The sequence below is a fragment of the Nipponia nippon genome, unplaced genomic scaffold, assembly GCF_047370975.1.
Source record: "Nipponia nippon isolate SJK-2023a ecotype South Korea unplaced genomic scaffold, ASM4737097v1 scaffold_4, whole genome shotgun sequence".
Taxonomy (NCBI): Eukaryota; Metazoa; Chordata; class Aves; order Pelecaniformes; family Threskiornithidae; genus Nipponia; species Nipponia nippon.
In genome coordinates this window covers 56,684,132-56,828,310 of record NW_028262358.1, presented here as the reverse complement: position 1 = coordinate 56,828,310, position 144,179 = coordinate 56,684,132, and the positions used below count along the sequence as shown (strand labels likewise).

At 39.8% G+C, this 144,179-nt stretch overlaps 3 protein-coding genes across 10 annotated transcripts; all 3 read left to right on the top strand.

The window, feature by feature from the left end:
• The first annotated feature begins 35,675 nt into the window (after window positions 1–35,675).
• Window positions 35,676–112,266, top strand: RGS17 (regulator of G protein signaling 17). 3 transcript variants are annotated; one of them, XM_087775214.1, is made up of 5 exons: window positions 35,676–35,825; window positions 80,552–80,695; window positions 102,924–103,013; window positions 104,905–105,139; window positions 108,715–112,266. In XM_087775214.1, the coding sequence occupies exons 2-5, from the start codon at window positions 80,577–80,579 to the stop codon at window positions 108,901–108,903; spliced, it is 633 nt and encodes a 210-aa protein (XP_087631340.1). In that variant the 5' UTR covers window positions 35,676–35,825; window positions 80,552–80,576; the 3' UTR covers window positions 108,904–112,266. The 3 variants fall into 3 exon arrangements, with proteins under 3 accessions (XP_087631340.1, XP_087631342.1, XP_009458959.1); XM_087775216.1 differs by having other exon boundaries at window positions 35,676–35,829; window positions 102,936–103,013; XM_009460684.2 differs by having other exon boundaries at window positions 35,676–35,829.
• A 3,117-nt stretch (window positions 112,267–115,383) lies between these two features.
• MTRF1L (mitochondrial translation release factor 1 like) lies at window positions 115,384–130,243 on the top strand. The gene is made up of 7 exons (XM_087776781.1): window positions 115,384–115,830; window positions 118,521–118,600; window positions 119,810–119,993; window positions 125,861–126,024; window positions 126,987–127,104; window positions 128,883–129,019; window positions 129,480–130,243. Exons 1-7 carry the CDS (start codon window positions 115,527–115,529, stop codon window positions 129,693–129,695), a joined length of 1,203 nt encoding a protein of 400 aa, XP_087632907.1. The 5' UTR covers window positions 115,384–115,526; the 3' UTR covers window positions 129,696–130,243.
• Window positions 129,863–139,687, top strand: FBXO5 (F-box protein 5). 6 transcript variants are annotated; one of them, XM_087776775.1, is made up of 5 exons: window positions 129,863–129,988; window positions 134,502–135,238; window positions 135,573–135,663; window positions 136,877–137,038; window positions 138,587–139,687. In XM_087776775.1, exons 2-5 carry the CDS (start codon window positions 134,517–134,519, stop codon window positions 138,836–138,838), a joined length of 1,227 nt encoding a protein of 408 aa, XP_087632901.1. In that variant the 5' UTR covers window positions 129,863–129,988; window positions 134,502–134,516; the 3' UTR covers window positions 138,839–139,687. The 6 variants fall into 6 exon arrangements, with proteins under 6 accessions (XP_087632901.1, XP_087632900.1, XP_087632902.1 ...); XM_087776774.1 differs by having other exon boundaries at window positions 129,868–129,988; window positions 134,499–135,238; XM_087776776.1 differs by lacking the exon at window positions 129,863–129,988 and adding an exon at window positions 132,501–132,614 and having other exon boundaries at window positions 134,499–135,238.
• Window positions 139,688–144,179: the final 4,492 nt, after the last annotated feature.

The window sequence follows — 144,179 nt, the reverse complement described above, 5'->3', positions numbered from 1 at the left end:
TGAGAATTGTTTATAGTCTGCAGAAGTACTTTTTTGCCTCTATTTCTTATTATGGGATTTTACATTTTCTCCTGAAATATGTTGCAGGGACAAACAGTGGTATTAAGATAACATACCGTTCTGAGGTATAAGGCTGCTACGTACTGCATGAAATATAATGGAAAATATAATGGACTGAAATTATAGAAAAGAAAATATATACTGGGTCTGGAAACATAGATCATATGCATGGTCTGTTAATCTATAAATTTATTCTCAGAGGAAATCCCAGTTCTTGAATCATTTTGAGTGCAGTGGCATTTTGAAAAGTTGTCTGGTAACATTGATATGTTGAAGATTGTTGTGACTCAATTATTTCCACATCACAGGCCTAAATTCTCAAGTAAGATACCGTCCATAGCTGTCAGCCCTGAACACTCAACCTGAGAGCTAAGGTACAGGCTAGATTATTTCCACTTTACACATTGTCGCCAGCAATAAAGATTACCCCATGTGAATTATGTCCACAGAGATACCTATGTCCACAGAGATACCTGAATGGATCCTACAGCTCAGCCTGCCTGCATCCAGCCTTCCAGGACTACACGAAGTAAAAAGCAGGAAACAGAGGGTTGGGGCTTTTTTTTATTTCAGTTAGCCAAGAAAACATTTATCTTTTCATTAAAATCAGTAAAGGGGATGAACTGCAGTTCTGTGTGGTAAAATGAAACTATTTTTACAGAGCCACCAAAAATGACTCTAAATTAAATATCCTGAAGTACAGCACAGGAAACAGCCATCTGTTCACAGAGGACAGACAAAAAGACTTAATACACATTTCCAGATCTAATTACTATTAAGTTCTCTATGAGTTTACGATGCATTTCAGATGATGTTTTTAAAGAAACTACTTTTAAAGGCTGGACATATTTCATTGAGCGTATTCTGTCACTAGTCTTCCACCAGGCCTCCAGCAAGCTAATCAAGTAAGGGCTCTTTGGAGCAACGACAAAAAAAACAGTCCATTTGGGTCACTGTGTGAAATAAAAATGTCATTACTGTGGGAGTGCCTTTGTCCAAATGCAGAAATATACTTCAGCCTGGAGCCAGCTTTCCATAGGTCAAGACATCAGCTGATGTTAGTTGGCAGCAAGTTATTTTATTTCACAGCAAAATGGACAGAGGAGATGTCAGTCCTCTTAACAGAATGATTCTCTTCTTGCTCCAAGTAAAGGCCTAGCTACCAGCAATGCACTTCACTACTAATATTCTTAGCATTTTCTTCAGTTTTGTTTTGCATGACGATAACAAGTGGTTTCAAAAACTGGCCTCAATCAATCATAGGATTAACTAACTTCAGTGGAGGAAGTTCATCTACAGTTTTGATTCTCAACACATATTTAGACTACTTTCAGGTTAACAGCAAGAAGATAAATTAAGCGCTTATAGTTTCAGATGCATCTCTATACAAGATTATAGAATAATTCAGAAGAGAAATAACATGTCTTCTGTTATTTAGTATTGACCAAGATCACCCTTAGAAACGTCTGCAGTAGCTCGTGTATGTGTGTGTATATATATATATATATACACATATATACATTGGACGAGCTATTAACCACACCTAGGTATGAGTGCCCTGTAAATCTCACATTCCAACCCAGTAGAGGGCAATAGAAGTATATGATCAAAAGCTGATGTATTATCTAAAGTCAGAGATTTCCTACAGCATCATTTGAGTTGCTAATTACCTAGAAAGAACAAGTAATGATGTTCTCTCTCCTATGTGAGAAACAGGTGGGCTACAGAGAGAAAGGGAATTCACTGTTCTCCCTGTGCATTTGAGTTAGAACAATAAGCAATGGGTGGAAATTAGAGCAAAGTAAATCATTCTTAAGCATAAGATAAAGTCTTCTAATTGCAAGGACAGTTCAGCATCAGAGTAGATTTCCTGACTGTGGGATCTCTATCACTGAAGGTCTCTAAGAATAGGCTAGGCAGATGTCTGTAAGGAATGAGTTAGGGATCCCCCTTGGGGACAGCGTGGAATAAGCAAGCTCTTGAGCTTCCTCCTAGCCATATTTCCTATGACTGATTCCAGGACTAAGTGGTTTCTCAGACATATCATAAACAGGTCTTAAATAAAAAATAAGTTCTCAAAATTAGAGTTCAAAAAGCCCTTTTTAAAATAACCTCTACCCCTGGTTTTGGAAGATGAATGCTATTACTTAATAACTGTATGAATACTACATTATAGAGACATCCCTATACAGGTGAAGAATAGTACCAGTATCAGAAATGGGTGTTGATCTTAGTCATCTGTTCACTTAGGTCAATAGGCTAGATGTAAGTTTATTGTTACTTGTGGAAATCAAGCAATGATCTCTAATGAAAACAGAAAAGTACAGAACTACGAGATGTATTAAAATTACTTTCATTAAAGGTCATCTTCTTGTTCAATCCTTTTTCTGTAAAGTTAAAATTACAGCTGATTGCTTGATAAAAATTTTCAAAAGAAGGAGAGAAGAAAGAGAATCTCTTATTATTATTCTTTCTTTCAATAAAACAATTGTGGATATAACATCCAGAATAATATGTGGGCTATTGCTGATCTCATAAAAGCTTTTAAGTTGGCTAATATACATCTAGCATAAAACTCTGACTTCAGAACTGTAGTACATCAGGTATTACTGCATATTACAATTCCCTCTGCAGACACAAATGTATAAGTCAGAGTCCTTTCCTCAATGTGTCCCACATCTCACTAAATCTCTGGAGAAATGAGAGTGTACATATTTTAAGAAATAATAAATGAGAGAAAAAAGGGAAATAATAGAATACATTCATTCACAATAACCTTAAGTAGCAGATTAATCTGAAAAAAGCTATACTGTGCAGAATGGATTTATCTTAAAGATCTTCTGGAAGCATCATCATCGAACATCCAAAGCCAAAACCTAGCAAGGTGGAATGGTAATCAAAAGACATATAAAAGTGTATATGCTATACTTTAATCATAAAGTGAGTCTACACTCTTACAGCAGAATTAGAAGGAAGAGATGTAAAATATATTTTGCATTTACACCTGGGTAAAGTCCAGTCTTTTATTTTGTGTTCTTTTTTGTTGTTGTTGATATTCGGAGGCCACAAATACAGGCACAGTGGCAAAAAAAGGATAAGGAGACCTGAGGTCCGGAGTAAGAGAAGCTGAACGAGTGGATAGGAGAAAGCAAAGGGAAAACAAAGAAAGAGAAAACAGCATGAGATGAAGAGAGTAGGAAAGTATTTCGTCTCCCTTTAATTCACACCATTCTAGAAGGTGTTTAAGCCCCTGAGGGGAAACAGTGAAAGGGATTCATTATAACAGGTATACCTTATTAATCTATCCTTGGAAGAAAAATTGATTTTTCTTAAAGAGGAAGGAAAAAGTGGTTTACAGAAACATATCTCCATGGAATACAATTTACTCATGGAAATTACTGCTGCAGGCTATTCTATTGGAAAATTGTTCATGATAGAAAACAGTGTTCTGTAAAAAAGATTAGCTTTGAAGCATAGTCTGGTATAGGTAACACTGCAGTGGTTACCTGTGTCAGTCTTCATAATGAGAAGTACATAATAATCATCAGCTACATTTTTAAAGACAATTCTTCTGTGACATCATATAATACAATTATACACCAAATATCTGCACCTATCTGCAGCATTCCTCCACCAAGGGAATAGAATACCAGGCTTAGAGGAAGCTAGGACAGGAATAGTAGTGTCTTTGAATTTTTTTTCTTTGTCTATGGGGGGGTGTGTTGCAGACAATGGTGTTCTTCACATATGAAAAGCTTAATTATTTGGGTGTTGAGTCTTCACTGTTCAGGCCATTCAGGGAAGTTCATCTCCCCTAATTTTAGACATATATATGTAGACACCTAGTCTGAATTAGTTCCGACTCTCACCCTAGTCAATGGAAAGAGATAGGCAGAGATGCTCATTCAGTCCTAAAATTGGTTGCTAAAATACAAGCAATGCCTTTCAGGAGATGCCTGAGTTTCTCTACTGACTACAGGGTGACCTATAAGTATTTTAGATCAGATAATGAACTTTCAGGCAATTAAATGGAGATTAATCATACCCATAAGGTCTCATCCTCCTCAGTCACCTGAATTCACTTTGAGGCATTATATAATGCCAGAATTTTTTTGTTGTAAAAGAACTCCAATGATTCTCCCCAATATCTGATCAGAAAATTTCTTTTGAAGTTTGAATGAGACTCATTGCTTTTAAAATTGGAAGCCTTTTGATTTCCAGCTTAACTATATTTGAGGCCAGTCGATATCCACATGTTCCTGTACTGAAAGTTACATTCCAAAAGTTATTTGGATGCACAAAGATTCAGCTAAATATCCAGATGGATTTTCTAGGCATACATGGTCTATCCACTGAGGATAATGTGAGTTAGATCAACTGTTTCTCAGACACCACTTGGAAAACCTGTTTTTTTTTAAATTCGGGAACATGCTAGAATTTAAGTAATAAAGGAGGTATGGTAATACAGAAGTATATTACTGTTTGTATACAGAATCCAAACTACCAGTATGGTGCCATTGTGCTGATTATTGTCCAAACACATAACAATAAACAGATCTGCCCAAAAAAAAACCCCTCAGGCTTCATAGACAGACATTAGGGCTCAGGTGGGAGGTGGTTTGTATGGGGTTGTGCAGCAGTCTTCCTGGAGAGCCAGATTTACATGTTAGATCTTGTGAGTCACAAACTGACAATAGACACCTAAGGCTATGCCTGCTTTCATGTACACTAGTCACTTGTTTTATTTTCTTCACTTTCTGTATTTCTGTTCACCTTAATATTTGTGTATACGACTACTTTAGGAGGTTAGGCATGTCTCCTTATAAAACAGGCAGTAGTTTTTGTGACAAAGTGTGCGAGTTGTACTTCAAGCAGCTACTCTAAGACAGCTCCAGTGCTAGCACAGTGACATTTCACCTAGTGTATAAAAATCGGTGCAGGGAGATTCAGGAACATGAAATTGAAGAAGCCACTCGATGTGTGTGTGTACATGTGCATGTGTGCGCATGTGCACTTGTACCAACACTTGCTCAAGTTCCATGCAGAAAACAAGGTAAGACTGAATCATTTATAGCTGTGTTCTGATCACTCTGGTTGCCAATGGGAACTTGAATTTACTGTTTTCCTTGCAAGGATACTTAGTCTTAGATGGTTATTCCTTGATTTTCACCATGACTCTAATTGCATGATAATCTCAATTAGTATGGGGAAAGGAGTATTGTGACAGCTACAATCCTTACATTCTCTTAGTTTCCCGAACCACCACTCTGGGTATAGTATTTACTCAATAAACATGTATTAAATAAATATTTATGTATGTGCAATATTCTGCTGACATTTATTCAACAGAAAAACAGGTTTAAAATATAAGGCCATAAGTAGAGTTCAGTTATAGGAAAAACAGACACAGAAATGACGAGGAATATACAACTATGTGACCAGGCAATGGTAACTAAGGGTAGTCCTTCTCTCAACAACAGTAATTTTCTGCCTGCGATAATAAGGACTCAACATCTGTCATTAAAACTGAAAGGAGAAGAATGCGCAACCCCAAAGTTCCAGTCTGTGCAAAAAGACCTCTTACAGTAGAGCTTCTAGGTATTGATATTTTCAGGTATTATTTAAGTAAGTACGGTAAACCTGACACTGCTCAGCTATCTGACATAACTGGTGTTCATGTTAGGTCTCATGCTGCTTACATGTGTAAATCTTATGATCTAATCTAGTGTCTTGTACTTTCTTTTTGGTGGAGTTAGTTCATTTTTTTGACAGCTTTGTCGTTTTCCCAGCTAATGCTAGCCAAATGCCCTAACTCATGCTGTCACAGTCTTATTTTAAAGTTGTTGCTGTTGTTTGAGCTCTTACCTTCCTATTTCCTCTGGTACAAGGGAGCATAAACAACTGATCCTGCCCCTGTTCCCAGGATCTTCTGGAGCCCCCAGGCAGTGAAGGCAGCTGCCTACAGCAGCAACGTTCAAGGAGAAGCAAAACAACAGAGAAGTAACAATAGCATGTAAAGGACAGCACAATCCAAGCAATGGCAACTGTCAAAGAGAGCAGAAATATATAAGCTGTTGTGGAGAGGCAGGAAAAATCCACCTATGCACATAGGACGTGCTTTTTTCTTGTACTAGTTTTCCTAGCTCTGGTATTGCCTCCCTCCCTCGCTTCCCTAGTCACTCTGTCAGAGGGAGGGAAGGGGTGGGATTCACAAGAACCAAGTGACAACATCTAGTGCTTCCCTGTATTTGATGTCTTTCCATTTAACAAACTCCTTTTTAATAACACACTCTATTAATTAGACCTGTAAGAGAAAGAGTATCCATGAAATGGGTTTCTATAGCTACCTATTTTTACCACTTTATTTTGGCTGCCATCACCACATATCTGGCTCAGAAAAAACAAAGATCAAATTGTTCATCATCATCTGAACATAGCTTGAGTGGGATAAAGGTCATGTTTTGAAACAGTTAAAGCAATTTGTGCTCCAGTCCAAACCTTCCATTTCAAACCTGAACTAGCTGCTGAAGACAGATCTTTAAAGGTCAAAATAATTGTGAAAAGTATATGCAATAGTGAACTTTTCAGATAATGTCTCTCTAAATCGGTAGTGAGGAATGACAAACAAATGGATGACTTGTCCATGGTGCTATGTCCTAATGCAGGTAGCAACTGAGGCATTCAATAGATATGGTACTTTCAGAAGTTGACCCCACTTCTGCCTGATCCTGAGTGCATAAATGGGATCATGGTGACATTGTGTTGCATCTGTGAGCACAACTAGCTAAAGATAATGATAATCAAGCCTACTGCCCATTCCACAGAGCCAAGTCCCATTTGTCAAAGCACTTAACTAGTCCACTGAAGATATAGTCAATTAATGCTTCTGAAGAGTAGATCCCTGATATTCTAGGCACTTTAGATGATCCTTATTCCATCCACCTTTGAACACAATGTCCAATGTCATTAATTAATTAGAAAAGGGAGAGGGAAATAGAAAAAGGAGAGAGGGAAAATGTTGAACTTCAGATCCTTCACCATTTGAATGCAAATCTATCCATGGATCAAAACTGGTCATTTCTTAAAAAAAAAAAAAAAAAAAAAATCAGAAACCAATTGAGCAGAATAACCATTGTAACCATGTATCTCTTTCTCTCAGGAGAATCAGAAAAGCTGTATTAACTGAAATATTTTGCTCTTTCTCAATGATATCATGGACAGGAATCTTCATTGCTTTTTAGTTAGGTAACCAAAGTCCATCAAGGACCACAAACCAAAAAAATGTCCTTTGGAATCTTTTAGGAATTTGATTTTGCTGTATGAAAGACAACAAAGCATGATGAGAACAGCAGCACTTAAGAGTGCATTGCACCATCAGGAAAGGGGTTAATGTATGTGCAGAATGAGATCTAAAGTGGATTCAGCTGAATCTACTTACCACTCCACTCAAAAGATTGGCTTTTAATGCTTTTTGAAGATAATTTTTTCTCTGCTTTAGTTGTAGCTCTGCTCAGCTTTGTAACACACTTAAGCAATTAGAGCTAAATTTTATAAGAAATGTGCTTGCCTTCCTTGGAAATATGCTCCTATTGGTATTTGTGAAAGTCTCTACTCACTTAACTCCTATTCTCTTGAAAATCCCAGTGGGTACATATCTGCATATTTTCATACTTAGATAATTGTGTGAACCTGCATCATAACTGAATTTTACTAAGCTGAAGGAACTTGCTTTTAAAAGGGCAGACTATGAGTGTCAAGTGCTCAGCTTGAATCATTAATTATTTTTATCTAGTCAGGATCCTCCTATTCTTTTCTGTCTTCTAACTTAAGATTTAAAAATTCCTAAGCGACTATTGCTGATTTAGAGGAAATCAGACTAGTACGTTACTCATGATCCTTAAGAAGATTTCATTGTGGATTACCAGCAAAGCTTTGATGCTATGTGTATGTGTTTATGTAAATGACAGTTATAAGGAGGTGACTTGTAAGTCCCTGCAATAGTTTTTCATCTGACTGAAAAGAAGACCTTGCAGGTTCTGGTCCTTACAAATACTGATTCAGGAGCCAAGTAAGCATCTGGTACTTGTTGAATTAAGCTAATTTTCATGGTTCAGCATCTAAGAGGCTCTTCTGTGTGACCCAGCAAAAAACTTTTCTAATATTTCAGAGTAATAGAAGGAGATCACGTAAAGAGCAGTTAGCGATCTCAATGTGCCACTGTAGGGTAACCCAGGCTGGATTTCAAGAGCATCTTCATTGTGTTTATAGCTAACTGGCTTGCTGACATCTTCAGAGCATTACAAATGATAAACACTCTATGAAATAGTTTTAACTGATGTATTCTGTTACTTAAACATACTCAGAACTGATCATGACATAGTTTCTAAGGGATATTTTCTAACTGGACCACTCTTTTCAGTGTTGTTAAAAATGTGATGTACAGCTGATCCTATCTGTCTCAACTTTGGCTAAGAAACTGTAGCTTTAGCCTGAAATATTTTGGTTTTAGATGATGACAAACTAGGCAGCCTTATGTTTCTGTGGCAATTGTTAATGTCTGTGAATATGTTGTGTTACACAGTTTAGTGTTAAACTCTGCATTAGTTTTGTTAAATACTTGAGTCAATGTCTTAATTTTGATTTTCTTTTCCACAGCAAATACAATGTCTTTGCTTTTTAACAGATAAACTCCCACTAGTTTCTGTGACTAAATGTTTCAGTTGTGGAAATATGCTATCATTTTCATAATTCTGGTGGCATTCACATCACTTCTTGAGAGAATTAATTTCAGAAAGAGATTATTTCCCTCTAAACAATTCTTTTTCCAGAATTGTGAAATAAATTTATTATGAGAATTTCTTTGGTTGTCTGATGATAGCAATTAAGTCAATATGAGTCACATGAGAAAAAAAAATAGTTTCTAATTCTCAAGGGTAATGGCCTGAAATTCTGGAGAGAGATTTTTTTTCCCACTTAGCATTTAGTTATATTTATAATAGTTTTGGAACAGCAGGCGTAACAAATTTTTAAAGAGCTGGACCAGAACCTTGATAATTATAAACGCTGATTTTTCAGTAAGTCTTAGAAGAAAAGCAAATTACAAAGGTTTGGAAGAAAAACAATGCTGTGCCAATACTTAGAAAGCATAAATAGAAATTATCCACCTAGTGATAGGTCTGTCAGTCTGATTTTGTTCCCCAAAATATAATGTAACAGTTCAAGCTGGACTCACTTAATGAAAAAGGTCAGCAGTTTAACCAATGTGGTTCATAAAAAAAAAAAAAAAAAAAGGCAAAATTACAAGTTTTGATTAAACCAGTAGATGGCAATGTAATATATTTAATTTTCTGGAAGACATTCTATTAAAATAAATTAGACCACAAAATAAACACTGCAAACATTAAATTCATTAAACTTGATGGGCTTACTGTTGTATTTTGAGATATGTCAATAGATAATTATCTCTGGAAGGGTGTGTTTCTAACAATCATCTTCTGCAGTGACTGGATCTTGGTCTTGCTGAAATTAACACTTTTGTCTGTGAATTGGTAGAAAACATATAACCATTACTAATAAATTGTGCAAGTGAACTCAATGGTGTAGTGAATCACCAACTAAGAGTGAGCTAGACTGCCTCCAAAAGCTGCAAGCAAGCTTAAAATATGCATTTAATGGGGCCAAATGAGAATTCATCTATCTGACAATAAAGTAAATAACCCATACTTGCAGATGTGGCAATTCTAAGAAATTATCTGGGGTTTATGGAGGATAATCAAATAAACATGAGCTTTCAGAACAGCGCTGTCACCAGCAGGGCTAACACACTGTGTTAGAGTAATTGGGGTCTATAAGCTTACCCTTACTGTGACCGCAGCTGTGAGAAACAGCTCAGCTGATACTAGGAAGGCCTATAACTATAAATAATGAGAAAAGGAGTACGGGAAGGAGATGGATAGATTGGACTTGTCCTGGAAAAAAAAAAAGAAAAAAAAAAGAGAAACTGAATCACAACTCGTACACTGAAACACATCACCCATGGACCAGCGGGGACCCCAACACCAATGTTCATGAAACCTCTCAGTCACCTCCCTTCCCCAGTGTCGGGGAGCCCAGGTGTCCCTCCTGGTCCTGCCAGAACGAGGTGAGCTCCTTTGGGAGGCTCTGCCCACCATCGCGGCAGCCTCAAGGGTGAGCCAGGACCAGAGGAGCAGCCGTTGCAGCCCGCTGGCTGGCCTCTGGCATTGCATAGACAAAAGACGCATTTCTCTCTCCTTGCTAAACTTTCTCCTTCTTCTTCTGTGGATTTGTTCATTTACAAGAAAAGTCAAGAGCATTTTCTGAAGCTGTGCTTTACGGAAATTGTTTCTGAAACTATTTGAATTGTATTTTTCATACGCAGCCCATAGTACATTAAAGATACCACTTTTTGGTTAATTTCCAAGAAAAGGGGATAGAACTAGAAAGGCTATAATATCTCTGTATTTATCAGTGATGTGGTTGCAATACAGTCACTGTGCTCAGCTTCTGGCAGTCACAGTGCAAGGAGAGAATATTGCTACATTGGTGAAAACTTATAGAAGATCCACAAGGATGATTAAAGGACTGGGAAACAGGCGTTTTCATCAAGGATTAAGAAGAGATGGAATTAGGACATGTAATATTATCACAGAGTAAAATTACCTATAGGCATTTGATAATAATGTCTTTTGACAATAACCATTTGCAACAACACAACGAAGTGTAGCAAAGCTTGGTGACTGGGTGAAGAAGAAGCTAGAGAAATTCACAAATGCGCAAAAAGAAGGAATCAAAAAATCTCTGAGCATTTGTAGTCTATTATTCATCACTGAAAATGTTCAAATCGAGATCATTTCTCCATAAAAGATATGTGTTCTTGTTCAAACTATGTTAGTTACAGTATCTACATTGAATTTCATCTTATGGAAGGTAACATTATACTGTGGCTTTCTCAATGAAGTCAGTAAGACTTTCAAAGTATCTCAACTAGTATTGGTTAGGTTCCATTTAGAAAGTACACTATGTTACAGAAGGAAGGATGGAACCAAAGAAAATGTGTTTCATCTTCTAATTTATATAATACACATCTGTAGCCTAACTTCCGTCTTCATATCTACAGCTGTATGATAGCACCTTGTGCTTACACAGTACTTGACAGTGAAAGCACTGATGTTTGCCCCATTTAGTCCCACTAAACACTCCTCTGAAGGTAGTAGGTGACTGTTCAGTCTAATCTATTGAATGACTCATTTGGCACAACAGATTGATATAAGCTGCATTGGTAAACTATCCACTTGCACAATAGTCACCATTATTCTGAAGTCATACAGACCAATTCACTAATTTATATCTTTATAAATGTATAATAAATATATCTTTATTTTAAATATACTTGGGCATTATTCTTATCATTGAAGGTCTCACCAATTTAGAAGGTTAAACCCTATTTTCAAAAGTTCTTAGCACTCTAATCCTCAAAGGAATTTAAGTCTCTAACAGTCATTAATATGACAGGGAGGTAATGGGGTAATTATCACTAGTTAGTAAATGAACTGCCCTACATCACTGTTGAAAATAGGATCTGGCCATCTGAATCACTCGGGCAACACCAAGTATAAAGAAACCATGATATTAAATTCTGCTCTGCAGCAGTCTGAATCCACTGAATTGCACCAGGTACCAAACTGTACAGAGTTGGATTCCTTTGTGAACATGAGTGGGCTAAGGGTTATTTGCTTAATCACCAGTACAACACCCACTTGTTTCCATTCCACCTTAGAAGGATGCCAGCCTTCTCAGACCGAGCCAGTCTTTACTTCTTTATTTGTGCATGACACTACAGAATTCTCCATAAAATTGTTATTTCCACTAAGTTTTATTTTTGTCTCAGAGACAAGCATACAATCTCTCTTTGCAAAGGCATTACTATTTCCTGATCAGACCCTCCTTAGCCCAAACACTGGTAAATAAATATAAATGGAAGATTAATGTCAATAAAATGTTCAGGTGAGTTATTTAGTATTAATAACTCATATTTTATCTTTAATCCTTAGGTTAGACCATGAGTGATTGATTCTGCTGAAATCATGACAAAATGCACAATCATACTATAAGGAAAATATAAATGATCACAAGAGAAAATACCACATCACTTAGGAACTAATATCCAGCCCTGCATTCCAATAGAAGATTGATTGAAAAAGCAATGCTAAATGGCATGTAAGAGAAAAGGAAAAACATTTTGCTAGCATTTTCTGTCAAGAATATTTGGCTAGGCAGAAAAAGCTTGTAGGTGTCCCTGTCAGGAAAAATCTATAATCCAGATAACTGGATAATCTCAGTTTGAATTTCTTTTGCTTTGAAAATTCCATGCCAGAAATACTAGGCAAAGTGAGTGAAATTTTTCCACAACAAGATTTTTTCAACAGAAAATTCAGATTGAAGATTGAAGACAGTTGCAGCATTTCTGTGCATTGGTGTTAGTTTCAGTAAATTTATTTCTAGGGTAAAAAAATAGCTGAAAACTTAGTAAGTTTGATGCAGTGGTTCTTTTCTAAGCAAATAATTTAAAATGTATTACATAAAGGATATCTGATTTATAATTTACTTTTTTCATTTTTAACAAATGTTTAGTAAAGCTTAAAAAGCTAGTAATGAAACTTTTTCTACTATGTTTTTTAGCTATCAATCTATAAAATAAATCACTTTATATTGACCTCAAATTCTTTTTTTCCACTAAACTAGATCTAAACTAGTCAGAAATATTTTCTATTTTTCTTTTTTTTTTTTCCTTTTAGATTCCTCTAGTTTGCAGACTTATTTTTAAGAAAGAAGCTTTTGTCTAAAAAAGACAGGGAATTTGCCTCCTCTCTCTTTCAGAAGCTAGCTTCTTTCTTTTTCATTAAGTATAGATATGAACTTAATTCCTCTGTCTTTATCCAGGTAGATGAATCAATTTAGAATCCAGTTACCTGTAGTTATTCCTGTATCTCCTGATTGCATTAATTTTAATATTTTTCACCACGAATTCAATAGTAGGTTTTTCGCATAGTAACAAATGTTTACGTATGCATTGTCTAATTCTTCAGTAACAGTAGCTTGTCGTTAATCTGTTTGTCAAACTGCAGAAAAGTTTAGAACTCTATAAAGCTTGTGAGCTTTATTTACTAAAACTTTAAGATATGGTTCAGGTCAACATTGCAAAGAAATGTCTGCCTGATGTGATGCAGAACCATATTTTTTACTTATCTGTAACAAACTAGTGTTCATAATTATCAAGTCTCTTATTGAACAGATGTACACTGCAATATTCCTATTTCTTCCATCTAGGAATTAAACCCACTTCTAAGTAACTTGGTCTTCTCAGTCCTGCTTCTGAATAACAAAACAGCAAAGGCCACATTGTGAAGTCCTTATTCATTAGATTTGCCTTTTAAGTATACTTGATAGCGTTGCAGAAAAAAGTGCCAGAAGACCATAGAAGAGTCTTTGTCATTGATATCTTCATTAGATCTAGCATTAAAAGACATACTAATTAACTGGTAGGAAAATAAAGAAAAGGAATAAATAAAAAAGTGCTGTTACCATCGATTGGATTACTATCGTTATTAGAAATACTTTCAGAGAGAGAATAACATTGCCAAAAGAGAAACCGTTTCACTGACGATTTTAAATCTTGTGGGTTTACACTGTTACCATCACCTTACAGAAGGTATTGTGGGTCTATCTCACCATAGCCCTTCACTAGAGGACTCTCTGATAAAGCAACTATCTAGAGAACAGAGAAAGTAAACAGTTATTCATGTGAAATTGTGCATAGCTCCACTGCATAGAGAAACCCAGCATGCTCAGGTAACCTGACAGTGTTCCTGTCCTTGATTCCACGAACTTCCATACAGGTCTTTGGAGTCAGAATTTGTAGGGAGGCCATAATGCTGTTTTGGCATGATGGGATTAATGATTAATGATTAATGGTGGCCTGAGACTGACAGCTCCCTTACTGCAAAATTTTTGAGGCTTCAGAAGTTTTGTGCATTCTACACCAGCACTAAAGTAAAGCCTTCAGAAGATTTACAAAAAAGGAACCATAGTGATGGCTCCATTTACGATCAAAAAGCTCTCATTTTTCAAGCAAGTTTTATTCTTTCCCCTGGGAAAAGACTAGAGATTGTATGCTGAACTGCATTTTCACTTGAATATGTTGCCAAAACCAGTATCTCTGAAGACATTTCGGTTTCAGTGGAACAGCATTTTATGATAAAAATAAAAAATTCTGAAAGTGTTTTGCCTGTTCACTTGAAGAATTAGACAATAGTCCAAGGTGCTTTGACAACACAGAGCCCTAGATATGTGGTGACTGTAATTAGCTAAAACATAGTAACGTTTGTGAAATTTGGCTCTGAGCTTATGTTTGCAATGACTTGATAGGTAAACCAGTATCAAATACATCTCCTTTTTTAGACTACTGGCAGTATTCAAGCCTGCCTTCATACAGTTCATCTTCAAAATGCTCAGAGGTAAAAACCTCAAATGGGATCTCATAAATTCTCAGTTTGGAGATACTCTTATTGACCTGAAAAGACTTTATTACAGCCATTAGATTTGCCATGTGTTTCTTCTTCCTCATCTTCACTGCGAATAGCCTGCTTTGGTTGGAAGTGACTGACAAATATGCATGAACTGGGTTTGTGGTCCGGAGAGCCAGGTTATTCTCCCATTGCTCCTAGGACAGCACCTATGAACAAAGCAGTCTTTACAAGAAGTCCTATATATTTACTATTTTGGATTATACAGCTGTACTTCACACTCTAAGTTGAATTCCTATGAAGATGAAAGGTGGTAAAGACTTCAGCAGACCCATTTTCAACAGTGTGACATTTTATAATCGCGTCAACCCATGCTTGAAGATCTCAATTTTTTGCTCTTTGTTTTGGGCATTGATATTTTGTATATGCGTTTAACAAATAAAGCACAGGGTTTGCTTGTGTAAAGTATTGCTGTCTGGCACTCTTTTATCTTTGATACTGCCACAACTGAGATCAGAAAAGACACCTCCCTCTTTCAGATTAGAAAGGGCTGCTGTGAGTTGATCTCTGACAGGGTCCTGCTGTTGGAAGCTGCTTTCCAGTTAGGTGCCTAAAGTACTGGATGTACCAAGTCTCAAGATATGGTGCTGGGTCTAACTTTTCTCCCTTGCCCAAAGGACACTAGGGTGAAAGGCTGAAGTTAGAAACGCGGAGGGGATTTACTGTTACATTTTTGTTATACTTGTTTTACTGCTGGAGTCTTGGCCTCAGCAAGTCAGTTGTTGAGTTTATGATGTACAAGTTACAAGACTTGGTCAGAGATGTCCAAACTCTGGGACACAGTGTTTTATGTGGTGTTGGTTTTTTTTTTCCTTAGGACTTAATAAATAAATTCAAAATTATGTTTTATAAATGCATGTTACAAATAAAAACTGTTCACACTGCTGGGGTTTTTTGGGGGGGGGCTTTTTTTTTTTTTGGTTTTAGCTGGTGAATGCCCATTGAGTTCAGTGGGAGTATAAAGGAACAGAACAAGATTGTCACCCAAATAGAGGCTTTAGGATTTGACCCTTTATAGTCCCTATCATACCCCTACCATGCACAGATTATTTTGAAAATCATTTAAAAATGAAATGGTGGACTGGGAATGAAAGTTTTATACCCAGTAAGAAACCTGACTTTATGACGAAACAGAGAAAGCTAACAGTGCAGAGGATGTAAGTATGACTTAAAGTCTGTCTTTCCCAATGCAAAAATAGCAGCCAGATCCAGATGAGCTGTACCTCATTTATCCACATCACTAATTTTTTAGGTAATATGAGTGGGTAATTAATCTTAGAGCATATACACATTCAAAATTAACAGATATATTTTTAGATTGTTGAATATATCTGGCAATATACATACACTAATTTGCAGTAATAATTTAGTAAACTGGTAAAATTCAATTTAAAAGGAAGAAATTTGCAAATGTATTTTGACTGCTTTTGTCAGAACAAGTCAACCTTCAGAGAAGTTTGATCTTTCAGCAAGTGAAAAGTAAATTTTTTCTGAAATTTCTGCTTTCACAGAAACAAAATTAATGCCTGCTGACTAAAAATTTTTTTTTCAGATAAACTTTTATTTCTTTTTCCCATCCTATGTAATGTCATTACCACAATCTTTTCTATTGCATTGGTAAAATCTTAATAGTAAATTGATAATTTTCCATGCTATTCTGAACAACTATAAAAGAATGTGTGATCAACCTTTGTACTGAATTGATCAGAAATTCATAATATAAATAATTAGATTTTAATTAGTTCTTTCAATAGTCTATTTCTGAAATTTGTTACAGATAATCAGTCACTATACTAATGTAGCCCGGCAATAATTAACATTCAGCTTTCTGGCACTAATCACCGGAACCATGGCTTGCTTCCTTGCATTTAGGGCAGCCCTTGGAAATAATGTGATAAAGCACTCAAGAGCGTTCAACCAATTAGCATGCTTGGATGAGTGAGCTTTCTAAGCCATCTGATTTTAAAAGTGGGTGCCTCATGCTGTGGGATATTGTCTCTGCTGAATTTTTGAAAGGCTGTTCCATTAAATGATGGGGATGGAGAAGAAAACCGTAATCAGAATGTATTAACCTGAAATGAAATTCTGCTGGTCAGTCAAAGAAAACGGATGCTATAAATAAATAAATAAATAAAAGAAATGGCTGGGAGAAAAGGGTCTAGTTGTAGTTGTGAATGTTTCTTTCCATTCTAAATGCCAGATTTGCATTATATTAGCAAACATCTAATGGGTAAGTTAACTATGATTATGTTACAATTCATATTAACCTTTCAGAATGTTTTGTGGAATCATGTTTTTGCTTTTTTTTTTTAATTCTTAATTTATACAGTAACACAGCATTACCTTTGTGCAGTGGATAGCATGAGGGTTACACTCTCTATCTTGTTTTGCTTACAAATTAATAGGCTCAGGAGTCTCTGAATTCCATGTTCGTCTGAGAATGTGTTATTAAAAATTCACATTTCATTGAAAAAACATCCCATAAGGTTTAGGAAAAACTTTCAACATGTTCACAAGATCTAAACACAGCTGAAAATTCCTGTTGGTTAATACATATCATTAAATAAATAAATAAATAAAGTTACATTTTTGGTGTGTCAGTTAAATTTGCATACAGCACTTTTAAAAAATATCTGTTATTCAAAGTCATGCTGTTAAGCAGAACCTGCAAATGACGACCTTTTTATTCTCAAGCAGATTTTATCTAATGTGACTAAGTAAGTGTCTGATTTACACATTTGCTTAGTTTTAAGCAGTGACTGTGTTGGCACAAAATTGATACCATGAGATACTTCACTATTCTACCCATTTTATAATCTAGTAATAACATAGTACTCACTAGAAAAATCTCAGTAAAAATGTAATTTTAGATTTTTTTCTAAAGTACTTGAAAATCATTAATCTATGCTGTAATAGAGGGAAATTGTATCTATAGTATGTTATTAGAAACAATTGAGCAATTTTAATCTAGATGATGAAACAAATTTATTTATGTCTATGCTTTCTATTTTACATCTTAAAAATAATAAGATGTATGCAACTGTGAACAGCTTGGATTTGTTTTTTTCATCAAAAAAACAAAACTACAAAAATGCATTGTGAAATACCTCGTGCAATGAAATATTTTATGTGTGCAAAAAATGTTGACTTCCGAATTTGTTCTAATATTTCCTAATTTTTCCTGCTAATTTATAAGATTTATGAGACTCTTCCATAGTTCCTTTAAGAATTTGGAGATCTTAGGGTCAAAAGAGATAGAAATGTGTAAAAGATTAAAGCACATTGGTGGGTGTGACTTTGCTTTACATTTACATGGTCCTGTGCTGCTAAACTGCACCCCAGCTAGATATGAATTTCTAGACGTGTATGGCCACATTCACCTTACTGCATCCAGAACTGCCTCCCATTTGTCAGATCCAGATACATTTCTTGGTGTCATCCTGAATTGGATCCAGATCTGGGCATCATTAACTTCCACCCATACTCACACACCTTCGCTTTCATGCAAAGAAAATGTGAGTACACACTAGGGAAAGAAGCCACTGCAGAACATCTTGAAAATCACATCTAACCACAGCCAACATGCCCATCTGTGGAGAGGTCATTTTTTTTCTCTATGTTGAGAAGAAACGTAAATCGGGAGGAAAAGGCAGGGGGAGACCTGGGTGCTCTCAGTACATGACAAGTGAAAAGTGTCATGATCTCTCTAATACTACTGTGGCTAAAAAGCCCTATATGCTTTCTCCATTTTCAGTCAACCAGTATAAATAGTGTCAGCTGCTCTGACCAGCAGTGTTTCTTTCAGTCTTTTTGCCCCTGATACAACATCTGACTTTCAGAGACCATCTATAAGTTGCACAAGCATCTGTCAGACTGCCCACGTCTTATGGGAATCACACCACACATAAGCCCAGAATGCCTCTGTTGTACTCCACAATTGCAGACACAAACCTGGGTACTGGTAGCTCTCACTATGACTGTTGTGCCCACAACTGAATCGAATTAACTTCACATTTTTCTTTAAAAGAAAAAAAAAACAAAGAAGGTAAAATAGATGTGGAAGAAATGATTGTAAGGAGCTAGGATGTAAGATGCCTACATACAGCTCTTTCAATAGATTTTGCACTTTCAGAGGTAAGCTTAGTGATGGGGAAGGTCACTCTCAGCTCCTAAAAACTTTACTAGCTGCTGTGAAACACACTAGAGATTAAAATGTCAAGGAGCTCCCTGAGATGTAGGAGCTCAAGGAAAATTTGCAGAACATTTGTTATGATACCAAATCTCTCAAGAAGATACCACACAACAAAAGGTAGGCAGCCATGTGGAGAAACATATTAAAAAAAAAAAAAAAAAAGAACCTCCTTCCAAGAATTATAGAACAAACACATTAGGAGATGCACAAAGCTAAAGTTTTCTTCAGTAATTCCAGCTTCCTGAAAGACACTGTGACTGATCACACACCTCTTCATCAAAGGAATCCAAAACAGGATTTCTACCTGGAGGTACTAACCCAGTCCTCCTGCCTTCATTATGATCCATGTGGCAAGTCACTTTCTGCCTCTGATAAGATAATTGAATGGTCTAAGGCATATATTCTCTTTCCCGAACCTTTTCTGTGCTCCCAGTCAGTCCTGCAGACCAAAGGGGGTAGGTGGTATGAGACTTCCTCAGCTCCTAAGATTGTTTTGATTAATTTCTGTCCCTCGTGTGCACTTGTGCAAAAGAAAAACACATGGGTCTGCTTTCCTACTTTAATCATCCCAATCAAGGCATCTCTTTGATCAACATCACAAATCACAATACATTGCATATTCCACAGCAAATAAGTGCAGGGTGTGCTGTAGATGGATATCCAAATGGCACATAAAAGATCCAGAGCACAGATCAAAGAGGAGAATGTTGGGTTTTGGCTGGTCAGTAGTCTAGTGTTGTACTGTATTACTCCTTTATGTGTTTGGCTAACAAGGCTTCTGAAAACAGGCTAGCTCAATGAGCTGCTATGGGAAAACTCACTTTTTGTTCCTTACTAGTTTTATCTGCTGGCTATTCAGAAAGCTATCATGCAAACCTTTTATTGCCTCTGTTTTCTAATTTGGTCACAAAATAGCTGAAGAGGCATGAAAATATGTATCCACACAAGGAATATCTGAAACCATCACTATGCTTTGGGTCACAAAACCTCATTTTTCAGCCCATTAAGTGCTTATATATGGCTTCCATTATCATGGTGCTGGTATATGGCTTCTATTATCATGCTCCCTCTGGTGAGGCAGGAAAGTTCTGCCATCCCCTTCACAGATGGGAAACTTGAACATATAAAGCTTAAGATCAACGCTGAGCTTCTTTTTGCCCTTTTCTCTCTGCAAGATATGCTGTGCCATGCAAGGATCCCACATCAGCTCCCATTCGGCACTATAAACACTCACATATCAGCAAGTCTGTTCCTACCACATGGTTGTCAATTAGCAATTAGTCCTGTGGCTCTTCTGAAAATTAAAGGCATGGCCCTCCTGTTCAGTTCAGTTCCTTCCAAAGCATTTGAAGCCTCCATTTATGCTGGTGAGTATTGAGTTTTTTGGGTTTGTTTTTGTTTTTTAATTATTATTATTCTGGAGGGAGTGGCTTTAGCGTTATTTTTTTGTTGTTTTTCCTTAATAATCCTGTGCTTTCTTTCTCTTTTGCACATTTTAAACTTTACAGACACAGATGGTCCACTTATATATGTAAAATTAAACATATGAAATAGCCTACTTGCATAAGATAAAGCATACGCATAACTGTTTGCAGAATCATGGCTTCAGTGTGCACATCATAAATCCAGAGAGGGCTTACCCATGGCTCCTGCTGGGCAGCCATAAAAGTTGGCACATAAGGAGCCATCAGACACCCCCCTTTCTTGCTTTTTAGGAGTGGTCCACATCCCAAGGCACATACCTATTCGGTAAAAGAGAAAAGCAGGCACTTCTTCCTGTGCTTCTGTTTCTCAGATTGAGACTGGGGAATACATAGAGTGGGACAAGTAACTTACGCCAAGTCACAGTGGTTATTTGCATTGCGGTCACCAGGGTGCAAGGCAGGACTGAATGGTGACTCTCAGAATTAAATACTCTCCTTTTCTTGGGGTACTCAGCAGAGAATGAATAGCTAATTAGTAATTTGCCTTGGTGTTGTATGGTCAATGTGACTACCCTTGGATTTGTTGTTTCATTCAGTTGGGAGGAATGAAGTTAAAATAAAGTCCAAAAAGGGCTGACGTATTTTTTTTTCCTAATCCATTTCAAACCCTTGAGCTCTTACACAGGGTCTGTTGGCACATCTGAATGCCTTTGTCTGGTTAGCTCTCGGTATGATTTCAAGGGGGCATCCTTTTACTGGGGTTCACAGAGACTTCATATGCTGGCAGCAAGATGTGTCCTTATTAGGTTTTGTATTTGCTGATGATTGAGGAGTAAATGCCTGTGAAGATGAAATACCAGGATGCTCATCACCTTTTACTGAGCATATTTCCATGTTTCACCAAGCCTTCGTAAGTACTTGGTACAGAAACAGCTCTGTTTATTGGAGGTGCTTGTTCCCCAAGCTCCTGGGACTGTGCCCAGTTGCAATCACAGCAGTGTTATTGCAGTTCCTTCCTGTCCCTTTGATGTAGCATTTGCTTTTTAAATTCCTGCTGCTTTCACTCATTTTTCTCAGTCTGTTTTTTGGCTTGATTTCTGAAGGTACTGGGGCTCTTTCAGGGACAAGGCTTTAATAGGGAGCGCATGTTTCTCCCACCTCACTGTTTTGCTAATTCATAGTGTTAAACCCTGATCGATTTGCTAACACTAACAACCCCTAGAAGCACAGCAAGGACTACATCAAATACAGCAGCTACTATATAATGCTTAGAAGAAGTCAGCTTTAATAACCAAGAAACTGAACCCTGTTTATTTCCCAGCTTCTCTCCTTACTCCCTCAAATTACTGCAGGAGTTTAAGGAGTTTAGGAGCCTGGAGGAGGCACTTGGTGCCTTGCAGGATGAAGCTATTAAATGTCGAATGCCTTGCAGCAAATAGTGTAGGAATATAACTATTGACAAAACTGAAGGGACTCTCACATATTCACCTGTGTGGTCCAAGATCAAGATGCAGATGGCAAATCTGACATCAACACTGAACCTAAATGGGTTATAAAACATTTCAAGTTAGATTGTCCAAGGTGCTCCATGTAATCACAAAACTTGGGTTTACAGTTTTTTATTATAAAGTTGGCAGAGGCCCTATAGCTCCACACAGGATTTTTAAAGGCATTATCATGTCAGAGAGCAATTGGCATTTCTCTCTCTGTATATGGAAGGAGGATGAGGATATAAAACTCAAACTGAAACACGAAGGCATTGAATCTACTGTTTTTTTCCTAAAGTTAGTCTGACTAAAATCTAGTAAAAGATGTACTCCAGGCGTGTCTGCAGGGATTTATTTTGCCTTACACAACTCTTTCAAACCACCTTTTTTTTCACAAACACAACATATGAGAGCTCAAGATTTCACAAACAAATTGAGATTTACTGTAGATTTATAGTGGGATTAAAGGAAAACTGTCAATATTGTGGTTTAATGGACTGAGCACACCTATTGATCTTGATGTTAGCAGCATTACCTCTGCATTCTTGGGTAAGCAACTTACCTTAATGTTTGTAAAATGGAAACAGCACTCATTTCCTTACAACGCATCCTATGAAGAATTAAGGTCACAGTCCTACTCTGATGTAGTCTAGTAGGAGGAAGATCCAAGTTCATTTTAGGAAATGTCGGCCAAATTTTGCCCTCAGTTAGACCCTATGGACTTCTATGGGAGTGAGAGGGTGGCACGAGAAGCAGAATTACTCTGTTGTCCTTTCCTATTCATGCTGTGCCAATCATCACAGCATCTGAGCACTTTCCCAAATTAAGACTAAAGAAGACTAATGTCTGTCATAAGAAATTTCCTCTCTGTTCCTCCCCCACAGAGAAAGTTATGTCAATGCTGTGTAGGAGGGATGTTGTGATATTCACATAAACAAAAAAGGTAAATGCATATTAAGAAAAAAAAAAAAACACACAACAAAAAAACCCCAGACAGACATGCTTATTTACTGCCTGTTGGGAAAGAAAAGGTTGAATAAATGAGCTTTATAATTGAACTGGAAAGGCTTCTAGTTTGTTGATATATTGTTCTTTGAAACAAATTTTCAAACCCCAGACCCAGTTTTCATTCACTGTAAACTTTCAGTAATGAACACTGGGGTCAAGACGAGGGAAGGCTAACAATGTAGACTTATCAGTGGAAAGCATCACTATTATACACTGAAAAAAAAAAAAAAAGAATGTGAAGGACATCTTCTAATAGTTTGAAATATTTACTAAAATTTACAGTGATGTTGTTTATATTTTTTTAGTAAAGGACAAACAATAATCAGTAATCCATAGGACAGGGAAACTCTGGAGCATCAGTTCATTTTGGGGGCCATCAACAACAATGCAGATACAAATCCCGGCTGTTGCATTTCTAGCCATCCACCCCAATACTTAGACTTACACATCCTCAGGTCCAAATCTTCTGCTGATGTTAATTACTATACATCCCCTGATTTCACTGTCCCTGTGAATCCATTAGTTGACATCGTGCGTGCATAGACAGTTTGGTTTGCAGACTTGCAGAAATTTTGTGGGTGCAAGGGCTAACATCACACAATAAGGAGAAGAAAATGCACAGACCAGAAGGACCTACCCCTGGCCAATGCACATCACATCAGACATACACAATCTCACTGCTGCACTAACTAATAAATCTCTACCAAGAATGCTAGAACATTTAAATAGGATCTAGGATAACATCTAATTATACTGAAATGGCATTGTCTTTGCTAGTCAGAAAGCAGGGATGATACACAGTTCCTAAAGCGAAATAAGACAGCCCCTTCCCCAGTTACACACTCTGCGCTCTGGCTGGTTTCGGTAGCCACATCAACCACTGGACTCGTAAGTGCTGGGTATCCTGACTTCAGTAATTACAGCTCTTTCTCCATAAGACAAGCATGGATGTGCACAGCTGTCTGCCCCGACAGTCTGCACTGGTAGCTTAACAGAAATGTTAAGATCTCTGCCAGCAGCAAAGCTGGGTTCTCAGCTTCATGTTCCTTTCTTCTGGAGGGAGAGGGGAAAAGTAAAATGTCAAAATGTTCAAGGAACCAAATGTATTTATTTTGGAAATGTGGTTAAGAAATTGCTCAAGGTGATAAAGTTTCAGCCCTTTTACACATTTTGCTCTGATTTTTTCCTCTCCTTTTTCCTCCTCATCAGCAAAATTCTCCCACTCCTACAATTGCATTTGTTGTGTGTTGGTCATGTTGTTGTTCTCTTAAATTGGATGTTCTCAATCCTTCCCTTTTTATTTACCTTGAAACACAAACTCCTTTTCCAATTCCAACACAATAATTCTACAGCAAAGCCCAGGGGAGCTTTGAGCAGCTAAGGACTGAAATACCGGACTTACTTAACAGTAAAATTAGCTGGAGCCACCGTTTCACTTTCCATACAAATTTTATAAAGGAATCACATTCATTGTCAGGATTTTCTGATATTCCCCTACATTTGGACTTACCTTTGGCTCACAGAAAATTGATAGATGGGGCCAGGGCTTAAGAGCTTTGGCAATTAAAAACTGCGCTGCCATTTTCTGTATGCACAAGCAGATTATCTGGTGCTGCAGAGACTCTTACAAATTATATTCTAGCTGCCAGCATAACCAAAAAAGTCAGACACATTTCCTTGTATTAAGTTCCAAAATAGCATATGGTCTAACAGTCTCTAAAAGATGCTGTCGAAGAAGACAGTCACTGACAAGGTCAAGCCTGGTCATAGCCGGGGAGATGGGGTTTATCAATAAACAGGAGAGGTCTGGAAGGCAGCTTGGCTTCTAATGTGAGCAGATCTCAGGCACAAAAGCAGACTGATAAAGTGGCTTGCTCAAACCCAAGGAATTGAATTGCTTCTTCATCTACCCTGTTGTGAAGCAGATCTGAATTTGATGAGTGACTTCCAGACTGAGCTTGTACAACTGCAAGCATGACTTTATCCAAGATCTGAATTTATAAAAAGCTATTAAAAAAATGGCCTAGCCTGTTGCCGGAGTAATTTTTTTTCATCAAAATGTTTTCTCAGAAAGCCCACAGCACCAAAGGCATTGTGTATCTGTGCATGCACATACAATACTATTTGTATTATTTTCTCCTACGGCCAGTGATTATGTATGCCTCTTAGAGACTGCTTCTACATGTAACACTATGACAAACAGAGCAGAAATTATTTTTAAAATACACAGGCAATGCTTATAGTCCTCTTTTCTTACTATTGGCAATATCACAAACCTGCTACTAAGAGATAAAAGATTTTATTATTTGTTGTTTGTTTGTTTGTTTGTTTTTTAAAAAAGCTTGTACAACAAAGGTCCTTTTCTTGGATTGTGTCCTTATCCACTGAGGGATTTATATAAAAAAGAAATGCTTTCATATTTCTGCCTATGGTACCTAAGATGTCCTGCAAATCCTATCCTGATCTAAATTTACATAGCACTACTGCTCAGTCAATTCATTAAATTTGGTGGAGTTTTTTGAATTTATAGCATTATAATTGAGACTAAACTGTGACCATGATTTTTATAAAATGGTAAGCTAGAGTGACCAACTTAAAATGTTCCTAGAAGGCCAGCCTTCCAGAAACTCATGGGCAGACCATTCCTCTTCCCTGCCTTTTCTTTAAAAATGAGATGCTTTGGGGTGTCTCAGGTTGTTGACCCAAAATAATGAGTCATTTCTGAAAAGCGATTTTTTTTTAATGTTGGCAACCTTACCTACCTGCCTCTGACAACACACCGGCCATGAGAACTGCCTGTATCTTGTAAATAACAGTTGGTCAGTGTAAAAGAGGCCCTACAGTTTAAGGTGCTTTGATGTTATTTCATTTTACGTCCTTTGATTTGATTCATAAAGTGGTGCTTAGGAATTCTTTGTAGTGTTCCTTAGCACGATTAAATTTCCAGATGCTCCCCCTCCACTATAGCTCTGATTATATCTTTGGAACAGGCTTTTTTGGTTAGCGGGTGCCATTTTTAAACATTCATTTGTCAGGCTAAGTTTACTCTTCAAGTTCTGGTCTATTGCCTTCTGAATTGTGATGGGCATTGAAATGCTCTTAAAAACAATGATATCATTCTTCTCAAAAAGACTCCATTTCCTCTTGTTTTTTGTGTCTAAAGTATTTTACTGGGCAATATCAATCAGCTATATGCCGTTTATTGAATTATTAGGCTTCAGACAGGGTTAGCAAACAAGTGATTGATCTTAAAAAGCTGGATTTTTACATATGTAAACAGTGGTATTGTACACAGCATGTTTATAGTGCTGTTTTTCTTAGTTTTGAGGCAAACTAGAGTTGACAAGATGTTGGGTTTCGTGGAGGGGAAGAAGAAGAAACTTGATAGGCAGATTTTGACTTCATATACATACAAATTTCCCAGTGATTATCAATTATCTTTTATTATATAGGACACATTCACACCTAATTTACTGCACTATCATTCTGGATTGCGTTAAATTAAATAGAGTTTCTCAGGATTTGCAGTAATATGCCCTAGATTAGATTCTAGCCAACAATTTCAAAAAGGAGAGAGGGTTTTGGCTGATTTCGTTTTAGGAACTCAGAGTGATTCTTCCTGAGCAAAGAGCGTGAGTTCATATTTCTCTGTGTAATATTATTGTAGTCATGTTTATGGATTAGATCCATCAGACAGTACAATATTAAACAACTGACACAATGCCAAGTTCTTTCCTTTTTTTTTATAGTGCTGTAGGCATATGTGTTAGAAAATAAAGATGGAGTCAGTCTTAAGACAAATGACAGGTTAATTCAAAACAAGAGCAACAGAAGAAGATAATAAATACAGGAAATTTTTTGAGGGAGGGAGGCTAAAAATGAAATAATGAGCTTATGTGGCTGTCTGGGTACAACTTCGGAATTGCTTTATCGTGTTTAAATAAATATAGACTAGTCTAAAAGTCTTTAAATAAATAAAGACTAATCCAGGAGTCTACTTAGGGAAGTGAGTTTTGACAGGTACATAATAACCATATATGAATAGTAACTACATGCAGCCTGCTGGTTTCCAGTCACGTGCTCAGCTCATTAAATCATGGTGCCTAGTTGAGTGACAAATTTACAGGTCTTCTTATAATTTGGATTGATGTCATAATTATGACATACTCAAATGTAAATGCTTTCAGTTGTGCAAGTAAGGCAAATACCTTTCTCTTTTACCTTCTAAATGAACTATAAGTTTAGGACATGAAATAGTCCTAAAAAAATGAAAAATGAAGACTGAAAGCATAGGAGCCAACCTCCATGCTGCTCTGCTCAGCCTTGTTACAGTTGTCACCACTTGGCAGAACTCCCTGAATACAGCTCCTGTTACACCTTTGCTTCAGGACTTTGGTTACATTTTAAATGATACATAGCTGAAATAAAGGGCCACCACCTTATCTTGTTAGTTAGAGTGCAGTTTCCAGTCTTCCAAAAGGAGTCATAAAGTCAGAGGTCAATACAATTGCAAGAATAACAACAGAAACAAAAAGCTAAACAAGTCCAAATGGAGCCATAAAAAAAGCCATTTTGCACAAACCAGCATATTTTCAAATTAGTGTTCTGTAAATCGTTGGACCTACACCCATTGCCCTATTTTTCACCTGCTGCAAATCTCCCAAAGCATTAGTGATGCTGCTGGACTGGACTTGATGCAGCCTGCAACTGTGATGCTGCGAGAGGAGAGTGTGGCATATGCCACTGCTGCTCGGGGGTTGGGGTTGCCTTGCAAAATGACTATGGGGAAAAAGGAAACAGAACACATCCTATGTACCCGAACACCTGCAATTGAGAAAAGAAACTAAACTGGGAAAAAGCAAGCTATATAAGAGCATTCAGAATTTATGCTAATTTTGAGCTGAGTGTAGAAACACTGCACAGGCACTGGGATGTTTTCAAAAAAATTTTAGATGGTCTCTAATAGGAAAGGTTGAGAAGCACCGTCCTCTGATCAGCTGCATATATCCCTCGCAGGTCAACATCACTCTGTTGTTCCGTGAGAAGGACATGGAGGTGACAGATGTCCTGATCTCTCAGCATTTGGATCAAGCCATTTGGTTTGCAGACTACAGGCTAAACTGATCACACAGGGAAATCCTACAGGGAAACTGTCTCTTGATTTTCAGGAGAATATTTCAGAAGTCAGGAAATTGCCACTAAGTTTCCATTTTGCTGCAGAAAACTTAAATTGAAGCAAAATGGTAATTTTAGTGGAGCTTTGACAAAAGCTTGCTTTGTATCAGCTTTACTGGCAGTTATTCTCAGTCAAAGCAAAAAGAAGAAAAAAAAAGTGAGTGAGGAGGAATGACAACCAAAAAAATACAGGCCCAAGATTTTTTGGAGGACAACTGCTATGAAAGCCATGGTATTTGCACATGGCATATCCCTTCTGTGAGGAGGATTAAATTTGCTGAAAATATTCTCTCTCAAGTAGGTGGAAAACAAATTTCTGTTCTACCTGTGAGTCTCTCACAAGGCCAAATCCATGCCCATCTACAAAGTCTATTGTTGGCTAACTAACCTGGGAGTTGTATCTTAAGATCATGAAGTCATTGATCTGTAAGGACTGATGGATTTTGCTTTCATAACTTCTGTTAGAAGGCTATTTTCAAATAGAAAGTATGACTCTTATATTACGCAAATTTAAGGCCTTCTGAGCAGGGCAGTAACCAGTTCATTGTTCTTACATCATATACAAATGCTGACATGACACCTTTTTTCAAATATTCAGACAAGCGATCGGATACAGCCAAAAGCAATTCGTTAAGAAAATGACCCAAGAAGGGCCTGAAATGTCCTTGTGGGGAACAGACTAAATAATCCCTTGCAATCCATTTTGAGGCCATTTGTTCTGATTTTGCAAAAAGCCCCTATCACTTTTGTCAGACTTTATTGACAAGTACTTTAAACACATTAAATGATCTGCAAGTTTTTGTAGAATAGCTTAGCAGACAAAGACTGAAGTTCATATTTCCATTTATTATTGGTTTGAAGAGGGATACCACAAAAGGATGCGTTACAGAATACTCAAGGCATCATTCACAAGGACAATTTAGTAACATTTGCCTACTCTCTTGGTTACATCTGCTAGTGATTACTTACCTAAGTCACCATGTGTGGACTCACTGTGACTGTGTACCACTTCCACTTCAAAAAGTTTCACCTTGTACATCGCAAAGAAGAAACAGCAAGTACCAACCAGAGAACAGTGTTGTCTACGTGCAAATACAAACATCAGTAGAAAGACCAGATATCCTCTAAAGAGGAGTGTGTTTGTGAATGCTGAGTAATCTACCGTGTTGAATCATATCAGGAAATTATTTCTCCCCATCTGAAGGGCCCTAAGTGCCAGGCACCGGAAAGGGTGTGCTCTGCTTCCATCTCTTGGTGAACACGCGGAAGGGCAGCCAGATGAGAATTTTTCATCTGGAGTCTTCATTGATCCAAAAGCCAGATGAACAGATGCTTCAAGGGGGAGGACGGCTGTGCTCTGACAGACAGGGGAGCACGGACAGAGATTCATTCACGTAAGCTTTTCTCCCAGGGTGTTCCCACCACTGCTCTGGGACTTACCATAACCGCAGCTACGTGCAAAGTGTACAGGTTGTGGTGCTGATACAAGAAGAGAGGAAAAAGGTGCCTAGTTTGTGGTAAGGAATCTTTTCAAATTTCTATCAGATGCTGATCCCTAGCCTTTAAAACCCACGTGACCCTGGGAGAATTCTTCAATATGCAGTGACAAAGAGGGAAAGGAGGACAGAGAAGTGTCTTCGCCAGGAGATATGGCATTGAGCGCTGAAGCCAACAAGGCTGGCAGCAGAAGAAGGACCAAAGCCGAATCCCTGTTGGTGGGCTAAAGGGTGCAGCTGCAGGCAACAAGCACAGGACACCGGAACCGAGGCTACTGCACGTGTCTGGGGACCGTGGGAACACACAAACCACTGGCACCAGCCTGTGACTGGCACCAGAGCCAGGCAGGAAAGTTGCCTCTCTGATGCTGTAGGCTCTGGGCTGAGCTAATAAACTCCTGCCAAACGTAGTGGGGATGGATGAGAGGGTGACACACCATCATAGCCCAGCAAGCTGCTCACCCTGCTCCTTCAGCTGTATAACAAAATCTCAGAGGCTGAGAGCTGCAAAAGCTGCTTCACAGGGTGCTGAGGAAAGGGAGGGTCTCAGCCACAGATCAGACCCTCATCGACTTGCTGCCAGCTGCATAGCACAGACAGAAGTATACAGAATTAGAGCCACATGAATTTCAAAAGCTACAAGTTAAGCAACTTTTTAAGAGATATCATTACCCTTTATTCCCATAACAGAAATCTCTGTTATGGTATTTCATGGGTTTTTTCCCTCGAAAAAAGTTCTTGTTGGTTCTGTCAGAAACTCCAGGTGGACACTTACGAGTGCTTCCAGTCCCAACTCTGGTTGCTGTTAACAACTCCAGCAGAAGAATTACACATATTTCAAAAATAACAATGAAAAGAAACGGGCCAATTTAATTACTAGACACAAAATTAATTTCTTCACATTATACTGAACACATTGCCTGTACTTATAATAGAGAACAGATACTACCCAAACTCTTCCACGAAATAAAATACCCAATTTTATTCCAGCACATCTACCGTGTTCTATATTTAGGTACAATTCTCCACCTGAAATATTTGCCTGTTTTAAGAGATGGGCTTGTATTCACCCAGATTCTCTGGTTTCAAATGCTTGGAGGTTTTAAGTCTAACCATACCATTTTGAATTTCCACAATGTAAACTCAGTGGCACTTATAGCCACTGTTGTGTTATGACGTGGAGGGGCTTTGGGGTTTTTTACCTACTATTATTTGCACTCCATCCTTTAGCTTTGGCTTAATTAAGACTTTCATGGAAATGTGAAGCAGACAAACTAAGTAGAAACAGAATATACAAAGCACAAGTCTTTGTGCTTTCATTTTACCTTCAGCAAACTATATGAGATTATAAACTGTGTAAAACAATAGAAAATACAAACTCCCACTTGAGAAAGCAATCAATTATGTTCTTATACAACTTCTTAAGTATGGAATTACCTCTACATTTATTTAAGTCCCGTTTACTGAGAGCAAGTATGTGTTAAAGGCTTTCTTGACTCAGAATCAAATTTTAAAACTATCAGCTATTAGCTAAACTATTACTCAATTTTTACTGAGAAAAAACAAAGTTTTAGGGAAATGGCATTATGATATGTCCTATGACTTTTAAGGGTAATCAGGGATGTCATTAAAGAGTCTGTGGATCTGCGAGCTAAGTAAAAATTAGTATTTCATTGTTGAACCTTAATCTTGATAATTTATTGTTAACTTATCAAGACTCATAACCTTGGGATTATCATTCACTAAAAGCAGACATGTTCAAAATACTACATACTTCCTGCCATCCAAATGTCAGTTCTTGGCAGATATAAGGGGCTTTTATGACTACTAGCCTTAAAAAATGTCTTACCATCTACTGGTCTTTTCTGTTCACTTCCATTTAAGGATGAGAAGTGTTTCGCTGCAGAGTGCTCAGATCACCTGGTTACTGAACTGAATCTCCATCTCCCACTTCTGTGCAATGAAATCTTTTAAAATCTATTCACTCTAGCTGCTAAAGGGGGATCAAATATATTTAGCTCTAGGAATAGTGCTAGGAATCTTTGTCTAGCTTGTGATGGAAGAATATATTTGGTGAAATGGTAAAATAATACCAGTTTGTAACTGAGCTAGGTTCAAGAGACCACCAAGGTAGCTCAAGCTCATCAGAAGCTATCTCAAGCACCAGAGCTACAGTTCAGTCTGGTCTATCAGTTTAGTGCCAGTGACATTCTTCTTCTCATTTGAGTCAACAGACCTTTGGGGTTTGGTGGCTGTTGGCACATAATACCAGCCTTTGAAATACTGGTTGCTCAGCCAAAGTTAACAGAAACAGCTGCAAAACAAGATGTCATTATCTCTGGGTCTTGCTCTGAGTGAGCTACAAGTGCACTGCCATCTGCAAAGAGCAGTTCTTTAATAAGGGGACTTCTGAAGCCTTTGTTTCTGCATATAAACAACCCAAATTATAAATGTCGCTTGGGGAAATCTGAAACCGGACACTCAGAGACAGACTCTCTGTTTGTTCGATTTGTTGCTACTGCAAAAATAAATTTCTGTAACACTTGAGATGCTGTAGTTCTAAACACTTTTTGCAAGCCAGCTTTCCATCCAAATAGCCAACTGAAGATGATCACTTCTTCAACTCATTTGCTTTGTGCCAAAGACGAAGAGTTAGGTTGGGGGTTTGGTGGTTGGGCTTTTTTAAATTTTCATGTTTTTCTGCATAGCAGCATAGAAAGGTCTATTTAATTCTTTAAACTCTTCCTAATAGTGTCAAATAGCATTAGCCTGATAGTTACAAACAGCCATGGCTGTAAAAGAACTGTGGTATTGCACGGACATAGCTAAGAAAGATTCAAAGCAGTATTTTGCATAAAGCAGACCATAAATACACAGTCATCTTTGTAGCTGCAGCACATTTTTCTAACCCATTGCCTAGTTGATAGTACAAATGTAAGTGTCTTTAAACTGTTGCAATACTGCTGTTTACAGAGAAAAAAAATACATAAGATCAGTGGCTCAAACACATTTTAAATATTTCATTTTGTATCACATTGAAGCAATGCTGGGGGCATGAAAGAAGATCATGACTTTCTGATCAATTTGAAGTCTTTGGCTATTGATTTGTTTTAATGATAGCCTTTCTTTTTTTTTTTTAAGTTGAAGATAGGCAGAGATTGCTATTAACTGAATGTAATCTTGAAGAGTTCATGCCCATGACAAATTTTAAACATCTTGTATTCTACAGGTAAAATATGAAGTTGACTGAAATTATACAGTCAACTAATAATTATGTAGACTTAATACTGGAATATAAGAAACCTAACTTCATGTCCACTAAAGTCAATAGGAATACAGACATTAAAGATCACAAAGTTGAAGTAAAATGATTTTATTAGACTCACATGGACTCTTTGCACCAGAAAGCCTTCTCATGTGCACGGTGTTCTAGATTTTCACAAGCCCTTTTATAATGCATTGCTCCATCCATCCAAAAGTCAGCGACAATTCATTGGAAAAACAATGACAACAGGTTTTAATAAAAAAAACAATGAACGCATGGTAATAAGGAAACTTTGGGTTAAGAAATTCAAAGAAGCATGGAGCAAGACACATGAACCAGGGAGAAAGGATAAAAAGGCCTGGAAGAAAAAGTCATTGAATGCAATTGCAGGGCTCTAAAATAGGCACAAGGATTAGGCAGTGGTCAGAACAGAGCAGCTGAACAGCTATTGAAAGGAAGTGGATTTATAAACAGGAGTTCAAGTAACAACAAGGAATGGCTTCAGTGCAGGAAACTATGGTAAATAGGAATGGCTGGGCTTGCTCAGCACTGTGGGAAACATTAACAGAGCCATAAAAAGCCGAAACCTTTTATTCATTTAAACGTTTTAAGCATAGCATTTTCCAACTTATAATTTTTTTTTTTTTCTGGTATAGGGATAAAATTATTTCCTTTCTTTCCTATGCATTATTCAGTCTCCCTTTTGGGTTGAACATCTGCATATACTTTCTATGCACCTACTAAATCTTTAGGAGAAGACACTTACTACGATGGGTTTCATAGCTTTTGTCAGAGTAGAACTGTCTTCCTAATATTAAGAAGGTACTGAAGGCTTACTGTCTTCAGTATGAAGTCAATAAGCTCCAACATATGAGCTTAAAGTTAAACAAGTCTTAACACTACTTCCTAAACATGGAGGCTTTTCTGAATTGAGGCCTTAGAATAGAACTGGTGCTTTTTAAAGCTGTAGGAAGGTACCCAAGCAATATTTTAAGCATTGCAATTAACAAATAAAAACACTGTTAACATTTCATAATATGTTCTATCCCTTTTTAATGCTCTTTTGAACACTATTTCTAAAGAAAGGGAACATAAGCTAAATTTCCATAAAGACTTCCAAGTTGCCATGCACTCGAATGTTTAACTTGGAGGTACACCTACATCTTTATTTAGGTACGTAACTAAAAATGGCCTGATTTTCTGAGGACAAGACTCTACATGTAGGTAGTATTTTCATTAGGACACTTGGAATAGTTGGAAAAAACAATTTTTCCAGCTCTCAAGCTCTTCTTCAAGTCCTAAACAAAAGCTTAAACATCAAGCTAAATATCAGTTGCTCTTAGTTTAATTATTTTAAATTAGCTGAACAAGTCAAGAGAAGTCTGTTGATGCACAAGGAGCAGAGGGGGGTGTTTGCTGGGGAAAAGGTGATAAGGTATGAGCAACTATAAGACAAAGAGGAGACAGGCTGCAAAAAATTTGCTTGGACAGAACGTGACATAAAATCAGTGATACAAGTGTCTTCGGTTAGCCAATAACCTTTGGTGTCAAGCAGAGTTGACGTCCAGTTCTCAGACTTCTCCTCCACAAGGATCAAGATCAGAAAAAAACAGATGCGATGGCTTCATGAGGAGTGACTTTCAGGGAGGTTAACACTGACTTTCATCCTTATGATTCAGAATTTGAAGCTTCTATCCCAGAAGTCAAAAAGTAAGCCATACAGCCATGACTGCTACTGCCATGTTAAATTAGTTATGTTTTGAATACGGAGTCCTGGGAGCTGAGATGGTTTTGATGTGCCTATGCTGTTATGGCTCTCATGCAAGTTAGCCCTTCTGGACTGCTTCCAATCCTTTTAATTTCAGCCCTACCAACATACATGCAGTTTTGGCTTCAGTTTTTGTAGCACTCTACTTTGGGATCCAGATGGGCTACACAGGCGTCTAGACCAGTTTCGCGAAGCGAATTAATACGAGTTGCTGGCAAGGCAGAGTACCACCTTAACCCAGCCTTGTGCCTTTTTGTACCATCTTGCCAGATTGTTTTGGCCAAGTGGTAAACGCAGCAATGTGTTCTCTCTTGAGATATTAACATTTCTGGATTCATGGCATGATTTGACAGGATCCAGATGCCAAATATGTATTTTTCCAGCTCTGTTGCCTTGAGGCATATCAGGCTCCAGATTGTTAAGGTGCAGTAGAGGGAAGCTAAATAATGTTCTCTGTTGAGGCAAAATTTGGAAACTGGAGTTTGGAAAGCTGGGGCAAACTACCTGGCAAGACCTGGCAAGATTCAGGATTCAGAGCCAGATTTTCAAAACATCTTGATCTTGATTCTCACGGTTGCAACTGACAGATCCACGCTAGTTCTTTATTCAGGCATCATGCTGTAGGTGCCCGACATCCAAAAGTTACTCTGGCACGAAATCCCCACCCGTCTCTCAGCTGCATGGGGAGAATGAAGAGTTGGATAGTGGTTTATACATCTACTTTTTACTTTTATTTTTGGTTTATTTGGACATACCGGTGTGGGGACAAGAATAAAAAGAAGCAGGAGCCCAGCACTGCTGGCGTTTCACTTTTTACCACCGCGGCGCGTTGCTCCTGCCGTTAACACGCTTCCAGGCCACAGGCTCGGACGCTGCCGCCCGCCGCGGGGCGGCCCCGGCCCCGGCCCCGGCGCTCTCACAGCCCCGGAGCCCCGCCGCCCGTGGCTGCCGGGGGAGCCTCCCCGGGACCTGCGGCGCAGCCCGGCCGAACAACGCGCCGGTACCGGGCCGGGGCGGGCCGTGATTCACTCACCCGCCGCGGCCAAGCGGATAAACTCCCGCGGCCGCCGCCGGGCTCCGCCGCCGGTGGCAGAGCGCATGTGCGGAGGCTGCCTGCCTCCGCGCCGCTCCTCGCACCCTCCCTCCCTCCCTCTCCGCCGCCCTCCCTTCCCTCCCTCCCTCCCTCCCTGCCTGCCTGCTGCCTGCCTGCCTGCCTGCCGCCGTCTCCCTCTCCCTGCCGGCTGGGTGCTGAAGTTGGGCGGATGGCAGCAAACCCGCTCCGCTAGGGACGAGCCGCACCAGCCCTTCCCGGGATCGCCAGCGCCAACTGCACGCAGCCGGGCGGGGGTGGGTAAGGCGCTCCGCTTTTATTTAAGCCTGAACCGTGTTAAACGGCATCAAAATGTCTGCTTTATACAGATGCACAGAGTGGGGGGAAAAAAGAAAAAAACACCAGCCAGATGGGGGGAGGAAGAGGAAGAGGAGGGAGAGAGGCGAGAGGGAGGATGGATGGAGGGCGGTGGAGTGCAACAGAAAATGCGTTCAGCGGGGAGACCGGCTGTGTGTCACTGTGCGTGTGTGTGTGCGTGTGTAACAACGGGCGGCTGCGGCGCCGAGGCTGCAAGGTGGTGGTGGTGGGGTTCGTGTGTGCGGGGGGTGTGTGTGTGTCTGTGTGTGTGTGTCTGTGTGTCTCTCTCCCTGCCCGCGATGCACAAAGGGGTGGGGAGAGGTGCCGCCGGGCTCTGCCCGCGCCCTCCCCCGCCGCCCCCCCGGGCTGTGTCTGGGGTGCCGCGGCTCCGCCGGGCGATGCCGCGGGGCATCCGCCGCGCCGGGCGATGCTGCCCAGCCCGGGGAGGGGGAGGGACCGGGCCGCCCCCGGGGAAGCCGGGGCCGTGGGCTGGCGGTGTGGCAGCCGCCGGCTCGCGGGTGAGGCAGCGCTCCTGCCTTTCCTCTTGACCTTCCCCTCCCTGTAACGCGGCTCTGCTTGGCGGGGGGGAGGTGTTGTCATTATCATTATTATTGTTGTTGTTATCATTTTAATCCGAGGAGCCGGCGGAAGGTGAGGGTGAACAAACGAGTCGTTGCTCTAAGATCGAGAGTTGCTTTCCTCTCCCTCCCTCCCCCGGCCCCCTTTCTCGGCTGCCCCCACCGGGCCGGGCCGGGCCGGGGCCAGGGAGCCCCCGCTGCGCCGGCGAGGGGCGGTTGCGGTGGCGGGGGCCGCCCCCACCCGGGGCCGCGGGCACCGGCCGCGCCGCCCTCCGCGGCCCCCGGGCGGCACCCAGCCTCCCCCGCCCGCCCTACCCTGCGGCACCGCCATCCCTCTGCCCCGGCCTCCTCCCGCCCCTCCCCTGGAAATGTCGGCGGGATGCGGGCGGGGGCGGCCGGCGGGGCAGGGGCTGCTCCCGGTCCGGTCCCGGCCCCGCTGCCGAGGAGCGCGGGACAGCGCAGCGCAGCGCCGGCACGGCCCCGAGCAGCGCGGGGCTTCCCCGCGCCCAGGGAAACACCGGCTGCCGCCGCTCCCCGGTGCTGCGGGGGATGCTGTAATGCTGCCCAGCCGCCGAAGCCCGCGGCGTGCGGTTCTGCATCTCTCCTTGGGATGAAACCGCCCGCAATTAAGAAAGCTGAGGTTGCCCAGCTTGCTCAGCTGTCAACCCTATATTGCACAAGTCATAGCTGCCTCTTCTTGTTTGATTTAGAAGGAAACCTTACCCACACTGTCAGGCTTAGAACTGGCGAGGCTAAAATTTAGGACTTTCGGTATTTGGTTTCTTCATTTCCGTGTCTGGATTTTCACCAACGTGTGTCACAGGTTTGCAGCCAGATGCTTTTGCAAAATGGATGAAATCTCGAATACCCTGCTAGGTAAATATAAGTAAGTTACATATTGTCTGGCAATACTGTTCTGGGTAACAGGTGATAAATAGCTTTCTACAAATGTCATATTCATGCATTGCAAATGTGGGGAGTTCTGTAAAGGAAGTTAATTCTTTTTTCACATCAGTGGATGCTAGTGTCATCCCCCTTACGTAAATCACTACGGAATTTTCCTGTGGCACGAGCCATTTAGGCAAACAAATTATTTAACCTTTATAAAGAAACAGCGTTACACACTGTTATCACTGTTATCAAATATATATTTTTATCTGAGTTCATACTCAGAATAAGCAAAGTCCTAATAAAAGATACATGTGCCCCACCCCAATAAGTTTACAGCCCAAGACACGAAGGCTCCCTAAAATAGGTGAGCATTAGACATTTAAATGTGTTTCTCCATCAGGGCCTTAGATCCTTTTAAGTAGCCAAAATAAGAACATAATTTGATTAAAAGCATACGATCAAAAAAATCACTATAGTGAATTGAACATCTAGTCCCATATCCTGGCTCTGACTATAGTCATTAGCAGATGCTGAAGGGAGAAAAACGTAAGAAACAGGATTGGTATATAGCAATCTTTTCCTGGCATATCCTTTCAAGTTCCAGCAAACCGTAGTACAGGGATTTCTTAAACTGGGGTTTGCTCCCAGACCATCATATTTAATAAGCTCTTGAATTTCTCTGTTCTTTTTTTTAATCCGTTTATACCTTGGTCTCAACCACATTCTGTGGCAACGAGCGCCACAATGTAATTACAATTTGTGTGAAAAAGTACTTCCTTTTGTTTGCTATGAACCTGCTGCCTGATAATTTCATTCAGTGCTCCTTAGCTTTCGTATGTGACAAGGAGCACACGCTGTGTCTGTACAAGGTGCTAGGAGTGTCCTCTCACACCAGAGCAGGTACAGCGCTGGCAGTTCAAGTCCCTTCATTTTATCTATCACTGAGTTGAGAGGTCTGCCTAGAGGTGTAAAGCCATATCCAGCCCTCAGTCCTTATGTTGAAATCTACGGATAAGAGTAGTCATTCTTTTTCTTGATATCCAACACGGACACATGTGCACAGAGAATTGCCCTGAACCCGTGAACTCATTTCAAGGAGGCTACTGAAAAGCTGTTTGTTGAAAATTAACTCCCTGCACTATTGATCTGAATCAAAATCTGACTGACAGCTTGGTGAAGAATCCCCTATCCTAATCCAGTCTTCTACCTACCCTGAAAAGAAGATGAAATGTTTTATTCTTAAACTGCAATTCTTCATTTTTAAGAAGTATACTACATACAAAATGCAAGCTATATGTCAAGGGACATATTTCTATGAACTCTTGTACATTTGAATTAGCATCACTTCTAATTGTTCTGTGTAACGTTCATTATAAGGATGTGCATATTGAACAACATGCATAGTTTCAAAACTAAAGTTTAAATGTCCCATAAAATCTAACTGATTTGGAAGGACCTGTGACACAAGTTCTTCTCCCCAAGAGTACTACTGAATTTGAATCATGCTTGAGGAGCACTAGTATTGAGCAGACCAACATCGCAGAAAGCTTCCCTGATCTCACTGGTAGCCCCGCTTTGACTTCCTCACAAGAATAATAGAGGAATAAGAGACCAGAGAACCACAAAAGCACAGCCCAGACCCAAAGACCCAGAAGTTCTCACAGTTTGAAATCAGCAGCAGACACAACTTGGAGCAACAATCCACAGCAGAACATGGACAAGTGGAGAACAAGTAGAAACCCACGCAAATTGTGAAATCCTTCACAAAAAATAAAATACTGGGAACCTCAGATGCACCAGTCTTCATCTCCCAAAAGACTAAAAGAAGAAGAGACTGAGTGGTATCATTATGAAGACAGGATAGGAGGGTTGTCAGCCAGTCTCAGACTTAAGCCAGTCTCAAACTAAATGTGAGAATGATTTTCCACTTACAAGTGGCATATATGTGTATGTATATTTGTGGCAAACCATATATAGAGAGACTATATAAACTTTCCTTCACAGAAAATACATTAGCTTGAATAAATTGTACAACCCTAGTATCTTTTAAATAGCACTTTCTTACTTGTATGCTTCACACGTATGCCTTTAAGTATGAAATGTGGAGATTCTTATGAATACGTTAGAAGCGTACTAAGTGGCACAGTATTAGGTCTTACAGAGATGTTCACCACAGTTCCGTTAGCTCCCTCCTGATCATGTCTCCATGATGTCAGGTAGGGATTTATTTTGCACTTGTACCAAGGTCTTAGCTTCAGCTTTTTTAATGAAAAATATATCCTCACCACACTCATAGTGCTTATTCTGTGAATACAGAATGAGTTTTCTAAGAACATAAAATTCATGTGCTAATTGGCTTGAGTTAAAATTAGTTAAAAACTAAATTCTTCAAGAAATTTAGCATTTCTGTTGGCCTGTGCTTTGTTCTAAGTAGTCTTAATAATGAAATAATGCAATCAAACTTTCCATACTGTTGATTAATTAAAAGCTTGTGCATAGGGTATAAAAACAAATGAATAGATTAAGTTGTAACTAAGTTTATCTATTCATGGTTATAGCTAATGGCTCTAGCTATACAGGCTGTAAGTAGGCTTGTGTGAGTAGCTTTGCTGCTGACTCCGGGGGGGCTACTGCACCCTCCGAAGGAGCTCAGCCCTTCAGCTCGGCACCGCTGCATGTCTTGGCTACAGCGGGTCTGAGATAGGAAGCTGCATGCACATCTCACTCTGATCCTCTGGCACGTTAACCAGTTCAAAGATCACTTTTCTGCAAAGATTTTGTGTCTCGACCCCAAAAGTCAGGTGTCTGCACTCAGAAGGTTTCCCTTGGCACTGCTGCTGTCTCTAAGGAGCACAAGGAAGCAGCCATGCAGTGTGACGGTGGCAGGAGCCTGGGGGAACGCTTAAAGCACACAAACAGATGAACTCAGGGTCTGCACTGCTCCTCCTGCTGAATCTGGGCCTTGGCTAAATGTGGGTCCTTCAAACCAACGGAGGGGCTTGATTCCTTAGCATGCTTTGTCTGCTTTGCACTGCTCCAGTGATGCAAAATAGATACAAACTCAATTTAAATGATGGGTGTGCTTTGAATAATTTGTGCTGTTCTGGTATATTAATGAATGTGGGCTTAAATTAAAAAAAAAAAAAGAACAAAAGTAATGCAATCAGTTTAAGATTGATGCTATCATATCTTCATATAAGTTTTGAGTGATAGCTTTGTCTTTCTTTGTTTATAAAATATGAATGAAATGCTTCTTACTTTTCATACTATCAAAATTTTCATACATTATTTACTTTGTAAGCAAATGGCAGTAAGTTCTTAGAAATCAGTAAATTTATAGACACAATGTATGTGGGGAATTACAGGTAGAGAGCTGGAATAGAAATAAAAGGTTAAGAAAATCTTAAATCCTAAAGCCAAGCATTACATATTACTTAAAGACACTCAGACATCTTAAACACTACATCTGCACTGCATAATCTTTCTCCATGCAAAAATACTATATATCTAGCCTAGTTTCTTCAGTGAGAAAGGGAGTAAATTAGTGAGTGATGCATTAACACAGCCGATGCAGCTTCTGCTACCAAAGCAGCTTCATTTAAAGCAGCTTGGCTGCTCTGTCCAGTGATGCCAGCTCTGTGCTTGCTGAAATATGGGAGAGATCACAAGCTGGACCACTCTATATAGCCCTAACTCTATACATACAGACTAGGAGAGAGTACCAGAGTAATGCTGCCTTTAAAGGGAGACTGCCACTCTGTCACGGCTCCCTGCTGTAAAAATCAATCAATTATGTCACCTTGCTCTCTAATTTTAATTAAGTGCAAGTCCAAGCAAGACTTGGTCTTATTCTGTTTTAGGAAGGCTGAATATGGTTTGGGCTGTTTTGCTGTGTTGTGTTTTACCGTGCTGTGGTATGCTGTAACAATGTCTTCATTTATCAGCAACTCATGTCAGTCACAGTAAAATAATCCTATGAGATAAGGCAATTAAACCACAGGAATCATGGATGAAGGCTGTCATGGTATCCTTAGCACAGCACTTTTATGCCTACTGTAATTCAGACAGCTTTCAAACGAGAGAGCTCAAAACAGTGGGCACCCCAAGAGGCAGCGCGGTGTCCTAGGCACATCGCAGCCGCAAGAAGGTGCAGGAAGTCCTCACGTTTCTCACGGTGCCACTGGCTGGCTAGTATCACCATAGACACACTGGTCTCCTAAAAGCCTAAATTAGAGGGAAGTGTCTAGTAAATTTTTAATACTGTTGTTACTGTTTATCATTTATGTAATGAGAGCAGCCTTCTGAAGTAAGGAATTTCTTACCTGTCCACCTTATTATGACAGCACTGCAGGCAGCGCACACTCTCTGATATTCACATTGCAGCAGACCTTTGGGTGGTGTAGATGCTGCTTTCTCAATGATTTGCATCCTATGAAAATCAAGAACAGTGAGTAATAACTTCCTGTACAAGGGCTTCACAAGTAGCCCTGTTTTAATGAATGTAGGTGGGAAGTGTGGTCATAATTACTCTGTGTCCAAAAGGTACTTTTACTTCCAAGTCTTGTTATCTTCCGAAATTACAAAGTCCTAAAATATTAATCAGATACTTCATAGCTTTCAAGATGGGTTTGGGAAGAGAGGAGTGAGAGGTATAAATTATTTTTTGTCATTCAGATAGAATGGTTTAAAAATATATCCACAAATTATTTTGATGCTTAACTCTAAACTAGTTTGTTAGAATGCAGTTGTCATATAATGGTCTGATAATCTAACTGATACAGCTTGATATATCTGATAATCTGGTAACTGGAGTCTAATTCGTAGCATTTTTTCACTATTATAAGTATTATATGTGTCCAAATATTTTTATAAACACTTACTGACCCTCACAATGTAAAAAAAACAGATGATAATAATAATCAGAGTCTCAGCTATATGGTAAGCATCATGCTGACCAGAATAAACAAGGATGTTTTCCAATTCTATGTCTGATTATTTGATATGTAAAATCAAGTCACAGAGCTACCACAAAAAATTAAGTACTCCTGTGGCGAGGATCTTGAAAAGGATAGAGGGAATACCTCTACCCAGTGAATGCAGCAACTTCATAAATTATGAAGTTATGAAAGTGGCAGCTTTGAGCTGATGGCTCATGTAGGACTGGGCACTGATCAGTGATTCAGTATATAGTGATTCACTACACAGAAATCTGACTGTTCTTTGGGTTTGTCCTGAGCTCTCTCTGCAAAAGAACCATCCAGTATCAAGTATCTGTCTTAAAGCCTATGTCTGCACTGCAAATTGCAATGTAGGGTAGAGATATCTGACAGACGTTGGACACTCGAAAAATCTAGTTAAAGCAGCACTGAGCCTTGTGCAAGAAAATGACCTTATTTTACCTCTACTACCTGTATGTCACCTTGCATCCTGCAGTATAGACTACTCAGAAACTGAGAAATCCATTCCTGAAATTTTTCTATTTTTAAGCTAAATGACTCCTGAGGACATTTACGACGAAATGTGTTTCATACTCCTTCAACCATTGTCTTACCTCTTCTTAAACCTGCTTCAATTGATCAATAACCCTCTTCATCTAAGGACATCACAACTGTTGTTTCAATAGCAGTGAAAAATACCGAAGTAACACGGCTTTCACATGGCTGTCTAAGATTTTGGCTTTATACAGCCAAGGTAGCACAGCTCTCTTGGATGCAGGGTTGCACTGAGCACTTTGTTTCCTTGCCATGACTCTCAGTTCTTGTTAGAGTCCCAGGTTATGTCTCCGTAAAATAACAAAAGCCTGAGCTTGTGCACCAGAACTCGATCATCTACTCACTGAATCGTTAGAATGGTCCCAGAACTGGCTGGAAAGTTACCACAGTCCAGGAACCATTCCCAATAAAATGCTTGTATGAGGCTGTCCCGTTATCCAGAGCACGTAAAATTATATGAATGTAACTAAGTTGGCCATTTGGCTTCAGAGCCAGAGAACAAGCCCTGGAATTGCATAGCTTTCCAGTACAGACACATCACATCTCTTCAGGATATAGCCTCCAGCCTCTGAGTTTGGCTTGCATCCTTTCTTCTTAGGTGTATGGTATTAGATTCAACCAAAGTAAATCCATGTTTGCTGTGATTTACTTACCAGTGGATCCAGATCACCTTAAGTTAGTGATTTGTCCTTGTTAGCTTATATTGTTCCCTTGATATTCGCCTACTACAAACAATAGCATTAGCGATTTTTATGGTTCCTTCTGTTTCATTCACAACAGAGGGGAAGGTTGTCAAGTTGTATAAAAGAACATATTCCTGAAGGATCCAGTTAGAAACACACCTGCTTAATAATTATTACCCATTTTTAATTTCAGACCAAGATTTATCAGGTTTTAATACATTTAATGTTTATTGTGTTGATTTTTATCATGTTTATTCTACAATCGCAATGTTGTGTATCCTAACAGAAGTCAACATATTTATATTGACAATATAGCCATCAACTTTAGCCATCAAATTGGTAATCTTAAATAAAATATTAATATAACCATCTCATACCCATCTCAAATATATATAGTTTTAAAATTTGTATTTAGCGTAACTCATACTGAATGGCTTTAATTATATTGAGTTCATTCAAGTCCTGCATGTGTTTATTACTATTAATATTCTATCAAATCTGCGGGATGAGGTGGGTAAGATTTATGTTCAATATTCATTTCTTTCATACATAACGGGAGAGAGAATTGTTCAAGCATATTCAGCAAGAAAGTTTAAAGTTCAGGAAAAGGGAGTGGCTCATATCTGTGTGTGCATGGTATAATAGAAAAATTATATACCTTGTGTGACTTCTACTGAGCATTTTTCTTGGTCAGGCATATAATGGTGACAAATACTGTGACCTGGTTTCATACAATGTGTAAAAGCAGGTGACATTTCAGGAACTTTCAAGAAAATAGAGAATCCAGAAAGTTCAAAACAGCAAAAGAGGAGGGGACTATCCTTAATAATATTATTATCTTGAGAATCTAGACAATTTAGTAAGCACTGAGAACAAATACAGAACACATTATGAAAAGGCTGTTATTGTCTTTCCAGATTTCTCGGATTTAGACCCAGTAAGTGTTTTAAGATAATTGTCCCGTCATGGCATCTTTTCTACAAGCTCACTTTTCAAACAACCACATCACCTCTGCATGCGGGGACAACAGCACTGCTTTTTCACAGAAAAGAAATACAGATACATATCAATGAAGTGATTACAGGATCGCACAGTAAAATAGTGGCAGATGCAGAAATTAAATATAAGGGGCAAAAGTCAAAATTCTTGTTGATTTCAAGGGTCAAAATGTAACATTAAGAATCTTGTCTCCCACTCCATTTGACAGCTTCCCTTTTACCAGAGTAATGCTCTTATATAAAACATCAGAAAGAGCTTAAGATCCAGAAAATCTCCAGATCCAGAAGAATCTCCAGATCCAGAAGAATCTCCAGGACAAAAATGAGAATTTGCAGTTGAATCAGAAGTCAGTCTTTCTGATCAAATATTTTTAGACATTCTGAAGATGACCAGAACAAACCCCATCTAATATAATTACACTGTTCCCTTGAATATGTAACCTGAATATCAGTATGAAAAGTATTAGTTATGGCCACGTTAGAAAAAAAAATCCTCAGTAAGCAAAAGACTTCAAAAACACAAAGATGTTGGATGGTTGAGCAATGTAGGCCTACATTTAAAAAATCAGAAAGAGAAAATGGAACCATATAGCAGGTAGCATGATACCTTCTGCATATATCTCCCGACATTCAGCTCATCAGTTCTTTAAAACAATATAGGATGTTTGTGATCCATTAAACCACTACCTGTAGATCTGTCATCCTCATAAAATGAGGTAGCTGCAGTACAGTAAAGTCAGTCAAATAACACCTGTCCTAGCTTTATCAAATTAAGTAAAAAAAAAAATTCTATGCACATTTCTTTTGGCTTGATTGTTAGTTTTTATGATAAAAGATCCTGTAAGATCACAGTTATAATACACGCAAGAAAATGTTTTTACAGGTAATAACAGAGAGTGGACTAACTCATCAACTCATGCCTAATTCTAGTAATAAATGCAGCATACATTTTTCTAACCCCAGATTACTCTGAATTTTAACAACACTGCATTCTTGGGCTTGATCAGAGATTGGTCTAGGGGAGATGCTTTAATCAGTCTATATCAGCATATACTTTATATATGTTTATATGTATTTCTTTGTAATTTAGCCTAAGATACTTTGAATTAATTGCCTTCTGCTTACCACAGTGAAAGAACACATCCTTGGGCTGTGGCATAAGTTACCACCGATCAACTCCTCCAGTAAATTTGCCCTGAAGTATGCTGATGGCCCAAGTAAATGCAATGTAGTTTATTTCTTAATGAAAAGAAGTAAGTTACTGCATGTCCCTTTAAAGATGGGGGGAAGGGTCTCTGAATTCAAGTAAATATGGTATAAAAGAACTTTAATGTAAGAAGACTAAATTTGCCTGAAAGTGTAATTTATTGCAGGCCCAGCTGTAGATGGGATTCAGTTGATTTAAGGTTCACAGGGGTTTTAAGACTCCAAATAATTGAATTGCTATTAATGTGTAAGGCATTTTTCCATTAACTTGAATGGACTTCTATGGCAGAAACTATTCTTACATGCAATGCTAGCCATCAGTCGTATTTCAGACCTGTGATTGCAAGGCTCTATTTGGGCTCTGTTAAGTAGAAACTCTTCTGCTGGACAGTGAGATTATATGCAGCAAGGTGACTGAATGCCAGAGGCACCTTGACTTTGACTGCACCCTATGCTGTGAGGTACTAGCTGGAATCACTTAAAGACAGTATTCTATGTTTTAAAACCAAGTTGGGTACTATTCATACAGCAGACTTTCTTTTTTTTTTTCCTATGTTAAACCCCAAGCTATGTAGGTGAGAGACTGTTTTAAATTGTGCTACAGTCCTATCCTCTAAGGTACAGAGTGTATCCAGCAGAGTGCCAAGCAAATCAACTGCTATCGAACCAGGCTGGCAGCGTGTGTTCAGCAGCATTCTGGATTAGACTGCTTTTCATTAGTATGGCCAATTCCAGCAGGTGGCTTAGTAGTAGTTTTAGGAACACTGGAAAATAAGAACATAGGCTGGAGGGAACACCCTGGCTAATTGCATCCTAATCTCTGGCTGTTTCCAGCGACTAGTTCTTACCTTTCCTTCCTTTTCTGGATCAAGTTAATATTCAAAGCAGGAAGGTGGATTTTTTTACATCTATTCTTACTCAAAGGCTGTTCCAGAGCTCCTGTTGAAAACCTTTTAATCATTTCCAGCCACATTTATTCAAAGGCAGCTTATTCCCCATTTGTTCTTGTGCAACCATCCATATTAAATTGGTCTCCCTCCCTTCCATTTGTCCACCTGACACACTCATCTCCCTCTCCTTTAAATATTTGTCCCAGTAATGCTCTTTAGATCAAACAGATGTCAGAAGATGGAGGGAACCCTCAGAATGCAAAATCTTTGTATCTTGTGAAGAAAGGGGGCTCAAATGTCATGGCAGCAGCACTCCTTCCAATCACAGAACCCCTCCTCCAGCCCTCTCCCTTCATAACTTCATCTGTTCCCTGGAGTAGGAATGCAGTAGGCTGCGTGACTATTCCATGAGCATCCTCTCATTCCCATTTATGTAAAGGGGATACCTTACTAAAGCGTATTCAAGGTGCGGGTAACACCTAAAGAAATCTTAGAAGTGTGCTGCTTGAGTTTCAGTGCTGTGACGCAGTGTGATCCTTGCTGTGAATAGTGGCAGCAAAACACGTGAGATCCTGTGTGTAAGACTCACCTACATAAACCTTGGGGGGTGCCTAAAAGTGTCTTTTTTTTTTTCCTCTATCACCAAAATACATTTCCATGCTGATGTAGATACTAGAAAGCTTCAGTATCAGTATAATTTCTCTTCACAGACAAAATGGCTTTTTCAGGAAACTCTTCTGTAAGTTACTTGTAAGTGCTTCTCAATCTTGGTGTCTTGTAGGACTAGATAAATAAACAAAATATTAACATAGACACTTAGATATTACTCTAGAAGAGCAGGGTTCCAGCAATAACAACTGTGTGATGCAAATGCTTTGGTTCACCTACATGAGATTGCACACGACAAACAAAAATGTCATCGCCTTGATTTGTTGTGGCATGAGTCACCTTCAAAGAAAAGACAAATCACAAGAGAAAATTAAACATTTGTCAAGGAAATGAAGAATCTGGGCCACTAGGATGAATTGGCTGATGATCATTCTTAGAGTTGAGTTCTGTTATGAACTAAGTATTGTTGACCCACTTGCAGACTTGAACGGAAACAGATCATGCTGCTTTATGAGGGTTTCGCACTCACATCTAAAAAGTTGTCTTTACAACCAAGAAGAGGTTTGAACTGACAATAAGCATGCCATATCCTTTTTTCTGCTTGCTATCATCCTACCTGTTACTATGCACTGAGAAAAATACTCAGCCCTATCTCCAGACAGGGACCTCACTAGGAAACAAAATTTGCCTGTGCCTAAACTTACGGTGGCTAAACAATGACCAAACATCTGATGTGATCAGCACGCAGCTATGCCCCCCCCCCCCAAATGCAATTATAACATGACCTCAGTTTATTTTTTATATTTAAAAAAAATTACATTGTTCAAACAAACATAAAGCCATTCAGAAACCATCTAAATTTGGCTTCTAGACTGTTCAGATTTTGAATGCCTTGTCACTGCTTCTGAGTAATGTATAATGGAAATATAAAGGTCAGTGCTATTAGCACATTGGAAACATTTTCATCCATATGCAAGATGTTGCATGGGTGACATACCAGCGGGCAACATGTGTCACGAGTATTATCTACGCGTGTCAGAAAACAGTCCCCTGATCAGGAAAAGCAGCTACCCCAAGGCTGTAGGTATGCATACACCATTTGTTAAAGGCCAGTCTGGAGCTCAGACACCCCCAGCAAACATGTGGGGACAACACTGAGTTGGCCTGGATGTCCAAGTGATAAGCACTTATCTTTTGAATGTCTGGTGGATGGTTACTCCATCAGGCACTCCATATCGCACCCAGGCCCGAGTGCCTGAGTCTCCCTGGCCCTGCTGCTATCATGATGCCGCACACAGGCACAAGAAATCTTGTCATCTTGTTCACAAGACAGCGATGTGGATGTACCATGGGAACTTGCCATGCTTACAGCTGGTGGGGACATGTGGTTTTTGTCCCCTTGTAAGCAAAGCTTCTCAAAGGCAGACAGAAAGTTTCCACAGCACACGTTTATTCTTGCTAGGACTCTAAGCTAATCTGCAACTCCCCAAAATCAAAATTTCAGGTGTGGGTTTAGATGGAATATTGTTGGCAAGAATATCTAACCTTTGTCAGTCTTTCTCCAGAAGTTATTGGTCATAGCACAATTATAGCAATAAGGCTGTAAGTTAAGGTGAAGCCAGAGAAAGAAAATTCAAGAAGTTTTGAGACATTTAGATTGTCTTTGAGAAGTATCTATAACTGTTTCCAGAATATTAATGAGAATGGGATGGTTAGAAGTAGATATGCAGTGGTACAGAGGGTCAGTGGCCGGGGATGGTTTCTGACAGTAAGAGCAGACCTGTACTTTCTTAAGGTGCTTGGTACTACTGCATCCTAAAAGATGGAATAAAAAATATTCTCCACAAAAGTACCATAGTACTTGCCCACAGGTCTATCCCATTGAGGAAACATGTTAATCCAAATCAAAACTCCTTCCTACGTTTCCACACAATGGAATGATGAACATGAACACAGGCCTCCACCCTAGCAGAAAAATCCGCAAAATCTTACTTTATGACCAAACATGCAGGCGGTTCAATTTAATTCTGACTCGTTCTTTCCACAAAACTACAAAATTTTCCCTGCAGGAGGAAGTGCTTGAGTCAGCTCCACAGAGAACAGAAGTTTATCCTATTCACTAAGTGGGATGAATCTTCTATTGAGATGCTAAATATTGTTTCATTGCCTTCCATGCAGTCCTTCCATAAGATCTGAAGAACGTTTTATGCTACATTTGTATTCATTGTGAGCCTTTTGCCCCTGGCTCTCCAGCTGTTTCCCTGCTTATATCCTGAGGCAAGAACCGCTGAACTTGGGGAGCAGGAAGACTGAATTATTGACAGGGATGGTCTACAGAAAATTTTAGAGAGTGTATACACCTCAGAACTGACTATCCAGATCTTCCTGGAAAAGGAACAAATCTCAAGAGCAGACATAATAACCAGCACAGACTGAAAGAACACAGAGATGTTAAAAGGACCTTTAAAGTGTGAAAGGGCAAGAAACAGGCATAACAGACATCGAGATTGTAATGGTAGATAGCAGTGAAGGGTACTGAAGTGAGAATATGAGTCTGGATGCTAGTTAGTGAGAAAAAAAAAAAAAGGAAATTAGTGAAGAAAAGGTGAATTAAATGGCTACAGTGATACAATCTTGGCAGTATGGAACAGGAGAGTAGGACGCTGAAAAGTAAAGGACAGGGGGCAGAGGGAGGCTTTTTGCTATGGAGATGAGAAGGAGAGAGGGATTTCAGAGCTCAGAAAAATGAACAACAGTATTTTGCAGCAGATGAGATGATAAATGAAGGAGAGAGGAGTCAATGGTGACTGGTTTAAAAGGTTGGGAACAAAGTGATTTGAAAGATTGTGGTAAAGAACAGAGAGAAAAATTTGGAGAGGAGATAAAGACATTTTCTCTCTATCCAATGAATTTAAAGTGCCAGTTCAACATCAAGGAGAAGAAAGCCATTCACCAGTGGGTGAGAGGCTGAAAAGAGCAAGATCTCACCAACAGTAAACTGACTACATGGGTGCCAGCGTAGACTTAAGGCAGTAGGGGAACATGTAGGAAAAAGAGATCCAGCATTAAAGAGGTAGAAAAAGAAGCAGAAGATGCTGAAGAATTTTATAGTCAGGACTGAGGGGAATGGAAGAAATGTGCTATAGTCACTTTTTAAAATAAAAGCTGATTTCTAATAGCTTTTGATTATTAGAAGATGTTTGTAGCATCTGAGGAATTCAGTCTTTATAAGGAGATGTTTGTTCAGCCTGAATATTAAGAAAGATATTAAGAAAGATCAAGTCCTGCTTTAAAAAAAAAAAAGTGTTAAAAATTAAAATAATTCCTTTATGTGCAATAAATAATGACATATGGACAACACCAGGAGAACACCAGAAAGAAAAAAAAAAAAAAAACACAAAAAACAGGTTCAGTTTTCCTTTGCTATCCACAACGAGAATTTCCTCCTGAGGCACTCAAAGCTATGTGCCATTCAACTAAATTTCCTTGATCTGGAGATAACAGGAGATCAGAACTAACAATTAGATAACACTTCTATTCCCTCTCCTCCTTTCTGATCCTACCCCACACTCAAAATAAGTAAGACACCTCTGGCTAAGTAAGAGCAGATAACCTTCTTGAATAGAAAGGAGACCAGCTTTTCCAAAGCTGTGCTTTCTTTGGATCTGGAGATCTGCACATGAAGAGAAAGAAGGCAGACAACTTTTGATAGCAATAAAACCTCATGCCATTCCTAGATTTGCTTTACATGGCAAATCTACTGGAGGCCTTTCTTATTCACAGCATGCTTTTTATTACAGAACTAAGGTACTAAGGAAAAAGGTACTATTGAGCAAACTGCAAGTCTCCCAAAGATTTTGTTGCTATTACAGATAATTCAAAATTTCATTGTATCCTGATCAATACCCTTAACATTTAAAAACTGATTTTGTTTCATTGTTTTTAAAAAAGCCATTTTCCACCATCCAAAATTTCCCTAATATTATTTTTCATCAATTCTGTTTATGGGAGATGAATAAATATTACAGTAGCATAGTTATTGGCAACACTGGTGTCCTGAGTACCAACCCTCTGGTAAAAAGAATATACTTTCTGGGATCAAATCTAAGATCTCAATATTTTTAGGAATAGAGGCATTACTCATCGTCTTTCTTTTTGAGGTAAATAGTTTTTAGAGAGAAAAGAAACAAAAAAATGTAATTAAAATATTTCACTTAATTTAAACATTACCTACAGCTCCATTTTACATGCAGCCTTCCAGGATGAGGTATTTGTGCATAGGTTGAACTGGTCTACCATAGATATAGGCAAGGAAGAGTTTATCTTATTTACTCAAGCTGGAATGATAGTAGCTGCTGTATGCATCATGGCCCCAATCTGCTACAGAGATTGGCATCCAGACTAGGACTTAGTTGGCTTTCAGTCCTCAGTATCTAGGAACCCACAATATCTCATTTCCCTTACACCCTTAGGTACCCAAATTTCCCCAGTTAAGTGCCTTGAGTGCCTATTACTCATGCTTGGTACTGCCTCCAGCTAAGTCACAACCAGCTCTCATCAGGACATGTTTTCTGCCTGAGATCCCAGAGGAGATCAGTCCAGGAGACATGCTGAGAGCGTGCTTCTTATTTCCTAAAAGAGCTGAGCTCGTAACAGAACACAAGACACAAACGAACTGTCAGTCCAAAACACTGCCAGAGAAGGAGACTAGTCAGAAGTAAGTTTTGTGGTTGTTTCGTCCCTCCTGCCCTCACCAAAACTGTTGCCATTTTCTCAATTTTTCTTTCATAAAATAAAGCAGGAGGGACAGCTCTGGCCAGGATGTGAGACACCTGGGTTCATCCCATGTGAACATGAGGGAGTTCAGACCTTCCCTTCCCCATCACAAGAAGCCTACCATAATCACCTGTTTTGTGTCCTGAAGATATTCAAAGGGAGAAATGGTCTCCACCATTCCCATTGACACTATGCTGCTTTGCCAAAAAACCTACCCAAACCCCCATCAAACAATTAAAGAGTAATTAGCCAGAGAGGCAGCAAAGTACCCACCATTACAATGTTCACCTGGGAGCAGGAACACCTTGATTTACTGCCCTGTTCTAAGCACTGAAGAGTGTCGGAGCCACATTATTTAATCCTTGCAATACTGAATAAAAGCAAGAAAGCACATCCACCGTTTCCTTTTTCAAAGCATATCCTAGTCCTTAATGTGTTTTTAAAAGGGATGACTCAGGGTCCTAAATCTAGGAGAGGGCCATGACTGCAAATCTCAGTCATTCTGCAGTTCAGACTGGGTTTCTCAATCCCTGGAAGGAACAGGGTAAAGCACTCTCTTGGTCACCAGTCCTCCACTCCTGGTTGTGCAGCAGCTTAAGCCAGTCAAAGCCACAACTGCTGCTCCTCTCTCCCTGCTACGTGTAAGTGACCACAGTGAATCAGTTCAGAGAGTTAGTCCATCTGACAACTAATCATTTGTTTCTACATAGTTTTCTGCCACAACACCGACTTGATTTGGGTTACCACATGGTAGAAACACATCACCAAAAGCAGGAGTTGAAGGACCAATGTCTTGGTCTTAAGTTGACCAAAACTGCCAAGAAGCCTCATACTTGGGGTGCTGCCTTTGGGAATTCATTCTGAGGTGTCTCATCCTGTTAAGGTATTGGAGATGCCCAGGTACTTTACACAAGGCTGTTCCCTTCTAGGAGGAAAAAAAAAAACAACTCTAAAGGCAAATGGCTCATTGCCTCTTTGCAGCCAGAGTTGTCTGGTCTGGTACCTGCGAGCCAGCTGAGTGGGGCTGACTCTGGGCAACCCAGAGCTCCCTGCAATGCACTAGAAGCAGAAGGAGCATCTGGCTGGCTTTCTCATTTCCTCATCTTGGTAATAGTGCCCATGTGAACGGTGTGATTTTTTCTTCTGGTGTTCTAGTTTTATTGGGCTCCAGTTTTAACTTTTGGGGTTATACTTGTGTTTAATATTTTTTATTATCTTACAAAAATACGATCATATGCAATAGGACTAACATATAACTGAATCCAAAGCTAAAAAAGGTGGTTCAACTTATAAACTGTTGTTCAAACAAATGGAAAATTGTAATTAGGGAGCACATGAAAACTGACGTAGTCTGGGTGCATACCTGGGACAAAGACTAAGCCTACAGTAAAGGTTGCATGGAGCAAATAGCCTGACAAGTTCTCTTCAAAGACCTGTAATTATTATTAAGTGGATGTTCAACCTGACTGGACATCCTAAAAGGTATTTATCCTCGCATAGAAGTTCTGCAGCTATGTCATTATCCTAAACCCATAACTAGCAAAATCATTTCTCCTCTACCCCATAGTTTCTCTCTCTTTTCTTTTTTCTATTTATACTATATTCAAGACTCCTGAAACTTCACCTGGGTGAAGGTATTCACCAAACGTGGACAGAGCATGCACTGAAGGCAGACCTTTTCTAAGCATTTCTTCTGATACAGCATTTGATCTGGACACAGATGAGCTCTTCTGGGAGTTGTGTCAGACAATTTTGAAATTGTTGCTTTCTGAAAAGAGATCATTTGGTTTTAATCTTTCAAATGCCATGGGGACATCAAACAAGACTGTAAGGAAATTACTTCCTAGGGTCAGGACCCATGCTGATGGAGGTAGAATGTGGATGGATTTAGGAAACTCCACTTAATGTTTCTGAATTATCTGTCAGTCCCTGCTCCAGAGACTCATGGAAGAGGCAAGTGGCTGTGTGTTCCCCCAGTCCATGAAATTATTAGTATGAGAGGAGTCATATATGGGAGATGAAAGCTGTTGTTTAAAAGTAATTGTAGGACTGAAACAAATCATGTACACCACCTTTGGTATTTCCAGACAGGGATCCCTTAATGCAGACAGGTCCACTATCGTGGCCCCGCACAGTAGCTTAGAGAAATGCAAACAGCAAATTTTTACAAGTTAAAGTTTTTCTCTGGTTATCTACATTTCTTATGTGCCTCTCCTTATCATCTGGTCCAAGTGCCTCAGAATCTTAAAAAACTATGTCTCAAGTCCAAGCTCGACTTTTTGGTTATCTAGTCAAAAAGAAAAGACTCCTTTCTGCTCATCCAACAGTCAATCACTTGTTCTTCCACCTGGATTTAGAAAGCAAGGTTTAAGTTCACAATGAGCCGAAAAGGGACTTACACCTGCATCTCTTGCATTCCCTAGCTTTGTATCTGCTAACAGTTGCATCCCCTTTGATGCAACCTATGCACAATTGAGAAGTCTGGAGTCACTCAATTCAAAACTGGAAAGATTTTAAAATTATAGATTTATTTCATGAAATGGAAAAATTATTTTGTACATGAGTAACTGAAATACATCATTTCACAACCTGTAGTCTCCAACTCCTATTGAAAGAAGTAACTTACTAAAAGATGATAAGCAACAAATTAGTCAGGCTTCTTAAATTTTAGGATAGCCCTCAGCTACTGGATCTTTCCTCTCCAGTTTGTTGATTGTCTCTGATCAGTTGGGTATGGTGCCTGACTTGGGCACAAGTGGAACTTCCTTTATTAACTATTTATTAAAGTTGTGGTGAATGGCCGTTGTAGAAAGTTTAAAGCTTATGTACTTTAGTGGAATCTGAACACATACTCTTAAAATGCCTCTGGCTCATCTACTGACACACTGCCAGATGTGAATCATAGCAGGATTGCCTGCTGCCTTCTATGTAGAGTTGGGCACACTGAGAAAGTGTCCTCATCTCCATCATCAGATTTTCTAATTAGTTAATGTAAACATTAACACTGCACTGCTGTTTTTTCCTGAAAGGAATGTCTTGCTTATACGCTGTCGGATTTTAGGATATGAGAGAGCAGTGAAGGTGAATGACAGACAAATCAAATAAAGAATCAGTGTGGTCTGTTAGAGGAATACAATGGCTTACTGTAAGGGAACACTGTTAAAACCGAAGTGCAATAAGAGAGAGGGTTTTATGCTAAATTAAACTTTAATTATCAGGATTGCACATGGAGCACAGAACTAATTTCTTCAGTTAAAAAGCATGCAGGTATCTTTCTGTGAGACTAACTGACCAACTTTTTGAAGCCTCCCATGAAAGTGATACAAATGCACGGGAACAGGAATAAATTAATAAATGGGGAAGCAACATTTCTACCCATTGCTGCAATAACTTAGATGGAAAAGGACACACCATTAAAAGAGAAAAGGTGATAAAAGCATATCACTAGACCACTAAGTTTGCCTTGTACTTTGCTGTAAAAGCTAGGGATCATCAGGCTGAGTGTTCTGAAAGCTTCTCCATTCAGCAGGACTCAAAAAAACAATTCCTACATTTTGTTATGAGTCAAGCCAGCAAGATGTTTTTAATGGGCTTTCAGGCTTGATTTTGGAAATATCATAGTGTCACTTATGGTAAAACTAGAACAAATAATAGCATCTGTCTTGAATATAGCCGTCTCAGCCCCATTACACCATAGCAATGCCATTAGAAGCAAACCGGTTTTCCTGTCCTGTCTGTCTATTAAGTTATCTTCCAAAGTGATAGCATTTTTACTAGGAAAATTTGCCAAGCATGTCTAAGGAATGATTAACTGTTTATATATTACTTCAATTTCTCCATCTATTGCAGTTTCTGATTTCCTTTGGTTTATGTTTTCAGTATCGCATCAAAAAAGTAATTTATTGCCCCCATTTGATAAAAATAGCCTCTGTATCTGAAGGAGGTGCATGTTTAGTTTGCATCTAGGTTAGTATAATGGTAGTTGGAAGATTATGGATTAGTTACTCCAAATTTAGAGAAATTCAGCTTTTCAAGAAGCTATGATATGTGAGGTTGGTTGCTGGATTTGGGTTTGGGGTTTTGGTGGTTTTTTTTCAAAACATTGTTCCACTACCTTTCCCAAAGCAAGCATACCAAAGTAACCCATGTAAACTGCAAGTATGCTGACAAGGTGATTAATGTCATCTGTCACTAAAGAAAATGTTCAAGTGAGCAACAGTGTACACCATTTAGCATGGGATGGAAAACTTTGAATGTCTTTCATATCATTTTGGTGACAGAATCTGACTTGGTGCTGAAGACCAAAGTATTGTCTTGACTGCAGTTTAGCCTCCATAAACTCAGCTGGGCTAATGGACTTTCAGAGCTAGGCTACTAGAAAGGCATAGCTACAGCAGGAAACCAGACTGAGATTATTCCTGAAATCTGAGGTCAGTCTGTTAAAACTACATGGCTTCTGAACCTCACTGACTCAAATCGCAGTTTCTTGACATGATAGAGCATAAACCATCTTTCTTTTTGCCAAGTGGCTGCGAACTGCCACTAGAGCCCTACAGTAGATATCTCTGCAGCTGAAGCATAAGCACTCACTGAATAACAATGAAGCAGGGTAGGGGAGGATGGAGCACAGAGAAAAGGAGCAGAAAAAGCTGAGACAGCTGACAGAACTGCTTTTGTAAAGGAAAACAAGGTGAGCACCTGCAAACTCCTGCATCATGGCATATGTTACCCTCTTGAGCAAGGAGTAGAGAGTAAACTGTCCTCTGCATTTGCCCAGGAGTAATCCTGACTCATTTAGGAAACACAGTGTATCTAAGCTATTGCTTGGCTTTTGATAGAAATAGTCACTTTGCTTGTTCTGTAGCAATTTGACATCTCAGTTCTCAGTATCAAGCTTCTTGACTATCAAGCAAATAAGGCACAAATCTGAGTCCTATACCATTCCCTCCTCCATAGGAGTAAAAAACACAAGGGCTATCCAGTCTGTGTTAAGAACTTTGTCCCTTATCACTCCCATCATAAAAAGAAAAGAAAAGAGGAAAAAAACAAAGAAAAAAAATTAGCCCTTTAACTGTATCTAACATGAAATGTATACAATTCTAACTGGGGACATCTGGGGGATTCAAGAAAACTTTGTGCTTTCAATCATCACTGGGTGGTTTCCTGTGTAACTCTGCATAAGGGTTTGGTGGGATTTTTTGCACTGGCTTTTATTTTTATATGACCAGTTATAGGAAACCAAAACTCATCTTCCTTTCAGGCTTATTTGGGAACCTTATTCATATCTCAGGTGCTTGGAGGCTGATGGAAATTTTATGCAAGTGCATAAAGCTGCTTTCTTACCAAACAAACTGTGGCTTTACAATAGCTAAGATGGAGTTAAACCAGAAATACATCTAGGCAGCTTTACTGGGTGACTGGTTAAAATGATTACTCTTTGATGTACACTACAGCTGCTCTTTAAATTCTGCGTCTTCTCCAACAGCTCATGTAAAGCTTACTGCTCACTATTCAGTTTCTCATTTTAAAATACTGGTTTATATATCTTTTCCAGTATAAGAGTAAAGGGATGGTAAATGGTGACTAATAATTCCTAGATGTATTTATGATTCAACACCCCTAGAAAGCAGCTATGCAAATAATAGATATCTGTCTTGTGAAAGAAGTACCAGGGAAATTTCTTAATCTTTGAAGCAGAACTTTGCAGGCAGAAGTCACTGTGTATCACTCAGTTTTGCATCTGTGACCCATTCAGTTGTCCATACATGAAACCTTCCAGACAGTTCATGTGCTGAGGTGCAATCAGGACTAAATGTCTTACTGTAATATTCAGTAAACCTGACTGTGGTCACTCCATCTCTGTAGGCACGGGCAGGAGTAATTATATGACAACTTATTGTTCTCACATATAAGATTTCTTTTTGCACAGGTTTACCTTAAACCTCAGATATTATAGTTGTTATAATATAATATCAGATATTATAATATTATAATTCTCTGCATACTCTTTGACTATTTGACACCACTTGACTGAGTGAAGCTCTAGCTTTTCTTCCCCATTATGCCCAGAGGATCCCATTTCTTCAGTTTAATCATTTACTTGTCTACTGGTATACTCAAAAGGGGATTCGCTGATTAGGAGAGGTAGCCTAGATGGCTGTAACAGAAGAGATTAAATTGTCAAATTTTCTAAATATTCTTTTTTTCTTCTCATTGTCAGACACTTAGAATAACCAAGTTGCTTCTAGCTACTAGGTATTTGCTTTAGAGAAAGGAGTACAACCCAGTGCCTTTGTATGTACTATTTGCCATCCAAGTATAATTGTTTTATTAAGTGGAAAAGCTTTGGCAACCTAAAAAGCTTTTGTTAGTATTTATTTTAAGTTAAATACATAACTTGCTATGAGGCGACACTGTTTTCTGCTGTAAAATAACCAGGTATACCCTACTGAATCAGTAGCAATCAGTTAATTAGAACCAAATTTAAGGTATTTGTTCACATCACAAAAAGCAAGCAAACATGGTTTGGGTACAAGAAGAACTCTCAATGTATTCTCTAAATATTGGTTTGTTTTTTCCCAACCAACTATTTACAAATTCTATAACTTGAGCTCTGATTTCTTCTCTGAATTGTTTTCCCATTTTTAGTCATACCACAGCAGTTCTCCCTATTCATGTGGAAGCAGTCAGGGTTTTTTCAGCACAACTGCTTGAAAACAAGATAAATTGGATTCCAGAGGAGAACACAACTTTTAAATCTAGAAAATTAGTGGTTTATAGGCAAGTGGGAAATTGATATTATCATAAAAGGATTTTATTCTACTTTTAACTTGCTGAGGTCTCTAGGAATGAGTTGACACAGAGTCCTGAACAGTTCCAGACTAGAGGCAGAGACAGAAAGATTTGTCCTGTCCCATGAGCATCTCTAACATTTTCAAAAATGTTCCTGCCCTGAATAGTGGAAAAAAAAAGTCTCTCAAACATAATAACCCTTCCTAAATAGAAAATGTGGAGATTTGGATGGATTAATTAAAACATTGGGGTTTTGGAATTCCTTTATTTCAATTCCCAATATCAAGTGATTAATTTCAAACCAAAGGTTTCTTTAAATGAAAAACTGGCCTCCATTAATACAAAACAAACCAAAACAACATAAAACAAAACAAAACCACTTCAGTGAGATACTTTGGCAACTTCCAAACTTTCTTTAAAAGAATTTTTTTTTTTAAGAGGACATCTGTCAAAAACAATTGCTTCAGCAGTCAGTTTTGGTTTTGACAAACATAGACTTTTCTAATTAAAGTTTAATTGAAAAATTCCTGACCAGGCCTATTCTAGATTGACATGGGAACTGGCTAGCAGTTGGACACTGTGCAAAAGAAATATGATATTTGCACAGTCGAACGAAGAAAAGCAAGCTGTGGAGTGAGGGCATAAAATTAAGGTGATGTTATATAAGGCAGCTTCTTTCCCAGAAAAATCTCATAGTGCACAGAAAGCGTTACTGATTTTGTTTGCTGTGACAGCAAGGGGAACTAGTGTGGCCAAATTGGGACTACTTCATGCCCTGGCTGTGGAAAGCACCTGCACTTATTAATATGTCCTCTGCAGGACACAGCAGTAGTACACCAACATGCACAGTGCCAGTGGTTAAAAAGTTGAAATTTCACAGGAAATGGGAGTCATCGATATCTCATTTTGATGAAAAAAAAGCTTAAAATCTAGATTTCCCTATACTCCATGGAACAGCCTTTGTGACGGTGATGCCCACTAAACAGCTTATGTTCTACTAATTGCAGGGCTACAGAAAACTATGTACAGGCACACAGTTGCAGAGCTTCATGTTCCTGTTGAAATACCTTAACAGAATAATTACTTTGCCAATTACAAAGTAGCCCTGCTTATAAAGTATCTCCACATTTTTCAGTTAAATTTTCAAGAAAAAAAAATGGGGGTGTTTTTTGCTGCTGCTGCACCTCCCACCACCTTTTTTAGTGCTGCTACTACCACAACTGCCTCACTAGCAGAGGAGGTGGTAAAGTGCACTGAGACAGCAGTGGTACTTGCAGCAGGAGCTGTACCCGTGGAGGTGGAAAAAGTGCAATGATAAGAGCAGTATCAAAGGAGTCGGGTACATGTAGGATGACTGGGAATTTCTGCACTCCTAGGGAGAGGAAATGAGATGCTGGAGAGATTTCAAAAGCTTTTTATTCCTCCAAATCAAATCCTCCTTTTTTTCGGCTAGAGCACATCAGGACAATAGTGATTACAGCTCCCCTGCGCAATTCCAGCTTTCTAGCCACAGCCATTTTGGGGGCAGATATAATTAATAGTTTCCTCATGCACTTGAGAATGCAGTGGGATACTCTCCAAGTCTCATCTTCAGCAGACACCTTTGTTCCCCAGGGGCAATTTATTCACTGCTACAAATCACTGACTTTGAACATCCTAATCGATATGTTTCAAGAGAGTTTGAATAAATTATGTTTGGAAGCTGTGGTGAATAATTCTTCATTTAGAAGAAGACAAACTCTTCTTGAGAGAGAATGCACCATGTATAATTCTGGAGCAGAACTGACAAAATAGACAGAGACCCCCTAGATACCTAATTCACTAAAGCAGCCAGTCTTCAGTGGGAATTTTAGGGAACGATAAAACAAAAAGATAGAAGATACTCAGGTTTTTAGTGTAGTGGCAGAAGTTCTTCTTTCAACTGTAACAATAAAAATAGTCTCCTTTGCATAGGCCTCACTGACATTAAAGCCCTAAATGTACCAAGAGGACAACAGATCACTGTCTCAGCCTCAACAGGTAAATGAGCACACTGGGTGTTACTACCCTCCTTTCCTGACGACTTGAGGACAGAAAGAGGACATGAATGTCACTGTTACAGGAATCCCTTCTAACGCCCATAAATTGATTAAAATTCTTTACTTCATCTTCTGTGTACATGTGCCGGTAGGAATGGGGAGGGGAAGGGAAAGGAAGAACACGGGGAGTGTAGTGGCTATAAATTACTTGACCCAGCTCCAGCTTGATTTACTTCAGCCTACCAAAAGGCTGACTGAAACAGAGACTGCGGTCTTGAACTGCTGAATGAGAAGTAGGTAGGCACAGAGAAGGAGTCTCTAGAAGTGCCAGAGCGGCTGGCATTCCTGATTTGTGCAAGAAAACCCAGGCTTACCAACACCTCTGCAAAGGAAGAACACCTGCAACAGAGTCAATGGAGTAGTCGCATTTACCACTAAACAGGGAGATCAGAATTTGGCCTTTTGTCACTAAAGTGGCAATTCATGGATACAAATAATAGGTTCAATATAGGCAATTAAAATAATAAGTGATGTGAGTAGGAAAGGACCCACTCCAGCAAAATTGTTCTTCTGGATTAATTTGAATTTGAAAAGACCACAGAGCTGATAGAAGTGCCAATGGAGTTTTTCAGCCCCTCTTCTGGCTCTAAAACAGAAATGAACTTGGGCAAAAATGAGAATATCAATCCAATGGAAATCTGTCTTATTTAAATATTTTTATTCATCTCAAATGATTGAAATAACCCTGCAAAACTTCTGAACTTTGATTTAGAAATACCAAAGCATCATCTGAACAGCTCCGATCAAGGTATTTCAGGCATTATTTGCAGAATAGCATCTTTCCATTGCATAAAGATCTTCTCTACCCACTGTTTCCCATGATGCACTTCCAGTAATGGGACTTCAGTGATACATTATGGGATTTAGGCAGCAAGGGGAAAACAGTGCATCATAGGAGAAAAATCTAGCAAATGCTCCCCAGCATTTGGAAAATTGATGAATCATGGCATCAGTGGCAGAAAGTCTAATGTTGAACTGAACAAATCTGAAAGGGGCGGGGGGGGGGGGGGATTCCCCCAACCAGAAACTTAGAACATAACCAGCAAAATCTTTCCAGCACTGCCACACCCCTGGAAACCTGTAATGTTGCAAAAATGCCATTTTCCAGCAGTCACAGGGAAACTCTGATTAGTCCTTGGCAGAACCACATTAAATGTTGTTCAGTAATTTGCAGCAAGACACAACTGTTTGTTTCTGCAGAATCTTTTGCATTTTTTAAACTGTATAACTTGAAAATATCTCTGAAAAGGTTTGTCTACTATCTGCTATCATCAGCAGCATTTAATTTGAGTCTATTTTTCTGGGAAAAGAGTGCAATCATAGTTGTAAATATTATTGAGTAATTCACAGGTGTTTCAGGATATAGAGCAAGTTATTTGTAAGTTTTCTTTATGGATAAATAAATCACAAGTAGGATACCTGGTGACTTCACGATGGCCTGAACAAGAGTGGCCAGCTATATCACCTTCTTCATGAGCCGTTTTTTGGTTCAGCTGAATTAGCTTTTGTGTCGGAGCACATGGCATCAATGGAGCACACAACTTCTAGGTTCTCATCACTTTCATTGACTACATTCAGATTATCTGTAATGATTAATCAACTTGAAAAAAATAGCTTGGCAACATGCCTTTAACCACTTCCTGCTTGTGTGTCATTAAAAGCACTGCCTTTACATGGGAGGGAAGGGTGGCAGATGTATTTACATAGAAATAGAAAAAACAAATCTCCCTCATGTTGCCATGTTCATCCTGCAGTAAGAATTGCTTATGGAGTTATCTCAGCCCGTACTGGGGGACCTTATTCCTGCAGTTCCCTCTGCGAAATGGCATCTTTAGGAGGGCTGAGGCCGGGGATGGAGCCGTGTGTTTGGCTTGGGGGAGGGAGGTCATGCAACAGGCTCATGAGAGATGCTGATCCCAGTCAGGCACTGGTTCAGAGCAGCCAAAGTAGTAATGGAAACTGTTACCCCAGCTTTAGGGGAAGAAAGGAGCAGATCATCCTCCACTGAGAGCTGAAACTCTGGAAATGGGGAAGGCTAATGGAGAAGTTTCAGACATTCCTTCATTTTGGCAGGAGTCGGTGCTATCCAAAAAAGAAGATGGGTAGAAGCATTCATGGTTCTGAAATTAGATGGTACTGAAGAATCTGTTCATTTTCATCATTTTTGCTAACTCGAGTAGAGATGGTTAACCACCAGGCTATGTTCAAAATATGAGCAATGCACAAAAATGAGCCCCAGAAACAACATGCTTTTTAACAAGATATTACATGCAAGTAAAAATGGAGTTAATGACTGGTCTAGCTTTTAAAGGTAATATTGGGAAGGTGAGTTCAGATACAAAACCAGACCAGGACTGCAATTTAAGGCAAAGCCCTTAGCCTACCACAAGATCCAGAATTAAGTCTTAGCAATATGTTTATTGATGGGCAAAGGAAGTGCCGCTGCCTGAAGTTTAGAATGATAAACAGGACTTTGATACTGTGGAAGATGAGAACAAACATAAAATGTATTTCAAATTAGACCTGAAGTAGAATGGCATTCAGAAGTCAAAGTCCACCCTGCAAACAACACAACTATGGCTGCCCAGTGTGGAAAAACTGAAGGAACTGTGTTGGAATATGCCTTAGAAAGACTCTGCAAACTTCAGGAAAGTCAATGAACAGAAGAATGCTTCTTAACAGTCCGAGACAGCCCTGGAATAAAAGATGACTGGATTATTAACTGCAAATAAATGGAGTGCTCAGTTATCCAATGTTGAATGCTGATGCACAAGTTAGTAAGTGCTAGAAGTGCTGACAGCATCTCAGAAAGAAAAGCAACAGATAGTAACAGGTAACCAGGAATAGGGTTTTCAAGGTGACTTTTCCCCCATGAGAGGACAGCTAAATAACAAATGGAAAAGATAACACCTGCAGTGCTTCTGGGAAAAAGTATTCCTGTTAGGGCTAATATCTGTTATATCTTTTCTTCTTCTCTGTAAGCTGTCCCTCCTTCAGAAGAGGCTTCACGTGGCCTCCAGTGGAATGGTAGTCTGGAGACCTCTGCCCCCATGTGCTCTGTGGGTACCACGGGTGCCTGCCGCATCAGCCTCATTTGTTCCACATCTGTAAGCTCCTCTGTGCAGCACAGGGCAATTCTTCTCCATCAGTTGTCTCCAAGCATAACTCTGCTGGGAATTTTTTATTCTTCTTGTCTATAATGTGGAATGAAGCCACTTCAAGGGATGTTTATTAGAACCAGCAAGGACTGGCAGACTGGCATTAGGCATGCTGACTTCTGTCAAGTGTGCTGGGAAGAAATGCTGAGTTTTGCTTTTTCAGTGGTGCATTCACTGAATGTGCCAGAACTTTGCAAGAGGCACGAGTCAAATATAAAACATGACATGAAAGTTTAAGAGCTCTTGAAACAAAGCAGTGGTCTATTTTATTGAGAAATATTTTGTTTAATGTCTCTCTGTGAAGCCTCTGTTCTTATGTATCATTGCACTTAGTTGCACACCATTCAGATGTCCACAAGGAAAGACATATAGTAGATCTCTGAGGCTGCACAGTTGTGTTAAATATTCATCTTTTGCCTCAAAGGATAAGGATTTATTTAGCTGTAGCAACTGTAATGTTTTTTACTTCATGAAAGAGCTAGAATGTCAGAGGAATCTCTGATCCACATCATGCTACCTTAGAAACCACCCATATGAAGCAACCTTATGTTTAATACTTAAAACACAGATAGGTTTGCAGTAAATAAAATTAATTCCATGCATTTTTCTGTGATTTATGCATTTTTAAAAAGATTCTGTCCCCAAAATCTTGTCTACCTAAGAAGGTTTTAAGAGTAAAAGTGTTTCAGAGATGTTCACCTTCTTCAGGGTGAGAGCTTCATCTTCACTTTGCTTCAAATTAGAGAAGTTTTTAAGAGTTGGTTCAGTCGATGAAGCATATTACAACCACTGGATATTTTTGAAGATCCTGTCATACAGAACATGTTGTATTTTTTATAAGAGGAAAGATATGTCTTGGTCCATAACAAGCTCTGCTTGCTACTAGCATTATGCCCTAATTTCCACCTTGCTCACTCAAAAAGGCTTCATTATTCTTTTATTGTAAAGTGTTTTGGAAGAAACGATACTATAAATAACTAGTGTAGAGATTTTAAAGCAACTGATTCAACGTTTATTTCTAATAACATATAAGTATTATAGAATGACATACTCTACCTGGTGCCTCAATAGAATCAACTGAGGCAAATAAAAACAGGACATAAAAATTTTGACCTGAAATGGGAGCTAGATAAGGCCCTTCAGCTGGAATATTTTGAATTTTTATGTCTTATGGGACTAAAAGAAAAAAGTCTAAAGATACCTTCTTTCTAATTGTTGCCTTTTTAAAAAAGAGATTGAAGTGGTTTCTAATATTAAACATCCTCCTTAGCCTGCTGTGAAGCTTGGTAGCTTCAATCATATTTTCTAGTTTTATTGCATAACTTCCCCCCCCCCCCCCCCCCAAAGCATGTGATGAAGCTGCACAATTGGCAGGACTGGATCTAGCCTAAATACTCCTGATACACAAAATAAAACCATGGTGGGATCTGGCTCTGCTTTAGTCAATATAGCTGGGCTAGGCAGCAAGCGCTATTCTTCTCCTTCCACACCCTTTCCCAACAATACCCTACACCCTTTGCCTCAATGACTGAAGATAGCTCCTGGATCACAGCTGTGGCTGGATGAATGGGAATTTATTATTCAGTGGTGGGCTATTCCAGGCTGTACTGCTCAAAGCTCTGCATGTTCATCTGGTTTCCGACTTTTTGTTTCGGTTTCCTAAGTTCATGATGCTTGTGAGACCTTGCTGTATCTGCCTGTCTGTCCCTCTCCACTACATGTATGTCACCCAATTTTAACCAAAGAACGGGTCAAACTTTCAAAGACTATCTCAAGGACAGAGAATTAACCCAAGTGCATGGAAAAAAACCCAGCAGCCAAGTGGAGGAGAGAAGTCCTACTAAACCTTTTGTGGAGAGAAGATTTGGTCTGCAAGCTTAACTTTTACTGGCCAACACAGAGTTCATATAAACCCCTGCTGCTGCAAGAGTTGCTGTGACAGCTCATTGAGAAGGTCCTCAGAGAGAATGTGTGTGAGGTCTCAGTACAATTTGGCCTTGTACCCAAGTTTGTTCCCAAGTTTCCCTCATTCCCCATCCTCTTACAGATCTCACAGCAAGGTCCTACTTTCAAAGAGAGCTTGGGACAGAAGTCAATGCCCAAGTCATGATACAGTTGAATGGCTGGGAGAGGGCAAATTGTGGGGAAGGTGGAGCTGCGGATAGCTGGCTGGGACAGCTGTTCTATACCTATAGTTCTTTTTAATCCACTTAATGGTGTCCTTTAACATACAGTTGCCAGGCTGCCCAGAGCGCTTGTACAGTTCTTTTGAATTGAAACATTACCTTGTCCTCTTATCATTATAGACACAATTTTTCTAAAATTCAGCAAGAAAACTACCTAACCATATTTCACTGGCTAGAGGAAAGATAGCTCTTTATGCAAAGCTCTCTAATTTTTTTAACATTATGAAATACTGATAAAAGGATGCTGATGAACTTCCCTCATGGAGCCTATAGTCTGTGTGGCAGTAAACACCGACATAAGACAGGCTGCACAGCCAGTGAGCAGAGCTTTTATAGGAAGAGGGGTGATAGACCAGAGATTCACATTAAGCTTCACTCAGTAATCTGTGAAGACAGTGTTCCAAGAGGTCTCGTCTGCTGATCTTCAGGGATCTATTTATCTAAATTAAATCAGTTCACTCTATCCCATTGCATACTCAAGTGGAAGAGCTACTTTAATGCCTTGCTATACAGTAACATAGCTGGTGATTTTAAATCTGTGCTAATGCTCAGCATAAAAGTAGAGAGCTTGTAAATGTACAGATATGACTAGATGCGACACTTTTATAACAAAATTTGCATGTTTCCAGAGATTTCAAAGGTTTCAAGCTTTCACAGCATGTTTTCAGTCCCTTGTGTCTTTGCGGCAGATTTTTTAACATTGGTACAATAAATAGACTTGGATTATGAAAAAAATCATGACATTTATATTATGGGAGAGTAGTTTCCAGTGCCATCCTTTAAACTTTATAAAAATGAGGTGTTAAAAATAGACCTTTTATGTAAGACTTTGTTGTAATTCACTTCTAAGTGGTCTTCAAAAGGTTTTTCTCTGTTTGGATGTATTTTGCTCTTTTCTGGGCAGCAAATGATTTGCAATTCTTTTTCTCTTCTTCAGCTTTGAAAAAAATGCAATAGCACCGCAGCCTTCCCTAAGATCATACTGCTTCAAGTATACGATCATACAAAGAAAAGGGGGAACAAATTGACTTCTGGAATATTACTTACTGTTGGTGCCTGTCCTCCAAAGTAAAATATCCTTTCCCACGAGGAAAAATGGTGCATTCTTTCTATGCAAATTTGTATTTAACGTTTGTAGAAATGCTAAAACAGTTAACTCATATGCTTGATAAGGTTAAAAAGAAAACAAGAAAGAAAAACTGCTATATTGTCTTTTAATATGTAAGTTTTCCATATTGCGGTAGCTGTCAGATTCTGCAGGAAGACATAATTTATTCTTTTCTGTTGGTGAATATGAAAGAATACATGCACAGCTTGCTATAAAAATTTGTTTACTGCAATGGTTGGAAATCTGTATTTTTAAAACTGACACATTAAAAAATGACCATGGGAGAAGAAAAGAAGGGAGAAGAAATCATAATTGGTTTTGTTCTCTTTCTCTGAACCTCCATACATCCCTTCCAACACACAACATGCTAACTAGCTTCAGGGACTCCTCACACTAGTTTCAAAACATCTCAAGCCCTCTGCCTCAGTGTTGTACTTTGGGAATCTCTGTGAACTTAGAAATACCACTTTGACTGTTAGGTGTTTTCTGTATAATTTAGACATTTATGGCTTTCTTTTGCTGCACACTTGCATCATACCTCTATGTTTAGGGGAGAGGGACTGTGCTACAAGTGTCCACTACTTGATGTTATAAAGTACCAACAGCCACATAAATTTGTGGTAGTCGGAAAGCGACCTGTGAGTAGCTCTGGTGAAACCCATTCTTCCAGGCAAGCTAACAAACGAGACACCACTGAGGATTCAGGCAGCTGAGGCAGATGCTCAAGTGATGAGGTACACAAAGGAGGCTGCAACTTTCTACATGGGAATCCTTCCAGCAAGGAAAGGGATAAGACAAGGACAAGCAAAAGGAAAGAAAACCTGCTTTCTCTCACTGAAAAGACAGTGAGTAAGTTCTAGAAAGCTCTTGTAATGGCAAGGGGATTTAACCTGGAAGTCTGATTTTTCTTTTTCTCCACAAATCTCTTTTTATTTCCTGTGCTGCCTAGTGGCTTTTACAGATGAGTTGTAGCGAGTCTTGCTGCAGCAGCATTAGACACACATCTGCCTTGCCATATTGCTCTGCAGGTTATCAGTTTCACAGCAGAGTTGACAGACATCTCGGCCAGGGACAGCCAGTGACCTCGAGAGTGGGAAGGAAAGGAGGCCATGGAAAGGGAGCTGAGCTAAGACCGGTGCAAGTCAGGAGGAGGCAGATGGTCCCATCAAAGTCTGTCACTCTGCTATCGGCTGAGTGCATCCCGTACCACTGCACTGGGTTGTTGCAGGTAAATGCAAATCAAAGCTCGAAGAGTGCAATGCCATCATTTTAAAAAACGCTGTGACGGTTTTTTCTGCTGCCAGGGAATCTTAGAAGAAAACAGCTTCAGGGTCTAGACCAGTGGCTTCTACTGCCCAGAGATGTGTTAGGCATGGGGCGTGTCTCAACTTTTCCATGAGGTCTAGGTAGAATTTTTATATTTTTGACCAAAATAAATGTTGTGGCTGAAATGTTTACTTTGTTAACATATATGTGTATGTGTGTACATATATATAGTTCAAGGCACCCAGAAATTGAAAGCTTTGTGTCTATTCTATATCTCAAAAAAGCCTCCCATTAAAATTTTGAAGCTTTTCAAGCCATATAGCTTGTCATCTCTCTGACACCCACTCTAATTTCTTCCTCCAAAATGGTTTTAACCCAAGATTTGGTCAGGTAAATCCACGTCTTCTGTCTTCCACATTTGTTTGTTTTCTTCCCATTTTCCCACTGCTGTCAGCTGTTATTTCATGCCTGTTTTTCCTGGTAACTTGCTGAATAGCAGAAAGGGATAGAAGAGCCCTTGATAGCTCCTCCCAATGACTGTCCTGTGCTTGTGGCTGTGATCAGCACCTTCCACGTCTCTCTGTGCTGGTGAAGCCCCAGCCAGGTCTCAAAACCAGCAGTGAGGGACACAGAGCCTGGGGAAGGGAGAGCACCAATTACAGGGATGTGACGAAGCCTTGAGGAAGCATGTGGCCACAGTGCTCACTACAGCACCTCCACAAACCATTCTGCTACTAAAGAGAAGGGCCACGTTCATTTTATAGCTGGGGAACCCTCTCATGTGACACAGCATGAAGGACACAAAGCTTAGTAGCAGCAGATGGAAAAGTGAGAGTTGCCGCACGGGATGTGTGACTAACAGGTAGACAAAGCAGCATGTAACACAGAACAAGCAAGTACGGTGAAAGAGTCAGACCAGTGGAAATGTGGGATTTCAGGCAACAGACCTTCTCCAAGCATGGGAACAATAGCTGCTTCTGTAAAAACAGATGAGGAAATGAAGGTAAAGCTTTGTTATGGTGTGGGGAGAAAGGGGAGATGGAAAGAGACTAAGACATCAATGTCAAGAATAGTGCCTGAAACACAGAAACAGCAGATACTGAGTAACTGGAAAAAAAAGGGAGAGGTTTATTTTGTCTTACATTTTTTTCTTTTACCTAACATCTAGGAGCACAGAGGGAACAGACTTACACGACAAGACTGGCATGAGAACTAATGGGAACCGTGGTAATTTTGGAAATTGCTCAAGATTCTGTAATTTAAAAGCACACAACTTGGGGAACATTTGGTTACAATTTGTAGCAAAGATTTGGGTGGGGATAGTAGATTTCATCCTAAAGCTACAGTCTAAAATGTTCACTGCAGCAGAACCATCCAGGGAATAACTAATATATCTGCCTACAGCAAAAATTAATGATCTGTATAGCCCTGATAAAAACATAGCAATTAAATAGAAAGACATACTAAGGAAATTGCAGACAAACCTGGAAGAATTCAAGAACAAGCCTGTTTGCTTTTAATTATATGAATGGCAGACCACATCCCAAAACTGAGTTGGCAATCTGGAAGGTACTAAGGCAAAACTATGATTACAAGTTTGTTCTTTTCAAAGTACTCGATGCTTTATGCTCTTACTGTATGCAACAATATTACTGCATCCATGGCATAGCACCCATCCTGGTACCAGTGAGCACAAATTATCTTTACTGATAGTCACAAAACAATGGAAAGATCTTGTCAGCAGTAATGATAACCAAGAGATTGACAGAGGATAAAGAATGGATGGAAAGGGATCCCTCCTGTGTCATGCTGAATCATCCCTTCTACCTTATCAGGTGCTGATTATAACCCTGCACAAACTGATAGGTAAAGACCTGCCTATTAGAGTCAAACACATAGAGAAATGCCTGACATGACACAGACATCATTATAGGAACCCTAAGGAATAAAAGCACCACAAATCTGAACCTGTTATGCAGGTGAGCAGATGGCCACCCACAGCACAGGCAAGAAACCAAAACCCCAAGCTGCCATGGATTGCAGGTCACTTAAAGCAGCTACAGACTTGGGGTGACAGTGGAGGAGAGGAAACCAAAGGCAACCGTGGAGTAGTAGTAGAAAGTGTCATACACTGACATACAAATCTTGGGGAAACTCTTGAAAACCCTCAGTTAACAGCTAAGGAAGAAGTCAGAAGTGATAAATGTGTTGTGTGAAATAGCAAGGTGGAAGCAAGAACCTTGCCAACAGCACAGTGCACTAGAGAGAGTCAAGGCTTTAAACTAACTGCTATAGATCCAAATGCCAGCATGGTGGGAAAGACCACATCCCTTGCACAGAGTAGACACTGGTCTCCTCTCCCTTCCTCAGACCAGCAAGCATTAGCGCTAACTAGAGGCGCAGAAATATCAGGAGCTTGCTACAAGTTTAACAGAAGTAGCATAGCTTGTGGGAGGGAAGTGGAGATTCATTACTGATGGGTATGTGCCCAGTCTGACCACGATCTGTCAAGGGTAAATATTTCTTTAGTTCTGTGGTCATGAAGTTCATAGATATTGTACTGTGAGCAGAGGATGGTACCTGCACAATCCCTGCCCCTGCCTTTCTTATTGGAAGCAGCTTGTTTTTAGATCAAGCCTATCCACATGTAGTGCTTGGATTAACAACCTTCACCCACTATTCCAGGCCATCCACAAAAGACCCTAAGCCTGTTTCTATCTCATGCCACCTTCCGCTCCTCTCCCTCTCAGTTTTACCATGTTAACCAAATACCTTCTTCCTGACACTAATCTCTTGATTTTATTTATTATACTTCTTTTTTCTTTTTTTTTTACTTTTGAGGGTGGCTGAGGAAAGGAGAGCTGGAACACACAGAGATCCTGTCAGAGGGTACCTCAGAAGTCAGTCAGTGAAACTAAAATCAGCATGATGACCAAATATCCAGTTATTTCAAAAAGCCTATATTAAGGAAGCCTTTTTGAGGCTACTCCTGTCCAAATTTGCAACTTCTGTTTCCAGAAGGAATTTGAAAAAATAGTGCCTTGGAAGTAGAGGATGAAAGTCTTCATTTTACAGTGAAGAATGTAGATTCTGTCACTTCAAAGCCTAGAACCATGTCCAAAGTGGTTTCAGAAAAGCTGTTCTCACACTAAAACAATTTTCCTAATGCCTTCCTTTGTTTTTCAGCCTGTAGTAGCATGTGCACCATAAACGAAAGTTGTGTGCATTTATTTGATTAAATGCTGCCATTTCTGCAGATGAAGATTTGCCAGAATGGTCTTATGTGCAGAAAAAGTAGTTCACCAACATTAAACCTTGTTTGATACTAGAATTGGACTTGCAAATCTTTTTACCCTATGTTAGCTACAAATTCTTGTGCTGGACCTATGATTTTTTCTTAAATTTCTGCTGAAATTTGTACAGAATCTGTGCAGTTCACATAACCAACCCCCAAATGACATCTGGCTTTTTACGCAGAGAAATGGCTTTGAGCACAGGGAAACTTATTTAGAAATTAGTGCTAATGCATGCAGTAAAGCACTCTGTGTTCTCAAGAGTCTTCTTAGTGCCTTCTTTATGGGGAATGTCATGGACTTTAACAAACATTTCTTTAATTTTCCAGCAATATGTCAAGATCTGTATTTCCCCCCTGTGAGGAAAGTATCTTTTCCGCTTTCTAAAGTGTGGTGGCTTTATGTGTCTAAGTCAGCTGCAGCCATGCTAGCCACAACGAATAGGTAAATAGATGTAGTGTAAAATGGGATTCTCAGATGTTTCTCAAACACGTACAAATAAAAACAATACACTTAAAAAAGATAAAAGGTTTCCTGATGAGTTTTACATTTTGCTTTTTATAAAATGTTCCTGAAGACTGTAGAGTGCTCTTAATAATAATTTTAGTACAGCTCCTTAAAAACCACATGCAGGCATCTCAAACTTTTCAATAATGCATTACTGTCAGGCTTAATGTTATGTTACTGAGCAGTAGTCTGATTCAGAAGTACAAATGCATATCTACTTGATGATGCAGAGATTTAAGCAGGGTTTCCTCAGGATACTAAGTTCACCATAAAATAATAAAAAGAAATCGCAGACATCCTTTATGAGCACAGAAGCTGTCTGACAAAGTCATAAAAAGAATATTACTGTACACAAGGCAAGTATTTTATAATGTTCAGCTGAATTGCACAGTTTCAATTTAAATGAATATTCACGTAGCGGTGTTCTATCCTAATAAAACACTTAATGTCTGAACACTTTCTGCCAAGTGTCCACACAATTTCTTTTTTTTCCTGTTCCATCAATGGACAGAATGTCCACTTTGTGACCTTCCCAGGGCTTGCTCTGAAAGACTTTAGAAGGAGTCAAATATCTCCAGAGCAGAAGACCTGACAGGAGAAAGATGTCTGTATGGTAGAGGTGTACATGTCTTGAAACTCTTTGCCGGGTTGTAGTAACTAATAGAAGAGCAAGATGTTTTGCTGTAGACGCTCAAGTCTTCAGTTCCCCAAAAGAAAAATTCAGTAGGTGTAATAACATGTTCTCTAAGCCAGAAAGTATTCAAAACCTACAATTTCAAAAGTTACTACCAAAAGGTGGTCTGCAGTTTATACAAGACGAATGACAGAATGGGCCATGGCGTGTCTTGGGCATTTCAAGCTACTTAAGAGCAATAAATTCCCTCCATGGTTCTGCCACCTTGGTAATCAATATGGGACCATCAAAGTTAAAAGCAATGGTTCATACAGCTTGATGTAGGCAGCCAGGCTTTTAAAATTAAAAGCTATAATATATGCATGCCCTATATTAGCTGAACTTGGCACGTAGAACACAGAATCTGTGTTCTCGCCTGTATGGCACATCAACGTGGGCTATATATGCAATATGAAGGTCTAGTTACAAACATGAGTCAACTTCTGTTTTGATTTGGACCTTCTTACTCTTTGCAAGTTTTTAGAACTTAGATGTGGTACAAAACACAGTTTTTGAAGAACCCAGAAAAGCAAATCTGTTAAAATTTGGAGTTATAATTAAAATTCTGACATAACTATTGTTAACCAGAATAGTTTTTAGAAATTGCCTTTTGCATTGATCTTTCCTTCCAAAACAAAATTTCTTAAAAATGCAAACATTTCAAACTTTCCATACTGCTGCAATTAATTGAAATTTTCCATGTAGGCTATATTTAAATCAATTAAAGTGCAATTAAGGTTCCATTGTTGCCAGTAGCTTCTAATTGTTCTGTAACAGACTACAGATACATTGAAATAAGTAAATGGAGCCCAAGGTAACTCCATCACTTCTTCTTCTGGTAGACTTATTCTCTATTACTTTACGTGAATTTATTTGTGAAATACTGAATGGCTTTGAGGACTCAGTGGGAAAAGAGAGAACGTGCCCGTGTCAAGATTACTCTTGGGCAGAGTGACTAGTATGAATGCCATTACTCTATGAAGACTGTATAAGTGGTCAGCAGCACTTAAATGGGTGCCCATGGCTCTGCTGTCTTGATTTCACTACTCACTCAGCATTGCGAGGGGTGTAAGGAAGCCTTTATAGATTGCAGATATCTGGTAAAATCTCTTGGTCTCTCTTCATTTAGCTTGTGGTACCCTTAAGACACTCCTCTAGATGAATGAACACAGCACAAATAAAAGATTGATGTTTTGCATTGCAAGAGCAGCACATGCATCTGTGAGATTATTTAACTGGCAGGTGCATCCAAGCTGTGTTGCATTGTTCTGCTATGCTATTAAGTCTGTCCTTTGAAAAACTATGGCTTTAAAACAGATAGCATATCACAGATCATTAGAAGTAACATATCATGGCATTCTCTGAGGGTTTTGGTTAGTGTTTGGAGTTAAAAAGATGTCTCATATATTAAAAATTCAGTAAGGCACCTAACTCCTTTAAATAAATAGTATTTCAGGGATATCTCTGTCACTTCTCCCACTGACTGTTTTAGGAAACTAAAACCCAAGCAGCCAATCAAAATCTTGTAAAGATCACTCTAATTGTCCCCAAACAACCAGTTAAAAAAATCAAGAAAGTGTTAATGTAACTCTGTTCTTATAAATGTTGAGAAATGTTTCAAATATGTGGAAAATCTAAAATGATAGTTGGAAGTCTTGAATCCACAGTATATAAAGCCTTCCTCGGTGTACGTTTATTTCTTACAGTGAATCCTGAATGAGGTCTTAAATGGGAAGTGTTTACCTTAATGCTTAGGGCTTGAAGGCTTTCAACATCCCTAAACTTAAAAACAATTCTTGTTAGGAATCCATGTACCACGTGAAGACCAGTTAAGACAGTGAAAACATGAAGTATGGTTAAGAGATCAATAGAGTCACATCTGGGGCTGGTATAAACTGGTATAAGGTCTGAATTTATGTAAGCTACGCAGTTGAGGTTTTGGTCCTTTACAGGCAAAGTTAAAGGAAGCAAAGCAATGCAGAAGAGCTGATGTGATAGATCACCCCCCAAAAAAGTATTTTAAGGGCTAAGTTTCTTGCCTGCAGAGTAAATCACCCTCGATATCCTTAAGTCATTGACTGCTCCTTTCTGATGCAAGGTGATCTTTCTTGCCTATTACAGAAGTTTGAAAAAAGACAGATTGCTGTAGCTGATTCTGCTCCAATTCTGTCCTGAAAGCTAAGCCATTATGTGTCCTACCTGCAACAAAAGACATAATGCCACTTGCCTGCTGTATAAAATGATGGTGTGTGTTTATCCGCACCCTTATATGATATCTCTCTTTCAAAACAGCCATTAGGGAATGGCTCCAGAAGATACGATAAAAATTTCTCAATCCCTAACGGAGTTTCACGATGTTTCTATGACTTCCTAGCGCATGAGCTTCTCCAGGGAATGCCCTTTCGATCCTGAGAGGGGAACAGAAATGGTTACAGTAAGGTCATGTGCAGGGGGAAGCTCCAAAATGAGCAGAGGGGGCTGGATGGGACAGTGCCAAAAGTTCAGATAATTTGCAGGGTGGTAACAACAGGCTTTTGAGGCCAGGAAAAAAATAAAGAAAAAAAAAAAGGTTGGTCTTGCTTCATCAGAGGATAGACATCAATAGAGCCACTGAAATGACTGAAATGATGCAGCCTGTGTTTTGTGCCATATCCAACACCTTGGGAATTTCTGGGGAAAACACTCTAAAACCTTAGCACAAGTCCTGCAGGAGGTGGAAAGTCAGGGAGGTGCAACTGTTCAGAAATTACCTTCTTTTCATCTTCTAGAGGCATTTTGTGGAGTTTGAAATGACTGTAGTCAGTATTCAATAGGGCTGCCCTGGTATAAACGTAATAAGCCAAACGATTCCCCCATCAGTTATTCCTTTTTGAGCTCTCTTCCCAAGATACTGCTCTGTGCACAAGGGGATTTCTGTAATAATTACCCCTGAGTACCCAGTGGAGTAAGTGGTAATTACACTGTCTAAACACAGAAATAGATCCTTGTGCCATCAGTTCTACAACTGACAGGAAGCCTTACTCCATATTTCTAAGGTTTTTTTAGTTTTCACACTCCTCTAGCACTGCAAGATTGAAGATACACACAGGGTTGTACAGACTTTCTTGCTTTGCAGCTTATATGAACTACCTGTCTCGTAACTTGTATAATAAACAGTTGCTGTACCCTTGGGTTCCTTTCTTCAGCTGCAGAGTAGGGACAGCAGATGTTCTGCAAAATGAAATCCTTCATGATTATGGGATTGCTCAGAGGGCCATAATACCTACCCACCCCCCAAAAGAATGAGTCAGTCAAGCAAAATAGAATAATATTCCTATTTCCTATCAGCACAAATGGAAATCATAACACTGTTAGTAAACTATGCCACCAAATGGAGGCAAAGAACCAGACGCAAAACTGGCAAAAGCAGCTTATACTTGTGTTGTGATGGTCTGAGAGATCATATAGAGTACCAAGGAGAAATATTATTTCTATTGGACAGAGGCCCACCTTCACCACCCAGTATTTTTGCCAAGCTAGAGGGTCTCAAGAAGAATGAAAATGTTGAAAAAGCTAAAAGGCAAACTGAGATCTTGGAGACAGTATGTGCAATTTGTACCACTATCCTAGAAGGTCTGCTCAATATCAGTTCACAATATTCTGCTCCTTCATAGTTATGTACTAACTTTCACACTTAATTACAGAAAAATAATTCATCTCGTCAGACTGACTTGCTGAAGATTCTAAATTTCTTTTTCATGCCTTGGACCAAGGCACTAAATATAAACCCTCTGTCTACAGTCAGTCTCTAAAAAGAGCCAAGAATTAAGATATTCCTGCTTCTGCATCCTAAATAATCTAATGGAATCAATTACGGTTTTGCGTAGATGACATCTGGTATTTGCAAATACAACATCAAACATGAAATCCAACCAAAATAAGCATGAAACTAAAGTTTCCACCCATCCTACTTCATTCTCAGTAAACATATTATTGTTTTGCATCATGGGGTGCGTTTTTCATGTTTCTTATAGACTTCAGCTTAGAAGCTCTCCAAGAGAATGTAACACTTGCAAAATAAAAGAGCTGATTACTTTGACTTCAGCCAGTGGTTAAGCCAGATGAGCGAACATCGCTGATGTATTCACTGAGAACACTGTCTTATTGCTTGGATTTTTAGCCTTGCGCTTTTATTGATCAGCATGCCAGTCACACCAAGCTAAATAACAGTTTGCATTGTCAGATGCAGCAAGGTTCAGAGTGAACACCAACATCAACTGTGGAAAGGACAGAATCTGAAATGGATTAAATATGACTCCGTCCCACTGTGCCAATGAGATCTTTGCCCATTATAACTGGAAGCTAAGGATAGTCCCACTATGCATTATCCATGTTATCAACCCATTTCAAAATATAACCCCTTGCAGCACTCTCCTAGCATCATAATTAATGCTTTAGCCTCAAGTAGCCAAACATACTTTATTAGGACTAGAACGCAAAGTATCCCTGGATGTAAGTACACAGGGTTTTGGGGGGTTGGGTTTTTGTTTTTGTTTTTCTTTCAAATACAGCCTAAATAGATAAATGTAACTGTACCTGCAATCAAGGACTGCACTCTTCCTCCTCCAAATAATATACAGTCAGGAAAGGGATGGGTCATGTCCCTCCCCATACTCCAGAGCAGAGTCAGAGCGTAGCAAAGCAAGCAGTCCCACTCTAAAGACTGGCTAGCCTGTGGGCTCTGAGCAGCCTTGGAGGAAACCATGACTCCTGCAATGCTCTATAGTGAAGACCCATGTTTCCTTACAACTCCTACCATGTACTGCCAGACTTGCAAACCTCCGAGACAGTTGGCCATGGCAGTCCATGCCAAAAGTTGAATGCTGGAGAATTTTCAGTGGTAGAAGCTGCTGGGCAGGGCTGAGGACATGGACCATTCCTGTGAAACCACACTTCTGACTCTGCCCCTCGGACATGCCATGTGCTGTGTGTTGGGAATTACAGTCACAGATTTTACCTTTCTGCAGCTGAGCAACTCCCATCCGTTCCACCATCAGTTCCTGCCAGCGTGAGCAGGGACTGAAGGAAGCGGTCCCCATGCTCCCCTCGCCTGCCTGATGTTCGTGCTCTACTGTTCTGTTTCCTCCCTTGCTCTGGCCCAAGTGCTCTCATCTTCCCAAGGTGAACGAGACTGGGACTTGAACCAAGTTAAAACTAATTTTATTTTTTTCTTTCCCCTCTGGATTAATTTTAAATCGTGCCTACTCTTTTATCCGATTCACCAAGTACCTGCACAAATGCTGCTGCCAGCACAGAGAAGGGGACAGCTCGGGTGAGGGAATGAGTGACTGTGAGCAGGAGAAAAGGGAGAGAGACATTTATTTCAGCAGCACAGCAGCTTGTGCTGTGTTAAAGATACTGTGAAAGTACAGCAAAGTCACCATCATCATCATGTCTGCATGGATAACCTTCATCCTGCCCCCTTGTGTTTATAGTGCAACAGAATCTAGCCATAGTACATTTTCTATATATAGCTAAACTTGTGTAAGAAATGCATAATTTTAGGTACACAGGTGGACTGCATGAGATGTTTTCATTCCAAGATTGCAGCCCTACAAATACCTAAGTATGGGTAATTTCACTGGTTTCTGAAATGAATAAATTTTGCGATTTTGTACAAATGTTTCTAAAATCTCTATCTTACTTACCAGAAACAAACATTCCCTGTGAAAGTATCTGGCTTTAATTTCTTTAACCATAGTCACTGCACTTGCTGAAGCAAGTACCATTCACAGCATGACACAGCTATCTATGAAATAATTTAACTGCATCATGCGCAGTCAGCAGAAGTTCAGCACTATTATTTGGAGAAAGTGACTCCATACTGTCACTCACTGTCCGAGCTATATATTATGCTGCAACGCTTTTCCTTTCCTTCCTATCTAGCGTAAAAATATGAGTATTTTTTCAATTATGTCAAAGTATCCCTTGTTAACAACACATGTTTACATTTGATTAAAAAAAAGGTGTGGGGTTTTTTATGTCATTTTAATCTTCAAGAGTTCAGCAACTATAAACCATAAGAAGTAATATCAATAGCATAAGCAAGTGCCCTCACCACAGGTAGTTAAATGGGTCTTCATTGTTTAACTTGACCAAACACTTCAGAAATTACTTGATTCTGTTCAGTGACAGTGTACATGGAAAAGTTAGCTATGTAAGAAGCTGAAATAACTGCCAACCTTGAGTTTTGTAGCATGAGTTCGAGTTCCGAAGCTTAGTATCCTTGCTACGTGTTGTGTGTAAACTGTCTATAAGGACACTATTGCAGAAGAACTTCAGGGGTTTTAGCAACCACAGAAATGCAAACTCTCACAGCTGCTGCTTGCATGCATGTAGATGGAGTAGCACATCTCTCAGTTGTCTGTGCATGATGTATGCAGGTGGCAAATCGACCAGAGCCTGCCTTTCCCCAGCACTCCTGGCTGCAGCAGGATGCCCTGGGGGTGTGGAGCACAGTGCATGCTGCTCACACAGGCCATCTTCTACCCACTTCTGTTTAAAACTGGGCTTCTCCCCACAGTAATCTGTTTGTACTTTTTCAAAGGCAAAAGTACTAAATTTATTCTAATTTACATATGCTTGTAATAGCCATTACTCTGGGAAACTTATAGTTGTTGTACAAAGAAGATGTGAACCACTGGAAGGATTCTGACATGTAAACATGCCTAAATAACATAACTTAGCAATAGATGTTTTAACTTCTTTTCAAAACTAAGTAATGCATGGAATATTACTTCCAGCTGCATATTGCAAGTCACTGGAAAGAAAAATCTCTTGGCCTAATAAAACCTAGGAAAGACTGGCAATGAGCAAGAGAAAATCTTCTGTGACCAGAAAATAGCCCCAAAGTTGGAAAAGTATTTTGGAAATACATATTTATTATTCATTTTATTTGCAGAGAATAACTCTTAAGTAGCAAACCTCCCAGTTATGACACTTACAATAATCTTGGCTCTTAACAGACAGCTATTAGTGCCCGTGGTATTGGTCCAGCATTGACCAGAGAAGTCAAAAAGTAAAAAAGATCAGTTTCCAGCTCATGTTTAAAGCGAATAACCATCCCACTGTATTTTTAGTACAATGGAAAGAGCTGTGATAGTCATATGGTAAGGAACAACTCAGTCTCTACCAAGTGCCACACAAGCTGTGTAGCTTGCTGTTCAAAAGGGTGATAAACAGTCCTTTTAGTCCGTCCACAGCGATAAGAATAGACATGATTCAACAGCACAGTAGCATAAGCGTGTCACTAAAATGTGGTCTTCTGGAAACTGCTTTTAACACAATAGAACTATTAGTTGGCCAGCACAGTTGACGGCCACGTGCTTTTGTTGCTACGAACTGTGAGAATCAGTAGAATCAGAGATTGCTGTAGAAATGTGAATGTACTTTATGACGGTCTGTAGTAATTCTGTGCATCTCTTATGTCTGTGTTCTTATAGCCACTTGGGCACTGAAGTAGCTGAAATGAGAAAGAGGCAGCAGTCACAAAATGAAGGAACATCAGCTGTGTCTCAAGCACCTGGAAACCAAAGGCCCAACAACACATGTTGCTTTTGTTGGTGCTGTTGCTGCAGCTGTTCATGGTATGTCCTGTAGTATATTTGATTCCATATCCACCACAGGTAAACGATGAGAATGGAAAGTGCCAAGCACTGGGAACATGCAAACTTCTGGGAGAGGATTGCTGCCAAGAGGCACGATTTAACATTTCACTTAAAAATTTGATTAAGCAATTCCCTGATTTGGTTGGACATCTTGTGAGGGGGAAGAGGAGAGAATAGTAAATCCAAGCTATATTTACCCTACTTAAACCATAACTAAATGAGGAAATTTCAGTTGTAAAACTAGTACGTGTGAATGAGAGACTTGATAATGAACACTTTATAATTTGCATTCAAAACTTTTTTTTTTTCTGCTTGTACTTTTGATATTGCAATTCTCTGCATTTAGGAGGGTAAAAGGGAGATGGTCATAAATATTAATATATGGTGACCTGTTTTTCTACTTAGTTGTTGAATAATGTATATTCTGTAATAATCTGAAAACACAATAATCTGAAAACACAAGCCTTAAATTCCACTTTATCTTTTAACTGGTGCGGTGTAATTTTAGTGGAAAAAAGGCTCAAAAATTGTGGCTGCTTGTCTCTTCCTAAACAAAGAGTTCACCTGGAAAGTCAAAGAATTAAAGCCAGCTTCAGAAAGAGCTTTAAATTCTCAGTGTCTTGAGATGCATCAGGTCTTTATTTCTTATTTTCATGAGCACAGTTAGTGTTAAAATATAAAGCAATTGACATGCAGTACTGTTCGGAGCCTGTGCATCCTGTTACATATACAGTTCAGTCGTTTTGGAGTGACCATTCCTCTGTGTATCTGTGTTTTCACCTGAATCAGCCATCTGGCCCCAATCTAAAATCTGAGGCTATCTGCCCCCAACATATTTAATAATATACATACCAACATGTATGCACCAGGCATCAAATGCGACAGCTTTTTCCAAGATGCCACATCCTGGAGGCAGTACCGGGGTGGACCTGCCTTGGCTGTCACTTCCAATTTCACCTGGAGGCAGAGGATATTTGGAGCAAGGATGAGCAAGAGCTCATGCTTTTACGAAGTTACTTTGCAGTGTGTTCAATCCGTACAGCAAAGAAAGAGGTGGAAGTGTATTAAATGGGAAGAAGAAAAGGGAGGATGTTTTGCCACCGTTATCTCTGCTTTGTGACAAGGGCACAGTGTAAGATTAGCTATACTGTTACAGAGCAGAGGTTCATTTAGCTCAGTATCCTATTTCAGGAAGTGACCTGTAGCAGATGCCACATGGAAAGGATAAAACAAGTGGACATGCACTTTCTCAACCTACCCACAGCAAAACTCTTCACAACTTCTAGCAATCTGCAACTTAGGGACTTCCTGGCCCAGAGGTTATTTCTGTCAGTTTTATAGCCCTTGATGGAATTTTCTTTCATTAATTTGTCAAGCTGTTTTCTGAGGCGACTTCCTGAACTCATCTAAACTTTTGGCATCCAGAGTTTCCCGTAGCAATAAATTCTACAACAGACCTGTGCACTCTGTGAACTATTACTCCCTTTTATTTGTTTTAACCTACTAGATGTTAATGTCATTTGATGCCTCCTTGTTCTTATGATTGTGAAGACCAGTGAATAATTGTTCCCAGGATGATCAAGATTTTACAGAGCTCTCGCATATCCCCCTTCAGCTGTCTTTTCTTCCATAGTCTTCTCTGTTTTAATCTCTGTGATACAGAAGCTGACCCAGACCATAGTTTATCCTTATCTCTCTTCTATCTATCCACCCACCTTGTGTCTCTCTATGTACCTTTCCTACTCTACTGTCTCCTGTCTGAGATGTGTGACTAGATCTGTTGCAGTAGTCAAGACATGGGTGCACCATGTTTTGTGTTTGCTCTTGATTTTTTATTATTAATTCCTAGCACTCTGCTTGCTTTTTAACAGCCCCTGAGATGATGTTTTCATAGAATTATCCACCATAACTACAACATCTCTTTACTGAATGGAAATAAAGCCCAGCATTGTGCATGTACAGCTAGTGTTGGCTTTTGCTTTGCACACTGGAACACAAATGGCCATAAAAGTATCAGTCTAATTTCTAAAACTTAAAGACAATTGATTTTATTTTTTAAGCATGCTATAGCTCAAGAAGTCTTACTTGACAACTATACTTTATTCTGAAGCTTTCATGAGCTTTGTGACCCTTGGAGTGCCTCCAGTCCTTAGAATGCAATACCATTATATATTTGAACAGCTTATGCATATTAAATCTAAATTAGAGCAAATATTGCTTTAAAATATAGGATGTACTTTCAGCTGCTTTAGTAATTGTTTTTGCTGTTAATATCCTATCTTTTGGGGTTTGAGGTTTTTTTTTTTTTAAAGTAGATTAGACGGGGCATGTAGAAATCCTGTCAATTTAAGCTAGTTTTCAGGATTAAGTAAAAGAATGGGTCAAAGGGGATAGTGACATCACTCGCGTCTTCTAAAATCAAAAAGGTAGAACTGATGATGTAATAAGTCTTTTCCAGCTCTATCTTCTGTGATTCCACAGTGGAAACTCCATTAGAGGAGAGATGGGACAAAACTTTGAAAAAGGCAATATGAATGTTTCAAAATCTCAGTTAAAATTAAGTAATTGGTTCTGGTGCCAAATTTGTTTGGTAAATTTGAACTGTCCAAGTAGAGTACTGATTACTGTTCTTGCCTCAGTTATATACCCTAAAAAACTACAAAAGCAATTAAAAAATATGTAACAAACTTTACTAGTCATTCATTACATAGGGGATTCTAGGGAGGTAATTCTCTAGGGTAGTTCTCTGTATAGGCAAGCTTAATCAATAATTGTAACAGGTTCTCTGAATCTAATGTAATTACATGCTTTCCCTAGTTCCACAGGTCTTTTGTGGTTGCATAACATGAATTTCTCAAGAGATACCTGTCTGGAAATGTTGCTGGATTCATTAGTGGTGATGACAATGCTTTAACTGTCAATATCAAGATTAGGAGACTTTTCTTCTGTTTTTCTGTTTTTCTATCACCCTGTGTGACTGAGGACAGCTCTTATATCACTAACCTCTTAGTGCCTCAGCTTCCTCACCATTCATAGAAATGGCGGGGGGGAGGGGTATGTGCAGCTTTTACTAAGAAGCTTTCACTTTTATCTGTGAAGAGTTAGTTCAATAGTCCGTATATCCAAACAAATCATTAGAATACTAAAAATATCTTTTGTGAATGATGTGATATTTGTTTTCTTCTGTTCCACTCTGTGTTAAAATCAGCATAGGCATTAAGTCTTCTGTTTGCATAACAGCATAAGCAAATATTCACACCTTTGTTTGGGGAAATAGTACCTTGCTTAATAGAGACTTGTTAACAGCAAAAAGTTAGATCAAAAAATTATTCAGTACATCTTATTACAAACGTCTTTTTTTCCTCTAATAATTCCTTCTTAAAGGTAACAAATATTTGGAGTCCTTCTCCATTGTTGTGGGATTACCCTGCTAGGCATCTCAGCCCCATGCAGCCCCTCACTCACTCCTGCCCAGCGGGACGGGGAAGAGAATCGGAAGGGTAAAAGTGACAAAACTCGTGGGTTGAGATAAGGACAGTTTAATAGATAAAGCAAAGCTGTGTGCACAAGTAAAGCAAAACAAGGAATTCATTCACTGCTTCCCATCGGTAGGCAGGTGTTCAGCCATTTCCAGGAAAGCAGGGCTCCATCACGCGTAACAGTTACTTTGGAAGACAGAAGCTACAACTCTGAACCTCCCTCCTTCCTCCTTCTTCCCCAGCTTTTATTGCTGAGCACAATGTCATATGGTGTGGACTATCCCCTTGGTCAGTTGGGGTCAGCTGTCCCAGCTGTGTCCCCTCCCAACTTCTTGTGCATCCCCAGGCTGCTCACTGACAGGGCAGCGTGAGAAACAGAGAAGTCCTTGATGCTATGCAAACTCAGTTCAGTAACAGCTAAAACGTTGTATTATCAACACTGTTTTGGTCACAAATCCAAAACACAGCACCATATGGGATGCTATGAAGAAAATTAACTCCATCCCAGCCAGACCTGGTACATCTATTGGCACTAATAATTGTCAGGACAGTAAATTGCACAGTTTACAAGGACAAAGCAGGGCTGATTACCAAGGTTTGCTCAGACTGGAAAAGATGAAGATAAACAGGCTCCTTAAGTTGGCCATTTTATCATAATAGGTATGGCCCGGATGTTGCCCAACTAGCTTAAGCCCTGAACTGGTGCCTAAGCATCAGTAGTGAAGGAAGCAGTCCTCCTCGGTGGAGAAAATAAAGTGCTTCTGAAGTTACCAACAGGAAAAGCTTGTCCAGTTACCACAGAGGCAGATGATATATCCCTCTGGAGATCTTCTGTAGGACCTTCCTCTCTCCACTGACCAGATATAGACCTTAAGTGCTTACTTCAGGAAGACTGCCTCACTAAAGCATCTAACAGATAAGTACCAGACAGGTACCTAAGGTGCTGGACTGAATCTCACCCTGTGTCTTAAGCTTCCACAAAACACCATTCCCATCGAGGACAGAAGAAAAGGCTTCCTTACTAGGTGTAATTTCAATGACTTGGGTAGCCTGAGAGTTGCAAAATTTGCAGTACGACTCCTAACATGACAGTCTGTAATTTCCTCAATTACACTCTCTCCAGAGAGCTGCGCACTTAGTATTTAGTGCTATGGCTTTACAGTTTTGAGCTCAGCTTGGCGAGGTAAGGGTGGAAGCCTGCTATTTCACCTCCCCAACCTTATTTAGCCATCCATTACTCCAGCTTCCTGAGCAGACGTGAAGCCAGTCATTCTCTTGCAACACTTGTAAATCACATTCTTCAAAAAAACTCTCAGGATGCTAGCACAGGGAGGTTGGCTATTCTGCCGATTTTATTTTGCTTCCTCTTTTGTCTCCCACCCAGAGCAGGAGTCATATCTTTTTATCCTCTCTTCCTTTCATAAGGTGCTTAGTGAATTTTAAAGCTGTGGGACACTCTGATGCCTGATAATCCCTGTCCTTTTACCACACACAGAAGGCTCAGAAGGCATTGAACACCTGCCCTGCAAGAGACCTTAGCAGTGCAGGAGTCTGGGAGACATGAAAAGGCTTCCAGGGGATAAGTGAAAATGATCACACAACTTTACTTGGCTCTGTAGCTTGATTCAAACATGCGAGCTGGAAGGCCTTTACCTTAAAGGGAACCATTAAAACAACTGCTGAAGACTCTTGTGGAAGAGGGAAAGGGACTCACATGTCCAGCAGCTCTGAGCTGTGCCCTGCACAAAAGCTATGCCTGCCATTCGATTTCTTGTGACCCTTCCATGACTAGTTTCCCACACCCAAGAGATGCCAAGGAAGATAGGGTATTTGCCAGCTTGGCAGTAAACAAGAGTTGCTCTTGGCAAGAAACCTCTCTCCTCCAGTTCTTATAACTTGCCTATGACTGCTGTGAGTTACGTCTGAAACTTCTTCCTGATGACCTTGTTACATAAATATTTTTCTTTATTAAAGGGAACATTTTCCTTGCATGGGTTTAGCAGTTGACTTGGGCCTACAAGAAGATATTTCTGTCACTTGGGCCATAAATATGAGATGACAGATACAGGTCTAAGGACAATTTTAAATTATATTAATATTTTTTCTCTATGGGGTTCAACGTTTTCCTCCTCCTAACAAATAGATAGTGTGCATGGTACTCTAAATGAAAAAAACAAACCAAACCAATTTTTTTTCAACTTCCCACCTCTCTAGTACTTTGAGATGAGTAATTTTTTTCTGGCATATTCAGTATTAGTTTGCCATCGAAAAATTGTGTCTAAGCTTTGCATGACAAGATAATCCCCGGGGGTCACAGTAATGGCTGCTTTACCTTATTTAACTATGGTAGAAAGTTTGGAGAAGAGGGAAGCAAAGAAATGATGGAAACAAAAAACAATTGAATGCAATAAATTATAGCCACATGTTCTGAAATATGTGGAAAACAAAATCCATATTTTGCTTCCCATGCCTGTCTGCAGCAGAATTTTATACTAGGAGTAGACTAGAGGTGGGCTGGTACAAAAAGAGTCACCCAGGCTCAGGATTTTGTTAAAGCTTTCAGCAAGAAAAGAAAATCTTTATCTTTGAAACAAAAGCACTCATTTTGAAAAATATTTTTGGCTTTCAATTTTATTTTTTTTACAAATCTAATTTTTAATTCTTCTTTTCCTCCCTGAACACATAGGACAACACATCTGAAACAGATGTACTCAACTATCTGCATTTTACTTTTTCAAAACATCACACCTGCGAAAAGCAAATATGGAAAAGTGCATCGGGAATTATTGTACTCTAGTGCAGAATATAGAAGTGCAGGCTACTGTATTCTATTTTACTGAAATAGAAGGTGATATTTTTAAAAGTATTTAATGGGAAAAGGTGTTCCATTCTGAGCCTTTTTATACTTTAAAACATCACAGGACTTCCTTACATTTTTATCATTTGTTGTTGCAGAGGTCAAAGATGAAAACATTCCTGGAGGATAATTTATTCTGAGGGACAATAGGCTTAAGTAGCACAGGAACTCGTGCTTTATGCATCTATGGGACAGTATCGTCTGTATCATCACAGTGCAATGGGCAGCACTGGTGCTTACTTAAGAAAGAAGCACCAGTTCTTCTGACAGGTAGAATTTAAAGCTGGATAAAATCCATTACATGTCCTGTCACACAAGCTACCAAATGTGATATTCTAGAAAATCAGTCTTAAATCACCTTGTCTTTAAGTCCACATATCCTCAGTGCTGAAGGCATGAGAGAAAGCTGCCTGGCAGACATTCCTGTTGTCACTGGAATGCACCATGGGTTGAGTGTGGGGTAAGGTTTTAAATACTTAGTCATCAGAAATGGGCCTCTCAAGGTTCCCTGAGCTACTTAAAATAAGAAATTTAAATTCTCAGCATTTGGAAAAACAAGCAGAAGACAGTCTCTAAAAATAAATAGCTTGTCAAGTATTTTTTTCATACTTTTGTAAGTTATGTTAACAGTACTTATTAAATAATACCAAAGTAAAGCATTTCTTGTCCCTTTAAACCAAAAGAAAGGGATGATCTCTAAAGTTAAAAAAATCAGAGGGGAGAAGCATGTCTTCCTAATGCGTATCATATTTAATAGGCTCACTCTGCTTTATAATTCAGACAGGGCAAGTGATTTTGCTGGAGTTTTATGGATGTTTAGGTCCTCAGGGCAGGCGGGGGACAGGTGGCTCTGTGCATGCTTGTTTACGCAACTCTCCCAGGGCATCACAGCCTGACTTGCCAACCTCTGGGCTTGTGCCCGTCTGTGACACTGGGCCAGATTGTCAGTGTTAGCCTAATAATTCATGGAAGTCTGCTCTCTCCTTGAGCCAGAACACAAATATACCTCAGATGTGATTCAATACATGGCTTATCCCAGAGCTCCAGAGGTGGTGAGTAAAGGCACCTTTGCCCACTTCCTGCACCTCCCTGTGACGCAGATGTGAAACGTTACCATTCAAAAGAGGGGAGCACATTTCTTCTACATAAATGGTGCCACAAGGTGCAAAGGTATGCTGGATGAGGTCTCAGGTATACTAACTCCATCAAACTACTCCGTAATTTTTCCTGCATCTACTTCTAAAGAGTAAGATGCGAATGCAGGAAATCAAAATGTTACCAGCAAACCAAAAGGACTATAGAAATAAAATTTACAAAAAGCAAAATTTAATGTAAAAACAACTAAAAGAAGCTTAATGTTAACCTGTTAAATCTCATGAGATTGGCCTTAGCCACCGTGGAGCCCTGTTCTAAATTAATCAAATACATCTCACCTCCCCTCGTCAAAAAGCAGCCCAGAAATCCCTATTTCTAAGCTCATCTTCCATGTTTTATTTTCCTCCTTTCTTCTTCTCAGCCCCCTTCCACCTACCTCCAAAGCCCTGTGGAAGCACAAGGTCTTGCGCAGCCTTGGAGCAGGGGCAGGAACTGTGAGCCACCACCTCCCACAGCAGCAATGGGTTTCCACAGGTCATTCGCCATGCAGAAGCAGCTTTGGTGCAGGTTATTGCTTTGTGGGACATGCAGAGTAAATCAAAATCATGCAGTTCTCTGGGAGAAAGCTGTAAGCTTTTATTTTGGCATTTATTTTGGCAAATGTCTGCAAAGGGGTAGTCACTAAGGTGCTGCTGGCCTACCATGAAATCATGGTGGGAGCCCAAAGATACACAAGACACTACACAGGCATTCAGCATACATAAGTCATTTTAAATTAATTTTCAACCAAGAACTCTGGTTTGAAAAAACCTTTAACACTGTAAACTGAGTCTAGCTCCATGTAAACTGATAAATGTTTCTATTTTCAAAGGTATGAGTGAAACTTGTTCCTCCCCATAATAAAATAGAAGTCTAATGTGAAGAGTGGAGCAATAGCTTCTTATGCAGCCGGTCTGTTAACTTTGATCACAGGCCAGTGGCAGAATCCTCATTAACATCAAAACCAGCCCTGGGCGCTCTGGTCCAAGCTTTGCTTGTACCAGGATTTTATCCTTAATATTTTAAACTTTGAAAGTTCATTTCATTTTGAGGAACAGATGGAAGCTCATGTATTTACTGACATTTTTACCCATCTGTAAGCACAAGCAGGTTGGAGAATGGGTAGAACATAAACATAATATATTAGCAAATTTTTAATAAATGTTTCTGAAGCTTCACAAACCGAATGCATAGATTCCCATTTGTATAATACTGCTAAGATAAGAAACCCTCATAAGTCTAACTGCAGAAAATAGTCCTATTTCAAGCAAACAATTCTGTAAAGAAAATTGGAATGCAAAAAAAAAAAAAAGAAATCAGAACTGCAGTCCTCCTAAATTGAAGAATAAATACATGCTCAGAGGGGATTTGGGATTACACAAGGCTCATTCTAATTCAGCAACGCATAAGATGCTGACAGTCACTCCTTAGAAGGAGATAGCAGACTAAATCTAGTTAACTTTAGAAAATGATCTTGATTCTGCCCTGGCGCAGCACACAGAGTGTATTCAGGGACAGCTGCTCTTGAGGAGACTAGAGGGAGAGAAAGTAATGGCAGAGTCACCTCCACTGGGGTAAAGCAGCTTGATGTCTCCTCAGAGGCTGTTTAAGAGATGGATTGCTTCAGAGCATCAGCATCTTGGCTCTCCCTTGCCACTCATGCCCGTTTCCCACCTGCCTGTGCCAAAATGCTATTCAGCTTGGTGTCTGCAGAACAGTGGCTGAAGGAAGATTCGTAATGTCATGACAGATTTTCTGTCACCAGTGCACAGCTTGACTGTTGCTGCGGAAAAAAGAAAAAACAAAAAACCCAAGAGTGCTGAGGATGCCTGAGTCCAGTTTACTTTGTGATTTTCAGCTATTAGGAGTTTGGAGCCTTTGAAATCTCCTCTGATAGGGTTTGGGCTGGTTTTTTTGTTTCCTTATTGCAAATTTGGCAATTATGTATTTACACAAAGATGGATTAACTCAGGAGTCTGTGGAAAACCACAGAAATGGAGACGTGTGTGAAAGGTCAAAATGGGTCTGAGATCAAAATATAAGCTGAAGTAAGGCATATTGATAGACGGTGTCATTTTAAAGGCACCAAGGCAGCCTTGCAAATCCTCCCAACTTTATTCATCATGGAGTATAATAAAAACTTAAATATTTAACATGCAAAAAGAACAACAAAAAATCTTATCCCAATTAAACACACTGGCTGTGTCTATACTAGTAAACTAAGCAGGGCCAGGGTCTAATATGGGCTCAAGCACTCCCTGGCAGAGTTCTGGCCAGTGCCAAAGTGCACAGTCTCAGGTAATGACCTGTCATGGGTGCAGAAACCTTGTTTTGAGTATGGGCTTTATGGACTGGGGCTACCTGGTGCCAGTCAGCCTCAGGGCCAGAGAACTCTCCCAGCCCGTTTTATCTGCAAGAATAAATGCAGTCTGTAGTTCCAAGCCAAAAGGGAAAAAAATTAGGCTACTTAAATCTGTTAGCAGAAAAATTTCCATCTTACAAAGGTTTATTTTTTAAGCATGTATCATTCCAAATCGGTTTAAAATGTCAGTTAAAACAGGAATAAATGTCTAGCGCTTTTAAGAGAAAAAATGAGAGAATGTATCATGGAAATGAGTCTGTACCCCTAGCAGATAACACTTATAAGATGGAGATCCTCTCACTAGAAAAGTGGGTCAGACATTCATTATGTGAGGCAGAAAGGCAAAGGAGATGCGAATCTTGTCTAGTTGCCCTTAATAATTCCATAGCACATATATTTGTCTCGATGGCGACTCTGGCTCTTCTGAAGTAGCTGATTGAGGGCCTGATACCAGCAGATGCTGAGCATCCATTATGGAACAATGGATATCTTCAGTTCCTGTTGACATCCATGTTGAAAGTGCTTCCCAGCTCAGGGCCTTGTCTAAAAGAAAAGCTGGAAACCATCAGGCAACGCCCATGAAAACAGATGCCTGTAAAATACACGGACTGGCATGGCGGTTCTCAATCCTGTTTGTTAGTTGGACAGATGTTAAGTGGAAGATCCCCCATCTTATTTGACTGTAATGTGGATAAGTGTAAACTAGTTTGGCCCAGGCTAATTTCATAAAATATGGTGTTCATAAACATCACAGCAGGAATTACACTTTACAAATACATAAAGCCCTCTTTAACTGAAGAACTTTACAACATCTTATGAAAAGAAAAGATGTGAATTTAGTATGAATGTTGCCAGGGATATCTTCCCATTTGGAAACTGCACCTAATCTATGGAATCAAAGGAGTGACCCTAATCAAGCTCAATTCTTTACTGTTGCTGCTATTTTCATCTCTGCAAACCAAGAATAATAAAAAAAGCCACTACAGAAACTGAGACTAGGCCCGTTTATCAGAATTAATTGAGACCATTAGACTTGCTTGCTAGTGGATTGGAGGGCTTTTATTCATCCAGTTACCCTTTCAAAGAATACAATTTCTATTTCTTTGAACACTAGACAACTGCCACTTTTAATTGTCTCAAATACATGAAGGAATTGCTTGCAAAATAGCTGTAGCCAGGAGTAAGGACACTGCAGATTGTCTAGTAATTAGATGTATCCATTGTACAAGATGGAATATGAATAGTAATATTATTCTGAAGGAAGGAATGAAGCTGACAGCCAGACTAGTGATCCGTTGGGTGCCCTGACAAGAGAAATACACCCTTGAGTTGAATCTTGCCTAAAGCAGAAACCAGCTCTACAGTAATGAAACAAAGCTAGAGTAACTCTACTAGGAATCATTGGCAAGCAAACTTTGGCAAGCCATGGATTTCTTACCTATACAGAAATTTCATTCCACATCTGAGAACAAAAATCTCAAAAATTTATCCTAGGATGGACTAAAAGTTTCCAAAAGTTGTAATACCTTCTGGTGTGGCTATCGTTATGTAAAAGTAATATAATCTCCTTAAAGTAGAATCCAGCAGAAAGTATTTTCTTACAGATTTTCAGAAGAACAAAATACATCTGAGAAAAAGGAGAGTTTAGGAACGTCAGATTGCTTTAAATCACTAGTTTTTTCCTCTCTTGCACACTTACAACTTTTGCTCAGTGCTAGTTTGAGGGAGATACTGTTTTTATTTCAGAAGTTCAAGTACAGTGCACACTGGTAGTTTCCATCTGCCTTTGGATGCCTGCTGAGCTGCAATATCTGTAGCTAGGTAGTTTAAATCAGTCACATGAGAACAGAGGAGGAAAGCAAGTTCAGCAAGGCTGTCCATTAAAAGGACCAGTCTCCTTTCACATACCTTTTGGCCTTGTAAGCATTTCTCTCCTTCACCCTGAAGTCATCCCGAAGTGTAAATATCATTACATTTTTTTAAGTAGCCCCCAAAAATATTCTTCAATCACAGTCTTTATTTAAATATGATTGTAGTAAATGTGTCGGTTGTGGCACTGGTGGCCACACCTGGAGTACTCTGTCCAGTTCTGGGTTCTTCATTGCAAGAGACCTGGACACACTGGAGAGAGTCCAGCAAAGGCCCACTAAAATAATTAGGGGACTGGAGCTTCTCTCCTATGAGGAAAGGCTGAGAGATCTGGGAGTGTTACACCTGGAGAAGAGAAGGCTCAGGGGGATTGTACCAATGTGTATAAATACCTGAAAGGAGCGTGTGAAGAAGATGGAGCCAGGCTCTTTTCAGTGGTGCCCAGTGGCAGGACCAGAGGCAATGGGCACAAACTGAAACACAGGAGGTTCCCTCTGAACATCAGGAAACACTTTTTTACTGTGTGGGTGACTGAGCACTGGCACAGGTTGCCCAGAGAGGCTGTTGGGTCTCCTTCCTTGGAGATTTTCAAAACCCATCTGGACATGATCCTAGGCAGCCTGCTCTAGGTGGCTCTGCTTGAGCAGGGAGGGTGGACAAGATGACCTCCAGAGCTCTGTTCTTTCCAACCTACCATTCTGTGATTCTGTCATTCTGTGGTTCTGTGGTCAACTTGGCAAAGACTAAACTCAGGTCTTAAATGTTTGCAAAACACATCTGGAAATATTTGTGGGTATGTTAGGAGAACGTCCCTTTTGTCAGGGGGTTTCCAGCAGGTTAGTTTTTCCACTATCAATCTGCTTCTGAACATTTTCTAAACTAAGAAAGAATCAGTATAAAAATTACATCAAAGGTCACATTGCAAATACCAGTCTATAATAGAAGATGTATTGACATGTGGATTTTTGATTCTACAAGGCTTTGCTTTCAAATTCTTCATGGGGTCCAACAGGAAAATGCATATTTTGGACAAATTTGAAAGCTTGTCTGCCAAATGTATACTGAATTCAACTTTTATGGAAAATACAGCAGGAGAGTATAACTCATGGCTTTAAAATGAGACTGTTAGTGTGACTGTCCCTTATGAACAGAAAAGGTTACCAGATTTTAGATCTATTCCATTTTAAATCATTACATATACAGGAAAGGGAATAGAGTGGAACACTGCAGATTTGCTAAAACCTTTTTAGGTACTTGCTTTACTGAGCACATCCCTCTATGACTTACTTTAGCTTAGCATTCATATTTCAGTAAGGATGATCTACCTTCACAGTGGCATGTGGGATGCAATTTAATAACCTTATATAATGATCTTACATAAACTCCAAAATCTTGGCCAAGAGTTCCCATTAACAAAGAGATGATTATACTCTTAAGCACTAGATCACTTGGGTTCAATTCTGCTTTTACTCAAGCAGAGCAGTAGCACAACATAAGTAAGACTATCAGGACAGAGCTAAATGTCTTAAGTGACTAGACCTTAATAGCCTGAGATGCTCCAGATATCTTAAACCTTAATTTCTACCAATCTCCTTTTTCTTTTATGGTTTATAGTTGAATCTGTAATGACTTTTGACCAATTATGCTGAATCCAGCACAGTATTAAGAAAGCACCGCAACTGAAAAGCAATAAGAAATTCAGTCTGCTCTCCCCTACCTTCAAAGTATGGCAGAAACATACAATCTCAGATGAACTGAGACGTTTCTTATTTTTCATGGGGAAGTTCACAACTCTGAACAATGATGAGCTGGCCTTATCATAAGCCTTTGAACAAAAGAATTCACAGACCTTGATCCAGGTTTTCACAAGGAAGAAAGGTAGGACCCTGTTCATCCGTAGTGTTTTTACGTGTATTTCCTTCTAAACACTCAAATATCTCACAGGGCAAAAAGTTATTCCTTCACACAGAAAAGTCTAAATAGCAGTGCAAGAGCAGCACTACGGAACAAAGACAGGAGAATTGTCAGCGATTCTTTCAGTCACCCCTGGACTGCTGCTACAGCATAGGTGTCAGAAATACAGCAGTGAACAGGCCAAGATACCTGTGTGTAGGCACATGGGGTTTTGACCACATCGCTTTATTCCTATGCCCACACACTCCGCAGCCATACTGTCAATGCCGCTCTTCTAGAAATCTCAAAACTGGTTTAGGGAAGCGAGGATACTTCAAAATAACTCAGAAAACAAACGCAGGTTTTGCCGTGCTTTAGGATTTTGATGCTGTAAGGCACTGCTCTTCAAGCTTCTCTCCACAGTTCTTAGTATAAACATGATTCTGTGTGAAAGGTGGGGCTGCTAACTGTTTGCAGGACTCTGAGAGATGAGGTTCTAATGAACTCCAGGTATCATGAAGTTAAGAGTTATAGCTGCTGAATTTCCTGATGAACTGTTTTCTTATTAGAAAATTGCTTTGCTTGTAATCAGAAAGCTTACTGGGGAAAACATCTACTATGACAGAATGTAATTCTTCTAAAGATCTTTTTAAAGTTAAGCACAATATTTCATTTAAATCTATTATTTGATTACATTAACTAGAATTACGTACAAAAGACTAGTTAGAATACAGGTTACTAACAATGAATGAAACCAAGACAACTGATTATTTCATTTTAAAATGTAATGATAATTATTTTTAAAACCATCGAAACAAATTATGAAACTCCATTAATCTTGAATTTTTCCACAAACACTATTTTGTGGGAAATCCAATTCAGAAGTAAATTATCTTTAACGGTCAAATCTGTGCAGAACACAAACTCGGTTCCAGTCAGCTGCATTCTCTATTAAACCACAGTGGAAGGGTCTGTGAAACAGCTTCTGCACCCATCCTGGGTAGCAAAACTCAGACCAGAAAATTTCCACCTTGAGCTCCCCCTTGGCCCACAGGATTTGTGGTATGCAGAAAGGTGCATATGGGAGCCAGAAGTCTGCCTGCATTTACTATTACTGGATCCTGAGCAGACATTAAGCTTTTCAGTTGAAAGCACATTCACGGCACACACAAGTGCCCAACCGTCTGTTACAGACTGTTTCTCAGCTGTATGCTCTTCAAACAAAGAGGTGGAAAAAAGGGAAAAAATCTGAAGTACACCACACTACAACATAGAAAACTGAATCGAGGGGAAAAAATACCACCAAGGAAAACTGGAAAGGAAGAAATTGAATGTTTTCTAGCTACTGGAAGAGACAAAGCATCTGTTTTTATCATTTCATTTTTATTTTACTTTTTGTGACCTATGAGGAAGAAAAAAAAAAAAGGCCAGTTATCACTGTGGCTTTTATGGTTACAGGTCAAAATGATGAGACCACAGTGTAAGCTGAACAAAGAGCTGGGAGGTCTGTGACTCCACATTCCTTCCCCCATCTGAAGCTTTGAAATATTGGAGGGTTTTTAGCTGTAATACAAAATCTCCAGGATGCTAACCTTGCAAATACTTGCACTATTTAAAAAACAAACAAACAAACAAAACAAACAATTTTTTTTTCTTACATGAGGTAAGGCTTGCAGAATCAGATCTCAAGTTTATAAATTCTCCTTGCAAACGCATATTTTTTCACTCTAAAACAGCTGAGTCCAAGCTGAAGTCTATGCTTGTTTGTTTTTTTCTTTTAAAAACAATTTGGATTATACATGTCTCTTGCACCATCTTTTCACCTAAGGCAAATGTAACTCTGGCACACAGGAAACTTAGCACCACAGGTACCTGGACTTTTTGAAAGGAGTTTATAGTTTCAGTGGACACTGCCAAGTAGGCTGATTGTAGCCTTATGGTAACTGTTGGCTTTTCCCCAACAGACTGCTTTCCTGTGTCAGTCTACTAAACACAATCTCCATCATTTAGTTTTAAGCACAAGACAATTAATTTTTTACTCAGAGAAGGATGTAGCTATTTTTCACTAAAATTCTAACTTGTTTTCAGTATAAAATTTTGCATCCTACATTTCTTTACTGAATTCAGTGAAGATCTGTAAATCTTATCTCATTAAAGAACTAGTATGGACACTAATTAAAAAAATCCTTCACATTTTTTTGATCTGTTTCTTCTTTGGAACAAAAATTATTATGTTCTGCTGACTGAGTTAAGACCAGATTCTGATCAATTTAAGTAAATGACTCCAAAGGCTCTTGACCCCCATTCCCCTCCGAAGTTTCTTGCAGACAGCCAATGCAGACGTATGGAAATAGCAAGTTTGCAATTTTTACTGTTCCGTGTCTTTCTGTGGATGAACTGCACATCACTTATGCTGGCCTTGCAGACCTCCAGGGGTCCACGCAAGCCACTGATAGAAGAAGGTTTTTTACCCTTTACTCAGCTTAAAAAAAAAAGTTATCCTTGGATAATATTGTTCATGTTATATTTCATTCCCATGGATGCCTATTTTTGTGCCATTAAAAGGGATACAGAAGACAGCATTACTGACTAGACGCTAAGTAATTTTGAGATTAACATAGCTGTATTGTTCTTTATGAATGGCTCATGATAATATTGCAGTTTTTTCATTATTATTGCTTTGTACAGTATAGCAAAATCATCATGCTCCTCTGTTCATAAACAAACACAGCCTTGACTAGTTTTCACTGCCATCAGGCTTAAATATTCCAGTTGTCAGAAAAACAAGGTGTCAGAAAAGAATTTCATCTTTCATAAACAAAATTAAAGAGTGCTGGTGTAGTTTTCTGTTGCATTATCATACAGCATACGGGGACCACATCCATCTCTGATTTCTACCAGAGCCTGCCTCAGCATGTAGGAGTGAACTTGCAAACAGAGCTGTGCAAAAAATTGATTTTTCAATGACTGACTGTTGAACCACAATATTGAAGACAGTCTGATCAGATTGAACCATGTGCACTTTTTCTGTATCCGAATTAGAACTAGGAAAAATATGTTTCTGTTCATATAGCATGTTTTAAGCCAGACACTTATAATAAAAGTAAAGGAATCAAAGAGCTTGGAGACAGGCCGGGGCACAACCACTTTGTATTAAAGAGTGAAGGTATTTACCGAGCTGGTGAAAGATATAGTGTTGGTGACCATCTTTGTCTCAGAGTTTTCAAAACCACCTTCCCCTCACTTCAGGAAAACGCATTAATCATATGTTCTTGTTTTCAGGCTCTCCACTCAATGATGTATAAAATATTGTACTTTATATAAAATGCTTAAAAGTATTCATTACATGATGATTTGCCATTAAGTTAAGAGTCTCCTGCTTCTGTCTTGCGTAATGAGTATTCTATTACTTTCACCAAAGTAGAATAGCTTCAGCAGAACAGCCTGAAAGACAGCTACCCCACTGCAGTCCCACAGGAAGGGTGTTTCAAATCCTGAACGGGTGCACTAACCTGCATGTATAAAGGAGGGCTTTTCCTCCTCCAAATGGCCCTGAAAAAATATTTCCTGTCAGAATCTATTTGGTAAATTCAACCTGTGTTTGTCAAAATTTTAGGTGAATGGACATTTTACATCATCTACCAGTGGAATTTTAAAATCACAATTCAATATTGATCTCTTGTGGCTTTTTTGGGGGAGGGACTTGTGGTTTTTTAAGAAAGCCTCCACTTAATCTACATCTACTAAATCACCATTGTTTAAGTTATGGCAGTCCTGCCTGTAGCTCGCTTGCACTGGAAGCTGGACTCAAGCATCAAAAAAATCCTTCTTTTGTCCCTTGATCTGATAATAATAAAAATTCCTAGGAGTAGGATAGAGTGAAGAGTGGTGCCAGTGAGATACACTCTTTCAAAGGGTAGGTCAGTGAAAGAAACATGTCAGAACATCTGTTATCCAGAGGATCTTAACTGAATATTGATTTTCATCTGAAAACCAAATTCTGCCTTTAGATTATGTATGTGCAACTGACTTCATGTGGCCTTTGGGCTGGAATAAGGAAGGGTTTTCTGTTGCAGTGGTGGCTAGAAGGCTCGTGACCCTACTGTGTGACATACGTGGTTCAGCCTACAATGTAATCGTTGCCCTGCAGAGCCTAGCGTCTACAAACTTCAGCCAAGAAGTAGGAATTGAGCACAGATCTCCTGAATGGCAACCCAATAGCCTACCAACTAGTTCACAGTGTCCCCGTTTAATTTCTACTCCTTATCTTCATGGCAGCACAAAAAACACCACTAAGGCAAGAGGCTTTAATTGTCACATGGTCTTCCATACCAGACATAATTGCAAAATACTGTGATGATATACTGCATACGATGCACATACCTGAGAAAATACCTGAGTGAATAGTAACTGGTGTTAGCCATGCATGGGCAGAATATTAATCTTATCACCTGTCACAATGGCATAGTTTTTTTGCCATTGTGATAACAGTAATTTCACTGATTCACCAGGTTTAGACTAGTGGTACATAAGAATCTGGCCCTTGGGAAGCAACTAAAGACTCTTTGTTTACTGGATATACAGAGAATGAAAGATCAGGTCCAAGCTCTAAATGATTTTCAGTTTCTTAATGGCAGTAGAAGTGCAGCAGTAGGGATGCTAAACAACTTTAAAAAAAAGGCTAAAACCACCGGCTCAAAACACCTGGAGGAAGAGTCAGTTAGATTTTTGCTCTTAAAGTAGTCCAACTCTCTTGATGATTTTATCCAATTAGCTTGGCTTTTTTACCTTACCATGCACCAGTGGCCTGCAATACTGATTTAGCTAAGTAATTACTCAACACAATTATTTGAGTGCTGAACATGAATATTAACAGCTGAATAATAGTAGCTAAATAAATAAAGATTGGTTTTCTGAATCCCAGTAGTTCCTCCAAAAACACATCAGCTAGGAACCTGGACCAGTTTAACCTTATATGTGGTAATTTGTTCAATTTGTATACTTCTTCAAGTAGTCCCTGGTCATTAACATTTTTACTTATAAAGTCTGTGAAGTTGTAAAATAGAAATGCACTCACTCCTAACAGATATTACTCATAATAATACTGTTGCAGTAGTTAAAAAAACTATAGTTTTTGTAGAAGTCAGGAACCCAAGAAATATTTGAAAGGTGCATTGAGCTCAGGCCACTTGCGTTTACTGAAGTACTTTTTACCATACTCTCCAGAGCAATAAAATCAGCATAAATGTGGGCAGAACAAACCTTCCATAGGAACAGAAAACAAACCAGTGCTTGTGCTTTCCACTTAAACTCTGCCTTTAGACACCCCAAAATTTTGTTGTGCCTTTATCATGGGTAATTTATGTCTCTAAATTTTAAAGAGATCTGCTGGATGTACTCCAACTAATAAAAAATAATGGCACCATATATGTTAATTTACATCAGATGTCTCTCTAGAACACATCCCTTTCATTTAACTACTTTTTGATAAGGCATATCAGCAATTTCCTCTTCTTAAAACCTTAACTAAGTAAGATCATTTTGTTACTCTTTATCCTGTTACTTTTACTCTGCTTAGTTTTACACTATGCAGCATAATTGTTCTGACGTAATCAACTAGCTTCCATGATGGAATAATGTATCAAGGACACCAGCTTCAGGTATGCAGGGTGCCTTTGCTGCTGAGGACTGCTTGAATTCCACAGAGAAATGTAAACAGATAGGGTATTTTCAACTGAAGATAGCAACATAGCAAATAGCAATGCAGTGTTGTCATTTTGAGGTAAAACGTAGCAATCTGTTATTGTGATCAGAGTTATTTAAAGGCTGCTTTCAAATTAGCTTTGCAGTCACAAATGTGTAAATATTTAATTTTTTTTCTAAGCGAACGTGAACCAGTTCCTTGAGTGAAAACAGAACATGTCTGAATTGAATGTACTTCTGTATAAAAATTATGGTTTCTTTCACAGGAAAAACATATCAAAAGTAATGTATCCGATGGAACTCTGGCCTTGACAGATGTAGATAAATAAAAGTTGAAATGTAGTGCTAGTGTCTGTCACTGGAAACATAATGCAGAATTTAGGCCAAGAGGTATTATAAATTTAGCACAGTTTTAAATACAATACCCAAACTTGAGAAATTATTCCAACCAAATATAACACTGCTTTCTTTAGAGTCTGCCCTGTTTTGCAACTCTGACTAACTTCAGCCATTGAAATCCAGCTATGAATGGTGAGATGAAGGAATTAGGGCCAAGTGTGTACCTCGCATTGTTACTCTGGTATAGATACCAGAAAACTGCATGCTACATTCTAGGCCCACCATCTGAACTTTTTACTGAGGTGTAGTCTTGTAGAAAATCAAAATGCATAGGGCCTATCCGTTACTGCTTTGATAAAAAAAGTGCAATGAAGTCAACATGGCTTTCTTGTCCATTTCCCTATTTCTCTTTCTTACTCACCACTCACCTCTTGTACTCTACCTTCATGAGCCCATGTTGGTTTTCCTAAGTTTAGCAGAGATTTTGCAAGAGCAAAATAAACAGTATTTGATCCCAGACATCAAATTAAATTAGCAGTGTAGATTAACCGCTTTCAGATGAGTCACCTTCTACTTCCAGTAAGACTCTGCATCCAAATCTTGGATGTCTACTGCCTGACAAGTAAATTATCTTAGTACAGCTTAGCTGCTGCTCACATGATGGAGGAAAGAAAACAGGCAGCTTCATTCTCTTTTGGATGGATTCGGGTGAACACCCTGTTACATTCCCAACCTACACAAGCTGTTTCCTCCTTCCATGGTGTTACTCTTCCATGGAACCAAAGGACACTCAGTTCTCTGCACCCAGCAGAGAAGACAAATGCTGCTCTACCTACGGACTGCAAAGGAGGGAGGGAAGGAGGGAGAGAGAGAAGCTTTGTGCCTTCCCTGCTTCTCCCTCACCCCAACTTTGTGGTCCGGCCAGATGCAAGGTGACCCTAAGCAGTTACATGTGTGGACTTAAAGATTACAAGACAGAAAGTGGATGGTCCCTTTTTTTTCTCCTCCTGTATACGGAACTCCCATTGGCTTTCCTGGGTGCTCCCTCTATAGACTGATGAGCAACAGGTCAGAGGAGACGGAAAGGCTTTTTACCTGCCAACCCCAGAGTTCAGGATGTGTTGTTTCTCCTGCAGCAGTTGATGACACCCTAACACCTTAGCAGCACTGGAGCTGCATTCCTACGCTGTAACAGGGGAAGCAGGACCAAGGGCCTGAACTAAGGTCTTGGCAGGTAAGTGAAGGAGCAACCAGTATCAAACAGCTTCGTTTGAAAGTGTACGTCTTTGTAATGTTTAAGTCTTAATATGTGCTCTGCTTTACCTGGGAGCTTAAACTTCCAGTTATCAGAAGAATATTTGAGATCACCTATTAAATCTGCCAAATGCTTGAAAAAAATGTTGAAGAAACTCATAAATGCAGAGGGGCTAGAAAGAGAGGTTATTTGTGCTAAAAATGTCTCAAAGATGGGATTTCTTCTTAGAGCTGGAGCAGAAATTATTCAAATTAGTGGGGGAGGGAGAATCTTTATGCTACCAACATATTTTTGTATATCGCCACTTAGGATGACTGAGAGCATCATTGTATGGTGAATACTCAATATTCAAAATATGAGCTCTCTTGGGATTGGGAGGGGAGATTTTTTGCTTGGTTGTTTGTTTTCTCTCAGTTGGACATGTAGGGAACACCTGATAAAGGGAAATCTCCATCTCCTTACTACATTCCACTTCTTAAGCTTAATTATTGGAACCAGGTTTCCTATATGAATGCTAATGCCATTCAAAACATGCTTTATTTCAGTAGTTATCAGGAATTGTGGTTTTGCTGGCAATATGTTCTGTTCCAGAACATTCATAGAGAGCACACACAGAGGAAGTCGCTACCACTAAAGCAAATCTGATTAAAAAGATATTTACAGAAAAGTGATGCTAGTTACCAGCTTAAAAAAGAAGAAAAAAAAAATTCAAACATCCTTATATAAAGGAAGTCTTTCTTTTCCTTGCTTGTGGTAATATGAGGGTAATGGATGCCTTTCTGTTGAGAGGCCAGTAAGTTTTACTTTTTGGAATGAAAAACAAATTTAGGTCAGAGGAGGAAATCACAAGGAGCTGCCACATGCTATGTTCTGTATCTGAGCCATCTACTGCCACCGCATCCTGGAGAGAAAAAAGGGAATGTTCATGAAAAGTGAACAACCATCCAGAACTGGTGGGGCACCAAAGCCTCATCAGTGTCCAATTCAGATATTCTTATCCCCCCTACCCTTACTGTTACTAATATTCTCAATTTACTAAGTGAAATCACTCCGAAAGTGACCTCTAAGTTTGTGTCCATCTTTCAGTGGATAAACTGTGAGCTTGTAAAAAATTACACATGCTAATAGCAACTGTTAATTAATATTCGTCAGAATTAAGGGGAAAAGTCGTTATCAAAAATTTCTCTCCAAAATTTTAGAGGCAAGAGTGAAAAATGACACTTTACATAGGTTTATGTCTTTTAAAAATTTGCATTACTATTGTTGTTTTAAATTAACTTTCTCTAGACAAAATAAAGTGTTGTACTACATTGCAGCCTCACTGTTAGGAATGAAGATAGAGGAGACAATGCAGGAAGGCCAACACATACGACCAAAATGGAGAGTATCCAAGTCATAGAAGAATGGTAAGTTGGTCAAACTGTAATTAATATCAGAATTGCCTTGTTTTTTATGGTTTGGGAATATCCTTTTAATTACTTTTCCTCCAAAAAATTCTATACAAAAGGAAGCAAAATCTGTCCTGACAATGAAATGCCAGCAGAGACATTCATAAGTCAGGCTTACTTACAGTTTCTTATTTGTGGGGAAGAACTGTGGGGAGGAATGGGAGGTGCATGGATGGTTCCATAGACCTGTGGGTCTCTATAGGAAGCCTCTGCTACCTGTGGGATCATTTTCTTCTCTTTGTCCAGACAAGAAGAAAAACTAACAGGCACAAGTATACTTCACAGTCAGATTTTTAACAGGGCTACTTTTCATAAAACAGCTTGGACTATGGTTTCACTGGAATTAACCAAGGAAACACATACCTTGAAAAATAGGCTAATATGCACTGAAAGTCTGCGCTTCTATTTCTGTCTAAAGCTTGGGCCCATGTTTATTGTGTTGGGAAAAATGCTAACCTATCAGTGGCCTTGAGTTCTCTAATCCCGTAAAAAGTAAATTAAAACTTAACTCTGGGGGATATGATTGATAGTAAAAGCAACCCAAACAACTCATTGTCTTCATTGCTACTCATGGTCATTTATGAGGTGACAACGTCAGAAATTTCCACAAAATACTGTAGTGAAGAGGGTTTCCCAACAGATGAGGGAGCACAGGTTGCTTGTCAGCTCCATCCACCTCAGCAGGTTCTTTTCACTCTCCTCAGAGAGAGGACTTTTCACCTTCAAATCTGTATATTTATACTTTTTGGTTCAGGTTACAATTATTTTGCTGGATAGTTTAAATGTTAAACACTTACTCATTTATTAATCTTTTGGACTGCCGAAAAGCTATCACAAATACCTTCCCATCATCCAGTCTGCCTTGTATGCAGAGTAGGAGTCGATAAATGGACTTGAAGACAAACCATATAGACAAATGTCACTTATTGTGCAACATGATTACACAGAAGCTATAAGCAACAGCTAGTAAAGCTCTTGTGTTGGATCCTATCAGGAAGGGGCAGGTGAGCGCTCAGAATTAAGTTTGAAACCATATTTAATTGTTCTAAGTAACTTGGAGTATTACCTTCTTAAACTATTCATTGGTACATTAATGGATTAGTGCCGCAAGTTAGTCTTCTGATCACTTATCCAGCGCGTCCACCATTACAAGCCACGAATAGTTTCCTTCAGAAAATGGGAATAAGGACTTTTTCCCATTTCTTCTCTCTCCAGTCTTGCCAGCAGCATCCATCACATCTTGTGCCAATAGATCATCATTCAGGTCAATAGCACCAAACAGAGGGAAGCTTAGCAACCCTTAGGTACCAGCACAGAGACATACGCTAATTTAAAAGCTCTCTGAATTACTATTTTGTTGGGCCTCATTAGTATGCTCTTGGCTGCCAAGAGCCTTTTGTGTTTCTTGTCCTTCCTGAACCAAATCTTGTGGCAGACAGTGACTGGCCAAACACCATCAGAAGCAGGCAGGGACATCAAGTGTCATCTAAACCCCTCATGAAAGACAGTATTGCTAGGTCCCTGAAATCACATCTCCTTTAACTGCAGAGGCAGGAATTCAATGCTGTTGTGGGATTTTGTCTTTGAGTCTGATGGCTAACAACACTAGTAGAAAACTTGTAGAAAGCCAAGTGCATGTCTCGTAACATTAAACACATTTAGTGGGCTATTGAGATAATGAATGCACAAGTGAAGAGTGAACAAAATTCCCCTGTCACTGCTGAAGCCTTGTTGCTTCCAGTTTTCACTCTGGACTGAAGTGCAGTTGAAAGGAGAATTTTTGGACGAATGTATGAAAACACTGTTGCAAAAATAGAACCGTATTTGTAATGATACTTTGCTTTTGCAGCCAAAACCCTACTGCAGATGAAATTTTGTCTTGGGCTCAGAATTTTGACAAGATGATGAAAACACCAGCTGGAAGGAACCTTTTCAGAGAGTTTCTTCGAACAGAGTATAGTGAGGAGAACCTGCTTTTCTGGCTTGCATGTGAAGATTTAAAGAAGGAACAGAACAAGAAAGTTATTGAAGAAAAAGCAAGACTTATATATGAAGATTACATTTCTATACTATCACCAAAAGAGGTAAAGCTGTAAATGTTACATTTGCATTTTCTGTTCTTCCAGAGCAGAAATGTTATACCCTGGATTGCCAGATGGGTGTCTGAAAGTCTACCTGATCTGTCAGACAACAGTCTTAGTATGGACATTAAATCAGGAAAGGAAGGGACAGAAAAAGTAGAGACACAGGTGCCAGGCCATTTAGCATCACTGGCCACAACACCTCAAAGTCTCTATAAGACACAAGACACTCCAATAAGAGAAGGCTGAGAAATAGGTATGCTTCTTTAGTAATGCCACATGCCTGCCAGAGAGAGGAAGTAAGTAATATAAATGGATTTCTGGAGAAAAGGCACCAAAATTAAGGAATTTAAATCAGAATCATTATATATTTACCTGCTGCAACAGCTGTCTGGGAGAAAATCCAAATTTGCACTGGTTATTCCTACATGAGAGTCCAGGAATGGAGACCACATATTTTCTCTAATGAAGAGTATGATAATATCTAGGAAATTATATAAGATTTTCTTCAACCGTTAAACTGAAATAGACAAATTCTGAAATGGTCTGCACCTGCAGTAAAGAAAAAGCATTCCCTATCAAACCATGTTTTGGAATACAGAGATATATAAATATATAAGCACTATAGAAGAGTCTTAGGCCACGTCATGTATGTTTAGCTCCTTTGCCTTGTCTCTGTGCATTGCATCTGACTTTCTACTCAATGGCATTATGCTAATTTATGCTCACTGTGGACCCTGCTTCCTACATTTTACTTCTGCACTTCATTCAGTAATAATTTGCAACTTCATTCATATGAATGAAGCCAACAGCAATTTATAGCTCCATTATCTTTTCTTGTGCCATAGCGTATACTTTTGCTTTGGAGTGAGGTAACTGCCAGTACAGCAAGCTAATAATGAGTTTTTCTTATAATATAGTATCTCTAGTACATATACATGCGCTGAATGCTCAGTTGTCTTTTTAAGCTAAGATCAGCCAGCAGTTAAAATTCAAACACTAAGTAAGTGTTGTTTGACTTAGGGTTTAACAAAACTACTCACAAAGTTGATGCACTGGACATGGGCGGATGTCATCAATCCAGTTGCTTCTGCCCCTACTGGGAATCTTATGAAGCAAACGAGAACTGTTTGCAACGCTTTAGATCATCACGGGAGCTGAAAAGTTCTTGTTCATCCAGACATCCCATTCCAGATGTTTGTTATCTTTTGGCGTAAGAGCTGAAATATTTAGCATCACTTGTTCAGGGATAAAGTTATTGAGGCAGAAGGTCTTTGTGTTCTAAACAGACACCTTGTATTCATCTGTTTAGCAAGGAAATACTTTTAGTAATTCCAACTAGTTTTGCCATCTGGCTTTAGTGGGTCACTGAAAAACTACAATGTAAATTAATAGTTCCATACTTAATTTTTTTCATTCTATAAGTGCCATTAACTTTTACTATATTCAATGGCACAAAACCCCACCATCGTGAGAAATCTGAGCTTTTTATCCCAGCTATTATATGTGATAATGAAGAACCAATTAACCAGCTGCACAGACTGTTTTTGGTAAGATATGTGCGTGTGCATGTCTGTTAGGGGGAGAATTGCTTACACCTTAGTGTGTCATTTCTGTGCTACAGAAATGCAACGGTCTAGGACTGAAATCTATTCAAAGTAATTCCGAAGACACATGACTGCAACGCTGCTTCTCAAAACTACCATAACACTACACCCCTGCATGCTGTTGTGTCTAAAAGCAGGTAGTCACGGGCCGAGCAGCCCCACTGGTCTGTTCATTCCTGCTGCAGCTACATTCGTTAGACAATGAATTCAACCAGAAAAATGCCTGCGTTGAAAAACAGCCCAGAAAAGAAATGCCACTTTCAGATGGATCGATTCCTTAACTCAGCTAGCTGTGGGGCTGCCCAGCCAGCCGTGCCAGCACAAGGGAGGGGAAGCGCCAGGGTGGGAAAGAGCGGCGGCTGTTCATGCAGCTGACGCAACCCCGCCGCCCATCCGTAAGGGAAGCGTACAGCAGGGACGGCTGCCGCGCCCCGGGGTGCTGCGTGCAGGTGTAGCAATGAGCGCTTAGATGGAGAGCGTGCATTAAGCAGGCATAATGGATGTTCTGCAGAGATAGCATACTTCAGTAATAGGTACGGTTTGCTAGCATGAATAGGCAACAGTTTACTCACAGTTAGGCTGCATCATAGTTGTGCCTTGTGGCCAATAACCAGGTAACAGCAAATATTGGAGGAGAAAGAGCTTGCCTGCTTGTGGCAGTAATATACTCCAATATGCCACAAACCAACAACACCAGATTCTACAGCTGGTACTGAAGATATAAAGAAAATGTATATTTACTCCTCAATACCATACCATACCATACCATACCATACCATACCATACCATACCATACCATACCATACCACTGTATTTCAAAGACTTTGCTTCCCCACATATAAAAATAGACAATCTAACACATCCACACATGTTCTGAGTTTCCATCTCAGTTAGCATCCTTCACATATCAAGGTATCTTGGTACGTGGAGATTTCCAGGGTTGAATTCAGTCCTTTAGACAATATGAATACCTATTTATATGGTTGCAGAGTAGTAGGGTCAGACTGCAACGTGGTGTAAATCACAGTAGCTTAACTGATCTATGCTTGGTATTTCTCTACTCAGTGTTTTAGCCTTTTTCTTCTTAGCTGAGTAAACCTTTGCTGGCCCCAGTGGGCTTTCCTGCTACTGCCGTTTCATTTAATCCAGAAGGCTTTAATTTTACTGTTTTTAGAGCATTTTGTGGATAAGCTGTACATTCACTCAAATTTCTAAATGATATTCTAAAATCATCTGTGCATTCATCCCAAGCATAATATGCCCTTTTCTGCCTAGGCACAGGAGTTCATTACAAATGGAAAGTAAATGAGAAGCTAAAATTGAAACTTGCTAACAACTTCAATATGGATGTATGATATCCTGAAAGTATATATTACCAGATGTTAGAGAGTCTTGAAAAGAAGAACAAATCTGAAATAGTTAATATTAATGGGGAGATTAGCACAATAAAAATGAAAAAAAACTCTGGGTAATTTGTGAGTAACCAGTGTAGTGCCTGAAAAAACTGGGAAAAAAAATCTGTAGGGCAGCCAGATGAGAATGCTGAATAGAAAGCTTCTAAAGATTTAACCGCAAATGGTCAGGAAAAAAAACATTTCAGCTCTCAGAATGAGTCATTCAACATTCATTTCAGAGAAATAATTTTAAATCTGTAAAAGTTATTTTGTTTAAGGTAAAATAACATATTTTGAGAAATCCAGGTTACTGCAGAGCTTTATTTAGTTGCACTGTATTTATTCTGTTATACAGCTGCATTTCATCTCACAGACCTTAAGATGGATGCAAAGACCAAGGCAAAACTGAAACAGAGTCGGTGGTCTCAGTCTGTAATTGTGTGGTGGCTCTGAAAGAAGCACAGAGCATCACTTGAATAAACTGGGCATGTTCAATGGAGCCCTGAGAAATAAAGATACGTGTAACAGCCTTTCTGATATTACTGTTTTAATATTAGTCTGTTCTCATCCTCTTCAGGTTAGTCTTGATTCCCGGGTGAGAGAAGTGATCAACAGAAACTTGTTGGATCCCAGCCCTCACATGTATGAAGATGCCCAACTCCAGATATACACCCTAATGCACAGAGACTCTTTTCCAAGGTTTTTGAACTCTCAGATTTATAAGTCTCTTGTTGAAAGTATTACAGGCTCTACTTCTGAAACTTAGTTTTAATTTTCAAACAAAATAACTTGATTTTTTGGGGTGGGTGGGATGGAAGAAAAGTAGTTTAATAACATCTGGAGCTGGGTTCCTGGAGAACTACAGTTTAGCACTACTCAGGCTACTGTGAAGAAAACAAATATATATTATGGTCTCTGTCTACCTTTTTACCAAGGTCCTCCTTGCTCAAGATGGCGTGGGAGGGGAACAATGGATTTGCCAAAATACATTTGTTTCACACTCCTTTCACCCTACTGCAGTCAAGATTGCAATGATGTATTTGTAGTTTTATGAACAGTCTCCTTGTGTATCCTCACACTGCATGTGCAAGGTAAAACTGCTTCACTTACCACTTAGTTGTTGCAATATTTAATCCAATAACATAAATTATATCTGTATTTAAGAACTTTTTTTGTGCAATACAGTCTTATGGTACATAGAAACAATTGCAGCAAACCAGAAAAAGGCTTGCATTTTTTAACATCACTAACTGAAAAAAGCCAATTTTTAAGGTGTAGCATTACTCAACATGCTCTACTGAGTACAATACACTGACTTTTTGAAGCCAATATTTCTGTACAGAAAAAAAAGAGCTATTTATCACTGTTTATTTAAAATAAATCAAGCGGAGGATTCCTCTGGTTGTTCACTGCCAAAACTGTGGCATTTTCATTACAGAGTTTGCAATGTCAAAAAAAAAAAAAAAAAAAAAAAGAAAAAAAAAAGCACAAACCACTTAAAGGGATCCGTATCTGGGTGACACAATCTATGCGCTGATATTGTTTAATTGTTAAAAGAACAAAAATTTTCAATGTACATTTCAGATGTCAGATACTGTAATTGATTTATTAAAGACTGGCTATCCAGTTCTAACACTGTTGTATAATGTTATGTACTTCAGCAAAAAAAAAAAAAAAAAAAAAAAAAACAAAAACAAAAAACCAACAAAAAAAGCTTGATAATTTAGTTTTTTGAATAAAGAAATTTAATAAAAGATTGCCTACATGTAGCATTTTAGAGCATTTTAGAACATTTTGATGAATTGCATCTGTCCTGTAAGATTATTTTTTTTTAAAGCTAAATCCAGTAAAAAATGTTTTTAAACAAAGTAATGTTTTATGAGGTGGTGGGTTAAAGAAGACTTCTCTTAGCTTCTAGCCTCATTGATTTTGAGTAACTCCTTGAAAACAAGGGGTTTGGTTTAAACCAAACTTCAAGGGCTCCTAGACCTACAGTCCTTACCCAAGCAAAATGCCTATGGAAACACAACAGGTGTCTTTCCTGGGTAAAGAATCCTGTACTGAGCCCTTAATCAGAGCTAAGGCACCATGGTACTCCCATCACTTGGCTGCCATGGTGTTTTTAATAGGTGTTTGCTTGGCCTTTTTATCAAAAAATGTCCAATTTCAGAATGCATTTTGATGTTTAAAGAGACAGTGACTCAGAACTTAAAAAACCCCATCTTCATACCTACCATATACAAGCAAAATGAGCATTAGCATCCCTCACAAACTGCTAAAGATATACCAAGAAATGGCTTTGAATACTTGTTAAATATATATATGTATGTATGTGTATATATATTTAACACTGACAACTCTGGTCTTATACTAAGACTTAAGAGGCAAGGTTCTTCTCACTTACAGAGGACGAAACATGGCATAAGCTCGTTGCTTTCGATGGGACTGAAAGGTCAGGCAGTTGTGTCCTTGAGTGGAATCTAGCCCTGACATACTTGGCTCCAACCACCCAGTTACTCCTTGCAGGCAGCCTCTGGTGCTGGCGCTTGCTGGAGCTGCTGCTGCCGAGGCGGGTCTGCTGCTATACAGTAACTGGTAGGATGCAGGTCTTAGTTACTATCTTCTGGGGCTTATTTTTTTCCTTTGTTTTACTACCTCTCATTTTTTTAATTTATTGAACATGCTTCAAATAGCAAGTCTGGGGAATTTTTTAATCATTCTTTTTACTTGAAACCTGTGTGCTTTTTCTGGATATATATAAACAATTTAACGAACTGTTTCTTAAACTCATTTGGTTTTGTAATTTATATAGAATTCAGGAGATGATTAAAAGGGCTATTCTCTATTCCCTATGCAAATATTTTAACTGTTGTAGTGTTTGACAAAATGGGATCTAAAAAAAAAATCTGCAAAGTGGAAAACAAATCTGTTTACAGTGGCGTTGCTGACTATCCTACCATATTCAGCACTTTTAAATATTGTTATTTATGAAAATGTAGTTTAAAATGCAAGACAAAATATTTATAAATGTTTCTTTTAATAAATACCTGTTTTGTCTGAAAGTGTTATTGTGTTATGACAACTTTATTCATGTTGGTTAGCTACTTACCATTATGAATAAAATATTCAATTATTATGCTGATAGAACAATAGCTATGATGTTTACAAATCCTGAGGGGGGAATATTCAGTGAGAAAGGACTGCGTCCTTCTACTGTGAAATACTGTTAGAAAAAATGATTTTTTTCTGGCTTTTTTTCTTAATTGGAATTTAACTATGGTCCTACATATGTCTAGTATCATTTGATTACAGTTATATTTACTGTGGTACTAAACATATACAGCATCATATATGTAAATATTTACATAGTGTAATTTCAAGTTTGTTGGTGTTTGAGGCACAATACATTTAGTTCACACATCTAAACAATGTGTAAGAGACAAAACTGCATGCATAAGTCTTTACAAATGTCGACTTGAATATTCTTAATGTTACTATTTGATGGTGACGTGCTAGTCATAAGCCATCTTTATAAGATATTTCACACAGGTGGACATTCTTGTCAACATAGACAAGTCATCCTTTCAAGGACAGTTTTAAGCTAAACGTGCGGGCCCTAAAATATTATCTTGGTTTCTAGCATAAGATTCCAAAATCTGTATTTGGAAACTGTTACATCATTTTGAAAAATATTACACCAATCTTCAGTGTAATACTGCAATGAAATCACGTTCAAAATTTCTTGTCTTAAATCCTCTATTTGGAGGGATTTAAAAATTGAACATAACGTGAAGTTTCTTTCTTGGAGCAAATGCTCATATTAAGATGTTTAATATATGTTTCATCTATCAGTTTGGGTTTCCCAAATTTTTTTTATGAAAAAATGGATATGGTCCAAATGGACAACAAGTCATGCCGAAACATGATCTCATTGCCTATCATACAGTTCTTTGAACACAAATTGTAAAACAGTCAAGCTATTAAACTGATTTATTGTGCATGCAGCGTACAATACACTTTGAAGAATTGCCTAGATACACTTATTCTATAGCCTGGAATAAAATAAGTATGTATTTAACTTGTATTTCAGTTTTTCATGAGAATGTATATAGCAAGTGCACTACAGAAAGTGAGTTTTGTTTTTGTCACTTTTGCCCAGCGTTTAATCTTTTCTGCCAAATAGAGCCTAATGCCAAATAGCCACAAATAAGCAAAGTACTTGTGTACACTCCTGACCTTTAGGTTTCAAAGAAAATGAATATATATAGTGTGCGTGTGTTCAACTTAGCTGTTTACAGTTAACCTTCACACAACTGAGCTGAAAGTAGTTTGGGATACCCAGGATGAAACAAAACCCGCAGACAGTATCAAGAGTATTTAAATGAGACTGAGGGCACATATGGTATGAAGGAGACTAGAGGTATGACGGAGAAAAGACAGGTCAGTGACACAGGTGGCTGGGCTGCACGTTAACCAGCTGAGTCCAGGCAGCACGGTACCGTGGAAATGTGGCCATAGCACTTCCAGGTCCACAGCCTGTCCACAACTCACTTGACCACCTGTGGAGTCCACATAATCCATTTGCAGAACAACAGAGAGTGAACACAAACCAGACTTAATCTAGTAATAGCTCTACTTTAAATGAAAAGCGTGCTGAAGTGCCTGCTAGGCTGTGGTCTAAACCAAGCAAATAGAGGAGACCTACATTCTACCTTAAACAGCCAGGGTTTAAGCGGTCACCTGGTGCCAAACTCGCTCCCCTAGGCAGCAAATTCGATCACAAGGAGCATCTGCCTGTGGAACCAGTATCTAACAAAGGTGAGGGGCTCTTTCGGTGAGAGCAGCTTGCTGGACTGACCACGCCGTGAGCCTGCTCAGGAACCAGCAGCTTCTGTATGCAGTAAGTGCTTGCAAAAGCCGATTAGCGTAAGTATTCCACAATGCCAATTCAAAAGCAATCAAAGTTCATACAAGAAAGTCTCTTAACTTCAGTGACTCCTGACACCACCAGGAGTAAAGCTCACACCTCTACAATGCCCGTGAGCCTGCTCCCAGAAGCGTTAACCCAGCCAGTAACAGTCTGAGTCCTTATCAAATCCAACAAAGCGAAAAATTAAGGTTGCAATGTCTGCTCCAGGTTGATTTGAACCATGGCTAATTACCAACTTCAAAACAGGCCTTTTCTCAGCCCATAGTGCTGTTATTTTTGGAGAGACCAAGGAGTAGCACTGTAGCACATCCTGGGACATGGCTGCAGCGACAAAGGTCCAGTCCTGTTCACCACTACCCTGAGTACGTTTGCAGTGACAAAACATCAGCCCCCTTCACATAGGTCCTGAATACTTCTGCCAGCAGTAGAAGTGACGTTTGTGGGATGAAAGAACAAAGCAATAATGGTGCCAAAACCAGCTGGAAAAAAACTGACATAAACATTGTCTGCATATTACTGTAACACTATACCAAAAGCCAGATTTTGCCCCTTCCTTTATCCATAAACTCACTCTGTGGAAATCCGTCCTTCCAGTTTAAAACAGGGATACAATTCAGGTGATTCAAAGGCTGACTATTAGTCATGGACTCACATTACCTTTTTTGCGTCTCAGAAGCTTTACATTAAATCACCCTTTACTCTAAATTTCCTGAGTTCTGCGTACTTCTCTCACAAGCAGGGTTCACACAGCCATTAAGACTCTCATAATTTCTTTCATTGTTACAGAGCACCAAAATATTTTGTCTATTAAATGCATAAATTTGATCATTTTTCCTTTACTCTTCTGAAAGCAGGCTTCAGGGAGCTTCATGGGCAGGCAGCAGTGAGTGCAAGGGAAGCTTTTGGTGGGTGAGATTTCATAAGCAATGGCCTGGGCTGTTGATCAGCACCAGAATAGCTGCACGGACTGTACATTCTCCACAAAGCTCTTCAAGTGTGATTTTACTTATAAATTATTGCTACAGTGTATTTTGCCAATAAACCTTATTGAAAGTGGTGCATTTACAATCACAGGAAAACATTTTTATGCAACTGTTCATTTTAATGTTTAATATTCCGAATAACAAATTCTCACGTTGACTGTTGCCTTTGGATTTCCACAATGGAACAAAACTTCCAAATTTTCGTTTCTGACTACCAAAACTACTTAGGTGTACAAGCATTACTCTTGCTTTTGATACTACATTCATGAAAATAACAATTTACTAATGTATTATATGCAAGTTACTGTTATTCCACCAGTGTAATTTAGTTGTAAAGTATGATTACCTAGTTCTCTTATGACATGAACAAGGAAAGAAGAGCAGCAAAGACCCAACTTTAACTCCTCCAATGACTGTAATATAAAATACTGCCTAATACAGCTTTATGGGTAGTTGCACATTTTTATAATAAAGTATATTCTTCAAACTGTTTTGAGTTTAGCCAAGAATCTCATTAATGGTGTTTTCTAAAGCAAGGTTACTATGCCACCCTGTCTGCATCCCAGAGGGGATTTGTCAAGACCATCCCACAACATCCATCACGTCACATGTACTGAAGGACTGCATCTTCACTGCCTTCCAGTTTGAAACTTTGATGTAAGACATTGTACTCAGATCTGTGTTTTGTAAATGGGTCGTCTTTCAGTCTCACCACTAATCTCTGATGTAAAACCTTTTTCAATTGCCCTTTTTCCTTTTTCTGACAATGCCTTTCTTTTCCTCTAGATGTTTAATTTTGCACCTGCTTTCACTGTGGGGGTATCCTCCCACAAGTATTTGCAGCTTCCCCCTCCTCATCAGGGTATTTTAATTCTGAAAACTTCTTCTGGAGCGACAGGAAAAGACCTGTAAGAGTAACCTGGATATCCAAGCCCCCAAGTGAAACTTCCCCTGTCCCCTTCCACACAAGCCACCTTGGAGGCTGGCCGCAGCGTAGGAGGACACCAAACCGGCCCAGTGAAACCCTCAGCACCCCCTCGGCCTCTTGCCCTAGGAGCCCTGCTGTACACTTGTGGTATGGAGGATGTGGCGAAGTTTGGGGTTTTGGGGCGCTTTTTTTTGCCAGACTGAATAAGAAAACCACCCAAACGTCACCTCCTGGGCCTGCAGGCAGCCTGCGGCACAGGGGTGGGGCCCTGTCACCGCCGGCCCCACCCCCCGGCCCGCCCTGCCAGCGCCGACCAATCAGAGCGCGCCCGCCCCAGGGCACCGCCCCGCCAGCCGAAGGGCCCCGAAGCCCTTCGTCCCTTTCCGCCAGCGCAGCCCCAGTAATTTCCGACTGAGCTCGAAATCAGCGCCGAGCCTCTTCGGCAGCCTCCGGAAACCCGGAAGGGAGGGAGCCGAGCGCGTTCGGGTGTCTCCGGCAGGGGCAGGGCTGGCGGAGGAAGGGCGCCCGAGCTCCCGCCCCGGCCGGGCATGCGGCTGCTCTCGCGAGCCCTCCGCGCGGCGCAAGGCTTCCGGGCCGCCGCGCTGCCCCCTCGGAGCCTCCGAGCGGCGCCGGTCGGGGGCAGCGCGGTGGGGAGATGCCCGCCGCAGCCGCGCCGCGGGCTGAGCGCCCGGCCCGGCCTGGAGGAGCTGTTCGCCGCCCCCCCCTTACGCCGCCTGCTGGAGGCGCGGGCGCAGGGCGGGGGCGGGGCGGGGCCGGAGCTGGCGGCGCGGGTCCAGCGGCTGCGCGAGAAGGAGCAGGAGCTGCGCGAGACGCGGGAGCTGGCGCGGCAAGGTGCGGGGCGGCCGGGGCCGCCGGGGGCGGGGCGGCGGCGGGGGCGTTTTGCATATGCCGACGCGATTGGGGGAGCGCCCCAAGGGGGCGGGCGGAGGCGGCCACGTGGCGCCGCGCACCTGTGCGGGTGCCGGCTGCGCGTGCGGGGGCGCGCGCGGGGCGGTGGCGGGAGAGCGGCGGAAGGCGGGGAGGGTTAAAAACCTCTCAGCTGCGGGGGGCCGGGGGCGTCCTCCGGCCTCGTCCTCCGGCCTCCCGTTGCCGAAAGCAAACAAACCTCCTGCGCAGGGGCCGGCATCCAAGGGGGTGTCAGCTGGGGTGAGTGGGAAAGGCTCATCCCCGGGCGGGGGAGCTGGGAAGCGGCAGCCGCTGATATTTGAAGGAAGAGCAGCGTGGTAGCATCTATTTCATATAAGTTAAATCAGGGATAGAAAACTTTTAAAATCTTTTTTGTGGGTTTTTGTCTTGCTGTCAAGGCAGACCAGCCTGCCTGCATCCATTTCAGCAGTCACGGAGCTCGGCATCTGCTCGTGCTGCCTCCGCGCTGTGACTCAGCCTTGTATTGTGCTGGTAGCTGCGCGCTTTTAGCGTTGTCAGGTCGTGAATGCTTTTTACCCTGAATCGAACTTAATTTTGATAGCAGTTAGAAACCAAAATGCAGAGAAAAGGAGTACTTTAAGCTCAGTAAACATTCACTTGATCATAAAATGTTCCCTAGATCGTTTAACACTTAATACTTTGCTAAATACCTATTAATCAAAAGTGTTAGCTGTAGTCAGTTATTCTGACTAATGGAGATGGCAAACACTGTCTAAAGCAATTTTTTTTTTTCTGTCAGTTCTCTCCCACCTCAGACTGAAAAAGGAGAGATGTTCCTTTGAACAAACTAATCATTGACATAAACTAACTGAATGAAATGGAAGATTTTTTTTTTCCACCTTTCAGAACCTGCTGAAGAAGCCACTGGCATCAAAACCAGGCTTAGAACTTCAGCAGAGTGAAGTGATCACAAGGGCTTACTCAGTAACTGAGCACTTCTATAGTGCATCGTTGAAAATACTTGTATATATTATTTTAAACTGATTTTAGAGCCTATATTACATTTGCATCTTAAAGTATGCAACTGCTATTAATTGTTATATTAGATTATTTCTTAATTGCATAATAATTGCATTATCAATAGCTGATTTGACTAATAGATTTGTGATTCCTTAATTCTTATTCTTCCTTCTGTTGGCCTTAATGACTAGCCTTTGATCAGTCAGTAGTTATTGTAAAGAAATTTAGATAACTGGAGATGATCAAGTTTACGTGTTTAAGGAGTTACAGTTAGTCAGGGAGTCAACCATGCATGCTCTTAGCCAGCTGTAGGTAAAGCATGCTTGTTGTTTAAACCAGTTTACTCATGATTATCTTTTTAATTTCCTTCTTACAGAAGTGATTGGGGGGGGTATTTTGCCAATATTAAACCTAAATTGTAAAGTCAAAAAGTTTAATTTAAAATTGTGCTAGTGACTAAATGCAGTTACAGTGTTGGAAAGGTGTGGCTTTAGTGTAAGAGTGCACCTCCCATCTCGGCTGAACACATTTAAAAGCTTGCTGTACACAGAAAAAAGAAGTCTGGCATCTTACTTTTTCTTCTCTTGCTGCTGACTGTGCAGTTATGTGTCCCTGTGCCCACCCCAGTTCCCCCTTTTGATTGTGTGTACCATTTTCTGCTTTTTGGGGTGATATTTTTTCTTCTGGGTGAGTGAGCTGAATCAGTGTGGATCAGAAGCTGCTGAAGATGTTGAATTTTTTTAAATTTTTGTGTGTGTGTGAAGTTTGTTATTGACCAGAAAAAAAAAAGGAACATTTTTAAAATACCAAAACTGTAGTACAGAAAAACAAGTCTTAATTATAACGCATTAGTGTTGATCAGTCAAGCAACACTTTAAAATCACAAGTTCCTCTTACAATGCAAGAGTTCTTCCATACCTTTGTTTTTAGTGATGTGTTAGAAGTTCTGCAGCTGTTCTGGAATAAATTGACAGAGATAAAATACTTGAAATTACTACTGCTGTCTTCAGATTTTTGCGTACAATGATAGGTGTAATAGTCCTTTTAATGAAGAGTGTCAGTTTTGGGGCTGCTGTGTTCTTTGAATCCTTGATGTTCCTGTCACATTGAAATACAGAAAGTAATTTCTTGGAATCACAGAATGGCTAAGGTGGGAAGGGACGTCTGGAGATCATCCAGTCCAACGCCCTGCTCAAGCAGGGTCACCTACAGCAGGTTGCTCAGGGTTGTGTTGAGTTGGGGTTTGAATATCTCCAAGGATGGAGACTCTGCAATCTCTCTGGGCAACCTGGGCCACTGTTTGACCACCAGCACAGCAATTGTTGTTTTTTTTTGTTTGAGTTGGGTTTTTGTTTGTTTGTTTTACGTTGAGGTGGAATTTCTTGTATTTCAGATTTTCCCATGTCTCATACTTCAACAATATCAGAAAACAGTCTTAATATGTACTGTGTATCTTTGTTACAGATTGTATTATTAATCTCATTTTCTGACAGGTTTAGTCTGTTGGGCAGGTTTTGTGTGGTGTTGTGGGGTTTTTTTTGTAGAATAAGTTCTTCGTGTGGTTATTTTTCAGAAGGTTTTCTGAGAGTGGCACTGATATAAGTCTGAGGATTAACCATACTCAAATATTCCAGATGAAAGCGAAGATTTCCAGAAGCTTGCAGAAAGGGAAATCGCCTCCTGTGAAGAAGAGATAGCTGAACTGAAACAACAGGTTAGATCCCCTTTAAATGCCTCTATTTTCTTGCCATTCTTAAATTAACAAGGCCATGTTGTCTTCTCATCAAAAATAAGATGTATATGATAAACTCTTCTCCTTTTCCCCTCCCTGCCAATTATACTCCTCAACTAGTGTCTGTTATCTAAGGAAAATGAAAAATGCGGATGGTATAGAGACAGCCTGTAAATAAGTGCCTACTTGTATCTGACATTGAATCAATACATCTTTATAAGTAGGTGCTGTGGTTTGTCTTGTCTGGGTGTACCTTTATGGATGTCCAGCTTTTTGTCTATTGGAAACATTAAACTTGTATAGTATCACACACACTAGAGGTTTTGAAAAAAATAGTTTAATACTATGTAACTACTTTAGACTGCTACCTTACATACATTCTACATAGTATCTATGTTATTTAACATAAAAAAAAAATGATCTTTACATAAAGAAACTGTTACATATTCTTAATGTTACTGGTGAAGTAGAAGCTGGTATTGTCACATTCTTTATTCCTTCAACAATACAACAGTCACTTTATAAATTTTTTTGTAAATACTTGTGATTTTGCCAAAAGAAGAAGTTGTCGTCTGTGGAAAGAAAGTAGCTAATGCTAGTAAGGGAAGATGATTGAAAAGCATTTGCAAATCATCCAGAGTTTTGATCCAGCCTGCAAAATTGTGAATACAGTTTTTGGTTTTAGGGTATCTTTCTTCTACAGATCAATATAAGGCTGGCTCTGCCTTTTTAAATAAATAAATGAATAAAACAGCTAAGTTGTTGTTGAAGGACTGTCCTCCTGAACATCCATACCTTCCGAGCTCTGCAGTTGAGACCAGGTTAAAAGGGAATCCGATGGGGAGGGAGATGCGTAGTTGTCTTGCAAGAACCAGCGTGTGTCCTGCAGTGCTCCTGATGGGTGAAAACTTCTGTGAAGTTTTGTAGGTCTTGAGAGAGACCTATGTAGCTCCTGTGACTGTGAACAGACACAGGGAGCCTTCCTGCAGTGCTGTATCCCCTCTCACCTCTTCCTGACCTCTGCTTCTTCACTGCAAGAGGCCTGAGAAGCCTGTCCTCTGGGCAACCAACGAGTTAGTGCAGGAGAACGCAGCCTAGATCGATTACAGACTTGTCTAGCCCTTTACACTGTCTCAGTTGTGGACAGCAGTGTCAGAGGGAAGTCTTAGCTGGGTGTTTTTGTATTCACAGATAGTGTTGCTTTTGATTCCTTCAGAAGAAACAGACAAGAGTGATCTTGTCATGGAAGTAACCGCTGGAGTTGGAGGGCAGGAAGCCATGCTGTTCACCTCGGAGATGTTTGATATGTATCAACGATATGCTGCTTATAAAAAGTGGAAATTTGAAATATTAGAATACTTTCCCAGTGAAATAGGTCAGTAATGAAAATACTTAATCTTTGTAACTTTTTAATTTAAGTTGAAACATTCATATGACACTTGAATTTCCTGACTACAGGAAGCTAATTTGCGCTAACTTAATTTTAGAAGCAGAAGATTGTTTGAATGTCTGAGTACAATTTTCCTCAGCTTCTGTATTTGAGAATGAAATTCCATTTCAGAAGTACTATTAAAATACTAAAGTGCTAAAACATTAAACTTGCCTTTCAGTAGTTTAAAAAAGTAGACATGAAACTGAGTGCTTGGCAGAAGAAAATTTGGCAAGTGATGCAGATATGTTGTTTTAGCTTTATTTTTTTACAAATACAGATTACATATACTTTGTATTTGGATATGATGTTTTACTTAGTTACTTAATGTTTCTAGTGTTTCTAGATCAGTTTGGTGGTAGGTTGAAAATATGTTTATTATTATGGATCCCTTAGCAGAGAGGGATCAGTATAATTAAAACTATTCTTGAGGTTTAATCTAAAACATTTTGAATTTATCTGAAATAATGTCACCTGAGCGTTTATATAAGGAAATAGGATGTTTGGATATAGCTCATCTGTAACAGCTAATGGATGAGCAAAGTGGGGGAATTGTTGAGACTTTGAGAGGAGAGATAAGAGATCTAATTATTTATGAAAGTCTTCAACTAAAATTTCACAGGTAATCAGTTTAATGGCTTGATGCCAGTAAAAGGGGATGTTTTTCCTTTCTCCCCTCTTTCTTACTGCTTCTCTGCCTGTCTGAGCAGTCCTACTTTTTTTTTTTTTGGTCAGTTTTGATGTCCTTTCACTTAAACTGGCAAAGACTTTGCTTTTTATGACTGGGATAGTTTTTTCCCTAGTTAGGATATTAAGTCAGTTCTCATGAGCCTTAGAGCTAGCATAAGATAAGCAGCAACATGGGGCTGAATGCAAGGAGGGGGAAAAACAGTGTCTTTGCAAAGATAGGGATTGGTAGGTTTATACAACAAATTGAGGCAGTGGCGCATATTAGTTAATTTTAGCTTAATCCAGTTAGCGTGTAAAGCTGTTTCACAAAGATCAGGCTGCTGTCTCTGTGTTGCTGCTGACTTCTTTGCATTGGCACTTGTGATTATGCGCCTTCGTGGAGTCTCATCACCAACTCAATCCAGCTGAAAAATAGCACAAAACTTCCCTTTGATTAGTTTTCAGGTGATCTATCACAAGAGAAGAGGAGACATGCTCATGGGGGTGGTGGAAGCCAAAGTGTGTGGCTACTGGTGGTAGCAGTGAGAAAACCAGGACCTCCTTCCAGCAGCAAGAGGTTCAGTCAGCTTAAGCCAACTGTGAAACTGCAATCTAAAACATGCCCAACCAGTGGCAGGGATTTCGGGTTTTGATTGACAGATTGCTAGCCACATTTCTCAGCAGGCTAGGTTTGCTAAGTCTGTCTGTGTTAAGACGTGCAGGCTTACTGTTATCCATGCTGCTGTGAGTAAAGCTAGCACATTTTGCTGACACGTTGCTGTGGAGGTAATGTATATATCGTAGTGGGTATGGATCAGTAGACGAGCATTTGTGCAGCTTATTGCTCCGAGCTTGGATTGGTTGTGAAACTTTACCTGTATTCATACTTTCATCAGCATTTTTTTCTGTTTTAGTGAAACTTTGAAGAAGAAATGAGAAAAGCTAGGATCTGTCAGAAAAACTCTAATCTTTTTTTCAGTCAACACTTAATATAATTGTAGAGAGATTTTTAGCAAACTTTGAGAAATGTGAAGCATCTTCTAACACTTCTTCTGTTTACTTACACCATATTTTGGACTCTATTTTCAAGTGTCTTGAACCCTTTCTGTTTCAACTGTGTAGAAATTCACAAAAAAAATAAATGTCCACAATTCTCCTAATTGAGCTTCTCATGTCAATAAGCTACTTTCCCCCGCTAATGAGGGTCTTTCTGTGCCCTAAGACTTTTCTTGTGTAAGTACAGGCTTTGATTCACTGTTATATATTGAGGGATTAAAAGAAGGTTCAAAAATTGGACTCCATGGGAAGAACTACCATCAGACATCACAAACTGGGAACTTGAAAATCTAGGTACAGGCTTGATTTATTGTCTGTATTCATACTTCAAAAAAGGGAGGCCCATGTCTTCACCTTTCAGATATGCAGATATAATTTAACTTACTATAGGTTTCCCTTACACTTCTGGATTCTTAATCTTTAATAGAATTTTATTTTAAAAAGTGTTATGTCTGTAAAATATTCTAATGACTTTCTTTAGAGTTCTTAGAAGGTGACTTATTTCAAGTTGATGAACATGAACTCATGTTTTCACTGTATCAGAATCTCCTTCTAGAGTGTCTGCTGTCGATTCAATAAATACACTTCTTTTAATTTAATGACACTTGAATTCAGTATTGTCTATTATCTAGATTTGTTACTATTAATAAACTTTTTTTTATGGTCAAGAGGTCATTTGTCAAGTAAACTGTTTGCACAATTCAAGTGAAGGTAGGGACAAGAAGAAGCTTCATGTTACAGCACAGCTTGTTGCTGAAGAGGAGAGTCATATTTATCCCCATTCATGACCAGGCAAACACTTTGCCAGGAGCTGAGCCAGCTCAGCCTTCAAAGCTGACAGAAATCTATTAACTTGTTTGACATTTGCTTTAAAAAAAAAAATGGTGCAGGTTAGATGGGTGTAAACAGAATGGGGGAAGGGTCTGCGTCTCTTTTATTTTGTACGCTAAGGGAAGAGGAGAGTTGCCCTTTCCATTGAGGCAAGACTTAGATGGGGTTAACCCCAGCAGTCACGTGCAACTTCACCTTCAGAGCACAGTTTCACAGTCAGCTTAAACAAGGGCTGTCCCATGTTCCAGCCAGCTGCCAGCCATATGTTCCTTCTCTCTCTCGGCTTTAGCGATTTTGACACCACACTGCTAATTGGATCAATCTACTGATTTGGCTTAAAAACTGTCTGTTATTGGATAGTTTTAAGTCAGGTCTGACTCAACTTGCAGACCTGTGATTGGAAGAGAAAGGCAGTTGTGCTTGATTACCCTTTTGGTGAAAGCTCAGTCCTTAGACAAGGAGGCCTCAGAGGCATTCTCTCTTTAATGCCTTAAATGGGAAATTGAAGTAATACATTCTAGTATATATCTAGCCCTATTTTCTCTTTGAAACTGCTAGGTTTTTAATGGATGTTTATTTATTTTAAACTCTCTTGCCTTGCTGAGGGCTTGCCTGTGCACTGAAATGAATGTTTAGGAAGGCCTTTGTCAGCCTCTTGCAGTATATTTTTCTGATCTTACTTGCATGAGCACATATTATCAAAACTGAGGAGCTAGAAATAAATTGGGAGATAGGGGCAATATAGATGGCACTGCCACGTCAAACTCCCTCATTTCAGAGAGCTCCAGAATTTGGCTGAAATCTGAATGTGAGCATGTGTGAACATTAACCAGAGCTGCAATTAAGAATTGGTTTCAGTCCACTCTTAACTAACTTTATTAATCTACCCCAAGGGATGCCACTGTGCAAAAATATGTTCAAGATTTAACGTGCACATTAAAGGACAAATCCACATGTCATTTTTTATCCACTGCCTCTCACCCTGTAGTGGCAGGCAGAGACACAGATATGGGACTTTCTCTCGATCTGGGTATAAGATGCCACATAAAAAACGAGTGCAAACTCACACCCTTTTTCTGTGCACATCAGCTTTCAGGATAGAGAGGGACATTTTAATTGAAAGGGGCAAGCACATAGTAAGAGCTAACTATATTTGACAGGCCTACGACACGTCTGCTGGCGTAAAGGGTTTGTTGAAATTTCATTGCATTTGGCTGCATTTCATATTAAACCTGTGTTGGTAGTAGTTGATTTGAAGCAGTATGACCTAAATACCTGTCTTTTGAACCACTTTCTTGGTCATCTCATGCTAAGCGCTCTGGTGCCGCAGGCACACTGTTATCGCTACAAACTTAAACTGTCCTGAACGTGTCACAGATGTGGTTGCAGCTCAAACAGACAGACTGTACCCGTGGTATATATATTAATGCCAGGAGAAGCGAGGGAGAAAAGACAGAACATCAGCTTTTGCAATGAACTGCTTATCACGTAATTAATACTTGTCAGTAGTGCCATAGCCTTGTGGACATTCACATTATTTTTACTCCTGACATAGTCTGGCTTCTTCCTCATGCGCAGGTGTTGCTTATGACTTTTTTAGTACTTGCTTTTATATGTAAAGGAGTAAGTAAGCTTTATTACTCAACTAGATTAATTATTTTAGGTTATATAAGGTTCTTTTAGAGTAAAGAAGAAATCTTTTGTTCATTTGAATAGCGTTTGCGTAACAGTAGAAAGATTTCACACTACCTGTTAGAATGAAACTTACTCATCTAAACTGAAGATTTTGACAGATATTCTTGTTTCTTAAACGACATGCTTTATGGTCAGGTTTATTCTAAACATGACAGATTTATCTTAGAGAATTGATAGTAGATAATGGCTATAAATTAAATCAGTGAAGCACTGGGTATGTTGAACAGTGCATTTGAATCAAAGTGGTACAGATTTGTATAAGTAGGAGAAAAATTTTAAAAGTCAAAAGGACAAAAATGAGATGAAAGGAAGAGGCAGTTTAGGCTATTTTCCACAAACATGACTGTAAAAGGAAATATGTTTTAGTAAAGTTATGAGGGAATGTTAAATTTCTGTAGAATAAAAACATTTGCAAACCTTCTCCATGGAGGTGAAAAACCTGGCCTACATTCTGGCTGATGATTTTTCCCTGCTCTGCAGGGCATTTTCAGATTCTACATTGTCTTCATTTTCCTTTTTTAAAAAGCTGCTATCTTGTCCCTGTGGTTGATTTCCTTAGTCTAGAGATAGCCTAAAACAGTATTTCTGAGAACCATGTGCCTCTTCTTTTCCTTGGCTGTGGTTTTATGTTGCCAGACTTCAACAGCGATACTCTTTCAAGGCTGCCTATCTCCTCTTTAATCATTCCCTTGGCACACCATCCACTGTGCTGAGAATGAGGTCTGGGAACTGAGCTGGATTGAAAAGCAAAATGGGTGAAAAATTGCATTCATTTATAGTGCCATCACTTCTCTGATCCTTCAGTTTTACTGGCACAACTGAAGGGTTTGCACACTAGCAAACAAGGAAGAGCAAGAATGTCGTAAACTAGTATTGCAAGAAACTCTTTCTGTCACGAAACCATGATTGTGTTGGGCTTTACTTCCAAGTTCCAAGCTGTGCAATGCTAGTTTTTAGTACATTGCTGTCAAGCGTTTTGCTGGGTGTATTGGTAAGAGGGGCAGGAGTTGGAGTTCTGTTCACTCCAAGGGCGTGAAAGATTAAAATGAAATGAAAGAGCAAAGACAAGACATGGGTAGGATGCATAGAACAGAATGGATAAGAAGAGGAGTATGAATAATACTCATCCTTTAGTTAAGAGTTGTTTTTTTCCCCATTGAATGGTAAGGTTCTGAACTAACAATGAAAAAATTGAGGTAGTTTCTGAAGGTGGCTTTCAAAATTTGATCTTTATGTAAACTTACTGCTGGTGTTAAGAGTTCTGCTATGGTTTATGATTGTACATGTATGTACAATCTGTTTATGTATATAAAAAAATTAAATTGGACTCTATAAAAAAGAATTTGAAAGTCCTTTACTTGAGATAGTGTGTGAGTGTATATGTCTGGCTTTGTTTTGAAGAGTTTTCTTGCATTTTTGTTATAATTCTGCCTAAATATTTAAATGGTAAATTTATAATTTTAAGAAACAAGTGACGATGTCTGAATGCAGTTTGAAACATAACAGCATGGTACCAACAGTTTTTCATGCAGCTTTACAACTCTTTTTCTTCTGTATTTAAGGTGGCCTAAGACATGCAGTTGCCAGTATAGCAGGTCTTGAGGCTTACAAGTACATGAAATTTGAAGGAGGAGTGCATCGTGTTCAGCGGGTGCCAAAGACAGAAAAACAAGGACGCATTCACACCAGCACAATGACTGTTGCAATATTACCCCAACCCACCGAGGTAATATTTATCTTTTAGTATAACAGACTTTACCATGAGCAATGTTTTTACATGCCGTATTGCTGATACCCAAGTGTTTTCTGTCTCTCTTGTTATTCTCTCTTAATGACTTTTTCTTAATATTAGTTTTAAACTAAGTCATATTTGTTTGTTTATTTTTATTTTTGTCTAGGGGAGTGAAATAAAGAATTTCTGGATTTCCTCATAATCCTAATCTCAAGACAGTCACTGGCAGTTTACCTCACTAAAACTTGAAAATTCACTGTGACTGTCTTGCATGTTTTGTGGAAAACTTTACATTTTTTACAAAGTAACAAAAGACTGAATTAGTTTCCAGAGCTTATAGAGATTTCTTTTAGCACCTTCTCTTCCCCATTTTTGTAGTGTCCTCACTCTCCCCTTCCAAAGTGTACAGCTGATAATTCATTCTTGCCATATTTGCTTGGTTAAAAACAACTGGCTAAGAATTAAAGCATTGTTTTGGTCTTTGTTTCATGTTGACCTAGCAAATTGTCAAAGGTGTTATTTCTTCCTATTCTCTCCCGAAGTTGTCTCGCTCTTTCCTCCCAGAGACCATCGCCCCATTCCAGAGCCAGCAAAGGGAATATGTTCCATTTTATCTAAAAACCATCTGGTCAAGTTCAAATAGTGGTTAACTCGTTTGGAAGAGGGTGCAGAGCTTTCAGAAGAGGGGGAAGATTAGTACTAAGGGATAGTTATGCCTTACGCATTTGTCTGATTTCCTGGCTTCCATCATGTCACGTTCCAATCTGGCTACAAGGATTTGTTAATATGTTTATAAGTGGATGTGAGCTACCACACATAAACTTTAAATTTAAAGATTGATCTTGCCTGAATGTGCCTTATAAAATAAACCAACTGTGCGTATTTCACATCTGTCTAGAAAGAAACAACATAAATGTGTTCTTTTTTTGTTTTTTTTTTTCTGTCTCTCATGACAGATGAGGCTGCAAATTAATCCAAAAGATCTACGGATAGAAACAAAGCGAGCTAGTGGAGCTGGAGGCCAGCATGTCAATACCACAGACAGTGCTGTACGGATAGTTCATATTCCAACAGGTGCTTCATTTTTTCCTTAGTACAAGATCTATATTGCAAAACCGCTGTCAGAATTTCTTTTGAAACAATGGTTTTATTTTCAAACCTTGACAACGGTAGAGCAGAGTTTTCATAGCGTTTTCATGTGTGTTTTTAGTACTCTAAATGCACCATCTTGTGCCCACTCCAATTTGTAATAGTGAAGACTACTGCCTTCAGTAGGTAAGCTATCCATTTTGCTATTGAGCATAACACCCTAAAAGCGTCCAGATCAGTTTCTATGAAAAAGTTATATTTAAGCTTTCAAATAAGGGAAAAGAAACTGAAAAACAGAGTAGGTTAAAATCTGATGATTTGCCTTTTCTTGACTAGTCTCCGAAAGAGAGATTGCTCTATTTCCATATTAAAATGCTGTTTTTAATTGCAGAGTCTACTCAGGATACCAGCTTCCATTTGTCTGCTGGCTGCTTTTCCATAGATTACACACGTAATTAGGAGGCCCATCCCCAGGGCTCAGGTTAGGAAATGTAGGAGGGATAAGACACACCCTCAAATGCTACCTGATTTTAGCTATTATATCTTTTTTTTTTATTGCCATTCCTAAGCTTTTTACTTCCCTTTGAGCAATCCACAACAGCTGCCTTGACTTTCATTGCTTTTTAACTTTTCCTCTTCTCTACCACAAACATTAGTCAGGCTTTACAGCCACAGGGTAATCCCGAGTGCTCTTTATCTTAACATATCCAGATTTTTGCTACCCATTTCTTCATATTTATTGAAGACATTAATCCATTCTGTGCTTGTTGCATCACCTCAGTAAAGCAGAAGGTAAACAGTGGAGAGGATAGAATTCTGTTCAAGACACGGTGACAAAAAGGTATTCCAGATTCAAAAAGTTTTGGATGGCCTGCCTGCATGTCTGGAAAAAAACCCACAAACTAAAATGAGCAAATGATCTTAGTGTTTGCTGAAGGCAGTTATTAGTGTTTGTTATAGAAACCTTAAAATGTATTGCAAATTTTTTTGTGGCTATGCACTAGAGATGGTTCATAAGGGGTTTTATATCTCACCTTATCTCCTGACTTTTTCCTGTTCCACCTTTCCCTTCTTCATTCCTCTCTTCCTTTACAATTGTCCTGTTACTTCTGCTGTTTCTCTTATCCTAACTCTTTTTATAAACCTTCATTGTGATCCAAAAGGTTGTTTGTAAACAAGTCTTTCATAAAATAATGCTATGTAATCTTATAAAAGCATACTGTAATCTTAGCAGAGTTACTTAAAATAAATCCAAATAACAACTTAGCTTGTGCTGTCTTCTTCCTGTATTTCTTCTCCCTACTCCTTTCTTCGGCTGTTCACTTCTCATCTTGAATTGTATGTTTTGGGGAGAGAAACCACACCTTTTTTTTAAGAAAATAGTGCCCACTGTTGTATATTTTGACCATATTCTTTATACACACTATCTCATGTATTTTACTGCTGCTTAAATCCTAAATTTCCTGGAACTGTGGCCAAAAATTACACATCATGTATCTTTTATTTCATTACCTACCTGTTGTCCAACATACCGAATTAAATTTCTTGTCTTATGGCTTAAAGCACCTGTACAAATCAGCCTGCGCTTCTCTCCCAGAATGTACCATTAGACATTAATAAGGCTGGACTTTACATTCCCAGTCCAAATTATGTATTGAAGAAAGAAACAGCTTGTTGTAACATAATAAAAATCTTCAAGAAATTGCAAGACCCTTTTAGTATGTGTTACTGTTAAATGTTAAATGTCATGATATTTTTGGCAGGGATCGTGTCTGAATGTCAGCAAGAAAGATCTCAAATTAGAAACAAAGAGAAGGCTATGCAAATGCTATGTGCTAAACTATACAACGCCAAACTGGAAGAAGAAACCAAAAAGAGAAACAGTGCTCGAAAGATTCAAGTAAGTTTCACTTAGTAAAGATATAATTCTGTACGAGCATATGTTCTTGGGGTAACTCCTGTGTTGAACTGCAAATAGTAAATGGAAATATAGAGGAACAGGAGCCTAGGAAGGACATATACCAGGCAAAAAAACCCCATATTCTACTTCAGCAGTAAAGGTCGTATATTAGCCAGACTTAAAATTTCAGTAGTATGTAAATTCTAGAGGTCTAGTGAAACAAACTGGATTACAGCATGAAGAGCCAGAATAGTATTAGAAAAAGATACAGTAAAATTGTTCTTTTACATGTTTGAGGACAATTACTGCGACTACTGAACTGGTCTGAGTACTGTGTAACTATAACAAATTTTGGATAATGTTGGGAGGAAGAGAAAGCTTTCGCTATAGATGTTTAACCAATATTTCATCCTTTTTATAAAAAGACAATGATAATAAACTGATTCTTCTTGTTTGATAGATTGGGACTAAAGGAAGATCGGAGAAGATCAGAACATACAACTTTCCACAGGACCGGATTACTGACCACAGGATAAGCAGATCAGTGCATCATATTGAGTGTTTCATGCTAGGGGAAGAAATGCTAGATGAAATGATACAAACTCTGAGAGAATATGCTGATTATGAATCTTTAATGGAAATTATTTCAGAAAACGAGAAAAAGAATCTATCCTGAACGTTGCTCTTTGTCAGCCCATTACAGCAGATGCAGACATTTGTCTGCAAAGGAGCTTCTTGGAGCACCACACAGAAAATGCAACTGCTTTTCAGATCATGAAAGACACCACAACTTGTTTCCTCATGACTGATAAACAGTTTTCTGACTTGCTGAGTAAAAGACTTTATTACCTTCATATGAGACATTATTGCTGCAGCAGTCCACTTAAAAAGTAAATTTGACTGGGCCAGAAGTAACTGCAGTTTTTAACTTTCTCCACTGAGAAGATACTGATACACCACTCTCGAAAGGTACGCATTAAAAAATGAGCTATTTCTAGTTCCAGTTTTCATTTAAACAATGGTTTAAACATCAGTACAGTGTCAAACAGCTTACTTGAGAGAACAAAAAAATCTTATTTTGTTTGAGTGATTGGAAGAAAGTGATAAATGACCCCACTACTAATCTGCATATTTGTTAGTCACTTACACGTGGCATGGGATCTCCTTCATGTTTTCATGGCCTTCTGGCCCTTATTAATAAACACAAAAAGTTGTTTAGCAATATCCCCTGTTCAAAAAAAAAAAGCTGTGGAAGCGAAGTGACAAGTTGTATGAATTGTTTTTGAAAAGGATGTTTCCGTTCTTGAGTCAAAAACGAAAAGAATCATTGCAGTATTGTTTGACTGATATTTCAGTCTCCGTTTGGCTTCAGCTCAGTTTCTCCTTTATGTTTTTAATCGGCTCTCCAGTTTATTGATTTTCTAAACATTAGATGGTATGAATGGCATCTTACTGCTTGTGTCTATTTATTTCACAGCATCTTAAAGCATTTGATCTGTGAAAGCAAAGTAAAACTTTTGCTTTTCTAATCTACTGATATATGTGCCCATGTTTATATCTGTGGGTAAAAAAGACTTTTAACCTGTATTTTAGACTACATTTTACTATCCCAAATACATATAGCAATACAAAACCTGCAGCTTCCATGGCACATTACCCCATCATGCATTGTACCTATGCATGTGTGTATACACACGCAGAATGTATTTCAAATATAAATACCAGTAAATAAGAAATTGGAACCTAAGGAAAAATGTTACCATGAATATAGGGGTGTTGACTTTCAGACTTCTAATTAAAATTAGTGTAAGAAATTAAAATAGGAACAAAGTACAGATACCTTATAGAAATGCATTATTTACACATCCTACATAAAAATCAACTGATTATTATCAGTTTATTATCTTCTTTTGTTACATTTAAGACTGCAGTTTGAACCAATGCATGTCAAAAAGATGCATAGAATCATTTAATACATTTATCAGCTTTGTTTTCTAGGAAATACTGCATGGTAACTATGATTAGTTCCAAATCTTTTCATTAAAGAGGCATACGTTAACTGTAGAGGTAGGAGTGCCTGTATGCGTAAGGTGAGGCATACGTATTTCCTGTTGGTAAGGGCAAGACCTAGGTCTAGATTTACTAGCAGATTTACAACTCCCAACGGGCACGTAAGAAAGTAAAAATAACTATTGATGCATTTTGCGTGTAAAATAATTAGATATTGATTGGAGCAGAAACTAGGACTGAAGTCTTTGTTCCTACCAGATCAGTACTGTAAACGGAAGACTACAGAGCACTTGTGACAGTCGTCTTGACTTCACTTAAAGCCAGGCTGTCTTCTACCAAGCAATGGATGGCGTTTGCCATTCCTTCTCTCTAACTTCAACATCATATTCCTCCAAACAAATAAGGGCCATCGGACAGGTCTAAACACTGGACTACTGCGTGAAACTTACACAGGCGTCCAGGTCTTTGTTACCCCAGACCTTCCCTGACGTCCCAGCTGGTAGCCTGGCTGGCCAGATACCGGCTGGCTCGCAGCCTCCCTCCTCTTGTCTGGCTCCCCAACAGACAGGAGATGTGGTGTTGCCTTGCAAGTGGCCAACCTCTGATCAGTGTGAGGAAAGCCAGACGCCACGTGGCTCTGGCAGGAGGCTGACAGGGGCATCCCAGAACGGGCATCTGACAGGTGGACTTCGCTATCTGGAGTGGTACCTCGTCGGCCTGTCGTGGCAAGCTTTACTGCCTAAAGGCTTGAAGTCCCTTTCTTGCTCCACATTAATTTTAATGCAAGGTCTGCTGTCTCACTAGAAATGTAACCCCCCTGAGCTGCGAGAAGGTTGTATTTTCAGCGGCGGTGGGATCCCTGCGCTGGTGCCCAGTCTGCTTAGCTCCCAGTCGCACTCCGCCTCGCTCTGGCAGCTACTAGTGATGTTGATCACACTGTAAAATAACCACCGTTCTTCCACCGGGAGGAACCCAGATGTAAGATCCACCGCCGGACTGAACAAACCCTTCCCCGGTAGCGGCGCTTTGCACACTTCGAGCGGGCACTCTGAGGGCGCACGGGTGACGGGAAAGACCCCAGGCGCACCCGTTTATAAAAGCAAACGCAGATGTGGTTGGGCGCCAGGCAGCGCTCAGGCGTGCGTCACCCCCGTGACGCAGAAGTCGGTTGTTGGTGTCGGAGCGCGCCGTGAGACCGGCGGGGCGCCGGGGGCCGGGAGGAAAGGGCGGGAGCGGGGCCGCCGGGCGGGAGAGGCCGGCGGCCCCGCCCCCGCCCGCGCTCAGTCTCCCGCGCTCCGCCCCTTGCCCCGCCCCCGCCCCTCTCGGAGCGCGCGCGCGCCACCTCCCCGCCACTCGCCTCGCTCCTTGCCGGCCGAGGAGGGAAAATGCGAGCCGGGCCGGCTCCGCCCGCGGCGCCCCGGATTGGCCCCCGCCTTCTGCGCGCCTCCCATTGGCCGCGCCGCCCCCGCCGGCCGCGCCCGATTGGCCGGCGCGGTTTTGGATACCAAATTCAAAGTTTTTAAAAGTGCCCGGCGAGGGCGGCCGCGCACTCACTGCCCGCGGCCGCGGCGGCGCAGCCCTGCAGGTGAGCGCGGGCGGGCGGCGGGGCCAGGGCTCTGCCCCAAGGCCGGTTCGGGCCAGCGGGGCTCCGCGGTAAGGGCTAGGGCTAGGGCTAGGGCTGGGGCCAGCGCCAGCGGGGCTCCGCGGTGAGGGCTCCGGGGCCGGGACGGCGGGGGCTGCCGGCGTACGTGGTGGCGGGACTGGGGGCGCTGGCGGTGCTGGCGGCACTGCGAGGGGCGGCGGGTGGACCCGGGGACGGGGAGCCCCGGCGACCGCCCGGCCCCAGCGCCCTCCCTAACCTCGCCCCGCAGCTATCCCGCCGGCGGGACAGGAGAGGATGGGATGGGATGGGACGGGACGGCGGCCCATGGGCGGCCGCGGAGCGCCCCGGTCCCGCCACCGAGCCGCGTGTGGGATGCGCCCCGCTGCCCGCTTCACCCTAGCGGGGCGGGGGCCGGGGAGCGCAAATCCCGCCGGCGGGCAGCGGCGGGCGGGGAGGCGCCGCGCCGCGCTGTCTCCCGCCCGCCGGACCACGCCGCCGGAGGGGGGCATCCCCCCGGCGCGCTCCTGCCCGCCCCGCCGCCACCATTTTAGGGGGAATCCTCCAGCGCGGGGGGAAGGGGAGACCCCCGAAGGCGCAGGGTGCCGTTCCTGGGGCCGCGGGGCACGGCAGGGCCGGGAGCCGGTCTACCTGCCGCCGAGCCGGGCCATCTTGAGCGCTGGGCGGGAGCAGCCTGACAGCGCCGCGGGGGCCCGCGGCTGAGCCCGCTCCGCCCGGGGGGTCGGGGCCGGCCCTGGCGCCCCGAAACATCGGGGGGGACATCTCCTAATTCTGCAGAGTCTCAGCCCAAAAGCTCCTCTGTTCGCTCGCGACGCGCAAGCGAGGGGGCAAAGGAAGGAGGAGGCTTAGCGAGGGCTTGCGTCTCTCCCCCAACTCGCACTGTACAAAGCCATAAGCGTATTTGCTCCTTTCTCCCACCAAACGTAGGTACGAAGAAGGGACTTTTTCTCTGAAACGTTCATGAAACACACTTTTCTAATACTTTTTTCAAAACTGATGGAAGGGCTTAAATCTCTTAAAATACCAACTCAGATGGGGGAGCTTATATTTCCTACGGATTGCAGAGCATGTTGAAAATTATTTTCCCCTTAGATTTAACAGGACAGAGATGGCTTCCTTCTCCCCTTCAGCCGTCGCCCATCCCCCCGCAATTGTTAATATAGATAGCACCACACTTCGGGGGGAGGGGAAAGAAACAGGGCAAGAAAAGCTCAATTTCCCGAGAATATCTATCAACCTCCCACCCTCTTAAAATCACGCTTGTAAAGAACCTTTATTTCGCTTTGACCATTGTTTAAGGGTCGCTGCTTTCCATTGTAATTCACACACATTCATGTGAGCACCCAAGCTTTTCCCTGTGCCACCCAGCCTCCTCCCCTTTTAAAAATGCCAGATACCTGGCTGCAGGAGCAGCGTTGCCTCTGGCCTTGGGTGCAAACTTCAGGCTGCTCTGGCCTGGCTGTACCCCTGCACGGGCCTGCTGTCACTCACCGACCCTCTGCCACTGGTGAGTATATCGCTGCATTTAGGGTAGGAAGTGGAGGATTTGGTGTGTCTAAAAGTAATCTATACTGGTGGAATGGTGACAAAGTAAATGACCCAGTCAGTTTTCTCGCCCCAGTTTTATGCAGCATAAACTTCTAATTTTGAGAATATCTTACACAGATTCAATGTGTGGCTGTTCAAATCCTTAGTTCCACTAGTTGTCTGTGTTTCAGGCGCTAGAGGGCGAGTTAGATAAAAGCTTAAAATCCATAATGCAGAAGGAAGGCATGATCAGTTCTTCATAAGAAAAAGAATTTGTGATGCAGTTTATGCTGTGTTGTAATACTGTCCTTGTTTTTTCAGCAGGATACAAACAAAACAATGAAATCAAACCTTAACCGCTCTTTCAAAATGAAATGTGATTTTGATTGTACGTCTCTTCACGCTGGGTTTGCACCATTGAAACCTGCTGTGGAGAAAACAAGACTGGAAGAATCCTGCCTCTTGAATTATGAGGAAGGCTTTTGTAAAAGCTGTGCTGAAGAGCACCAGAAAATACTCCTTAGTGACTCATACCATGCGGCCACCAGAAGCCTAGATCTCGAAGGTGAAGGAAGACCTGTACATAACAAAGAAAACAAAGAAGTAACCCAGAGACTTGATGAAGGTATCTATGAAATGGAAGCACTGGAAAACAGTAAATTTAATGAGGACAGTGGTTATTCCTCTATGTTAAGTAATCAATGCACTGATGCAATAGAACATGAAGATAGTATACCTTTGGCTGGGAATCTCTGTGGCACACCAAAGCATTGTCTCATGAAGAACCAAAATGAAGCACAGTTTTCAAAGAAGACTTTATTGCCAGTAATCCATTATGAAGAAATGGTTTGCTCAACTTTGAAAAAAAGTGGTAAAAGAAATCTCAAGTCTTGGGCTGCAGTAGACAGAATTGTTTTTAGGGGAAAGGTTGAACTTTGTAACCTAATTGGAAAGAAAATGGGATTAGACAGAGTAGACATTCTTGCCGAACTCTTCCAAAAGAACCTGAAGCATATATTGGCAAACATTTTAAGGCATCTTGGTGAAATGGATTTAATAAAGTAAGTATATTGATCTCATTGTATTTCATTGGAAAGTAAACAACCTAATCAGATGGCTTAAAAATGTTTTAGATATGAGGCTTGTGACATTTACTCAATGGTTAGTATTATGTATTAATATATTAAAACATGACCTGTCAATGTAAGCCGTGGTATGCATAGAGAATGTGTCTTTTCCCTAGAAGGCAAATTAAAGACTACAGCTGTGAACATATCCCATCTTCTACATGAAAGAAAAAGATTACATAGTTAATAATAAAATAATGAAACTGTTAAATAAAAGGTTTTTCCCTTTCCTGGGAGGTAACTGATAATGTTTGTATTGTTGTTGCAGTTTTGCCAAAGTCAGTACAACATGGCAGAAGATTCTACAAGAAGATAAATGGATTTTCCAAATGTATAGCAAAGCTGTGAAAAACCTTTCTGTAAGTTTCTGCACTTGTTAGATATTTCAAGCCTAAACCAACAGTGTCTTTCTGCTATTTCAGGATGCTTCCCAGCCTTAAGAGATCACAGAAGAGTTTCTTAGGTTGAAAATACTGTCAGTGGAGGGTCTGAGTTTGTCCTGTTAGGATGCCCTGTCTCAAGTGTTGCTAGTCACTTCACTGTCTTTGGAGCCCAAGGAAGGCTGACTGAGAAGGTTACCCAAGGAGAGATGCAGATGTTCTTAAGAGCTTCCACGTGTCCTGTGTTACAGAGGAAGGCAGGAAGGAGAGGGTCAGTTCCAGCGCTGCCCACTGGGCAAGCCCTAGAGGCTCTCAGCCGAGGCTGGCTTACTGCAGCATCCCCACTGATCCAGAAGGGAGGGAGACTGAGAGAAACCACTCAGCTGACTGTGACTCAGGTTCTCTGCTTATAATTTCTAGCAACAGTCTCTGAAGCGCAACATGTTGGCTACAGAAAACTGAAAAGCTTTTTGCACTGTGAGCTATTCCTAATGCCTATTTGTCCCATGAAATAAAAAATGCAAGATCCAACCACACTAGCATTGCACTTCAAGGCAGGGCTCTTTTAAAACACTAGGGGTGTTTGTCTTCCTTGAGAGATGGAGAGACAATGAAACAAGGCTTAGGATCTGCCACAGAATAAGGTAGTCAACTAGTTTGAATTTTGTGTAGTATTTTATGGTGCTGGCCTGTTGGGATGAAACAGTTGGACACTACTGAACATGCATCCAGTTTGATTTCCTCCCTGCCATTGTATGCTTTTTTTAACCTGAACTGCAAACTTAGAAAGTTGGTGGGAGGAGTTTAGTTCTCAGAAAGAAAACTGCAAGCATCCCTGTTCACAGTAAAGAATTAGAAATATTGCTTTGCGCTTTAAAACGTTGCAGTGACTAGGTTACATGCTCTTCCTAAATAATTATGATGTGTTAATGTGAAAGTAAGTTGCATTATATAATAGAAGACTGTTGGTTTTGATGGTCTGAACTAGGGGTCTGTTCTACGCATTTATAACAGTAGTGACTGAGAAAGCTAAGGTAAAATAATTAGCATACTACTTGGTATGATGCTTTATTATTGGAAACCTTCTAGTCAGGAGGAAGGATTAAAAATAAGTTGTTGACTTCTATTAAACAAAAAGTCAATATCAGTTAAGTCTCTTCTCAAATTTTATTCTTGTTTTTCTTTTCATTAGAATGTCACTAAGGCATCAGAGCATGCTGCAACAAGGGAGTATGTTCTCTACCGAGCAGCTTTAGCTTCCATTCAGAAAGCAACCCCACCAAAAAACTTGAATGAAAAAGGCACCAGATCCAAAGCATCTAGGAATCACAGCAGACTCACGGAGTTTTCTGAGGTAACCGGTGATTTCCATTCATCTTTAGTCTGTCACATGTTGTCTGGTACACGATCAGCTTGTAAAGCATATTTCTGAAAGCACTATCTCCAATTTGAAGTACTCGTAATTCTTATTAGTATGGCTGCCAGATTTTGCTTATTGAGCCTATTTTAAAACAATGTCAGAAACTAAGTGGAGAATATTGATACACTAGGATGTTCTACATTTTTTTTTTTTCTCCCCTGGGTGTCTAGGTACCCTCAAAATGGCTTAGTGATTTTTTTGGGGGGGGGGCTTAAATTTTGGCTTGGATCAGACATGAAAAAGTTTAGTCATTTCCTCTTAGTTTCTGTGGCTTATATTGAATCACATGTTTTCCAGATAAGAAATCCCACAAAAACTGTCAATTTTGCTCCAACACTGATGGGCAATTTTAAGAAAAAAAAAAAAAAAAAGACCAAAGACTAAGTGGTTCTTATTTTTAAAAAATTACACAAATGAATGTTTCTCCTGTTCATTCTATGCTTTTTTTCCAACTAACTATCTGGCATTAAAATGGCTTTTTTAACTACGTATTTGTAGTGTGTCACACATTTGGAGTTAACAACTGCCAACAGCCTAAGTTTCCCTTCACCTTGTTATTTTTCTTAAGCTTTTTTTTTCCCCACATGTAGGTGCAGATCTATATTGCAAGTGTCTTATAAGACTTTTAAAAATGTTTATTGAAAGTCATTGTTAATAAGCAGCAGATTTTCCTAACTAGAAAAAGGTTTTATACTCAAGCTCAAAAGTGTTATTCTGCAAATTGATGCAATAAGAGAAGAAGTTATAATCGCACTGGAAAGTATGATCAAGACCCTCTAATACTACTATGTAGCACTTTGTAACATTAGGAATCTGAAAGTTCAACTGTACACTGAAGTAGCAGTCAAATTTTTTTCCTTGATAAACATATGTATGTGTCTATACACACACATTTAGATTAAGAAAACATTTTGCTTTGAACAATTGAGTGATAAAGGTGCTATACAGGTCTATAATTTTCTGATGCTGAATGATTTTGAATGGTGGATCTGTTTTTATGTCAAAAATTAATTTGTTGGAGAGAAGTAGGAATTGCTTCCATTCAAGCCAAGTGCCCCACAGCTGAGATATCTGGACACATTGTTTACTCTTCAAAATGTTAATGATTTAAATGGAATTCTGATTTATTTTCTTTTTTTAAATTAAAGTTAACTAAATCACCATCCTTGGATGAGGTTTGGAGGAATTAAGAGGGCTGTTTTTCTTACTGCTTTGCATTCAGTCTGTCCTTTAAATTTTAAATTTAAAATAAAGAATTTTAAATTGGGTACCTGTATTCCAGTCCAAAGTACCTGCAGTTATAGACTGATTATTCCTGTTCAATCTCCATCAGAATTTGATACAACCAGAATTAGGCTAAATTTGTAATTTGTCTATCTAGAGTAGATAATATGCTTTGTGGCCCTTAGATAACATCAGGGAATGTTTGGGGTGTGTATTTACCCTCCACTCATGATTTTCTTTATATGCGTCTTCCAACAGGCTGCCAAGACCTTGAAAAACACTGAAAGCCTTAAAGTCTGCCATCGCTGTGGCTCACCTGCCAAGTACGACTCCTATCTACAAAGAGCAACATGCAATCGTGAAAATTGTGGCTTTGACTTTTGCACTAAGTGCATGTGCAGCTACCACAGCTCCAGTGACTGTATGAGTGGAAAACCAGTGAAACCCAACTCTAAGCTAGGGCCGCTTCCTGGAACTAAGAAAAGCAAACAGAATCTACGGCGATTGTGATCCATCCATCCCAATACAGATTGTCAGATGTCCCATAAAAGTTTTTTTAGGATATGAAGTTATTCACAAAGAAAATCAAACAAGAAAATGATTTCTGCTATTCTATATTAAAAAAAAGGTTAATTTTATTATTCCTCTGTACTATTTGGTCATGTTGAAATTCCTAGAAATCCTCACAGATATGCATTTAAAAGTCTTACTAATCTATAAATTTAAAGGAAAATTCTGGATATGGATTCTAATAACATTTTAAATGGTGCCTTCACAATTTGTCTACTGTGTTCCAGTCTTCAAAACACCCCACAATAATATTGAACAAAACAAAAAAGTTTTGGCGAGTAGCCTTCTATGTGTAACCCTAGCAGTTCTTGAATGCCAGAAGGGGGAAGTGTAAACTGTGTTTTATTTAAATGTCTACTCTTTTTCAAAAGTCTTTTAAAAGCATTCATAGTGAGAATGTCAAGTGAGGTGAGTGAAGTCTCTTTTAACGTAAAATTGAGGGAATCTAGATTTTATTTTTTTTTCAAGGCTTTGCCTTAATTTTAAAATGTGAAAGTTCATAATACCATTTTCTCTGGTGGTTTACCTTATGTGAATCTTAAATTGTTGCTCTTTCTTCATTTCTTCATTCAGAAACTGCAGGTTTTCCTTGAACAGAGGTGATACTCTTTCCAATTTAAAAAAAAAAGTACTGTATCTTGTCTATACTGCTAAAAAAATACTTTGTTTGCCAGCTTTTTCCAAATCACAAGCTACATTTTTAATGTTTGTATATATTTGTAAATACTACTCTAAATATTATTCATGTTTGTCTTGTAAATGTGAAAATAAATTACTGCTCTCAACAACTCGGTTGGCAAATCTGGACTTCCTATTTATCATCTTAAAAGATTGCTTTTCATACTAATTTCTCAAGTTTTTCTAGTATGTGCTTCTTAAAAATGTTGATTTAACAAAGAGCAAATTTCCTGGTTTTGTATAAAATGTCCTGAATCCGTTCTCATGCTGCGTTCCTGCAGTTTACCTAAGGGCTCTTAGCAGTAATTGCCGATGGTTTCTGAACCAATGCATTGAATGGAAGCTTTTATGTTGTCTGAATTTATGCTGCCATTGCAGAATTAGTTCACTGTCAGTAAAGTCTTTGTGATTCCACAGCAAAGACAGGCAAACTTTCAAGAAAAGGACTAATCATTTTCTGGAAATGCCTGGGGTTTGGGTGTTTTCTTCCTGTTAGTAAGTAGATAACAGACTGGGAAGGCAGCATTGTAGGTCCTGCTTCTTGAACTGGGAGAGCAGTTACATACTGCATGGCAAATTTTCCTGCACTTGTTAATTTTCCATTTGTGACAGCAGTGGTAGAAACAGTTGAGCAGGACCTCTAGCATTCTGCTTTTATGTGGTGAACTTAATCTCCTAACTGAAACCTGAGACTTAAAATAAGAGGCTGGCTCGGTTATGTAAAGAACTTTCATTCTGTAACTCTTGTCTATTTAAGTCCACTTATGGATATGCTCAAGGTCTGAGAATGAAGGGTAGAAGTCTTCCATCCTGTTCTATCTTATTCTGGTAATTAGACCATACCACCTTTACTAACCAGTCCTGCAGCTGAGAAGAAGAATGGTGCTTGTATAGGAAGTAACAGCCCTCAAGGTGTCTCTGGTATTGTTTGAGAGACATGGAAAATGCAATGGTCAGGGGCTTGATATGCATGCAACTGCAGTGAGTCTGTTAGTAGGCTGTAGGCTGAGCATGGCTAGATAAGAAATATAAGCAAAAGTCTGTCACAAAATTTTCATCTGTGTCTACTGAAATTCTTTTGTCCTGAAGAGCACAGATACCTTAATGTGACCTAGACAGAACTGCCCTTTTGTACACTGATTTTGAGAAATGTGGCATAGGCATCCACACTCAGACTGGTGTTGCAGAGTATGATACATCTTCGATTAAAATTTGTGTGTCTGTTTTGGAGCTGAATGTGGATGTCACAAACTTTACAGGTTTACCTTTTCAGGTTTTGAGCTTACTAAGGGGAACTATCCACTCTTTTGTAGGTGTAACAGTTTGTACATGGAGAGAGTGAAGAACAGCTGGGGGTTTTTCTTGTTTGTTTCCTGTAGAAATTTATCTGCTCCTGCAGAATTTTGAGGAAAATTCCCTGTTACCTCCAGATAAGGGGAAGGAATTGGACTACATGGCTTCAGTGGTCACAACTGGAGATGAACAATATGAAGAAACAGACATTTTTCACTACCTTGTGAGTGATAAGGGGCAGCTACCTTCTATCTGAAACCTTGTTGGAAAGGTCAGATTCCTTGACTTCTAAGGAAGCTTTGGCCAAGCTGTAATGGGTCTGCTGCAAACCATTGTGGCTCTTTCTTTCCTCTTCCTCAACTGTTTTTGTATTATCCTGGTCCTCAGACCCTTACCTACCAGCTTTAGTGTCAATAATCGGAACAGACATTCAAGATTGCAGCAACAGGTGGGTAACAGCTCCTTAAGGACCTTGACCTGCTACCAACGCTTGCAATTTTCTTACGCAAAATTTCTAAAGAGAAGCATGGGGATCTGTGGTGGCCACACAGCTATTTCTTCCTTTATGGTAATCTTGCCCAACAGTCGAAACCTTGCCCAATAATGCCGAGCCTGTATAAAAACTATGGATCTGTATAAAAACTATGCATCTTACTGAAAGTCACATGATTGTTGGTCTCCTCATAAATAGCTTCAGTGAACGGCATATGGCAGAAAAAAAGAGTGGACAAACAGTCCCCACCCAGGTGTGCTGGCATCTACTGCTGAGTGAGAAAGCTATAGAGAGTGAGAGCGTTGGATGTTAGTATTAGCAGGTGCCCCAACCAGTGCTGAGGAGAGTGATTTATGTGCCAAAGGTGGGAACAAAGTAGTAGATGCAAATCGTTGATAATATCTGTGCTGAGCCTATCTTGAACCTGCCTTTGATATGTAATCAGGGTGAGTAGCACTTGCCATATGGAGATGAGTCGTCCCCAACTACTACAGCTGTGTTGTCAAAACCACTTTCAGACCCAACATTTGGCAGTCCCAGTGACATGGCAGGAACGTGATAAGGTTCTTACCCACATTACATACGCCTTTCAGATCTACAGAGGGTGATAAATACCTGCAGGCTGACAGAGTCCTCTGTCTGGCTGGTGCAAGAGCACAGACTTCTCCCAGTTACTTGCTTATCTCTAGGCACGCCTCTGCATAGTGAGGAAGGGTGGGATGTTCCTCTGCTCTGTGAATTGCCATGGCTAGCAGCTCTTCCCCCTGGCCTGAACAACTATGGAGCCAATATTCCTTAACTTCATCCTGACCCTAGCTGGGAGGCAGGCAGAGGCAGGGGTTTAGGACTTTCTGAAATCAATATTGAATATCCACATTTTGCAGCTCCTCTCTCTTGCACTTATGATGTTGTCCTGAAAAACCCAAGGATCTGCTTGAGATGCTTACATCTTTCTGCAAAGCATTAAAGACAATCTCAGCTGTCCCACCACAGCAACCAGAGAAGTTGGAGACCAATGTCAGATAATGATGATTAATCTGATGATATAATCACTTGTAAAAACAAGGACAGGTTTGTATGCACTTATCAGTGTAATTTATCCTCCAGCAGCAACCTTTGTGCTTTGAGGACTGTGGGACATGGAAGAACCAAAACAGAAAAAAAAACCCTCTTACTTCAACTCTGCAACTGCTGGCACCTTAGCACAGCGCGCGGCCTAGCTGTTCACCTCGGAGGCTGATTTCTAACACGTGGCAAAACTGCAGCATGTGTCAGATATGCTGTGACTAGCCAAAGGCTTCACCGCAAAGAAGCGACATTTTTGCACGTTAAATGTTTTGTTTGACAAAAAAGTTTATAACTCAACGTTCTGGCAGTCGTCACTCTCAAAAAAGCTCAGAATATTTAGTGGTAAAAATACAAAGTCTGTCCTGACTCACAGAGTTTAAAAAAAGGAATCTAGATTAAGATTGTGATAAAAATTCCCTCCCCAGCTCCCAAAATATCTCCTCCTAAAGCCAAGGGCTGACAACCCTTTTGAGGAAATTATGCTGCAGTATAGAGATTTTAAAAAATAAAATACGTTCTGAAACGGGAAAACCACAAGATGGTGCTCTTGAAACACTGCATGAAGCAGGATTCATTGAGTTCCTTCTTGCTGCGTTCATGAAGAGTATATTTCCTCCACCTCCACTGACTGTAGCTATCCATCTAGTTACTACAGTCACAGGTAATCGCATTAAATCTGCAGTTAAAAGAACAAACCCCAAACCTTTAATTCAATTACTGATTTTAACATTTGTTTCAAAAATATTTGCTAAACTTAACAAATTACAGGTGCCTTCCATAAGAGCTTTATCCTGCTGCTAAATGCACATGCCTTCTTCAAGGAGTGATTGGCTGGCTTAAAAACATAACATTTATTTTGCCGGCCTTGTGCCCCTGCAGCGACAAGTGGAGAGCAAAGCCACCACTCTAAAGTAGTGGGTGCAAGCTGTCCCATCAAGCCCTCAGCACGGGTCTGGAGCAAGAAACAAACGGAGCTTTGCCTGGGATTGGATGTCGTCTTCCTGATCGACTGAGGTTCGGCGAACACCTCAGCTGCGCGACTACTGTGGCGTGACCTGGACGTGTCTTCTGGCAGAAGCTAATGGTGCTGACTTGCAAAATACCTAAAAGGCAGAGCATGAATATGTAAGGCAACTTCTCATACAGTGCCTCCACTGTGGGTAGGAGGAGCTGGTGTCTTGAGCTGAAATGCCATTACCTGAATGCAAGGATGGACTGGGGAACTACTGTGATAGATGCTCGATTTTGGAATGTACTTGCCATGATAGAAAAGATTCCCCCTCTAATACATTTAAACTTCGAGTAGAGGACAAGGAGTTACAGAGACAGACAACTGCTAGAACGTGAGTCTTTACCTGAGGATGAACAAATTGTCGTGTCAGGTCCACTCAGTTTTAATGTTACCTTGTCAGAGTGGTTTCTGCTCTGAAGGAGTCCAGGGCAACATAAGGAGAGAGGGAAAAACATAGTGCTGATATTCCTAGCACAAATTAAAGCAGCAACGGTCTACCTGAGCCTGCTAACAGATGCAGAAATAGTTGCCAGGTTCAAATGAAGGAATAGGCATTCTTGTAATGGCCACTGAGATGGTTCAGCTGCTGAGGGTTTGTCCCTTAAGGTTTAGTATTGCTTCACTCTTTGCATTCAGAACTGCCCTCACGGTACCTCAGGACAGCCCTCAACAACCCAAGGGCTTGGAAGGTATTTTGAGAAATTAAGACACAAAAAAATGCAATTCCCTATATTTTC

Bases quoted from the DNA above. Each gene is read 5' to 3' on its own strand.
- MTRF1L (XM_087776781.1), top strand. From the start codon at position 115,527: ATGCGGCTGCTCTCGCGAGCCCTCCGCGCGGCGCAAGGCTTCCGGGCC. The intron at 118,601-119,809 runs GTTAGATCCCCT...TTGTATTCACAG, and splicing joins TAGCTGAACTGAAACAACAG to ATAGTGTTGCTTTTGATTCC. The intron at 129,020-129,479 runs GTAAGTTTCACT...CTTGTTTGATAG, and splicing joins ACAGTGCTCGAAAGATTCAA to ATTGGGACTAAAGGAAGATC.
- RGS17 (XM_087775214.1), top strand. From the start codon at position 80,577: ATGAGAAAGAGGCAGCAGTCACAAAATGAAGGAACATCAGCTGTGTCT. The intron at 80,696-102,923 runs GTATGTCCTGTA...ACTACATTGCAG, and splicing joins TGTTGCTGCAGCTGTTCATG to CCTCACTGTTAGGAATGAAG. The intron at 105,140-108,714 runs GTAAAGCTGTAA...CATCCTCTTCAG, and splicing joins CTATACTATCACCAAAAGAG to GTTAGTCTTGATTCCCGGGT.
- FBXO5 (XM_087776775.1), top strand. From the start codon at position 134,517: ATGAAATCAAACCTTAACCGCTCTTTCAAAATGAAATGTGATTTTGAT. The intron at 135,239-135,572 runs GTAAGTATATTG...TTGTTGTTGCAG, and splicing joins GGTGAAATGGATTTAATAAA to TTTTGCCAAAGTCAGTACAA. The intron at 135,664-136,876 runs GTAAGTTTCTGC...TCTTTTCATTAG, and splicing joins AAGCTGTGAAAAACCTTTCT to AATGTCACTAAGGCATCAGA.